This window comes from Pseudophryne corroboree, chromosome 1 (assembly GCF_028390025.1).
Source record: "Pseudophryne corroboree isolate aPseCor3 chromosome 1, aPseCor3.hap2, whole genome shotgun sequence".
NCBI lineage: Eukaryota > Metazoa > Chordata > Amphibia > Anura > Myobatrachidae > Pseudophryne > Pseudophryne corroboree.
This window is the reverse complement of record NC_086444.1, coordinates 959,864,240-960,008,418: the sequence shown is the minus strand read 5'-3', so window position 1 is coordinate 960,008,418 and position 144,179 is coordinate 959,864,240. Positions and strand designations below refer to the sequence as shown.

The 144,179-nt window shown below is 43.7% G+C and overlaps 1 long non-coding RNA gene across 1 annotated transcript; it reads right to left on the bottom strand.

Moving 5' to 3' along the window:
- Positions 1-47,598: 47,598 nt before the first annotated feature.
- Positions 47,599-113,947, bottom strand: LOC134977357 (uncharacterized). Its single transcript, XR_010190282.1, has 3 exons — positions 113,791-113,947; positions 55,646-55,799; positions 47,599-48,287 (listed from the first exon to the last, which is right to left on the bottom strand). It is a non-coding gene; the product is annotated as an uncharacterized LOC134977357 (long non-coding RNA).
- Between the last annotated feature and the right edge of the window lie 30,232 nt (positions 113,948-144,179).

The following is a 144,179-nucleotide window of genomic DNA, read 5'->3' as shown; positions in this document are numbered from 1 at the left end:
TAGCTGGATGACTAAGCAAAGCGACACAAGTGTAAGGCACAAACACCTGTCCCATCTAGGTGTGGCACTGCAGTGGCAGACAGAATGGAAGATTTAAAAAATAGGCCCCAAACAGCACATCATGCAAAGAAGAAAAAGAGGTGCAATGAGGCAGCTGGATGACTAAGCTAAGCGACACAAGTGTGCAGCACAAACACCTGGCCCATCTAGGAGTGGCACTGCAGTTACAGACAGGATGGCACTTAAAAAAAACTAGTCCCCAAACAGCACATCATGCAAAGAAGAAAAAGAGCTGCAAGATGGAATTTCCCTTGGGCCCTCCCACCCACCCTTATTTTGTATAAACAGGACATGCACACTTTAACAAAGCAATCATTTCAGTGACAGGGTCTGCCACACGACTGTGGCTGAAATGACTGGTTTGTTTGGGCCCCCACCAAAAAAGAAGCAATCAATCTCTCCTTGCACAAACTGGCTCTACAGAGGCAAGATGTTGACCTCATCCTCATCCTCCGATTCCTCTCTCCTTTCACTTTGTACATCCTCCTCCTCACAGAGTGTTAATTTGTCCCCACTGGAATCCACCATCACAGGTCCCTGTGTACTTTCTGGAGGCAATTGCTGGAAAAGGTCTTCCCGGAGGAATTTATCATTCATTTTGATGAACATCATCTCCACATTTAGTGGAAGTAACCTTCTATGCCGATCGCTGACAAGGTCACCGGCTGCACTAAACACTCTAGAGTGGGGGCAACTTAGGTAAAATAAAGCCAGTTTGTGCAAGGGCATACAGATTGCCTCTTTTTCCTGCCAGTATACGTATGGACTGTCTGACATGCCTACTTGGATGCTGTCACTCATATAATCCTGCACCATTCTTTTAATGATGACAGAATCATATGCAGTGACAGTAGACATGTCAGTAATCGTTGGCAGGTCCTTCAGTCCGGACCAGATGACAGCTTTCGCTCCTGACTGCCCTGCATCACCTTCAGCGGGTGGGCTAGGACATCTTATCCTTTTCCTTGCAGCCCCAGTGGTGGGAGAAATTGAAGCACGAGCTGTTGACGGGTCACGTTCTGCTTGAGTTGACAATTTACTCACCAGCAGGGGGTAAATTTACTAAGGTGGGAGATTTTTAGAACTGGTGATGTTGCCCATAGCAACCAATCAGATTATATCTATTATCTGCTAGAAGCAGCTAGATAAATGGTAAGTAGAATCTGATTGGTTGCCATGGGTAACATCACCAGTTCTAAAAAATCTCCCACCTTAGTAAATTTACCCCCAGGTCTTTGCACCTCTGCACACTTGTGTCTGCTGGAAAGAGAGATACAACGCAGGCTTTAACCTAGGATCGAGCACGGTGGCCAAATTATAATGCTCTGATTTCAACAGATTGACCACCATTGAATCCTGGAAAAGCGAATGAAGGGCTTCATCCACAAGTCCCACATACTTTGCGAAATTGCTCATCTTATGTCATCCTTTAATTTCTCTGGCTGCTTCTGCAAAAGCCTGATGAGGGGAATGACCTGACTCAAGCTGGCAGTGTCTGAACTGACTTCACATGTGGCAAGTTTGAATGGTTGGAGAACCTTGCACAAGGCTGAAATCATTCTCCACTGTGCTTGAGTCAGATGCATTCCCCTTCCTTTGCCTATATCGTAGGTGAATGTATATGCTTTAATGGCCTTTTGCTGCTCCTCCATCCTCTGCAGCATATATAGTGTTGAATTCCACCTCGTTACCACCTCTTGCTTCAGGGCAGGTTCAGGAGTGTTTGCTGGCCCTTCAGCCTTCGGCACACGGTGGCTGAATGCCGAAAGTGGCCCACAATTGTTTGGGCCACCGACAGCATCTCCTGCACACCCCTGTCATTTAAAAAAAAAAATCTGCTCCACCAAATTAATTGTATGTGCTGGAATTTGCCCAGATGTAATGCACGCACAATATTGGTGGCGTTGTCCGATACCACAAATCCCCAGGAGAGTCCAATTGGGGTAAGCCATTCTGCAATGATGTTCCTCAGTTTCAGTAAGAGGTTGTCAGCTGTGTGTCTCTTACGGAAAGTGGTGATACATAGCGTAGCTTGCCTAGAAACGAGTTGGCGTTTGTGAGATGCTGCTACTGGTGCCGCTGCTGTTGTTGCTGCCGGAGGCCATACATCTACCCAGCGGGCTGTTACAGTCATATAGTCCTTAGTCTGCCCTGTGCCACTTGCCCACATGTCCGAGGTTAAGTGGACACTGGATACATCCGCATTTTGTAGGACACTGGTGACTCTTTTTCTGACGTCTGTGTACATTCTTGGTATCGCCTGCCTAGAGTAGTGGAACCTAAAAGGAATTTGATACCGGGGACACAGTACCTCAAACAATTCTCTAAGTCCCACTGAACTAATGGCAGATACCGAATGCACGTTTACCACCAACATACCTGTCAGTTATCCGCTTTGCAACAGGATGACTGCTGTCATATTACATCTTCCTCAAAAAGGACTGTTGGACAGTCCATTGCTTACTGGAAGTAGCACAAGTGGTCTTTTGACTTCCCCTCTGGGATGACGATCGACTCCCAGCAGCAACAACAGCAGCGGAACCAACAGCAGGCGTCCCACTCAAGGATCCTCTGGAAGAATCCTGGTTGGGAGAGGACTCCTCAGTCTTGACAGTGACATGGCCTGCACTACTACTGATGTTCCTGACTGAGTAGGAAGTTGACGTTGAGGGAGTTGGTGGTGTGGCTTGCAGGAGCTTGGGTACAGGAGGAAGAAGAGATTTAGGTGTCAGTGGACTGCTTACACTCTTACCCAAAGTTTCACAACTTGACACTGACTTCTGATGAATGGGCAGCAGGTGATGTATAAGGGAGGATGTTCCTAGGTGGTTAACATCCTCACCCCTACTTATTACAGATTGACAGAGGCAACAGATGGCTTGACACCTGTTGTCCAGATTTGTGGAGAAATAATTCCACACAGAAGAGGTGGCATTTTTGGTAGTTTGCCCAGGCATCAAAATGGGCTTCTTCATCCCACGGACAACAGGTGTCTCCCCCGGTGCCTGACTTAAACTAACCACATCACCATCAGAATCCTCATTGTCAACTTCCTCCTCAGCGCCAGCAACACCCATATCCTCATCCTGGTGTACTTCAACAGTGACATCTTCAATTTCAATATCAGGAACTTGACTGTGGGTGCTCCTCCCATCACTTGCAGGGGGCAGGCAAATAGTGGAAGGAGCCACATCTTCCTATCCAGTGTAGGGAAGGTCAGGCATTGCAACCGCCGAAACACATGGACTCTCCTTGGGGATTTGTGATACTATTTTAGAATGCACAGTTCTTTTCTGTGCTTTTTCCAGCTTAACTCTTTTAATTTTTCTAGCAGGAGGATGAGGGCTTCCATCGTCATGCGAAGCTGAACCACTAGTCATGAACAAAGGCCAGGGCCTCAGCCGTTCCTTGCCACTCCGTGTTATAAATGGCATATTGGTAAGTTTACATTTGTCTTCAGATCATTTTAATTTCTTTTTTTGGGTCTTTTTACTGAACTTTGGCTTTTTGGATTTTACATGCCCTCTACTATCACATTGGGCATCGGCCTTGGCAGACGACGTTGATGGCATTTCATTGTCTATGTCATGGCTAGTGGCAGCAGCTTCAGCAGTAGGAGGAAGTGGTTCTTGATCTTTCACTATTTTATCCTCCAAATTTTTGTTCTCCATTATGCTTCTGGAGTTATATAACACAATATACGGCACAGTGATGGCTGATGGCCAGGACACTACCACTGGTCTGATGCAGCACAACAAAACAACACTGTGAGGGACTTGTTGTTGTTGTTGTTGTTATTATTATTATTATTATTATTATTATTATTTGGAAGCAGTGGACATATAGCAGCAGCGTATACCATTTTGACTGCCTGGTCACTGGAATGACTGATGACCAGGACACTACCACTGGTCTGATGCAGCGCAACAGAACAACACTGTAAGGGACTTCTTGTTGTTGTTATTATTATACGGCAGCAGTGGACATATAGCAGCAGCGTATACCACTGTGAGTGCCTGATCACTGGAATGACTGATGGCCAGGAAACTACCACTGACCTGATGCAGCACAACACAGCAACACTGTAAGGGACTTGTTGTTGTTGTTATTATTATTATTATATGGCAGCAGTGGACATATAGCAGCAGCGTATAACACTGTGATTGCCTGGTCACTGGAATGACTGATGGCCAGGACACTACCACTGATCTGATGCAGGACAACACAGCAACACTGTGAGGGACTTGTTGTTGTTGTTGTTGTTGTTGTTGTTGTTGTTGTTGTTGTTAATAATAATAATATTATTATTATACGGCAGCAGTGGACATATAGCAGCAGCGTATACCACTGTGAGTGCCTGATCACTGGAATGACTGATGGCCAGGACACTACCACTGGTCTGATGCAGGACAACACAGCAACACTGTGAGGGACTTGATGGTTTTTGTTGTTATTATTATTATTATTATTATTATACAGCAGCAGTGGACATATAGCAGCAGTGTATACCACTGTGACGGCCTGGTCACTGGAATGATTGATAGCCAGGAAACTACCACTGACCTGATGCAGCACAACACAGCAACACTGTAAGGGACTTGTTGTTGTTGTTGTTATTATTATTATTATTATTATATGGCAGCAGTGGACATATAGCAGCAGCGTATAACACTGTGATTGCCTGGTCACTGGAATGACTGATGGCCAGGACACTACCACTGATCTGATGCAGCACAACACAGCAACACTGTGAGGGACTTGTGGTGGTTATTATTATTATTATTATTATTATTATATGGCAGCAGTGGACATATAGCAGCAGCGTATAACACTGTGATTGCCTGGTCACTGGAATGACTGATGGCCAGGACACTACCACTGATCTGATGCAGGACAACACAGCAACACTGTGAGGGACTTGTTGTTGTTGTTGTTGTTGTTATTATTATTATTATTATACGGCAGCAGTGGACATATAGCAGCAGCGTATACCACTGTGACTTCCTGGTCACTGAAATGACTGATAGCCAGGACACTACCACTGGTCTGATGAAGATCAACACAGAAACACTGTGAGGGACATGTGGTTATTATTATTATTATTATTATTATTATTATTATAATAATACTGTAGCAGTGGACATATAGCAACAGAGTATACCACTGTGACTTCCTGGTCACTGTAATGACTGATAGCCAGGACACTACCACTGGTCTGATGCAGGACAACACAGCGCCCCTGAAAGGGACTTATACAGCTACACTGGATATATGGCAGCAGAGGACACCACCACTGTGACTGGTCACTGGACTGATGCTGCAGAATAGAGACAATACCCCTGATCTGATGCAAGACAACACAGCAAAACTGCAAGGGACTTATACAGCAGCCAGCAGCACTAGTGACATATAGCAGCATAGGACACCAACACTGTGACTGCCTGGACTGATGCAGCACAATACACTGACTACAATGGACTGGACTGAGCAGCACAACACAGCACAAGGCTCGCCACCCCACTTTCCCGCCCCCACACAGACACTAAGGGCAGAGACATGTTCTCTCACTACCCTCTCCGAGACTGGAGCGAAAATGGCCACAACGCACGGCTCCTTATATGTATCCAAATCCTGTGAGAATCCGACAGTGGGATGATGACGTTTTGCTTCGTTCGGGTTTCCGAGTCAGGCGGGAAAACCCGAGCCGGGCTCGGAACCGGGTTCAGAGCATGAAGTTCGGTACGGTACGGTTCTGAGAACCAAACCCGTTCATCTCTAGTTGAAACACATTGGATAAGTAGTTCACCACAGGTGAGGTCAAACATTAATTTAGAGGGAAGGCGAGACACACATAATTTAACCTTTACTGGAATGGGTGAATTGTGCAGGAGGCTCAGAAAGTTGTAAGAATTTTATTAGACACATTTTTAGTGATGGTAAAAATAGCAATGATTTGTAATATACAGAGCATCCAGAAAGTATTCACAGCGATTCACTTTTCCCACATTTTATGTTACAGCCTTATTCCAAAATGGGATAAATTTATTTTTCCCTTCAAAATTCTACACACAATACCCCCATAATGACAACGTGAAAAAAGGTGTGTTTTTTTTTAGATTTTTGCAAATTTATTAAAAATAAAAAACTAAGAAATCAGATGTACATAAGTATTCACAGACTTTGCCATGAAGCTCAAATTTGAACTCGGGTGCATCCTGTTTCCACTGATCATCCTTGAGATGTTCCTACAGCTTAATTAGAGTCCACCTGTGGTAAATTCAGATGATTGGACATGATTTGGAAAGGCACACATCTGTCTACATTGGTACCACACTTGACAGTGCATGTCTGAGCACAAACCAAGCATGAAGTCAAAGTAATTGCCTGTAGACTTCCGAGACAGGATTATCTCGAGACACAAATCTGGGGACAGAAAAATATCTGCTGCTTTGAAGGTCCCAATGAGCACAGGCCTCCATCATCCATAAATGGAAGAAGTTCTGAACCACTATGACTCTTCCTGGAGCTGGCCGGCTGTCTAAACTGAGCGATCGGGGGAGAAGGGCCCTAGTCAGGGAGGTCACAAAGAATCTGATGGTCACTCTGTCAGACCTAGAGCATTCCTCTGTGGAGAGAGTAGAACCTTCGAGAAGGACAACCATCTCTGCAGCAATCCACAAATCAGGCCTGTATGGTAGGGGGGCCAGACAGAAGCCAATCCTTAGTAAAAAGCACATGGCAGCCCACCTGGAGATTACCAAAATGCACATGAAGGACTCTCAGACCATGAAAAACAAAATTCTTTAGTCTAATGAGACCACAAGAGTGACCCCACTTAACCTCGTGGTCTACCGCAGACCGCAAAGTTCCCACCATTAGATATAATGTATCGCCGCTGCACTACATTGTATCCACAGTGCACCGCCTGACTGATAGCTCAGGCGCACACAGCCAATCAGGAGAGTGCCATGACGTGGCGCTACCTGATTGGCTGAAGGGACCCTCTTTGACAGCAGTCACGGGGGATTCCCGCCAGTCGGGGAAAGGGGATCCATGTGTAAACATGGATCCCCTTTCAGTGCGTGGTCCGGGTAATCCATTTTTTATTTTGCCAAGTCCCTGGATTACAAACTTAAAGAAGAGGTCCGATCTACACAGGATGTTTTGTGAGTATAATTTTATTTACAGGTACCCCGGGATTCTACTGGATAAGAGGACCGACATAGGTGTCAACATAGGTAAGTATGTATGAATGTAAGTGTGCATGTATGTTTAATAAAATTTTACTATCAATATGTGTGTGATTTTGTTTTTATTTGGGTATTTTTTTTTAACTACAGGTACCAGCGGGCCCGTTCCCCCCCCCCCCCACATGCTGGTACTTGTGGTTCTCCAAGTACTAGCTTGCGGGGGAGGCTTCCTGGGACTTGTAGTACTGCTACGAAAAAACTATATTCTTATTTTTACACAAAAGGCTATTAGCCCCCCATCTGCTGCCCTTGGATGGGAGGGACAGCATCGGGCTTCACCCCTGGCCCTTGGGTGGCTGGAGGGGGGACCCCTTGATTTAAGCGGTCCCCACTCCACCAGGGTACCCTGGCCAGGGGTGACTAGTTGGTGATTTAATGCCAGGGCAGCAGGGACCAATATAAAAGTGTCCCCCGGCTGTGGCATTATCTGACTAGTGGAGCCCGGTGCTGGTGTTAAAAATACAGGGGACCCCTACGTCTTTTGTCCTCCGTATTTTTTGCACCAGGACCAGGCACAGAGCCCGGTGCTGGTTGTTAAAATATAGGGGAACCTCTGTCAATTTTTCCCCTGTATTTTTGCAACCAGGACCGGCTCAAAGAGCCTGAGGCTGGATAGGCTTAGGAGGGTGGACCCCACGCAATTTTTTTTTCTGATTTTTAACACTTTAAACACCTTTTTTTTTTAAGGTACACAATGAAGCCCTGCACGGATCTCACAAATCCGGCCGGGATTCATTGTGTTAAGTTCGGCAGTGTTTTACTAATCACCCACTGGCCGAAATTACGAATGACAGCGACATCGGAAAACACGACAATGCAGAATACGACAGCATAGTAAATGAGGCGTAAAAAAAAAAAAAAAAAAGTTGCAAATTATCACTCCCGCTGTCATTCGTGTTTAAACTTCAACCAAATTCCGACAATTCCGAATCTTAGTAAATATACCCCCAAGATTGAACTCTTTGGTGTGAATGCCAGGCGTCATGTTTGTAGGAAACCGGGCACCGCTCCTCACCAGGCCAATACCGTCCCTACAGTGAAGCATGGTGGTGGCAGCATCATGCTGTGGGGATGTTTTTCAGCGGCAGGAACTGGGAGACTAGTTAGGATAGAGGGAAAGATTAACAAAGCAATGTACAGAGACATCCTGGATAAAAACCTGCTACAGTGTGCTCTTTACCTCAGGCTCAGGTGACGGTTCATCTTTTAGCAGGACACCGACCATAAGCACACAGCCAAGATATCAAAGTAGTGGCTTCAGGACAACTCTGTGAATGTTCTTGAGTGGCTCAGCCAGAGCCCAGACTTAAATACGATTGAAAGTCTCTGGAGAGATCTGAAAACGGCTGTGCACCGACGCTTCCCATTCAAAAAGGTGGAGCTTGAGAGGTGCTACAAAGAGGAATGGGCGAAACTGCACAAAGATAGGTGTGCCAAGCTTGTGGAATCATATTGAAAAAAATTGAGGCTGTAATTGCTACCAAAGGTGCATCAACAAAGTATTGAGCAAAGGATGTGAATACTTACAGTATGTACATGTGATTTCTTATTTTTTTTATTTTTAAGAAATTTGCAAAAATTTCAAAAAAACATTTTACATGTTGTCATTATGGGGTATTGTGTGTAGAATTTTGAGGGAAAAAATTATTTTATTCCATTTTGGAATAAGGCTGTAAAATAACAAAATGTGGAAAAAGTGAAGCGCTGTGAATACTTTCCGGATGCACTGTACTTACAGTGAAATAGTTTACAATCACCAAATTCCTAACTTGACTCCCACTTTCTGTGCTCACAGAGTTGCTATATGAAACAAGTATCCCTGCCTGCTGACTGTGTATTGCATAATATGGCATGATATTTTGATTTAGGCACAGAGTATGCAACACACAGCAGCATATCACAATGTCAGAGATTTTATGAACGGAATACTGTACAAGAAAGTACCACCATATTTATCAAGAGAGTACAACCTAGTTTTTATTATGTGTTTGGTTCAATGATGAAATGCCCCTATTTGGTTTGAAAAGTCTTATTTGGCATGCCAAATCCATGCGAATAGGCCATTAGTAAACTCCTGATTTGCATAATCACCTCTTTATCACTGAAAAACACCATTCTTAGTAAATTTCCCCCCTGGACTCTGGTGCTAGGCTTTTTGCCTGAGTATTTTCCCAAGCTATGGCATTCAAGGAGAGGTGTGAGGTATCACTTGATCACTACAAGAAACTACAGATCAAGTGTACGTTGGGAGACACTGCTTGCTATGTTGTCTCCTTTACCTGGGTGAAGGCATAGTGCAACTCAGTCCCCTTCCATCTGCAGAGCAAGAGGAAGTTGTGGAGATAATTGTGGAAGCTTCAGTCACTAAAACATTCAGTGGTACTCCACCAGCTGCCAAGCTCACAGGGCTGGCGGGGGAGGTTATCCGGGAGGAGGAGTTTGTAGAAGGAGCTGCAGGTGAGATACTGGCTTTTGAGGGTGAGCGCTGGCACAGAACCAGCCTGTGCTGTTGACTCCCCTGCAGCCACCAGCTGAACTGTTCCTGAGGAAAGATCCATCCTCAGCACTGGGCATTGAGCCCACATGTACTGAAATTTGCCAGCCCCATAGTTGGGGTTTTAGGAAGGAAGGACTCCCTGCTCTTTTGGGCCAGAGGCAAAGGTACTAGTACACCCAATAGGTGTGCCGTGTTTAAAAGTTTGCAATGTTGCGGAGTGTGGATACCTAACATCTGGATTGGTAAATCCCCTGTTGGTGAAAATGGATATGTCGTATTGTAATATTGTCCTTGCTGGTTGTTTAACACTACTGCCTCTCACCACATGGGTTTGGTGTGACATTACCCTGTGGGACTCAGGTGGTACACACACGCATTTGATTCCCTCCCCTGCATCCCACTGCTTCTGGTTGGTAATGTTTTCTCAACACTTGTGAACAAGTACTAAAAAGTAGAGGCGGGAATGTGAAGATACAGTATGAGGCAGAGGGTAAAACTGTATTGGTGTAGTACGGTATGCCGGCGCTCGGGCTCCCGGCAACCAGCATACCGGCGCCGGGAGCCCGAACGCCGGCATACCGCCAGCAGGGCGAGCGCAAAGGAGCCCCTTGCGGGCTCGCTGCGCTCGCCACGCTGCAGGCACGGTGGCGCGCTATGCGCGCCACACTGTTATTCTCCCTCCAGGTGGATCGTGGACCCCCACGGGGGAGAAAAGCTGTCGGTATGCCGCGTGTCGGGATTCCGGCGCCGGTATACTGTGCGCCGGGATCCCGACATTCGGCATACTGAAGACCACCCAACTGTATTTATGGCATTTCATACTTTGTAGTGATTGATGTACTTTTTAGCCCTCAGTTCCCTTGTCTCTCTGGCTTGTGTCACTATTACCCCATGTGCGTCTTCATTCGTTAGCCTATATATTCTGAACTATTATCTTACTCGGGTAAATACAGGTGTGCTGTGACCTGGCACATAGTGCTGTCATGCTGCAGTGTTATTTTAGGAGGATGCCATTCTGTGTATGAGATATTACTCAGGTAAATACAGGTGTGCTGTGACCTGACACATAGTGCTGTCATGCTGCAGTGTTATTTTAGGAGGATGCCATTCTGTGTATGAGATATTACTCAGGTAAATACAGGTGTGCTGCGACCTGGCACATAGTGCTGTCATCCTGCAGTGTTATTTTAGGAGGATGCCATTCTGTGTATGAGATATTACTCAGGTAAATACAGGTGTGCTGTGACCTGGCACATAGTGCTGTCATGCTGCAGTGTTATTTCAGGTGGATGCCATTCTGTGTATGAGATATTACTCAGGTAAATACAGGTGTGCTGTGACCTGGCACATAGTGCTGTCATGCTGCGTTGTTATTTTAGGAGGATGCCATTCTGTGTATGAGGTTACAAGTTATCATTTATATGCTTATTGAGTCCATCTATTATCCTTATACGGTCACACAGGAAGTAAACTTGAGGGACAGGTAATCTCTCTCTGAAGATTCTACTCCACAGGGGACAATCAGGACTTAAAACAATTTCCCTATCATTGGGGGTCATTCCGAATTGATTGCACGCTGCAAATTTTTGCAGCCCATGCGATCAACTAGACGCTGCCTATGGGGGAGTGTATTTTTGCTTAGTAAGGCTGCGATCACTTGTGCAGCCCTGCTATGCTAAAAAGACCAGGGTAAGAGTTACTTACCCTGTGCGATCAATCCAGCATTGCAGGTCCCAGAATTGACGTCAGACATCCACCCTCCAAATGCCTTGACACGCCTGCTTTTGGATCTCCACGCCCAGAAAACGGTGAGTTGACGCCTGGTTCCACCTTCTTCCTATCACTCTTCTTGCGGTCAGCACTGCAACTGGTTTCTTTGTTAGCGGCGTAGCTGCCTAGTGACGGGCGTCACCAGGCACCAACATGCCTGCGCTATACGTCCGCTACGCATGCGCAGTTCTGACCCGATCGCACGGCTGCGAAGAAGCGCAGCGTGCGATCGGGTCAGAATGACCCCCATTGTTCCTTCTGTTTACTTTCCTCTGTTGAACCCTGGGCTCTGACAGACAACTCGGAGCATGACCCAGCAGGAGAAGGCCAGCTGTAGGAGAGAGGAGGGAGATACCTGAAATGGGATCCCACCAATCAGGAACCTGTTTATCCTCACCAGGTGAGCACGGCATCATTGGCATTTGGAAGGTTTTAAAAGAGGTTGCGCAGGTCAGCTCCTCATGTTAGTCGCAACGACCTTAACTAAGGGGTGATTCTCTGTCAAGGAACCTTGTGGAATGCATCACCAGTGCTGTGTGGACTTATACGAATTAACTAATGCATGGACTTTTACAAATATTCTCCTGTGGACTAATCTGCTATCACTGCTGTGTGGACTCAGTGATAGTTCTGCTGTGTGTACCTGTTTATCTTTAACTTCTGTGTAGAATTGCTGTGGACCTAAATCCTCTACTGGGACTTACTATCTGGATTGCGTCCTGTGTATTGTTTCTGGGCTATATATACCTCTGTTTCTTATGAATTACCTACTCCTGTGTGCGGTGAGAAATAAACCATCACTTTGGTTTCATCAGCTCTGTGTCTGTGATTATAAGAACCCTGTATCATCACATTTGGGGCAGTATGAATGGTGTAATGGTTAACATTACTGCCTCACAGCACTGAGGTCATGGTTTCGATTCCCAGCATGGCCCTAACTGTGTGGAGTTTGTATATTCTCTCGGTAATTGTGTGGGTTTCCTCCAGGTACTCCGGTTTCCTCCCACAATCCGAAAATATACTGGTAGGTTAATTGGCTCAGAAAAATAACATTTTGTTCCCCCTCAGCACCCTGAATAATAGCAGTAACCAGATTTAAATCCCATACAATATTTAGAATTCAGAGATCTTGGTTACATATATCTGAGCAAATGTATGAATAAGCCCCCAAGCTGTGTCAAGGCCTCTCTGTGTCTATTGGAGGTCGCTAGCACTATATCTAGGTGCAGGGCATTTCACCCAAAAAATCTGCATAACCAGACAGCCCAGGGCAGCACACCAGTGAAAAAACTATAATGTTAATAGATTAGTGTTAAGAAGCCGAAGCTCTAGAAAAAGTGATACAAAAATGAGATGTAATGAAATTAAGAAATAGTGTTAAAGAAATTAGTATTTGCTAAGTGTTAATAAAGTATAAGGGTATGCCACACTAAAGTGATGTCACGCAGTCACTGCGATCATGCTCCCGACACCCCCCCCATTTGCGCCGCACCCCCCCCCCCCCCACCCCCGCTCTTCTGGCTTTGCCCCCACAATGCTCCATCTCCTCCCTGGAAATTGAGTGTTGCCCGACCCCACCCCTCGACCGCCTCTGCCTGATTTGCAGGCAGAGGCGATCACATTTTCTGTGGCTCCCCCCTCATAAAATGTGGGCACATGTGCAGGATGGGCGCTGCGCATGTGCCCGCATCTTTTTCACAATAATTCCGGTTGGACCGCACACTGCGATCCAACCTGAATTAGGCCCTATGTTATCAAAGCACCAGGAAAAACAGTGTTTCACTCTGCTACAACCAACAACAGTTAAGCTGTTGTTTTGAAATTAGTAGTCTGGTACCTGTGTCACCAGAATGGGTGTGATCCAGAATATAGACAATAAAAAGATAGTCATTCATTAGGTCTACACCAAAGGGTTAACAGCCAAAAAGTCGACAGTCAAAATGTTTACAGGGTCGAAAGGTGGACAGGGTCAAAACGTAGACACCCCCAAAAAATTTGGGGTGTTATTTTGTGTTTTTTAAATTTTTTTACCTAAATTTGTTTAAATGTGTCCCCTTGCGGGCTCGCTGAACTCACCACTCTTCGGGTTCGGTTACTAAAGGTGATAGTTTGTGACATGGATAGTAAATTTGTCGAAATGGTGACCCTGTCAACCTTTTGACCCTGTTGACCTTTTGACCCTTTCGACCTTTTGACTGTCGACCCTATGGTGTCGACCTATTGACTCTCAAACTTTTAACTTTCTATCAACTACCTCCCACCAGAATCCCCCTTTGTCTTGGGAGTTATGTAACATACTTAGGGGCAGATTTATTAAGCTCGGTGAAGTGATAAAGTGGAAGGTGATAAAGGACCAGCCAGTCAGCTCCTAACTGTCATTTTTCAAACCCATCCTGTAACGTGGCAGTTAGGATCTGATTGGCTGGTCCTTTATCACTTTCCACTTTATCACTTCACCAAGCTTAATAAATCTGCCCCTTAGAGCCAACATAGATTTATGCATTTAACCAGTGCTTGACGTGGGAATAGAAATTTTAATATAGGTCTTGGGGCTGCCTAAGGCCTTCAGAAGCTTTAGGTATTTTAAAAATATGAGAATAATTTAGGCTCCTTTTAATACTATGTTATTTATTTATTTTTATATATATATATATATATATATATAATACATATACATATTATTTTATGTAAAGCTATTCGCCATATGTTCACCTTTCCTCAATGTCTCAAATGTCTACAGCATATATCTCTAGTACAGCAGCCCTGTGTTTATTCACCTCTCAAGTTTTCCATGTGTCCCATCTACATTCACTTACCTTTTTCTTTTGTCTGTCACTCTCCTTGTGTGCCAATATCTTCATCCCTGGCAACTCTATCTGTCACTCCCCAGATGTTATGTCTCATCAAAGGCTATTCTCTGTTATATATATATATATATATATATATATATATATATATATATATATATATATATATATATATATATATATATATATATCCCCCACACTACTCACTCTTTCTCTCCCACTCGCGCCATATGGTCCCCTCATTCCATGCTACCCTCTTAGGGCCTCCTTCCCTCTCACCCACTGCATTTGCCAATCCCTGTTTCCCTCAGCCCCTGCAACTCTCTCTCCATCCTTCTCCTGGAAATTGAGTGTTGCCCGACCCCACCCCAGGGCCTGCTTCCCTCTTACCCACTGCATACTAGAGGGCCCCATACCAGCTAGATCGGTAGCAGGTAACTTTGCAGATGCCCCACTGTGTATTTTCCTCTTCCCGCCGACAGGGCACTGCAGTTTTCCCCCAGTATATCACTGCCATCAAGCCCTGTCTGATTGTGACAGCTCCAAGTAGCACTATTGCACAGAATTGCAAGGAGCAGTAATGTGAGTATCAACCCGGACAGCGGACAGCACCCCTTGGCTGACTTTGTGAGAGAGAAGTCTGTGCTACTCGCCCCAGCTATGGTCATGGCAGGATTGAGGAAATGCACCAAGAGGCTGAGCAAATCCGGGACAGCTACCTAGCTTATTCAAGGCTGTCAGGAGTGCCTTCATCCTGGTGATTGATATGATGCCACTACTCAGTGCTCTCTCCCCATCGTACTGGGGGCAGCAGGTAAAGGTTATATAACATTACTGGGAGCATGGGGGGCAATGAAGTGGGTCACCACTATATACACTGTACATTATATAGAGCAGCACTACAGTGTCAGACTGGGCATGAGGATCCTATTGTGGGAATTAAGTTTTAGGGGCTTATCCCTATGGGTGTTGCAAGCCGCAATAGTGGCTTGGCTAAAGATTATGCGTGGTCTGGGCCACTTGATAAATATATATAGTAAACACTGCTAGTCTATGCATGATAATGTACCAGATTAACAACAACAACAATGTACTGTGGAAAATACACCATAGTCCTGTGTAGTATAATGTAACTAGTGATGAGCGGGTTCGGTTCCTCGGAATCCGAACCCGCCCGAACTTCACCTTTTTTTTTACACGGGTCCGAGCGACTCGGATCCTCCCGCCTTGCTCGGTTAACCCGAGCGCGCCCGAACGTCATCATCCCGCTGTCGGATTCTCGCGAGACTCGGATTCTATATAAGGAGCCGTGCGTCGCCGCCATTTTCACACGTGCATTGAGATTGATAGGGAGAGGACGTGGCTGGCATCCTCTCCAAGTCCGTTGTATTATATTAGAACTTAGTTAGTTATAATTGTGGGGAGGATTGGGGACGGGGAGCAGCTGTTAGGGAGTACAGTGCAGGGTTTTGAGTTTAATCCGTTGTTTCTCTGCCTGAAAAAAAAACGCTCCACCATATCTGTGCTCACTCAGTGTGCTGCACTGCTGCATGATATATCTGTGCTGAGTGCACTGCTCACACTGCCTAATTGTGGGGACTGGGGAGCAGTTATAGCAGTAGTACAGTGCACAGTTTTGCTGACAGTGACCACCAGTCCAGTATACGTTTGTCTGCCTGAAAAACACTGTGGTGTTTTTTCTTTCTTTCTTCATGCTAGTTTGTTTAGCAGTCTGCTGACACTGCAGTGTCCACCAGGTCCGTTATACAGTATATTATATATATATAATTAAGCACTAAGCAGCAGTACGGTAGGCCACGGCTGTACCTACCTCTGTGTCGACTCGTCACTCGTCGTCCATAAGTATAAGTAATACTATCCATCCATCTACATTGTATACCTGTGGTGTTTTTTTTTTTTTTCTTTCTTCATACTAGTTTAGCAGTCTGCTGCTGACACTGGCCACCAGGTCCGTTATACAGTATATTATATTTATATATAAGCACTAAGCAGCAGTACGGTAGGCCACGGCTGTACCTACCTCTGTGTCGTCCATAAGTATAAGTAATACTATACTATCCATCCATCTACATTGTATACCAGTGGTGGTTTTTTTTTCTTTCTTCATACTAGTTTAGCAGTCTGCTGACACTGTCCACCAGGTCCGTTATACACACAGTATATTATATTTATATATAAGCACTAAGCAGCAGTACGGTAGGCCACGGCTGTACCTACCTCTGTGTCGTCACTCGTCGTCCATAAGTATAAGTAATACAATACTATCCATCCATCTACATTGTATACCTGTGGTGGCTTTTAGTTGTGCGCAAAATATGGAGAACAAAAATGTGGAGGTTAAAAAAAATAGGGAAAGATCAAGATCCACTTCCACCTCGTGCTGAAGCTGCTGCCACTAGTCATGGCCGAGACGATGAAATGCCATCAACGTCGTCTGCCAAGGCCGATGCCCAATGTCATAGTACAGAGCATGTAAAATCCAAAACACAAAAGATCAGTAAAAAAATGACCCAAAAATCAAAATTAAAAGCGTCTGAGGAGAAGCGTAAACTTGCCAATATGCCATTTACGACACGGAGTGGCAAGGAATGGCTGAGGCCCTGGCCTATGTTCATGGCTAGTGGTTCAGCTTCACATGAGGATGGAAGCACTCATCCTCTCGCTAGAAAAAAGAAAAGACTTGCGGCAAAAGCACAGCAAAGAACTGTGCGTTCTTCGAAATCCCAAATCCCAAAGGAGAGTCCAATTGTGTCGGTTGCGATGCCTGACCTTCCCAACACTGGACGGGAAGAGCTTGCGCCTTCCACCATTTGCACGCCCCCTGCAAGTCCAGTTCCTGATAGTGAAATTGAAGATGTCAGTGTTGAAGTACACCAGGATGAGGATATGGGTGTTGCTGGCGCTGGGGAGGAAATTGACAAGGAGGATTCTGATGGTGAGGTGGTTTGTTTAAGTCAGGCACCCGGGGAGACACCTGTTGTCCGTGGGAGGAATATGGCCATTGACATGCCTGGTGAAAATACCCAAAAAAATCAGCTCTTCAGTGTGGAAGTATTTCAACAGAAATGCGGACACGGCTTGTGTGTTGCCTTTGTCAAGCTGTAATAAGTAGGGGTAAGGATGTTAACCACCTCGGAACATCCTCCCTTATACGTCACCTGCAGCGCATTCATAATAAGTCAGTGACAAGTTCAAAAACTTTGGGCGACAGCGGAAGCAGTCCACTGACCAGTAAATCCCTTCCTCTTGTAACCAAGCTCGCGCAAACCACACCACCAACTCCCTCAGTGTCAATTTCCTCCTTACCCAGGAAAGCCAATAGCCCTGTAGGCCATGTCACTGGCAAGTCTGACGAGTCCTCTCCTGCCTGGGATTCCTCCGATGCATCCTTGAGTGTAACGCCTACTGCTGCTGGCGCTGCTGTTGTTGCTGCTGGGAGTCGATCGTCATCCCAGAGGGGAAGTCGGAAGAACACTTGTACTACTTCCAGTAAGCAATTGACTGTCCAACAGTCCTTTGCGAGGAAGATGAAATATCACAGCAGTCATCCTGTTGCAAAGCGGATAACTGAGGCCTTGACAACTATGTTGGTGTTAGACATGCGTCCGGTATCCGCCGTTAGTTCACAGGGAACTAGACAATTTCTTGAGGTAATGTGCCCTCGTTACCAAATACCATCTAGGTTCCGCTTCTCTAGGCAGGCGATACCGAGAATGTACACGGACGTCAGAAAAAGACTCCACAGTGTCCTAAAAAATGCAGTTGTACCCAATGTCCACTTAACCATGGACATGTGGACAAGTGGAGCAGGGCAGACTCAGGACTACATGACTGTGACAGCCCACTGGGTAGATGTATTGCCTCCCGCTGCAAGAACAGCAGCGGCGGCACCAGTAGCAGCATCTCGCAAACGCCAATTCGTTCCTAGGCTGGCTACGCTTTGTATCACCGCTTTCCAGATTACGCACACAGCTGAAAACCTCTTATGGCAACTGAGGAAGATCATCGCAGAATGGCTTACCCCAATTGGACTCTCCTGGGGATTTGTGGCATCGGACAACGCCAGCAATATTGTGCGTGCATTACATCTGGGCAAATTCCAGCACGTCCCATGTTTTGCACATACCTTGAATTTGGTGGTGCAGAATTATTTAAAAAACGAAAGGGGCGTGCAAGAGATGCTGTCGGTGGCCAGAAGAATTGCGGGCCACTTTCGGCGTGCAGGCACCGCGTACAGAAGACTGGAGCACCACCAAAAAAACCTGAACCTGCCCTGCCATCATCTGAAGCAAGAGGTGGTAACGAGGTGGAATTCAACCCTCTATATGCTTCAGAGGATGGAGGAGCAGCAAAAGGCCATTCAAGCCTAAACATCTGCCCACGATATAGGCAAAGGAGGTGGAATGCACCTGTCTCAAGCGCAGTGGAGAATGATTTCAACGTTGTGCAAGGTTCTGCTGCCCTTTGAACTTGCCACACGTGAAGTCAGTTCAGACACTGCCAGCCTGAGTCACGTCATTCCCCTCATCAGGCTTTTGCAGAAGAAGCTGGAGGCATTGAAGGAGGAGCTAAAACAGAGCGATTCCGCTAGGCATGTGGGACTTGTGGATGGAGCCCTTCATTCGCTTAACCAGGATTCACGTGTGGTCAATCTGTTGAAATCAGAGCACTACATTTTGGCCACAGTGCTCGATCCTAGATTTAAAACCTACGTTGGATCTCTCTTTCCGACAGACACAAGTCTGCAGGGGTTCAAAGAACTACTGGTGAGAAAATTGTCAAGTCAAGCGGAACGCGACCTGTCAACATCTCCTCCTTCACATTCTCCTGCAACTGGGGGTGCGAGGAAAAGGCTACGAATTCCGAGCCCACCCGCTGGCGGTGATGCAGGGCAGTCTGTAGCGACTGCTGATGCTGACATCTGGTCCGGACTGAAGGACCTGCCAACGATTACTGACATGTCGTCTACTGTCACTGCATATGATTCTCTCACCATTGAAAGAATGGTGGAGGATTATATGAGTGACCGCATCCAAGTAGGCACGTCAGACAGTCCGTACGTATACTGGCAGGGAAAAGAGGCAATTTGGAGGCCCTTGCACAAACTGGCTTTATTCTACCTAAGTTGCCCTCCCTCCAGTGTGTACTCCGAAAGAGTGTTTAGTGCCGCCGCTCACCTTGTCAGCAATCGGCATACGAGGTTACTTCCAGAAAATGTGGAGAAGATGATGTTCATTAAAATGAATTATAATCAATTACTCCATGGAGACATTCACCAGCAGCAATTGCCTCCAGAAAGTACACGGGGATCTGAGATGGTGGATTCCAGTGGGTACAAATTAATAATCTGTGAGGAGGGGGATGTACACAGTGAAAGGGGTGATGAATCGGACGATGATGATGAGGTGGACATCTTGCCTCTGTAGAGCCAGTTTGTGCAAGGAGAGATTGATTGCTTCTTTTTTGGTGGGGGCCCAAACCAACCAGTCATTTCAGTCACAGTCGTGTGGCAGACCCTGTCGCTGAAATGATGGGTTGGTTAAAGTGTGCATGTCCTGTTTATACAACATACGGGTGGGTGGGAGGGCCCAAGGACAATTCCATCTTGCACCTCTTTTTTCTTTTTTTCTTCTTTGCGTCATGTGCTGTTTGGGGAGTATTTTTTGGAAGGGCCATCCTGCGTGACACTGCAGTGCCACTCCTAGCTGGGCCAGGTGTTTGTGTCGGCCACTAGGGTCGCTTAGCTTACTCACACAGCTACCTCATTGCGCCTCTTTTTTTTCTTCTTTGCGTCATGTGCTGTTTGGGGAGTATTTTTTGGAAGGGCCATCCTGCCTGACACTGCAGTGGCACTCCTAGATGGACCAGGTGTTTGTGTCGGCCACTTGGGTCGCTTAGCTTAGCCATCCAGCGACCTCGGTGCAAATTTTAGGACTAAAAATAATATTGTGAGGTGTGAGGTGTTCAGAATAGACTGAAAATTAGTGGAAATTATGGTTATTGAGGTTAATAATACTATGGGATCAAAATGACCCCTAAATTCTATGATTTAAGCTGTTTTTTAGGGTTTTTAAAAAAAAACACCCGAATCCAAAACACACCCGAATCCGACAAAAAAAATTCGGTGAGGTTTTGCCAAAACGCGTTGGAACCCAAAACACGGCCACGGAACCGAACCCAAAACCCGAAAAATTTCAGGTGCACATCCCTAAATGTAACACATGTATAATGTATATAGTAATTCAAGTGCACAGTCTGGGTGGTCTTCCAGGCAGTGGGGCCCACTTGGAGTTTTCCTATGGGGCTTATCCAGCCCCAAGCATCTATTATCTACCTCCCACAGCTGCCAAGGCTGGCATCCAGACAGCGGGGAGATGCTGCAACTGCAGAAAGATGCTAACAATCTGCTGCAGCCTCCAGTTGTGGTAAGGGAGATAGCCCTGTGTCACGTGCTGGTCCAGCAGGGTCTGAGTGCCTGCTGCATTGTGCAATAGTCTTCATGGCTGGGGGCTCTGTCACTCATACTCTGTGTGGAGCAGAGGCCGGTAAGGTGCTGATGGGAGCTGTAAAAGTACGTGGTCTCCTCCCATTTTTCTGACATTGGAGAATAATTGATAGTACAGAACAGCACTGCCGACAGTACAGGACAGCACTACCGATTGATCAGAGTGCATCCTGAGGGGCCCAACAATTTTATGGTTTTTGAGTCCCCATACTGAAGTGGCTGTATGTCATTCCGGCACATACTGACCCAATTCAAGCACTACTTTTAACAATTAATGCATCTGTATACATGTTCAAACAAGCATAATTGACCTAATTGGTATAAGGGAGAGAGTCCAGGTGGACTTTGTTTATTAAAAGTTTACCCACCACTCAAGCCAGTTGTATGGAACCTTTTAACCCAATTTTCACTTTCTCGTGTATTTATCAAGTTCATGCAAAGTGTTACAGATGTAGATACATTTCATATGTACAATGATACAATGATAATAATATCCAATAATTGTGGTCATTCCGAGTTGTTCGCTCGCTGCAGTTTTTTGCAGAATTGCGATCAGGGAAAAAGATGGCAGTTCTGCACATGCGTATGGGCCGCAGGGCGCATGCGCTAAGTTATTTCACACAAAACTATGCAATTTTACACACGGCCAAGCAACGCTTTTCAGTCGCTCTGCTGATCGTTGAGTGATTGACAGGAAAGGGACGTTTCTGGGTGGTAACTGAGCATTTTCCGGGAGTGTGCTAAAAAACGCAGGCGTGCCAGGCAAAACGCAGGAGTGGCTGGCCGAACGCAGGGCGTGTTTGTGACGTCAAACCAGGAACTAAACTGACTGCAGTGATCGCAAGATAGGAGTAGGTCTGGAACTACTCAGAAACAGCATGAAATTTTTTAGTAGCAATTCTGCTACTCTTTCGTTCGCACTTCTGCTAAGCTAAAATACACTCCCAGAGGGCGGCGGCTTAGCATGTGCACTGCTGCTAAAAGCAGCTAGCGAGCGAACAACTCGGAATTAGGGCCACTGTGTTTTATGCCACAAGTAGATGCTGACAAAATACCTAGTTAATGTTTGATTTACAGTAGGTCCAAGTACCCAATTCTTGCACAGTATTGGGATGCCAGAATATCAAATATCAACAGGGCCATAAAAAGCCATGATGGGCCTCGGTGCTGGCATGGGGGCAAGGCCTAAAAGGAGGTGTGTACGTGTTCCCTAAGAATTAAGGACATTAAACAAATGTGTGCTCCACAGGGAACTTCATTCAAATTTGGTGGGGGGAAGGGTGCAGGGAGGTCAACTGCTTCCTACCTTGCTTGCTCTGGGAAACGGGTTCTCCCTCCTCGACTGGCAACATCTTCCCAAATATATTTGGGAAGATGGCACGTGTGCACTAGAGAATAAAGACTCCATTGTGTGGTGCCATCTTCCCAAAGATGTCACTTTGATGGTGCTGGCCATTATGGAGGGACCTGCTTCTGGATGAAGGTTAGTATACTCAGGAATTGAGGTGCAGAGGGTATTGGACAGGGAACCCGGTTCCCTTTGTCATGCATGGGCCTGGGTCATTTGTACCCGATCCCTCCCCTCTCAGCACCAGTGAATACCACAATAATGTCACTCCAGTATACCTAAGCTAGCGGGGACAAACAGCACTATCACTGCTTAAATAACTGTAACAGTGATGTAACGGAAGTCAAATACAATTATTAGAAATCCATTAGAGGGTTCTCTGACTTTAAATGGCTCATATAAATGAAATAATTAAAAACAAAAATACTGTACCCAACCATGAACATATGCAAACTGTCTGGTCAAATCTGCAATACATTATATAGTACTTTGCCTCATGTATCAAATTCTTAGTTCCCTATAGATTGTAAGCTTGCAAATAGAACCCTCTTACATCTTTCTCTGTCTACTTTTACCCAGTCTAGGGGGGTCATTCCGAGTTGATCGCTCACTGCCGTTTTTTGCAGCATAGCGATCAGGCTAAAAATCGGCTGTTCTGCGCATGCGTATGGGCCTCCGGGCACACGTGCCAAGTAATTTCACACAAAATGAAGCAATTTTACACAGGGGCGAGCGACGCATTTCAGTCGCTCTGCTGATCGGTGAATGATTGACATGAAGTGGGTGTTTCTGGGCGGAAACTGACCGTTTTCTGGGAGTGTGCTAAAAAACGCAGGCATGTCAGGCTAAAACACAGGAGCGGCTGTAGAAACGGGGGAGTGGCTGGCCGAACGCAGGGCATGTTTGTGATGTCAAACCAGGAACTAAACAGCCTGCAGTGATCGTAATCTAGGAGTAGGTCTGGAGCTACTCAGAAACTGCAGGAAAAGATTTTCTAGCAATTCTGCTAACCTTTCGTTCGCACTTCTGCTAAGCTAAGATACACTCCCAGAGGGCGGCGGCTTAGCATTTGCATTGCTACTACTGTAAATGCAGTTAGCGAGTGTTCAACTCTGAATGAGGGGCCTTGTTTTATTATAGTTTAGTCCCGATTTGTAAAATGCAATGGAATGTGCCAGAACTATATAAATAAATATTAACAATAATAATAATAATAATAATAATAACAAATTCCCACAAGAAAATAAATGAAATGGAGTAGCCAAAATGTAGTTTAAAAATGTTTTGCATCTTTATCAATTGGTGAATGTTCATGGCTGTAGAGATGATGGCTCAGCCCCAGTACTTTGTGTGGGTGCTGCCAGGTAAGATGGAGCATGGGTAGTGGCAGACCAGGAACCCCACCAAGCACCTTAATAAGGCCAGAGTAATGAGTACTCCCCTTCCCTCTTGGCACCACTGTGAATGTTACCTACAGATGTGCACAATGCAGCACTTTCGCGGGAGCTTGTGCACCAAGTGATCCTATGGATCGTGGGTGTGTATACACTAATCGCTGCAAATGTGCCAAGAAAACCTGATGCATCTGTATTTGGTCACAACAATTATGTCATATGATGTAGAGCTAGGTGCAAACCTAAACGATTTTACTCACAATCCAATTTTCTGATTATTTTAACAATGAAACAATCTTTAACACCAAGATGGCTGCATCACCTTTTGCATGCTCCTGATCATCTCCATAAAACAGCTGAAATTCACCACAACTGACCTATAAATCATCGTAAATATCCAAGGACTTACCTTTAACTTGTTCTACTCTACGCGGACATCTGATCAAAACCAACGGATTGCATTCCTGCGCTGAGATACACACTAGATTGAAACCTCTGCAACTCTCCACTTAGAAGTCCTTCAGTTTGGAATCTACTGTGCTCTGCATTGGACATCCCAGACAAGGTACTGTGAACTACAATCTATATTTGGCTCCATACAGCCCCTCACTTAGACATCATTCACCTCTGTTCTCTGAGCAAAAAATAACTGACTTCTTGCATTAATCAACTAATATACAGCATATTCAGGCTCTGAATCCCTGAAGGGTCACTGCTCACTTCAATTTGCAAGAGCCATTCCAAAGGACACGTTATCACTACCCCCACAAGAAATTTACTTCAAAGGCCTCTCACACTGAGATCTTTCACACCTACACAACAGGAATTGGATTCTAACACCTCTTCACAAGTCTGCTTTTGACTAAATCAGCAACAGAAAAAGAAGTTATTTTATTTACAGTATCACTTGTTTCAAATATACCCATTGTATTAAGGAGCAGCAATAGGTTACAGCAACAACGATTATAGCGATTACAATCTAAGATGGCGCCACAGATGGCTGCCTCGGAGCTACGCAGTTCAGCCAAAATACCTGTTTCCCCTTGTTTTCCCTTGCCCTTGTCTACCCCACCGGTGACCAAATACAGCAGGGAAGCCCTCCTAAGTTGGAGCGCTCCCAAGGTGCTTACCACACATTCGGGCCCGTCGGCGGGCGGATCAGCGGCCCTTGCAGCCCTCGCTGCCCTTGCTGCCCTGTGTGGCAAGGATGCAGACGTTGTGGACACCGAAGTGGATGACAGAGCGGCCGCGCCCCCCCCGCAGCCCAGGTGGCAACTGGCGGATGGATCACCGGCCCCGGAAAGAGAATGACGGAGGCCCTCATGTCGGCCCTTGTAGAAGGACCTGGACTCAGTGGAGAGGCTGTCGCGCAGGCGCCCTAGTGAGGTGGCGGCGGCGAGGGCACCGGTCTGCACTTCCCGCTATCCTACTTTCGAATGTGCGCTCACTGGCAAACAAGTTTGACGAATTGTCCCTCCTTCTGGGCAGCGCAGGGTCAGGCATTACAGGGTCATCCGTCCTCTGCTTTACGGAGACGTGGCTGGACGACCATATTGCAGACAACCCGATGTCTCTGCCGGGCTTCAGTCTCTTCAGGGCCGATCGCTCCAAGGTTCTCTCAGGAAAAACGAAGGGTGGTGGCATCTGCTTCTACATCAACGACTGATGGTGCACCAATGTCACGATCATAGGCAAATCATGCAGCCCTCACCTGGAGATGCTGAGTATAAACTGCAACCCCTTCTATTCCCCCCGGGAATTTGCCTCAATTGTCCTTGTGGGAGTGTACACCCCCCCCCCCCTCGCCTGCGCGAACGAAGCCCTGCACCACCTGGCCATATGTATATCCGACATAGAACAAAAACACCCAGACTCTCTGCTTATAGTACAGGGTGACTTCAACAGAACTAACCTGAGCAAGGAGCTACCTAAGTACAAACAACAAGTCACGTGTCCCACTAGAGAAGGGCGCACCCTTGATCACTGCTACACTACCCTCAAGTCTGCCTTCCAGTCTATCCCGCGTGCTGCACTCGGCCTATCTGACCACTGCCTCGTCCACCTACTCCCTACCTATACACAGAAGCTGAGAGCAGTTAAGCCTGTCGTTAAGACTGTTAAGAAATGGACCAATGAGGCCAAGATGAAGCTCCAGGCCTGCTTTGACTGCACGGAATGGGGGGTCTTTGTAGCCTCGGCAACCAACCTGAATGACTTGACAGACACTGTCACATCCTACATCAGCTACTGTGAGGACATGTGTGTACCTACCAAGACTTACCGAATTTACAACAACAACAAGCCCTGGTTCAATGCCCAGCTCAGGCAATTTCGTCGAGCCAAAGAGGAGGCCTATAGCAGCGGTGACAGAGCACTATACAACCGTACTAGGAACTCTCTGACTAAAGGAATCAGGCTAGCAAAAAAGCGGTTCTCGGACAAGCTGACAAACGATCTCTCCACCAATGACCCCGTATCTGTATGGAAAGGAATGCAATCCATAACCAACTATAGGAAAACATAAAAGTCCACCGCCATGCACCAAGACCTTGCAGATGAACTGAACCACTTTTATTGCAGGTTCGCAAAAAAGAAGTCCCCTGCAACCCAAACAATCACCTCTACGATGCCCCGAACACCGACGGCCAACCCCAGGCACTGCAAGTCACCCAAGAAGAGGTGGAGGCATTGTTCAAAAGGGCCAAAACCAGGAAAGCTCCGGGTCCTGATGGAGTGTCACCATCTGCCCTAAGAGCATGTGCGGGTCAGCTTGCCCCCATATTCACCAAGATCTTCAATAAATCGCTGGAGCTACAGAAAGTCCCTTCCTGCCTCAAAAGGTCTACTATAGTCCCGGTCCCCAAGAAACCCATTATCACGAACCTGAACGACTACAGGCCGATAGCACGGACGTCTGTGGTCATGAAAACGACGTTTCGAGCGTCTGGTTTTGAATCACCTGAAAACTGTGACTGGCCCCCAACTGGACCCCCTGCAGTTCGCCTGTCGCTCGAATCGGTGTGTCGAGGATGCAGTCAACCTGGGCCTGCACTACATTCTACAGCACCTAGACATTCCCGGTACCTACGCGAGGGTCCTGTTTGTCGATTTCAGCTCGGCCTTCAATACAATCGTCCCCAGCATCCTCCACCCCAAATTACTTCGCCTAGGGGTCCCAGAAGCTACCTGTTCCTGGATAATAGACTTCCTGACAGATAGGACACAGGTGGTGAAAGCGAGGGAATTCACCTCTCAAGCGTGGTCCATTAGTACAGGGGCCCCTCAGGGCTGTGTCCTCTCACCCCTGCTCTTCTCCCTGTACACAAATGACTGTACCTCAGAGGCGCAATCAGTAAGGATCATCAAATTCGCCGATGACACCACCGTCATCGGCCTCATCAAGGATGGGGATGAATCTGCCTATAGACGGGAAGTAGACCGGCTGGCTCAGTGGTGCATCCACAACAACCTTGAGCTCAACCCCCTCAAAACTGTCGAGATGATAGTGGACTTCAGAAAGAAGTCATCTAGTGCACCTCCGCTAACGATTGCTGACAGTGTGGTATCGCTAGTGGACTCCTTCAAGTTTCTAGGGACCACAATCTCCAGGGACCTTAAATGGGGGTCCAACGCTGACGCCACTGTTGGGAAAGCGCAGCAGAGGTTGTTCTTCCTCAGGCAACTAAGAAAGTTCAACATCCCACAGAAGCTTCTGCTCCTCTTCTACTCCGCGATTGTGGAGTCGGTACTGTGCTCCTCGATACTCGTATGGTACAGCTTCGCCAGCGCGAGGGACAGATGCAGGCTCCAAAAGGTGGTCAGAACCGCAGAGAAGATCATCGGGGCCGACCTTCCCTCAGTCCAGGACCTGTACTTGTCCAGAGCTAAAAAGCGGCAATGAAGATAGTAAAAGACCAGCTACACCCCGGCCACAGCATGTTTAACTTGCTTCCTTCAGACAGGCGTTACAGGGCTGTCCCCGCCAGATCCACCAGAAGCCTCAAAGGTTTCTTTCCCCAAGCGGTCCGCCTGCTTAACTCCTGAACATTGACTGACTAGAAGTACATGTAACTAACTTGTGTCCCTATGGTATACCTATCTGTGTAACTTTACTTGCCCCCCCCCACACACACACACACACACACACACACACACACACACACACACACACACACACCTGCTTACCTGTTACCTACTTGGCTGTTGTATAGCAAACCGAAGACAAATTCCTAGTATACGCAAGTATACCTGGCCAATAAAGCCGATTCTGATTCTGATTGACAACATTGGATTTTGAGTGTACACGCTAGTGATTTATCGTTCCGATCTGAAGGAATATCTGTCCACAAAGATCGTTACGTCAATATTTTGTCCCTGCATACACTATCAGACAGGTGATCAGAAATGTGTACACATCACAAAATGTGCACACACTGCAAAAACACTCTGAGATTATAGGGCTGAGTGGTCAAAAATTGGCTGATCAGTGAGATTATTTCATGCTGTGTACCTAACCTAATCCCTTACTGCTTTTTCTCTGCTTAACATTAATACTTCCAGTACTGTAGCACAATATACAGTACATTGGTGATTTATTCTTGTCTGCAGTCACAAAAACATAAACAAATTATTACTTCTTCTTTCCTAAATAAAATAAAATAAAATAAAGATATAATTAGTCCTTTCTGGATAAGACATTATAAAGTTATCTCCCATGTAACCAAAGTTTTTGCATAAATGTTAAATTTAGTAATATATTGAAGGGTGATATCTCTAATAATGAGGGTTTAGTTATTCTAGTCTTTACATTGTGGTATCTTTACCTATTGGATAGAACTGAAATATTAATATTTATATTTTAAAATAATATTCCTTGGCAATGAAACAATTGCATTCAATCTGTTAACTTGGCATCTGTCCTGTTCTAACATATATTTAGTATGCATATTTCAGTAGGAGACACTGACTATTCAAAGTTCTGTGGGGAACTCATTGACAGGATAATTATTTACTAACATCCATTGCCAGCAAATGTACTGAGCTCTAACACCTGGTAAATCCTAAAAGTGTAGATTTTATGTCTGTAAAAACAAAAGCTATAAAAGAATAAAGCAAACAGGTGTCTTACTGATTGTAACATTAGTTGCATTTAGTCTTCCATTTTCAAGCTAGTACAGAATGTCTGTGATATAAATGGGAAGTGTGTTTGTTCATTGAAAAGCAAAATAAGTTTATTTCATAAAATGTAAATAACAATTGCTAATGTTATAGGTTAAGTCCATAATTTGACCGTTATTTATTGGGAAAAATTTAAATTTGGAACTCACTTTTTTATTATAGTCTGATGATTGCTATTTAGAAATGGCAAGGTACATATGCAAATTCTTTGCATACGATAAACCATAACTTCCACCACATTTGCCCAATGCCAGTATCTGTGGAATTTCAGTATTAAAAGCTATTCTGCCTTAGACCTATTTGGGCCATTGAGCATGTGTGGTCAACATTAAAGGTAGATAAAGAATCCAAGAAATGCAATGTAAAGTTACACTGACTTTTCTGTTTTTAAATTGCATCAACTGAAAAAAATTTTAGTTGAACCTTAATGGCTCAAATATTTTTATATACGGTATCTGTCTCTTCCCAACTCTCCATGCCAGAATTTTGAAGTGTTTAGATTGGTAATATATTGTACAAATGTCCTTATAGACCTAGCAGAATAAATATGAAATGCTGACTTTTGGGAAGTTGGCGGTCACATGACCGACCACGGCATCCCGACACTGAAGTCATACCCTAACCCTCAGGGGGGTGTCGGCTATGGCTAACCTCCTAGGGGTATCAGCTAGAGCTAACTAAGCCCCCCAAGTGCCTAACCCTAAGCTCCCCTAGTGCCTAACCCTAACTCTTTCCCCTGGGAGCTAACCCTAACCCTGATCCCTGACATTCACCTTTGGAATGTTGACTGCTGGTGATCCAGCGCCGGTCCTGACAGGTGTCGGGATTCTGCCGTTGGTCACATGACTGCCAGCATCCCGACAGCCGAGATGCTAAACACATCCCCACCTAGCATCTATGTGGCGTATGGCGTGAGATGCCACAGCTGAGCCACTTCTAGAGGTGTAGCTTACCATCCTTTCCTTTACATTTTTATCTTGTTGGTTTATAGACACACCAAAACACCACTCAAAGTGTACTGGACATGCTAGTTTTAAACATTTACAAAGTCACAGATGAAGCACAATGGAACGTTATAGCACTTTGTAATGTATACAGACTCATTTGGACACAAATTGACAAATTGATCACAATAATCTAGCAACACAGTTTTGTCACTTTCAGTTTTAAATTTTTTTTATTTATACAAATAAGATGCAAACTTTGAGCGATAAAGATGCTCAGTGAGTCGCCCGGGACCTGGCATGCCGAGTGGGGCTCTTTAGCACATCTGAAACCGTAGTGTATGATGACACATCTTTATAGCACCTGTCATGACCATTTAAAAGAAAGCTGATGGGATGCACTGTTTATATATTGAATTTGAAATTAGTGCCATCTGGACTGAGGTAGTTGATCCATCTGTACTGATGCCCTCATTCTGAGTTGATCGCATGTTGCAACGTTTTGCTGCTCGTGCGATGAACTTGGTGCCACCTATGGGGGAGTGTATTTTAGCATAGCAGGGCTGCGATCACTTGTGCAGCCCTGCTATGCTTAAAAAGTTTCCTGCAAAACAAGACCAAGGTAAGAGTTACTTACCCTGTGCGACCGATCCAGCGCCGAAGGTCCCGGGATTGACATAAGACATCAGCCCTTCAAATGCCTGGATCCACCTGCGTTCGCCTCACCACGCCTGGAAAATGGTCAGTTGATGCCCCGGAACGCATCCCGCCTGTCAGTCTTCATGCGATCGCCACTGTGATCACTTTCTGCGCTGGTGGCGCCGCTGCCCAGCGATGACCATTGCCGGGTAACGAAGTGCGTGCGCATTGTGGGCACCATGCAGCCGCAGTCCCGACCTGTTAACACCGCAGTGAAGAACCACTGCGTGCGAATGGGTCGGAATGACCCCCTGAGTCTAGTAAACTTGATCAGGTTGTGAAAGCTGAACACAGAGAACAGAAAGGGGCTAAATAAAACTGAAAGCTACATTATACACCAAGAGATGAAGTGAAAAACAGGAGACAAACTTAAATGTCTGAACAGAGATTTGGAAAGAGTCAGTACACTGGATAGAGCAGATCAATAGTGTCTGACAGTGTTATCATTAAATTAAAAGACACACTTTCCCTATAAAATGCAATAAAATACAAAAATCTTCGGTCTCCTCCGAATCCTGCCAGCGGCGCCTGCCTCCCGCCACCGCCTGCCGCTTACATCTGTGCAGGGGACTCAGGAGCACCACTGACAGCCTGCCGAGGATGCCGGATCGCAGGTCACAGATGAAGGTGAGTATATCTCTCTCTCCCTCCCCCCCATAAAAAGGGGACTGCCTGCCATAATGTGTAAAAGATGGGGACTGCCTACCATAATGTGTAAAATAGGGGACTCTGTCTGCCTAATGTATAAAAAGGGGGAATGCATGCCATAATGTGTAAAAAAGGGGGACTGCATGCCATAATGTGTAAAATAGGGGCTATGCCTGCCTAATGTGTAAAAAAGGGGGACAGCTTGACATATTGTGTGAAAAAGAGGGACTGCCCACCATACTGTGTAAAAAAAGGGGACTGCATGCCATAATGTGTAAAAAAGGGGGACTGCCTGCCACAATGTGTAAAAATAATTTGTAAAAGGGAGCTCTACCTGCCTAATGTGTAAAAGGGAGCTCTGCCTGTTGTGCCATGTAAAATGGGACTCTGCCTGCCATAATGTGTAAAAGGGAGCTCTGTGGTCACGCCCCTTCCCCATGAAGCCACGCCCCTGCCCCATGAAGCCACACGCGCACTGGCTCTTATTTATATCTGCTACCAGGTAACCTGTAAGAATAGTAAGAGGGTTATACTATTAGAATATTAAGTGGTGTTTGAAAGTTTTAACAGATATATTTCTATGCATTTGGGTATTCTCAAGTCTACCCGTATACACCCTTTTCAATTCAGCTGAACAGGGACCCGACTTGGGTGGAGGCACACATACTAAAGATAACACCTACACTCCATGGTAGCCAACACTAGGGGCTACATTTGGAAGCACTGCTGAGATCCTAAGATTCTAAATAATACCATACTTACCTATTAATCGATCATGGAAGCTATAACTGAAAACGATATATATCGCTGGTGTAGTGACCATGGTGTAGATATACGATGCAGTTTAAGTATTGTGGGAAATTTTGTAGGATTCACTGATGAGGAGGTGATTACGGTAGCACAGAAACTATGGGGTGTAAAAGTACCAATCCTAGTGGATAAGTGGAAGAGAGAGATCGGAGAGATTAGGGCCGTATTGATAACTACCAAAGAATATTTAGATTGGTCTCTAATTCCGGCCAATGTAATAGTAGGAGGAGAAGTGAGTAGGAGATGGCAGACAATTCACAAAACAGAGGGGATGATCCACAACCTTGTATGCACAAAGACCTACCTAAAGACTCCACTAGTGAGACTATAGAGCCTCAAGTTGAAATTGTTATGGATAAAGTGGTGAGCCATTTCGAACGTTGGCACTACGAAGGAGGATACCGGAGACTCAGAGTATTTTCAGGGATACTCCCAATACCCACCGGGGAAGAAGGATATGACGCCTGGCGGGAGGCTGCTATCCAACATTCAGATGAGTGGCGTTGTCCTGAACATATAAAAAAAACAGGGGATTGTAGAAAGTTTAAGGGGCCCTGCTATAGGAATCATCCTTGCCACTCGCCGTAGTAATCCAAATGCCACTTTGAAAGATTACTTTAACGCATTGGATTACTCTATTGGAACATTGGAGGACCTAGGGGATATTTTGGTACACCTAAACCAGACTTACCAAGAACCTCTGGAAACTCTCACTAACTTTATCTATAGGATAGACAAGATTCTATACAAACTCCTCGATAAAGGGGGAATCCAGTCATCGGAAATTGAGCGACGCCTCAAACAATTATTGAGAGGAGCCCTAACTACCAACCCGGTGGCTCAACGACTTAGGTGTAGTGGGCCCGGGGCGATACGACCAACGTTAAGTGAATTGATTAAAGTTGTGAAGTTGGAAGAAGTCCAAATAGAAAATAGGGAAAAGAGCCTAAAAAGGGTGAAAGTCATATTACCCTCACCGGCTGAACCCCACTCCAACGTTCTCTCACCAAATGAAAGACTAAATAAACCATTAGAAGAACAAAATAAGAAACTCGATCAAATAATAACACTACAGAGAAACGTCTCGTTACCAGACAGTCGTGGAAGGGGAAGAGTATCTGCTCGACGAATGGAGAACAGAGATCAAGTCATCTGTTATCGGTGTGGTCAGATGGGACATCGATCATTTGAATGCCCACAGGTGGGAAATTATGGCATGAGTACTGACAACCTCGAGAGAGACGCAATATTACCCCGTCGGGAAACCCGGGAGGGACGTTGATGAACCCCACATCGACTCCCGGACAATAGTGGTATGTGCAATGGGGGGCGCTGGGTGGCCTACTATCCTCCCTGATGGGATGATGGGACAGGCCCCTGTGGTATCAGCAGCTATTAATGGCCAGTTATGTAGAGTGTTATTGGATAGTGGATCCCAAGTCTCAATGATCTTTGAGAGTTGGTATCTTCAACATTTGTCTGATGTACCCATATTACCGGTGGATGGACTGGTGATATGGGGGTTGAGTGACCAAGAGTATCCGTACCTAGGTTATATTGCTACCCATATTGAATTCCATCCACATTTAAATAATCCCGCAATTCCCCTTCCTTTTATTGCATTAATCTGTCCTGACCCCCCTGGAAACAGAGAGGCTGTACCGATTATAGTAGGGACTAATTCAAACTTATTCCGGACTCTCACTGATTGGTGTTTATCTCAAGATGGAATCAACCTGACGAAAGGAATGGATGGAGATATGGTTACTGAAATCCAAAATATTACTAATAACAGAGCGGCAATTTACTCCACTACTTATGAGCTTGCTTCACCAAGACAAGATGATGAAAGTTTTGTTGGAAAGTTACAGAAATGCTTCCAAGACAGTGATCTGACCAAGACAGCTCAAGAACAGCTATTAGGAGAACTGGTAAATCGAAGAGCGTTTTTTTCAGTTGAAGAATGGGATCTAGGAACGGCAGTTGGAGTGGAACATAGGATTAGATTAAATGACACTACACCTTTCCGAGAACGGTCACGTCGGCTTGCTCCAGCTGACTTTGATGATGTCTGGAAACATTTAAAGGATCTATTGGAGAATCATGTGATTGCCGATTCCGAAAGTCCCTATGCATCACCGATCGTAGTAGCTCGGAAAAAGAACGGTAATATTCGACTATGCATTGATTATCGGACCCTAAACAACAGAATGATTGCTGACCAGTATACCGTACCCCGAGTAGAAGAAGATCTAGATTGCCTACAAGGCAACCGCTAGTTCTCAGTATTGGATATGCAGTGTGGGTACTACCAGATCCCCATGAATCCAGAAGATAGAGCTAAAACCGCATTCATTTGCCCGATCGGGTTTTTTGAATTTCTCAAGATGCCCCAAGGAGTAAAAGGGGCTCCTGCTACTTTCCAGCGTACTATGGAACAGACGGTAGGGAATATGTGCTACCGAGAGGTACTGGTATACCTAGATGACATTATTGTTTTCGGGAAGACCCTCGAGGAACACAACACTCGACTGCTCAAAGTCTTAGATCGACTCCAACATAAGGGGCTAAAGTTATCTATTGATAAGTGTAAATTTTGTCAAACCACAGTAAAGTATCTTGGGCATATTGTCAGCCGGGATGGAGTTGCCACAGATCCAGACAAAACTAAAGCTGTATCACAGTGGCCTCGCCCAAGGAACCTTAAAGAACTGCGTTCCTTTTTGGGATTTTGTGGATACTATTGTCAGTTTGTACCCCAGTATTCAAGAGTAGCAAGACCCCTCACCGAACTAACCAGAGGTTATGCCCTGAATAATGGTCGATGGAAAGGGAAATGTCACAGTACCCCTAAGGGTTACTTTAAACCACTGGAAGAGTTTGGAGAGAGATGGAACAGTCAGTGTGAAGACGCATTTCTTCAATTGAAAATGTGTTTGACTCACGCCCCTATTCTCGCATATGCAGACCCATCACTACCATATGAACTGCACATTGATGCTTCCTTCGATGGATTAGGTGGAGTATTGTATCAGAGTCAGCAAAAGAAGCTAAGACCCATAGCCTACGTTAGCCAAGGTCTTTCTGATAGTGAAAGGAAGTATGCGGTGCACAAACTTGAATTCCTTGCTCTAAAGTGGGTTGTAGTCGATATATTCCATGACTATCTCTATGGAGTGGAATTCACTGTCCACATGGATAATAATCCTCTGACATACATAAACACCACTGCTAAGCTCTATGCTACCAGACATCGATGGTTGGCTGCCGTGGCCAATTATAATTTCACTTTAAAATACAGACCGGGGACAAGTAATATTGATGCAGATGCCTTGTCAAGAAGTCCAAAGATGGCGGTGACTAGTTCCAATGATGATTGGGTGGAGGTTCCTGCACCAGCGTTACAACGGTTATACGATCAGATGACTTGTATCCAAGAAAAACCCCAAGATATCATTAGTTCGCTGGGAGCATCTGCAGCGGCCGTGCCGGTGATGCATTGCTGGTTAACACAGGCTGAAATGGGGGGGCTCGAGGTGATGTCTAAAGACCAGCTTCGGGAAGCTCAGTTGCAAGACATTAATTTGGCCACTGCTATTGACTGTATGAATGATCAAATTCAAAGAAAAAATGGACTTGTGATATCTGATATAACTCGATCGCTATTACGACAGCGAAAATGTCTAGTCTTCAAGCAAGGGATATTACATCGGAAGACAGTGACTCAAAAAGGGAAGGTCCGATATCAGTTAGTGCTACCATCAGAGTACATCCCCATGGTGTTGCGTTCATTGCACGACCATCACGGTCACTTGGGATATGATAAAACACAGCAATTAATCACCGCAAGAGTCTATTGGCCATTCATGAATAGGGATATAGATCAATATTGTAGAAATTGTCGGAACTGCATTTTGAGAAAGACTATCCCTGTCCCCTTGGCTAGATTGATAAATATGGACAGTTCAGGTCCATTAGAGCTCATCTGTATTGACTTTTTATCATTGGAAGGACCATCTGGGAAGGAAGGAAACGTTTTGGTAGTGACTGACCATTTTACTCGGTACGCGCAAGCGTATGTCACAGTAGATCAAAAGGCGATAACAGTGGCTAAAACTTTGTGAGAAGTTTTTTGTGAATTATGGATTGCCAGCTAGAATACACACTGACCAAGGGAGAGATTTTGAAAGCAACTTAATTAAAGAACTATGTCTGTGTTGTGGGATCCGGAAATCAAGGACTTCACCATATCATCCCCAAGGAGACCAGCAGCCTGAGAGATTTAACCGCACATTTCTTGATATGTTAGGAACTCTCAATGTGAAGGATAAAAGTCAGTGGAGAAGATACGTCTGTCAACTAGTCCATGCATACAATTGCACCGTTAATGATGCTACTGGGTACTCCCCTTATCTTTTGATGTTTGGACGAGAGGCCCGATTGCCAATTGATGTATGCCTCGGGACCAGTAAGACTTGTTCTCAACCCACTACCCACACACAGTATGTTACTTGATTAAAGAAAGAACTAAAATAAGCTTTTGAGCTAGCTCATCAAGCCTCAGTGAAAAGATGTGAACAGAATAAGCGATTTATATGATAAAAAAAAGTGGTGGAACAAGAACTGCTGCCGGGAGATAGGGTGCTCGTCCGCCGCCTGGGAAATCTTCGGCGACAAAAGCTAGCAAATCGATGGAGGGAGAACCCTTACACGATTATCCGACAACTTCCTGGAATTCCAGTCTATCAATTTAGTCCAGAAGGGACTGATGGACCAGTCGTTACCTATCACCGACATCATTTGTTACCCGTAGGTCAAGATATTATATTTGAAGAAGATTCGAGTGAGTGCTCTAAATTAGATCGTAATAGAGAACCCAAGTTCACCAGAATATCGGATCCCGATACCCCACAGAATCCTGATCTTGTTGAGTCAGTGCCCTTCGATTTAGATAAAGAGCAGACAGGGTATTTCTATAGTGAAATTACACCAGAAGGGAAAGGGGGATATCCTGGCTCTGGGATGATGGAGTCAATAGAGGATTCACTAATCAGAGAAGATCCATTGGTTCAGGGTGAGATGGCCGATGAGTGGGATATGTTGGAAGGTAATAAAGAAGGGAAGTGGGATGAAGGGGAGAACTCATCTAGACAAGAAGATGAAACCCTGGGTGAATCCATCACACCAAGACCTCAAAGAGTTAGACCCAATCGGCCTCATAGACCACCGTTAATACTAACGTATGATCAGTTAGGAATTCCCAGTGAGGAACCACGGTATGTACACCCAAATGTTATATACTCATGGCCTTATTATGGGCATGTCAGTAATTTGCCACCCATTAATGTAACCGGATATTAATTTGGGAAGAGAATAAATGGTGACAGGCAGGAGGTATGTAAGCCTAACATAGACAACTACCTGTCCCCAGAGGGAGAGGTGTAGCATGATGTGTGTTCTTTATAATAGACATAATGTAAATTGTAATATAGGAGTGATATTATAAGTAGGTTGAGTAATAACCTTTTAATGTATGGGTATGTGGACTACCAAGTAACCCATTAATAAGATGGACTGGGACTGAGGTTAATGTTCCCTCTGCGGTAAGCTCATGATGACTCGCGGGCAGGGGGAGAGCAAGGACCGCAAGAGAAGACCCGGATGAGGACGTTAGAGCAGGGCAGTTGGAGCTGGTATGCGAACGGGTGGAGCAGCACGGAGCGGTGACGGAGGGAGAAGACTGATCTCTGAGCCGGACAGCAGGACTTATGTAAACGTGGAGCGGGAGCCGGCTCCGTGTAGCGGATGGAGTAATCCGAGCATCGAGGAGGAAGTGAGTGCTGAGAACGGTGGAGATGGGGGGAGCAGAGCGGACTTCTCTATTACATAGTAACAGCGAGAAGTGGCTACATTATACTAAGGTACCTTCCCTGGTGCATCACTGAATTGAAACAACGGATAATCAGAGACCCTCATATGGCTGAGGACTCCGGGCTACGGACAACTGATACAGTGAGTTATAACTATACACCTTATTGGCTATCCACTGTAAGAGATTACTAAGACTAACAAGGATAGTATCCAGAGTGGTACCAGATACTCACCGCAGTGTATAGCAGAGAGGTACCAAGTATTCACCGCAGTGTATAGCAGAGAGGTACTAAACACTCACCACTGTGTATACCCTGCATAACCCCTCAAAGACACTACTAGCATGAAGGGAGCAAAACTTAGCCTAATCCTGTGATCGTGATAGAGAGACAGGAGCTACATACATACTGAGGAGGTATCAGAGCAATACATCCCAGTTCTCTATGCTGACTCTAATTTCTGCATTGAGAGACACACTGCAACCCACCTCTTTCTCAGGAAGTGGCAGCATTAAAACGTCTCTACTTAAAATACCATGCTGTGAAGTTTGATATATATAATATTTCAGACTAAATTGCTACACACAGTTGGAGACAGGGAAGAGTACTGAAAGCTAACTATAGATAATATATGAATACATATACAACAGAAGGACACGTTATCCCGCTCCTGAAGATATATTAGCCCAACAGTGGAATAGTAATAATCACCAACCAGAAAGCCAATTGCTATAATCTACCCCCTAAGTCAGCGAGGAAAATGGGAATTACCCATAAATTATATTGATATATTTGAAGGAGTAATATTCATTCCCCCGTGGATAAAAGTAAACTAAAGGTCCGGACGGAGACTTCTAAGGAGAATTAATTATCTAAAGGCTACCTTATTACTCCAAGTAAACGGATGTTAGACTAAAACCAGGATACTTTCTGCTATTTTAATGGACTTCAGCGTTCAGGAGGTCACAAGACCATTGCTATTAAGACGGGTTTATATATATATATATATATATATATATATGCTGTTTAGACTACATCAGTCCAGTCTAGTGAGTGATCTTACCAATTGTTCAACCTCTATCAGTTGATAAATGCTATGTTATATAAACACTTGATCTGAATGTTAAGGTTCTATATAGTGGGATCTATGTATTGTTACCCGGGTGAGTTTATAGTACTTAGCCTAAGTATAAGAAATTGTTAGAGATTACCTACATCTTAAAAAAACCTTGTGTTAGGACTTGGGTGAGAAAGGATTAAAGCGCTAAAATGGTCAAATATGAGAGCAAAAGGTCACATGAAAATGCACATTTATTTGGATAAAAATGAACTTTAAAAATGGTTAAAAAATTGTAACACTGTAGGAAATAAATATAATAGGGGACACAATGAAGTGTCCAATCGTTGTGTCACTCTCAGTCCTGATATAAATGCATAGACAGTTCACACCTGTTCCAATAAAGCAGTCCCTTAATTGATATGCTCAAGGTATCCCGTCAATGTTCCATCAAGTAATATAGTTACCACCAGCGGTTGTCCAAGGTGTTTAAGCGGATAGGCATCCGCAACGGCTTGTCCCTTGTTGAGCTGTGGATGATGGATGATCTTCAAACGGGTCCGCAAAATGAGCCAGTAGTGGGGACCTGGTCCAGGTGGAGAGTCTTCAGGAATGGATAGTTGATGTTAGGCACACACAGCACCAATCGCCAACGCGTTTCGTTGCGATCACGCAACTTTTTCAAGGTAATAGAGGTGCTGCTATCCAGGGTTTTTATACCCTTTACAAAATGGTTGCTCATTTGCATATGTGATTGACAGTGACCGAGTACTCTCATTATGTGACCAAAATGACAGACAAACAATTTAGATTATTAAATAAACAACACATGATAAATAGTAGATATAGTGCACTTTGTTTTTTATACAATTATGGTTTAATCAATAGTAAGGATCAAATCACGTGACTTCTATAATTCAAAAGGGAAAAAGGGATAAAATAAAGCCCGGAATAGAGTGCAAAGGATCTCCCATTAGTCCTATATGAAAGTGGCTCAGGGTCCTATCCATGTATTATATAAGATCAGCCAGCATAAATAAAAACAGGTGAGTTTTAGCACTTACTAAGAGACTGACACCTGTGGATTGAGTTCCACGTCATTAGTCTGCGGCCGGGAGTCCGGGTGGCGAGGACACGTGGGCGTCCCCACTGTGCGCGTCACTGGGACTCACGTATAGTATAAGAGTCGCGCCCAATTGACGCGACCGTCGGGTTTTGCTTACATCAGATAGGTGGAAGCGGCGGGGATTGGTCCGCTATCCGGCCGTAGCTATGGTGACGAGTGGGCGTGTAGGTTACCATAGCAGCGGACAACGCAGTGCGCGCTACCAGGGTAACACATAATGCACTGTCCACCGCTATAGCAAACAAAGTGCATATTGAAAAACATATATATAATTAATAATTGTGTATGTTGTAAAGTGCTCACTGTGAATGTAGTGAGTGAAGTGGATAGAGCAATAAAAAGAAAGGGCCACAAAAGCATTTCCTAATAAAAAGTGATGTCTGTAAAGAATAATGGAAAATGCTGATAATGATAAACAGTAGATAATAACAGCAAATTTATCCTAGTAGCAAAACATTTGGAAAATCAAATGTGTATAAGTAGAGTACATATATAATAAATGCATAGAATAAATAACACACAGAGAAAATGATGATGACAGTAATACTTGTTATAATAAGAAATTAAACAAAAAGTTTTTCTTTGTGATAAACCGTTGTGTATGGATATAACACCATACTAGAGTATTTGGCTGAAAAGACGGGGGAGCTGAAGGGATCATAGAACTGGATTCAGTTCTACCTGTTCATTAAGGCCAGAGGGGTATATCGTATTAAGCCTAAACATCCAGTAAAGCTCTTGTTTACATAATAATTTATACCGATCCCCACCCCTTTTGGTTTTCACAATATGTTCAATAGCTACTACTCCTAGGAGGCTGGGGTCGCTATCATGACAGTTTCTAAAATGTCTAGAGACACTATGTGTCTGGGATTTGTTTATAATGTTCCGGCGATGTTCCATGAATCGGACTTTAATACTTCTCGTCGTCCGTCCCACATATCTTTTATTACAAGCACATGTCAGCAGGTATATGACATAATTGGTGTCGCAATTCATAAAATTAATAAGATTGAATTCTTCACTTCCCTCAACAGAGATCGAAGTAGTTTTCTTAGGGATATGTTTACAGGTGGTGCACCTATTTGCACCGCAACGGTGGAAGCCAGGGGGGTGTGCTGGTATCCAAGATTCTCGTATTCCTCCCTCTGTGTCTATTGGTGGAACTGTTTTGAGATAACTGGGTGCCAGGATATTTTTGAGGGAACGTCCTTTTTTAAAAATGAACTTAGGTCTGTGTGGCAAAGTACCTCTTAATAATGTATCCTGGTTTAGCATCCCAAAATTCCTACATATAATTCTCTTAATCAACATACTCTCACTATTGTAGGTTGAGATGAAAGCCAAATTTTCTTGCTGGATATCATGCGTGTGATCACTGTCCTGTTCTATTGGAGATTGAATCTTGCTAGTTTTAGGTTTAAGAAGGGTATCTCTATCTATATGTAGGACTTCTTGCATAGTTTTCTTTAATGATGGATGTGGGTAACCCCTTGATTGAAATGCTTCCGTCATTAAGTTGGCTTGTTCTAGATATTTGCTATCTTCCGTGCAGTTACGCCTTAAGCGTAAGAACTGCCCCCGGGGGATGTTTTTCTTCCAAGGGGGGTAGTGAGCGCTCTGGTAGTGCAGATAGGCATTAGTTGCCACTTCTTTAGTAAAGTTGGAGGTATATATTTTACCGTCCCTGGCTTCTAGTGTTAGATCCAAAAAATTAATGGTGTCAGGGTGATAGGAGTGAGTGAAACGAAGATTAAAGTGATTAGAATTTAAACTAGTAACAAAGTGAAGTGCCGATGATAGATCCCCATCCCAAATAATAAATAGATCATCTATGTATCGGCCATAGAGGACCAGATTCGCGCCAAAGTCCCCGCCCCACACATGGGTATCCTCAAAGGTACCCATGTATAGGTTGGCGTAACTCGGCGCAAACCTGGTCCCCATGGCCGTACCCATCACCTGAAGATAATAAGTGTCCAAAAACATAAAATAATTGTGTTGGAGTATAAAGGAAATAGCATCCAACAAAAAAGTCTCGTGTCTCTCAGTAAGGTCACCATCACTTTCTAAGGGAGTTTCAACATCTACTTGATGATGCCCTGACCGCTGGAGTTATTTCCAAGGACGAATTTAATTTCTTGTTTATTAAGCACCCCACTGTCCCCATTTTCTATCACCTCCCCAAGATACACAAATCACTTAGTGCACCCCCTGGACGTCCTATTATCTCGGGTATTGGTTCTCTGTCTTCTAATCTGTCTTTCTATGTTGATTCTTTTCTCCAACCTCGTGTCTCGACGTTAAGGTCCCATATCAAAGACACCACTCATTTCTTACAACAGTTAAAAGGTGTGACATGGAAAGAGAGCTATGCATTTATGACCCTGGATGTACAAAGCTTATACACCAATATTCCACACGATCTTGGACGCGATGCAATAGCAAAGAGATTACAAAGTGATGGTGACCTTACTGAGAGACACGAGACTTTTTTGTTGGATGCTATTTCCTTTATACTCCAACACAATTATTTTATGTTTTTGGACACTTATTATCTTCAGGTGATGGGTACGGCCATGGGGACCAGGTTTGCGCCGAGTTACGCCAACCTATACATGGGTACCTTTGAGGATACCCATGTGTGGGGCGGGGACTTTGGCGCGAATCTGGTCCTCTATGGCCGATACATAGATGATCTATTTATTATTTGGGATGGGGATCTATCATCGGCACTTCACTTTGTTACTAGTTTAAATTCTAATCACTTTAATCTTCGTTTCACTCACTCCTATCACCCTGACACCATTAATTTTTTGGATCTAACACTAGAAGCCAGGGACGGTAAAATATATACCTCCAACTTTACTAAAGAAGTGGCAACTAATGCCTATCTGCACTACCAGAGCGCTCACTACCCCCCTTGGAAGAAAAACATCCCCCGGGGGCAGTTCTTACGCTTAAGGCGTAACTGCACGGAAGATAGCAAATATCTAGAACAAGCCAACTTAATGACGGAAGCATTTCAATCAAGGGGTTACCCACATCCATCATTAAAGAAAACTATGCAAGAAGTCCTACATATAGATAGAGATACCCTTCTTAAACCTAAAACTAGCAAGATTCAATCTCCAATAGAACAGGACAGTGATCACACGCATGATATCCAGCAAGAAAATTTGGCTTTCATCTCAACCTACAATAGTGAGAGTATGTTGATTAAGAGAATTATATGTAGGAATTTTGGGATGCTAAACCAGGATACATTATTAAGAGGTACTTTGCCACACAGACCTAAGTTCATTTTTAAAAAAGGACGTTCCCTCAAAAATATCCTGGCACCCAGTTATCTCAAAACAGTTCCACCAATAGACACAGAGGGAGGAATACGAGAATCTTGGATACCAGCACGCCCCCCTGGCTTCCACCGTTGCGGTGCAAATAGGTGCACCACCTGTAAACATATCCCTAAGAAAACTACTTCGATCTCTGTTGAGGGAAGTGAAGAATTCAATCTTATTAATTTTATGAATTGCGACACCAATTATGTCATATACCTGCTGACATGTGCTTGTAATAAAAGATATGTGGGACGGACGACGAGAAGTATTAAAGTCCGATTCATGGAACATCGCCGGAACATTATAAACAAATCCCAGACACATAGTGTCTCTAGACATTTTAGAGACTGTCATGATAGCGACCCCAGCCTCCTAGGAGTAGTAGCTATTGAACATATTGTGAAAACCAAAAGGGGTGGGGATCGGTATAAATTATTATGTAAACAAGAGCTTTACTGGATGTTTAGGCTTAATACGATATACCCCTCTGGCCTTAATGAACAGGTAGAACTGAATCCAGTTCTATGATCCCTTCAGCTCCCCCGTCTTTTCAGCCAAATACTCTAGTATGGTGTTATATCCATACACAACTGTTTATCACAAAGAAAAACTTTTTGTTTAATTTCTTATTATAACAAGTATTACTGTCATCATCATTTTCTCTGTGTGTTATTTATTCTATGCATTTATTATATATGTACTCTACTTATACACATTTGATTTTCCAAATGTTTTGCTACTAGGATAAATTTGCTGTTATTATCTACTGTTTATCATTATCAGCATTTTCCATTATTCTTTACAGACATCACTTTTTATTAGGAAATGCTTTTGTGGCCCTTTCTTTTTATTGCTCTATCCACTCCACTCACTACATTCACAGTGAGCACTTTACAACATACACAATTATTAATTATATATATGTTTTTCAATATGCACTTTGTTTGCTATAGCGGTGGACAGTGCGTTATGTGTTACCCTGGTAGCGCGCACTGCGTTGTCCGCTGCTATGGTAACCTACACGCCCACTCGTCACCATAGCTACGGCCGGATAGCGGACCAATCCCCGCTGCTTCCACCTATCTGATGTAAGCAAAACCCGACGGTCGCGTCAATTGGGCGCGACTCTTATACTATACGTGAGTCCCAGTGACGCGCACAGTGGGGACGCCCACGTGTCCTCGCCACCCGGACTCCCGGCCGCAGACTAATGACGTGGAACTCAATCCACAGGTGTCAGTCTCTTAGTAAGTGCTAAAACTCACCTGTTTTTATTTATGCTGGCTGATCTTATATAATACATGGATAGGACCCTGAGCCACTTTCATATAGGACTAATGGGAGATCCTTTGCACTCTATTCCGGGCTTTATTTTATCCCTTTTTCCCTTTTGAATTATAGAAGTCACGTGATTTGATCCTTACTATTGATTAAACCATAATTGTATAAAAAACAAAGTGCACTATATCTACTATTTATCATGTGTTGTTTATTTAATAATCTAAATTGTTTGTCTGTCATTTTGGTCACATAATGAGAGTACTCGGTCACTGTCAATCACATATGCAAATGAGCAACCATTTTGTAAAGGGTATAAAAACCCTGGATAGCAGCACCTCTATTACCTTGAAAAAGTTGCGTGATCGCAACGAAACGCGTTGGCGATTGGTGCTGTGTGTGCCTAACATCAACTATCCATTCCTGAAGACTCTCCACCTGGACCAGGTCCCCACTACTGGCTCATTTTGCGGACCCGTTTGAAGATCATCCATCATCCACAGCTCAACAAGGGACAAGCCGTTGCGGATGCCTATCCGCTTAAACACCTTGGACAACCGCTGGTGGTAACTATATTACTTGATGGAACATTGACGGGATACCTTGAGCATATCAATTAAGGGACTGCTTTATTGGAACAGGTGTGAACTGTCTATGCATTTATATCAGGACTGAGAGTGACACAACGATTGGACACTTCATTGTGTCCCCTATTATATTTATTTCCTACAGTGTTACAATTTTTTAACCATTTTTAAAGTTCATTTTTATCCAAATAAATGTGCATTTTCATGTGACCTTTTGCTCTCATATTTGACCATTTTAGCGCTTTAATCCTTTCTCACCCACTTATGTTTTTGGGGGTCTGACCAACCCCTTTTGTTATAGCTGCTGTGGTGCACCTCCCTCATCAGCGCCTGGAGAAAATCCACCTTAGGGTGTTTTTTCCTCACTTTTGTGTTAGGACTTACTTGCAAAGTAAATATTGCTTTATGCTTGTCTGAAATTGTTGGCATCAGTTATTTCCTGCATCCTACGGGAATACTTACCACGGTCAAGAAGGAACAAGGAGTAACGGTGTACCAGGTAACCTGTAGGAATAGTGAGAGAGTTATAATATTAGAATATTAAGTGGTGTTTGAAAGTTTTAACAGATATATTTCTATGCATTTGGGTATTCTCAAGTCTACCCGTATACACCCTTTTCAATCATGCTGAACAAGGACCCGACTTGGGTGGAGGCACACATACTAAAGATAACACCTACACTCCATGGTAGCCAACACTAGGGGCTACAAAAATAACTACTGTACTTGTTAAAAATGCATGCACAATATGTCAGTATAAAAAAAATCGGTAATATCCCTGTCATTTCTTTATAAAACAAACATGGTTGGATGCAGGGCTTAAAGTGGTCATGGAGGGGTGGTGGAACTCCTTTTCCCCATCACCTACCTCCTCTCCCATTAGGCGTCAGCCTAAACTATAAATTTGTGCCCTACCTTTCATACTTTATGAAGTGACAGTGTGCGCCAAAGGTTTGCACTGAAAAAAGGTGTGTGGTCTCACAAGGAAGGGGTTGTCATCACAATAGTACCCCCAAATCAAATGACACCACATAGTAGCACAATCTCATTCAATTACACTGCATGTAGTGCCACTGATTCATATTACACCACATAGTAGTGCCCCTTATTCATGTTACAACACACACACACATTAATGCTCTTTATTCATGTTACATCACCCAGTAGCAGCCCTCATTCATGTTATGCCACACAGTAGTACCCCTTATACACGTTATGCCACACAGTAGTGCCCCATATACAAAATGACCATAGTAGTGCCTCTTATACACAATTTCCACAGTAGCAGTACCCCTTACATATAATTGTCACAGTAGTACTACCCTGTACACATAATGCCCACAATAGCAGTGTTGCTTATACAGATAATGACCACAATAGTAATGACTATTACACATAATGCCCAACAACTTATACACATAATATGCAAAGAAGTGGTGCTTATACACATAACACCCACAGTATTGGCCCTTATGCCCACAGTAGCAGTGCCCCATATAGCATGGATGTGGGGTGAGGTAAATGGCTCAGGATGCACTGGCTAGTACCAGAGCCAGATTTACAAACAATTTATGATTCAAAGGGTGCCTGTGGACATTATGCAAAGGTGCAGCAGCACTGCCTCACCAGTCACAGACTTTTGACTCCAGAGTTTTGACTAATAAATGATAAGAATAATACAAAGAAGACATTTCTAACATACTGTATTCTTTGTATTTTTCACATACTTTATACAGTCAAAACTCGGATGCAAACATTATTATGACAGGAAAGCCTCTGCCTCATCCCACTGCACGTCACTGCCTTATACACACTGCCCACTGTAGTGCCCCTTATACACATCTCTGACTCTGTCACTCCAGCAGCTCACTGTCCATGTCCCTCAAGCAGCTCCATGCCCTGTGTCCCTCCAGCAGCTTCCCCACCTCTCTGTGTCCCTCCAGCCCCCTTTCACCTTGTCTTCAGCATGCACAGAGCCTGGTCCACTTCATGGCTCTTCTTCACTTCAGTAGTGGTGACAGCATTACATCACATATGCTGTGCCAAAAAAGGACCTGAGGATGGGATGAAAGCCATCTGACAGATACATCGTGTGTGAGTACCAGAAGGGGTAGGCCACAGGTGGAGGAGGACCATGGATCTGCCAGGACCTGAGGTAGTGGGAGGTGGATTCAGATTGTCAATGATACTAGCACCATCTGCATCATCTATTGATGTGGGTGGTTGGACAGGCTTTTCTGTTGGAATTACTGTGCAGGTCCATGGTGAAGGTGGAACTAGTTTCACCTACCATTACAGGTGACACTCCCCATTATTAACCACTGGTTAGATGTTTTGAATGTAATATATATTTATTTTTAAAGCACTTTTTTTTAGAGCTCATATGAAATCTGCACAGAGATCGGCGTGTACACAGGGCATAATTCCTGTTTTTAAGGTACTCATAGCTGCAAGGAAGCGGCTATGCAATGCTGTGTAATTAAAATGCAAAGGCAGCATGAGGCGGTGTAATAAATAGATGCCTCCTACATACATTTGCAATATCAAGTTCTTCATCTGAGGATGCAGCCTTGGATCACCATAGTGACCATAGGTCACAATTCACAATGTTTTAGGTAAGTTAAAGCATACTCAGGCTGGCCATTGGATCTAGACATAAGGGACCAGTAAGACTGCGTCCAATGCCGCAGAACCTGGGTCCATCACACCTACAAAATGAGGATATCCTGGGGCTACAAGTGATGTCGCAAGACCCATTGTGCACATGCTCAGAACAGGACTTGTGCCTGCACAAACCCTACACAATCGGAGTTGTTTGTAAACTATAAGGTTTACGTACAAATCTGAATTAGTCCCACAGCATGATGCTGCTGATGAGGAAGAATCTGGTAATTACTGTATGTTGAAAATGTTGTATTTCTTGAATCAATAATATTTTTTGTTGTATTCAGTATTTTTCTTTAGCTGTTTTTTGTAGGTCCTTCTGCACCTCCAGCAAGATGACCCAGGCTGTCTGGAGTATCATCTCAGCCACCGAGTTCCATCCTGGCAACATCTGAAGAATGAAGTAAACACTCTCCGCTACTTCTTGGTGAATCTGTGTTTTGCAAAAAAAAAAAAAACACAACACATTAACACTGCACCACACACACTTTCAGGACTACATAAACACAGTAGTTAATTTTGCACAAACTTTGTCTGATTTTTAATGTACACAATTTGTTTAAACTATTAAAATGCAATCTGGTAAATTTGTGTAAAAAACATAAATGTAATAAACATTATGGGGCCTATTTGTCCAAACTTTGCAACAAACTACAAGGACAATGTAATTTTCCTATCTACTGTACTTTATTAACACTTTATAGAAGTAGTGATGTCACATTATACTTTTTTTTTACTGTAATGTGTTTGTTATAAAGTATATCTCCACTATTTATAGTATAAAAAAATAAAAAATACAAATTATTATTTAAAGGTATGTTAGTTACATTCCCTCACATGATGGAGGATAATAAACTTTTTCATGAAACCTACATTAGAATCCTGGAAGTAAACAATTCATATTATGTGCGTTACTGTATATCAGAACAACAATAAGCAGAACATTGTGACCATCCTGACTCTACATTTTGTATTGGGTGTCCACAGGGAAGGTAAGGGGTGTTTTTTTTTACATTTCCCCAGCAGCTTTTAAGCTCTGCATCCACAGGGTGGGGAGAGTCACTGAGCTGCCCGACCAGCAGTGATCGGTAGCTTGGAAGGCACTGAGCGAGGGAGACAGGAAGCTAAGGGACTGTAAGCAGCAGCTGCTGAAAGATTCTCTCCCTACAACCACACAGTGGGAAATTCTGACTGGTCACATCAGAGGCAACCATCGGAAAGCCCAGCCTGGTCTGGTCGCATCTGTTTAAATTTAGGTACACAATTAACTTCATGATTAACTGAGCCTTCAACAAGTACTTCAGCTGGTAGTACACCTCACACGGCTCCCATGCCTAATCCACCAATATGCACACTGTTCACATGTGAATAATCAGAGCCTTCTAGCTCAGGAAGGGGAATATCTAGGGGTAGGCAAGGGAGGTAATTTCTTTTTTATTTTTATTTTCCAAATTAATACCTAACCTTTTTTTTACATTTAAAAAAAAAAAACTGTTACAAAGACATTTTGTTGGTTAGTTGTATGTTATTTAAGGTTTCACATGGTCAAATAACTAGGGAGGCCAATCTCGAGCCATTTTTTCAATTCTTGGATTGAAAAATTATCCTGGGATTACCACGAGTGGGTTGTTGAAAAGAAAAAAATATGTAATGCCCCCTGTCCAGCCCCCTGTCCCTGTCCAGTGACATGCTCTCATCTCTGGGCGGATGGGCAGTGTGGCTTGCAGAAGGCTTTGGGCAGGCGGCAAGGTTGGCTGCGAGCTGCTAGTACAGCCTGTCTGGCTGGCAGAGTAGCTGGCATCAGTTTGCGCAGCGTGAACTCTGACATCACATCATGCTGCACACAGTTGCACAGCCATTAAAAAAAATAATTCGCTGGTTAATCGTAAAATCCCAGAACTGGAAGATCCAATTCAGAGATTCAATCCTGGCCAATTTTAGTCCAAAATCCCAATCCCACCCTACAAATGACCAATGCATATGTTAAAAACTTATATAATAAAACTTTTAAACAACATTTTATTCTGATCTTTTGTAAATAAATTGTGCATTGTAAAAGTATAATTTACGTAAAACCACTTAAAATCTTCTTCAAAATAAACAGACATACTATAAAAATGTTAACCAACATTTGCATGTGCATTTTAAACTGTGTACTTTATGTAACTGAGTATACTGTGAAGTAGTCACACATGTCAAATTCGCTGGTGAAGAGGTGATGTATTTGAAATTTCTCATTTGGCCTGAGTTTGCAAAATCTATGCCCGTGTTTGCAAACACGATTCGTGGTATATTTCCATGTTCCATTGATGTGTATAGAAAGTAGTTCTGAGTTTGGTCGATAATGTATTGATTTCTATTTGTATTTGCGGTCATGTTTAAAACTATTTCTCTTGAGTTTACTCCTGTGTTTACCTTTAGTAGTAATTCTTTGTGTTTGAAAAATTGACAAAATACAAGAAGGCAAACTCAGACCAACATGTTTCTTAAAATATATGTAGATTCCTTGATTTTGCTGCACTTTCTTACTGTTCATATGCTCCTCAAGAGAAAGAAAATTTGCATATCATGGTGTAATACAAATCCAGATCCCAAAGCCTGATATCGAGATACACCTTTGAAACCCTTAGGAAATACTATATATTTTCCTAAGGGGTTCCAACGACGTTATCAGGCTTTGGGCTCTGGATTTGCTCTTCTCCTTGGTTCCATTTGTGATCACTTGAGGAGGTTATTTTGTAACAAAAATACTACACCATAATATGCAAATTTTCTTTCTCTTGAGGAACATATGACAGTAAGAAAGCACCTCAAAATCAAGGAATCTACATCTATTTTTCGACTGTTTGGAGGAGGGTGATTTCATTTGAGGGCTGCTTTTTCTGTTTTGAACGCTGTATAATCAATCCTTGTCATATCAACATGATTGTTAGTAAATTTACCCCTAACACTGCTCAGGCAAACATTTATGAGTTGGAATTCAATTGGGAGGCCAACACAAAAATTTTGTCTTAGGCATCAGACTTGTCGGCCCATATAAGGTTGCAATTTGATGGTCCCAGTTTGAATTCAGCAAGATAGCCATGAGATTTAAAGCAACAATGAGTTGTAAAGCAAAACTCTTTTGTTTTTGCCATAAAAATAATTGCCACTTTAAACCTAGTGGCTATCTCACCAAAATCAGGCCAGGACTAGCAAATTGCAATCAATTACATATGGACCATCATCTCTATAACAACTCATGTAACTTTCATTCCTTAGATTCAGTTTTGTTCTTTTTTTTGTGTCACTCAGATTTTTTCATTTAAGAATAATTACTATAAAAACTAAGATAATTATTTTAAAAAATACATTATGTAGTAACACAGAAACAAAATGATTCCAAATAGATACTGAGATTGGCTCAGAACTTTTATAAGCAAATGTTCAGCATTTACAAATGACCCATTTAGCATCTGCCCTCATCCTAATGTATCATTATGTTAATGATGCCCTAGAGATAATAAGATTTAATTTATCCATTGGGTATTGTCACACACAACTTGCTTCTGCAGTTCATTTACTAGAAGCAACCTCCTATGTTAGTATATTTCTTAGAAAACTGCTGAAATTAAACTCAGCAGAAGGACATTATTGTCATCTAATATGTTATTAAAGTGTTTTGCAACACTAAAAAGTTGAATTGTTTTCAAGTTAAATTGGTGTGTGTATATATATATATATATATATATATATATATATATATATATATATATATATATGTACTGTATACGGTACTGTGCTGTGCAAGGGTTTTAGGCAAGTGTGGAAAATATGCTGCAAAGTAAGAATGCTTTAAAAAATAGAAGTGTTAATAGTTTTTATCTTTTTACAAAATGCAAATTGAATGAAGAGAAGAGAAATCTAAGTTAAATCAATATTTGGTGTGACCACTATTTGCCATCAAAACAGCATCAATTCTTCTAGGTACACTTGCACACAGCTTTTGAACGAACTCGGCAGGGAGGTTATTCCAAACATCTGGAGAACTAACCGCAGATCTTCTGTGGATGTAGACTTGCTCAAATCCTTCTGTCTCTTAATGTCATCCCAGACAGACTCTATGATGCTGAGATCAGGGCTCTGTGGGGGCCATATCATCACTTTCATGACTCCTTGTTCTTTTTCTTTACACTGAAGAAAGTTCTTAATGAAACTGGCTGTTTGTTTGGGGTCATTTTCCTGCTGCATAATAAATTTGGAGCCAATTAGGTGCCTCCCTGATGGCAGTGGTGAATTTCCCACTATGCACGTGAGGCCCCTTGCTGGGAGGCAGCACACCAGGCTGATCAGGCCAGGTGATTCTTTTTTTTTTTTGTCATTACAACTTTTTTTTTATATTTTGTTTAAGCAAATGATGGGAATGGGACAATGGGCAGCAAAGTGGGGCCCAGAAGTTGGTATTAAGGTGAGGCTGGGGCTGCTTTGATTGTCTGAAGGCATATGGACTGGCCCCCGAAATGAAGGGGGCAATTATGTGATTGGGGGGTGGTCAGCAGCCATTAATGTGCCTAGGGGCAGCCTGATCCCCAAATCTGCCTCTGTCTAATGGTATTGCATGATGGATAAGTACTTCTGGATAAGAACTTTTAAATATTTATCAAATACATGCCAGTATACTGTATAAGTAGATGGTACAACTGAGTTTAGGTATCAGACTTGGACACTACCGTTGTAAAATAATGTGTAGTTTGCTGAAACTGATTGAGTCGACATCTTACCATACAGTATCTAAAGATATGTATATAAAAATAGCACCCATTCAGAATTATATGAAGGGAACCATGATCCTTCAATTCTACATACTGTTACTACTGAATGATTCTTACTATATAATATAGTATTAGCTTACTTGTAATATTGTACAGTACACAGTGATATTCCAAAATTATAGGTAATGCTTTTGTTATTTGGCTTAATATTCAAGCTTCTCTCTTGGGCAGATCAATGCAATAATTAATTACTATATACAGGTTGAGTATCCCTTATCCAAAATGCTTGCGACCAGAAGTATTTTGGATATCGGATTTTTCCGTATTTTGGAATAATTGCATACCATAATGAGATATCATGGCGGTGGGACCTAAGTCTAAGCACAAAATGCATTTATGTTTCATATACACATTATACACACAGCCTCAAGGTCATTAATACAATATTTTTAATACATTTGTGCATTAAACAAAGTGTGTGTACATTCACACAATTCATTTATGTTTCATATACACCTTATACACACTGCCTGAAGGTCATTTAATACAATATTTGTAATAGCTCTGTGTATTAAACAAAGTTTGTGTACATTGAGCCACCAGAAAACAAAGGTTTCACTATCTCAGTCTCACTCAAAAAATTCTGTATTTCGGAATATTTGGATATGGGATACTCAACCTGTAATTCAATCATTCTAGATGAATAGCCATAAGCAAAAAATGTGCATGTATCAATTAAATACATTAATCTTGTGAGCATATGCAGTGTAAGGGTCAGGGCTGTTTCTAGCCAATTTGGCTCCCAGTACGAGATTTAAAAATGCGCCCCCCCCCATTGGCATTACAAAAAAATGCGTCCCCCCATAGATATAAAAAGCAAAAGGTATGCGAGCACCAAAGGCGCGCGCGCTCCCGGCAAAGGGGGCGTGGCCTTGATAAAATGTATGTGGTCTCTGTAAAATGGGCGTGGCCTCATCTGAAACGACTACCTTACACCCCAGTTTTTGACCTTGCACCAACAGATCACGGCGAGCACAGGAAAAAAATAAAAAATATATATTATGCCATACACCGTAATGCCTTTGATACATTAAATCCACATTTTACACGTTACGGCAGGCCAGAGTACCCATTTTCCACATTACGGCAGGCAAGAGTCCCCATTTTCCACAATACGGCAGGCAAGTGTCCCCATTTTACACAATACGGCAGGCAGGTGTCCCCATTTTACACAATACGGCAGGAAGGTGTCCCCATTTTACACAATTCGGCAGACAAGAGTCCCCATTTTACACTATACGGCAGGCAAGAGTCCCCATTTTACACAATATGGCAGGCAAGCGTCCCCATTTTACACAATACGGCAGGCACGTGTCCCCATTTTACACAGTACGGCAGGCAAGAGTCCCCATTTTACACAGTACGGCAGGGAAGAGTCCCCATTTTACACAGTACGGCAGGCACGTGTCACCATTTTAAACAGTATGGCAGGCAAGAGTCTCCATTTTCCACAATACGGCAGGCAAGTGTCGCCATTTTCCATATTACGGCAGGCAAGAGTCCCCATTTTACACAATACGGCAGGCAAGCGTCCCCATTTTACACAATATGGCAGGCAAGCGTCCCCATTTTACACAATACGGCAGGCAAGTGTCCCCATTTTACACAGTACAGCAGGCACGTGTCCCCATTTTACACAATACGGCAGGCACATGTCCCCATTTTACACAGTACGGCAGGCAAGGGTCCCCATTTTACACAGTACGGCAGGGAAGAGTCCCCATTTTACACAGTACGGCAGGCACGTGTCACCATTTTACACAGTACGGCAGGCAAGAGTCTCCATTTTACACAATACGGCAGGCACATGTCCCCATTTTACACAGTACGGCAGGCAAGTGCCCCCATGCTCCCGGCAAAGGGGGCGTGGTCTTGATAAAATGGACGTGGTCTCTGTAAAATGGGCGTGGCTTCATCTGAAACGACTACCTTACACCCCAGTTTTTGACCTTGCACCAACAGATCACGGCGAGCATAGGAAAAAGCACAGGAAAAAAATAAAAAATATATATTATGCCATACACCGCAATGCCTTTGATACATTAAATCCACATTTTACACGTTACGGCAGGCCAGAGTCCCAATTTTCCACATTACGGCAGGCAAGAGTCGCCATTTTCCACATTACGGCAGGCAAGTGTCGCCATTTTCCACATTACGGCAGGCAAGTGTCGCCATTTTCCACAATACGGCAGGCAAGAGTCCCCATTTTACACAATACGGCAGGCAAGTGTCGCCATTTTCCACAATACGGCAGGCAAGAGTCCCCATTTTACACAATACGGCAGGCAGGTGTCCCCATTTTACACAATACGGCAGGCAGGTGTCCCCATTTCACACAATTCGGCAGACAAGAGTCCCCATTTTACACTATACGGCAGGCAAGAGTCCCCATTTTACACAATACGGCAGGCAAGCGTCCCCATTTTACACAATACGACAGGCAAGCGTCCCCATTTTACACAGTACAGCAGGCACGTGTCCCCATTTTACACAATACGGCAGGCACGTGTCCCCATTTTACACAGTACGGCAGGCAAGGGTCCCCATTTTACACAGTACGGCAGGGAAGAGTCCCCATTTTACACAGTACGGCAGGCACGTGTCACCATTTTTCACAGTACGGCAGGCAAGAGTCTCCATTTTACACAAAACGGCAGGCACATGTCCCTGTTTTACACAGTACGGCAGGCAAGTGTCCCCATTTTACACAATACGGCAGGCACGTGTCGCCATTTTACACAGTACGGCAGGCAAGAGTCCCCATTTTACACAATACGGCAGGCACATGTCCCTATTTTACACAGTACGGCAGGCGAGTGTTCCCCTTTTGCACAGTACGGCAGGCGAGTGTCCCCATTTTACACATTATGGCAGGCAGGTGTCCCCATTTTACACAGTATGGCAGGCAGGTGTCCCATTTTACACATGATGGCAGGTGGCAAAGGGGGGGGGGAGAAAGAGGGAGAGGCTGACTTACGGTTGAAGCGGTTCTTCCCGCTCTTCACCGCCTCTCCCTCCTCTTTGCGGCGCCGGCCGGCTTGGCTTCCCCTCCTCCTGAGTACTCAGCTCGGGGGGCAGAGTTTTGCGGAAAGACGAGATTGTGTTGTGACGTCACGACACACTGCATCATTCTACAAAAAAGGATATATATTTCACGTCAAGGTAAATTGTTTGCTTGCTCATTGGATACCATAAGGGATATACAGTACATGCTAACAGAAAACCTTGCATGCCCTCAACATTCAATAAACTTTGATATTATTCGACCCGTTTATGTGGTTGATAAATGCCACAGAAGACAAATCCTTACAAAAAAACAATTCATATTAACTGAAGAATTTTTATCTTTACAATCCCTGACTATTGCAAACTGTTATTGAAATGTTCTTGCAGAACATTATATGTCTTTTTCCAGATAACCACATATTTTTTATTTAATTTTTAAGGTTCATTTTATAGCCTACAAAGCAGCCAAATCGATCAGCTACCTTAAAATAATTGTCATATTCTTATGTGTTATATTTTTATGTGTTATATGTTTTAATCAAAAAGACACTAATGGGACAAAATCTGTTTCCATTATGAAAACACTTTGCACCTCTTTAGGTGGTAAAAAGTTTTACACATCATCAGCTTTAATTAGGAGCCATCTCTGAAAATGTGAAATTCCCCAGCTGTCAATGATATTAAAATTTTAATATAATAAAATAAGAGATGTGAACATGTTAATGTCTTTTCACTATTTTTGCGTATATTTTTTCATCATAATGGATATTATGGCAAACATTATTTTCTTCACAGAAAATAATATTTTTTACTGGGGGCTGTGCAATTGCCACATTAATTTGAAAAAGTTTTAGAATAAAAAAAATGTGTAAATGTAATAGTATTTTTTTTTACCAGTTTCTCTCTCTACTCCCTACTTGATGTGGGGCCATTGCGTACCCACAGATAACAGCACTCGTATTTTGCCGGCAAAACCCCCTTTTCCTTGGATTCTAAGGTATTTGCTAAAGGACTAATGGGCAGATGTATTAACCTGGAGAAGGCATAAGGAAGTGATAAAGCAGTGATATGTGCAGGGTGATAAAGGCAGCAGCCAATCCGATTCTAACTGTTAATTTACATATTGGAGCTGATTGGCTGGTGCCTTTATCACCTTGCACATATCACTGGTTTATCACTTCCTTATGCCTTCTCCAGGTTAATACATCTGCCCCTGTGTGAGCTAAAAGGTGCATACACATGGTGAGATATTACATATCTTCAATTTTGACTATGCAATTTCCCTTGAACTCCTCCAGAGCCCAGTATCACCGATTTTGACTATCTGTACTTTCGATTTTTACTATGTACGATTTTGACTAAGTGCCAGTTGTGACTATACTTTGTACTAGATATAGTACAGTATATAGTCAAGATCACAGTCTATCTTTCCTGCAATACCGAACCCGTGGGAGTGCGCATCGGTATCGCTGCTGGCTAACACAGTGTGATTTACACCAGCTTTCCTTGCGATTTTGACTATATAGACAAAATCAAAAGGATAAATCTCACTGTGTGTACACAGCTTAAGACTCACCTTTACAACCAGGAACTCCCACTTGTTACCACCAATAATTGGATTCCATTTGTAATACATACCTTCATTCACACCACACAAGGGAGAGTGCTCCCTGCACCATTTTAAATGGTAATTTAAAAAAAAAAATGCATGCTTTTTTTTTCTCTCTCTCTCTCTCTCTCCATTTTTCCCTGCCTCATTCATTTCCATCCCCCCCACCCATGTACTGTATACCAGTATTAGCCTGAATAAATGATCACTGTATGTACATACAGTAAATGCTATATGTATTTATTTTTAATTTTAAATACATTTAATTAAATATATTCCACTTGTTTACATGCTCGTCTTGAAATAGTTTTGTTTAAAATATAACCATTTATGATACTGCTAGTCGTGTATTAGGGCTTTATCCTTTGTACAAGTACAAAATACTGCCACCATATATGATAAATATACTTCCCCATTCAAAAGCTTTGAGGGTCGTGGACAGTGAAAATAAACCCTTTTGCCAGTAACAAACTAAAATGTTCAACAAGTTTAGGCTTTTTCCCTTTGATAAGTACAGTAGATCTTAATGTTTTAAGCTTGGTATACACTAGGGCCACAGGTTCTCAAACTCGGACCTCAGGACCCCACACGGTGCATGTTTTGCAGGTAACCCAGCAGGTTCACAGGTGAATTAATTACTCACTGACACATTTTAAAAGGTCCACAGGTAGAGCTAATTATTTCACTTGCGATTCTATGGGGAGACCTGTAAAACATGCACCGTGTGGGGTCCTGAGGACCGAGTTTGAGAACCTGTGCACTAGGCGATATATCTCCCATTCAAGCAAATGGTCAATATATCATTAGCGGGTTGGCAGTTGTATACAAAAGATATGTCTGCAAACGACGTCATTCATAGACATATTGCATTGACTGGCCGATATATCTTCAGTCATATATTGGTGCATCTGGCAGTGTGTATGGGCAGTCTGCCGACCGCCTGTACACTTGGTGCAGGGGCTGATGTCACAGTTGGGCAGGAAAATTTAAATGCCCGCCCAGCTGTGACGTGAGTCCAACACGTTGGGCGTCCGAGTGTAAATGCTTACCAGGATCGGTCACTCTGTTCACGCACCAGCAAGTCCTCCGTAAAATCCTAACGGTGTATATCCAGCCCAGTGGTGCAAGTAGAAAAATGTCTTAGAGGTACTGTGTGCATGTGCCAAAGGCTCGTGCGCCAAAAAAATGGGTGTGGCCAAATGTTACATGGGGCATAGCCAATGAAAATGGGGGCATGATAAACATATAGGGGGGCCAGATACACACATGACCCCATTAGTGCCAGATACACATATGCCCCTACTGTGCCAGATATGCTCCTACAGTGCCTGATGCACAAATGCCCATGGTGCCAGATGCACAAATGCCCCACGGTGCCAGATACACATATGCCAGATATGCCCAAACAGTGCCAGATACACATATGCCCCCAAAGTGCCAGATATGCCTCCACAGTGCCAGATATGTCCCCACAGTACCAGATACACATATGCCCCCACAGTGCCAGATATGCTCCCACAGTGGTAGATATGCCCAAACACTCCACATATGCCCCCACTTTGCCAGATACACATGGCCCCAGAGTGCCAGATATACCTCCACAGTGCCAGATATGCCCCCACAGTGTCAGATACACATGCCCTCAGTGCCAGATATGCCTCCAGAGTGCCAGATATGCTCCCGCAGTGCCAGATATGCTCCCGCAGTGCCAGATATGCTCCCGCAGTGCCAGATATGCCCCCACAGTGCCAGATATGCCCCCACAGTGCCAGATACACATGCCCCCACAGTGCTAGATATGCCCCCACATGCCAGATACACATGCTCCCACAGTGGTAGATATGCCCCCACAGTGCCAGATATGCCCCAGCAGTGCAACTCACCATTGTTGCTGCTGCCTGGGGCTGGCACTGTCTTCTGCTGCTGCTGCTACTGCTGCTGGGAAGAGGAGAGCGCAGCACGCGCCCCACCTGCCCCTCTCCTGCCCTCAGTATGGTTTCTGTGTCCTCCTGTGGCAGCAGCATCCTGTATGTTAGATCTGGCTCCGGTCCACGAGCCAATCAGGGCTCGCAGCCCAGCAGTGGCGGCTCCTGATTGGCTCACGAACTGGCATTTCAGTGCACGCCGCCGCTGCCAGACTCAGGGGACTCGGGCAGGAGAGGATAAGCATATGCTGCTCTCTCCTCTCTCCAACACCCGAGTGTCTGCAAGGTGGCAGCCCGGCGGTATGGCGTACCAGCTGGGAATTTCTTACGGGTACGCTGTACTGAGCCATACCGCCATACTTGCAGCACTGATCCAGCTTTAAACATAGTAATTTTATGCAGAAAATATCTATATGTTGAGGTTTAGAATAACAACATTTAACTCAAACATAAATATTGTTATAAAGACATTCTAGCATTCTATTTTAATAAACACTCATATTAACATAATCGAAGCCTTTATGCATTTAAATGTTTTTTTTCTCTTTCCTGTATATAAGATAGTACAGGTTGAGTATCCCTTATCCAAAATGCTTGGGACCAGAGGTATTTTGGATATCGGATTTTTCCGTATTTTGGAATAATTGCATACCATAATGAGATATCATGGTGATGGGACCTAAGTCTAAGCACAGAATGCATTTATGTTTCATATACAGCTTATACACACAGCCTGAAGGTCATTTTAGCCAATATTTTTAATAACTTTGTGCATTAAACAAAGTGTGTCTACATTCACACAATTCATTTATGTTTCATATACACCTTATACACACAGCCTGAAGGTCATGTAATACAATATTTTTAATAATTTTGTGTATTAAACAAAGTTTGTGTACATTGAGCCATCAAAAAACAAAGGTTTCACTATCTCACTCTCACTTAAAAAAGTCCGTATTTCGGAATATTTCGTATTTCGGAATATTTGGATATGGGATACTCAACCTGTATAGGATTTCACAGGGCAGATGTATTAAACCTGGAGAGGTGATAAAGCAATGATAAAGCAGTGATATGTGGAAGGTGATAACGCACCAGCCAATCAGCTCCTAATTGTCAATTTACATATTGGAGCTGATTGGCTGGTGCTTATCACCTTGCACTTATCACTGCTTTATCACTTCCCCAGGCTTAATGCATCTCCCTCACTAGTTTATGCAAGTTTGTGCAAAAGATCATGCACCAATTTTTGGCTTTTTGTCATCTTTTCAATTTTATAGTATAGTTTTAAAAAATAGGTCCCATTGCAGCCAAGAATTCTGGACAATTTCAGAATCAGAATCAGAATCAGCTTTATTGGCCAGGTGTACTCACGTACACTAGGAATTCTTTGTGGTACAATGCATCGCCAAGCAGCAACATGGAGGAAAAAACGTAGCATACATTACACATGAGTTCATACTGCACATATGCAACTGTACAGTAGACATATTATACATTTATGACTAAAAACTAAGACTGCTTGGCAGAGCAGCACCGAGGCAGCCATCCGCTGCGCCAACTAGAACTCACACAATGCACATAATACAGAAGATTTAAGTATTACATCAAAAGATAAACCACACAGACAAAGACACAGAAAGAATAATGCATGATTGGTGTAGGCATTTTGAGTAATAACCTCCAGGGGTTGTGTATTCCACCATCACAATGACACCAGGTGCCTTAACAAACCATTTGACTGCTCTTAGTTTTTTCCAGGCTCTACTGGGAATCTTCTGCCAAAACAAGATAATGTCTGTACTGTAGGTGACAAAACAAAAACAAAGAGCAGAGAAAGGACAGCAGGTCAATTGGTAGCCTGTCTAATTTCACACCACAGGTAGGGCTGTCTCTATAGCTCATTCAGATCTACTCTAGAAAGTTAAATATTGTGCTACAAGGACAGTATCATTTACAGTACATTTGAAGAATATGTAAAAAAAAATAAAGTAAAAGGAGGGATAAAAATTTTCAATTATAAATATACAAATAAATTAGAGATGTGCAGCGGGCATTTTTTGTGTTTTGTGTTTTGGTTTTGGATTCGGTTCCGCGGTCGTGTTTTGGATTCAGACGCGTTTTGGCAAAACCTCCCTTAAGAATTTTTGTCGGATTCGGGTGCGTTTTGGATTCGGGTGTTTTTTGATCCTATAATATTATTAACCTCAATAACCATAATTTCCACTCATTTCCAGTCTATTCTGAACACCTCACACCTCACAATATTGTTTTTAGGCCAAAAGGTTGCACCAAGGTCACTGGATGACTAAGCTAGGCGACCCAAGTGGTCAGCACAATGTCAAGAGTGAGCCGCAATTGTTCGGTCCACTGACAGCATCTCCAGCAATCTCCAGTCACTTTAAAAAAAATATGTAATTGGTGGACTTATACGGCAGTACCCCTGGACTCATACGGCAGTGTCACACAGGATGGCACTTTTCAAAAACTAGGCCCCAAACAGCACCTCATGCAAAAATGTTGTAGAGGTGCAATGAGGTAGCTGTATGACTAAGCCAAGTGAACCAAACAATTCCAACTGGAATTATACGTCCAAATCACTGGAATTATTTGGCAAGATCACTAATATTTATAAATCACTGATATTAATTGGTAAAATCACTGTAATGCTACGTCCAAATCACTGTAATTAATTGGCAAAATCTTGCTATTGCCTGCCTAGTGAAGTGGAATCTAGATGGGATTTGGTACCGGGGACACAATAACTTCATCAATTGTCTAAATCCCACTGCACTAATGGCGGATAACGGGTGCACGCCTAATAGTGCACTTATTATACTGAGCACTGATTATTCTGATCACTAATTTTACTGAGCACTGATTATAGTGAGCACTGATTATACTGAGCACTGATTATACTGAGCACTGAATATACTGATCACTCATTTTACTGAGCACTGCCTTTACTGATCACTGATTATACTGATCACTCATTTTACTGAGCACTGATTATACTGATCACTGATTATACTGATCACTCATTTTACTGAGCACTGATTATACTGATCACTGATTATACTGATCACTCATTTTACCGAGCACTGATTTTACTGAGCACTGATTTTACTGAGCACTGATGATACTATGGAGAACTGACACTGAGCAGCACGATGCAGCACAAGAAACTGTATTAGTATTAGTGAGCAGCACAAAAGCCCTCTGGAATTGTCACCCCCCAGATACCACTGTGACTAGAATGACGATGACCTATGCACAGTGACAGGACACTACCACAGCAAGATGCAGCACAAGACACTGGACTATTAGTAATGTACTGTAGTATACCGAGCACCACATAATGCAGCACAAGACAATGAGCAGTGATACTGAGCACCGATGAGGATACTAGAACTGATACTGGGCAGCGAGAACAGCACTGAACTATTGTACTGTGGTATACTGGTCACCACAATGCAGCACAAGACAATGAGTAGTGATACTGAGCACTGATGAGGATACTAGAACTGACGCTGGGCAGCGAGAACAGCACTGGACTATTGTACTGTAGTATACTGGTCACCACAATGCAGCACAAGACAATGAATAGTGATACTGAGCACTGATGAGGATACTAGAACTGATACTGGGCAGAGAGAACAGCACTGGACTATTGTACTGTAGTATACTGGTCACCACAATGCAGCACAAGACGAGTAGTGATACTGAGCACTGATGAGGATACTAGAACTGACAATGGGCAGCGAGAACAGCACTGGACTATTGTACTGTAGTATACTGGTCACCACAATGCAGCACAAGACAATGAATAGTGATACTGAGCACTGATGAGGATACTAGAACTGATACTGGGCAGAGAGAACAGCACTGGACTATTGTACTGTAGTATACTGGTCACCACAATGCAGCACAAGACGAGTAGTGATACTGAGCACTGATGAGGATACTAGAACTGACAATGGGCAGCGAGAACAGCACTGGACTATTGTACTGTAGTATACTGGTCACCACAATGCAGCAGCAAGACAATGAGCACTGATCCTGAGCACTGATGAGGATACTAGAACTGACTGGGCAGCAAGAACAGCACTGGACTATTGTACTGTAGTATACTGGTCACCACAATGCAGCAGCAAGACAATGAGCACTGATCCTGAGCACTGATGAGGATACTAGAACTGACACTGAGCAGCGAGATGCAGCACTGGACTATTGTACTGTAGTATACTGGTCACCACAATGCAGCACAGATACTGAGCACTGATATTGAGCTTTCCATGCAGAGAACATAGCCACGTCCTCTCGCTCTCTCGACGAGTGAAAATGGCGGCGACGTGCGGCTCTTTATATGGAATCCGAATCTCGCTAAAATCCGACAGCGGGATGATGACGTTTTCCCCCATTCGGGTTTTCAGAGTCAGGCGGGAAGAACCGAGGCTGCCTCGGACCCGTGTAAACCACGTGAAGTTCGGGGGACCGAACCCGCTCATCTCTAATATGTATACACATAAATAATACACATGGACCTCCAAGTGACTGTCTTTATTTTATCAATGATATACTGTATATCAAGTAAATCCTTGCCATATAATTGGTCCCCAGATAAAACAAACAGATACATTTTATGTTAAACTATTATTTTGTTTTGAAAGAAATTTCCCAGTAGCACCTAAAGTCAGAGTGAGTACACTTGATTTGTTTGTTAAAAATGGATGTCCATTCCCAACAGGAGAAGCTGTACATCTGATCCTCATACACAATCACTATTAAGCCCAGCTGGGTTGTATTACACTCCAATGTAACGGTGCTTACTAGCAGGTGCCGCCTTCTTAAAAGGTACAAATAGTTCTGCTAGCCTTACTTATTTTTTGGCTTTAATGTTCATTCATGTACACTTCTTAAATGTTATCATACTCAGAGCCGGCGCAACCCGCTCAGCAGAGTCTGCAAAGCAGGTAGGCGCCCTGCTCTGAGACTCTGCTGCTGTGTGCTGTTGCTGCCAGCTGCCACAGCGCCTGTCACAATGTATAGGCAGTGCCGCAGTGGTGCCGGCAGGACGAGGCTCTAGTCCAGTCCACCAGCTGATCTTCTCTCCCGAGTCCCTCCCTCCCCTTACCAGCAGAGCACGCAGGAGGGTTTTCACTTTGTCATTAGTCTGCACAGACTCTCTTCTTTCACTTTCTGTTCCTGGCTGCTTGTGAATTATGACATGCAGCTGTTCTCATTCTCCCTGCACTTTGGTTTTTAAGCCCTCCCCCTTTACATGCTGATGCAGGAGCTTGAGTGTGGTCAGGGCAGGCAGACTTTGCCAAAAGTGAGTTTAACTCTTTGAAAACTTTGTTTTCTACTGTATTGAATGCTCCTGCTGCAATTGTGTGCTTCCAATTTGTATTTTTTTACCAGAGCTATATATTGCATATATTACACACACGTGGGGAAGGGGCAATTAGTATATCTATAAGTGGCACTGATACTGTGAGCATGTGTATAAGTGTCACAGATACGTTGGGCATTATTGTGTCTATAAGCGGCACTGCTACCGTGGACATTATTGTGTGTATAAGCGGCACTCCTACCGTGAGCATTATTATGTGTATACGTGGCACGGATACTGGTGGTCATTCCGAGTTGTTCGCTCGTTGCCGATTTTCACTATGCTGTGATTTGTTGCTAAATGCGCATTGTACGCAGCGTACATGCGCTTAGTTATTTAACTAAAAAATTAGCAGTTTTGCTGTTGATCCTGCGGCGCTTTTCAGTCGCACTGCTGACTGGTGAGTGATTGACAGGAAAGGGGCATTTTTGGGTGGTAACTGAGTGTTTTCCGGGAGTGTGCTAAAAAACGCAGGCATGCCAGGGAAAAACGCAGGAGTGTCTGGAGAAACGGTGGAGTGGCTGGCCGAACGCAGGGCATGTTTGTGACGTCAAACCAGGAACTAAACGGACCGAGCTGATCGCAATCTAGGAGTAGGTCTGGAGCTACTCGGAAACTGCAAGAAAATATTTAGTAGCAATTCTGCTAATCTTTCGTTCGCACTTCTGCTAAGCTAAGATACACTGCCAGAGGGCGGCGGTCTAGCGTGTGCAATGCTGCTAAAAGCAGCTAGCGAGTTAACAACTCGGAATGAGGGCCACTGTGGGTATTATTGTGTGTATATGTGGCACTGATACTGTGGGCATTATTGTGTGTATAAGAGGCACTGCTACTGTGGGCAATATTGTGTGTAAAAGAAGCACTGCTACTGCGGGCATTATTGTGTGTATATGTGGCACTGATACTGTGGGCATTATTGTGTGTATAAGAGGCACTGCTACTGTGGGCAATATTGTGTGTATAAGAGGCACTGCTACTGTGGGCAATATTGTGTGTATACATGGTACTGATACTGTGGGCATTATTGTGTGTATAAGAGGCACTGCTACTGAGGGCATTATTGTGTGTATAAGAGGCACTGCTACTGAGGGCATTATTGTGTGCATAAGAAGCACTGATACTGTGGGCATTATTGTGTGCATAAGAAGCACTGATACTGTGGGCATTATTGTGTGTATAAGAAGAACTGCTACTGTGGGCATTATTGTGTGCATAAGAAGCACTGATGCTGTGGGCATTATTGTGTGTATACGTGGCACTGAATCTGTGGGCATTATTGTGTGTATAAGAAGCACTGCTTCTGTGGGCATAATTGTGTGTATACATGGCACTGATACTGTGGGCATTATTGTGTGTATAAGAAGCACTGCTCCTGTGGGTATTATTGTGTGTATACGTGGCACTGATACTGTGGCCATTATTGTGTGTATAAGAGGCACTGATACTGTGGGCATTATTGGGTGTATAAGAGGCACTGCTACAGTGGGCATTATTGTGTGCATAAGAAGCACTGCTACTGTGAGCATTATTGTGTGTATAAGTGGCACTGCTACTGTGGGCATTATTGTGTGTATAAGAGGCCTGCTATCATGGGGATTGTGTATATGGGGCACTACGGTGTAGCATAATGCAAATATGGGGCAATACTATGTGACGTAATATGAAATAGGGGCACTACATGCGGTATAATGACAATAATATTGTGCTACTGTGTGGTGTAATTTTAATTGGGGTTACTATTGTGTGGTCATGCCCCTTCCAGGTGACTCCTTTTTTGCAGCTTCGGCACGCACTGTTCCTTTAGACAGAATGGGGGTTAGGGCACAAATATGTATTTCCGCCAATTCTCCAGGTTCACTTTAAGCCGTGAATAAGGGGCACTACTGTAGGTCGTAAAGTGACTAAGGGACACTACTATGTGGTATAATGTGAATCGGGAACACTGCGTGTGATGTAATGTAAATAACATTGTGCTACTGTATGACGAAGTATGAATTGGGGGTACAATTGTGTGGGCATGCCCCTTCCTTGTGAGACCACATGTGCCTTTGGTGCGTGCTTTCCCTTTATTAAGTATTGGAGAGAGGGAGCAAATTTATAGTTTGCAGGGAGGTGCCAAACACCCTAGCAGCGGCCCTGATCATATGATACATGCAGAAAAAATGATTAATTCACTTAAACTAACTAATAAATTATTAAAATGTAGCATACCATACATGCTATAAATGCATAGTAACTTAGTGAGATTGAAAGATACTTTCATCCAGTTTAACTTCACAGATGTGTAAGTAAATCTTTCCTTAATCCAAATATAACAATAACATTAAATTCCCTGGATCTCCTGAGTTGTTCCATTTGCTGTTTATAACTATTGATATTATTCAATGTAAGGAAGACATCTAATCAATTTTTTAACTCTCCAGTGATTTTTCCATTACTACATTTCTTATTAAAGAAATCCAGTCTAACTACTCTTACTGTGAAATAACTGTATTTGTTTACATACAGTATTTTAACAGAAATAATGGAAATTACTTAAATGCTTCATTCCATACATATCCTCCATAAAATGTGTTATTTGCTGTTTCTTCAAAAGATTTTCACTCAGCACATCGGAATATTGACAATTTATTTCTGAAAATGTAGACCTTTTTTTTAGACTAATTTAGATATTTAATTCAAAACAGAATGAATTAGAGTTGAGCGGTTCAGATTACACATCGAGTACTGCCAGACTTGGATTCCAAATCGAGTCATCCAAACGTCATCTTCCCGGCGTCGGGTTCTCACGGGACTTGGATTCCATATACTGTAAGGTGCAGCGTCCATTCCACTCAATGTTGCTGTTTCCTGTGCTACACTCTGCTGTTTAGGCTGTGCTGTAGCCAGGGCCGGTGCTAGGGTGTTCGGCACCCCCCTGCAAACTATAAATTTGCACCCTCCCATATCCTACAAAGGGTCAGCGCGCGCCAGGAAGGGGCATGGCCACACAATAGTACCCCCATTTAAAATTATGCCACACAGTATTCAACTTATACGTAATGCCCCACCCGTAGTAGTAGCGTCCTTATATGTAATGCACCCCAGTAGTAGTAGCATCCTTATGCATAATGTCCCCCCATTAGTAGTAGCATCCTTATACATAATGCACCCACAGTAGTAGTAGCATCCTTATACGTGGTGCACCCCCAGTAGTAGACGCGTCCTTATACGTAATGCCCCCCTAGTAGTAGTAGTGTCCTTATACGTAGAGCACCCCCAGTAGTAGACGCATCCTTATACGTAATGCCCAGCTTGTAGTCGTAGTGTCCTTATACGTAATGCTCCCCCAGTAGTAGTAGCGTCTTTACATGTAATGACCCCCAGTAGTAGCGTCATTATACGTAATGCCCCCCCAGAAGAAGTAGCGTCCGTAAATGTAATGCCCCCCAGTAGTAGCATTGTTACACGTAATGCCCCACCCAGTAGTAGCGTTGTTATACGTAATGCCCACCCAGTAGTAGTAGTGTCCGTAAATGTAATGCCCCCCCAGTAATAGCATTGTTATACATAATGCCCCCCAGTAGTAGCGTCGTTATACGTAATGCCCCTGCCAGTAGTAGCGTCCTTACATGTAATGCGCCCCCCAGTAGTAGCGTCCATAATGCGTGCGCACACAGACACACCTCACACACACACACACACACACACACCATACACACACACACACACACACATATATATATATATATATATATATATATTTATACACACGCACCCACCATACACACACACTCACCATACACACATTTTTCTCTCACCCTCCACTCAGAGGTGTAGCTAGGTGCCATGGTGCCTGGAGCAAGGGTATGTTTTAGTGCCCCCCTCCACTGGCTACATGGTGATGGGATGGCCACAGAATAATACCAATTCACATTACACAGCACAGTAGTGTCCATTATTCACCTTACATCATAAAGTAGTACCCCTTATATACGTTAGGCTACATAGTACAGCCCCTTGTACACAAGACACCACACAGTAGAGCCCACTATACACGTTGCAGTTGCACCACACAGTAGAGCCCCTTATACACATTACAACACAGTATATCGGCTTATACATGGGACAGAGAGTGGTGCTGCATAAGCCTGGGCAGAAAGAGGTGCTGCAGTATCTAAAATAGGCATGTGCTGCAGCTTCCAGAAAAGAGAGAGATGATGCAGAAGCTAGGACAGAGAGAGGCGCTGTATCAGCTGGGCAAGAAAGGCACTCCAGGTGCTGCAGGACAGAAGTAGCCCTGCTGCACAGCTACAAGCAGACAGTGAGACATATATAGAGGGTGGGCAAAGCTCCGGTATATGCCGCAGGTCAGTGCCTTCTGCTGTATTGCCTCTGGCCTGCCCTTTTCCCTATCTACAGTATTTTCTGTGCCCTCACTGCTCCAGCTCTGCAGCTGTCTATACAGCAGTACACAGTGCAGTGTGAGCAGGGAAGGTGGTGACGCGTCACGCTCTCTCTAACTTTTTTTCACCCGGAGCTCGCGCTTCACCGGAGCCACCCTAGCTACACCCCTGCCTCCACTTACCTAAGTCTGGCTGGTTGCTACTGTAATTACTCTCCAGTCTCGCTCTGTATAGCATCCCGGTCTGTGTAGCTCCGCCCCTTTTGTCCAGTGTAGATCCACACCCTTCCGTCCCATTTATCCCCGCCCCCTTCCATTCCATGTAGCTCTGCCCCCTCCTCTGATCCATACACAGCGCTGTCACACAGGTGAGGGGAGGGGAGGAGGCTTTTCATGCTGCCGGCGACGCTGCCAGAGCCTGTCATACAGTGACAGGCACAGCAGCTGTCAGCAGCAGCAGGAGGGCAGGATGGCGCAGCAGGGAAGGGGTGCAGAGCAGGGACAGAGCCTCTCAGTCCCAGTGCCTCCCTGCACTGCATCCCTTCGCTGAGCGGGTAGCGCCAGGCCTGGCTGTAGCCATCCAGACAAATTGAGGCTGTGCAGTACTGATTGACTGTATATATAGCGGCACACTGGGCTATACTCTGCTGTGCTGCGTCCATCCAGACTCCAGATTAATTGTGGCTATGCAGTATAGTGACTGTATAGGAGCACACTGGGCTATACTCTGCTGTGCTGTGTTCATCCAGACTCCAGGCTAATTGTGTCTGTGCAGTACAATGACTGACTCTATAGGAGCAAACTGTAAAGGGGCAAACCATTACACAGATGGTGTAATGGTTAGCATTACTGCCTCACAGCATTGAGTTCATGGGTTCAATTCCCACCATGGCCCTTACTGTGTGGACTTTGTATATTCTCCCTGTGCTTGTGTGGGTTTTCTCCAGGTACTCTGGTTTCCTCCCACAAACCAAAAATATACTGGTAGCTTAATTGGCTCCCTACAAATTAACCTTAGTGTGAATGTGTGTGCATGTACATGTGGTAGGGAATATAGATTGTACGCTCCACTGGTACCAGGACTGATGTGAATGGCCAAATATTCTCTGTAAAATGCTGCGGAATATGTGCGCTATATAAATAACTGGTAATAAATAAATAATATACTCTGTCCATCTAGACTCCAGACTAATTGAGGCTGTGCAGTATAGTAACTGTATATAAGGACATGCTGCACTATACTCTGCTGTAAATTACACTGTTTGGTGTGCTGTGTTCAAGCGCATCTATAAGCCCTGTGATTCCACGCAGTGATCTGCAAAATACATTAAAAATGTGTATTATATATATATATATATAATGTGTTTTATACGGCACTCTGGATGAAAAGTAAATGGTTATGCCCGGGTGCCCTCCTCATGCAGCATATAAACAAAGGAATACTCCCCTCAGTCCAGTATGGTACTTGGTGGAAGAAAATAGGCGGCACTCCAAGGTCTTTTTGAATAAACTTGTATTGAAAAATTACAGCATAGTGCAACGTTTCAAGACCATTCCGGTCTTTTCGTCAGGCTGTGCATATTGAACAATGATACAATTGACTAAAAAGTCAATTGTATCATTGTTCAATATGCACAGCCTGAAGAAAAGACCGGAATGGTCTTGAAACGTTGCACTATGCTGTAATCTTTCAATACAAGTTTATTCAAAAAGACCTTGGAGTGCCGCCTATTTTCTTCCACCAAGTACCATACTGGACTGAGGGGAGTATTCCTTTGTTTATATATATATATACACACATACACACACACACAATGGGAATAGTTGGCACTCGGAAACACATGAATACAGACCAGGGTGCCCTCCTTGGATTAATGTACAATATGGGTATCTGCAGTATCAGAAGCCACAGTCCACTGACCCCCTCTCCACAGAAACAGGCGGCACTCCACGGATTTGATGTGAAATAGAAATTTATGAAACAAACAGCATGACGAGTCCAACGTTTCAACACCGCAGCGGGTGTTTTTGTCAAGGACACATGGTGAAAACAAACATAGTGTACATTGGCCCTCATTCCGAGTTGATCGGTCGCAAGGCGAATTTAGCAGAGTTACACACGCTAAGCCGCCGCCTACTGGGAGTGAATCTTAGCTTCTTAAAATTGCGACCGATGTATTCGCAATAATGCGATTACTAACTACTTAGCAGTTTCAGAGTAGCTTCAGACTTACTCTGCCTGTGCGATCAGTTCAGTGCTTGTCGTTCCTGGTTGACGTCACAAACACACCCAGCGTTCGCCCAGGCACTCCCACCGTTTCTCCGGCCACTCCTGCATTTTTTCCGGAAACGGTAGCGTTTTCAGCCACACGCCCCTGAAACGCCGTGTTTCCGCCCAGTAACACCCATTTCCTGTCAATCACATTACGTTCGCCGGAGCGCAGAAAAAGCCGTGAGTAAAAATACTTTCTTCATAGTAAAGTTACTTGGCGCAGTCGCAGTGCGAACATTGCGCATGCGTACTAAGCGGATTTTCACTGCGATGCGATGAAAAATACCGAGCGAACAACTCGGAATGAGGGCCATTGTTCTTACCTTAAATACCCCTCTCTTGTCAGTGCATTCAGACAGGTGCGGCAGGCGGGAGAGTCGCCGGCGCCTCCGGCATCGGGCGGCTGAAATTGACGTCACGGGATGTGCCGGGTGTTGATGCTCTCTGGTAGCCTAGCAACGGTGACGTCATTTTCAGCCGCCGCAGTGTTGAAACGTTGGACTCGTCATGCTGTTTGTTTCATAAATTTCTATTTCACATCAAATCTGTGGAGTGCCGCCTGTTTCTGTGGAGAGGGGGTCAGTGGACTGTGGCTTCTGATACTGCAGACACCCATATTGTATATATATATATTAGTGATGTGCACCTGACATTTTTTGGGTTTTGGTTTTGGATTCGGTTCCGCGGCCGTGTTTTGGATTCGGACGCGTTTTGGCAAAACCTCCCTGTAATTTTTTTGTCGGATTCGGGTGTGTTTTGGATTCGGGTGTTTTTTTACAAAAAAACCTCAAAAACAGCTTAAATCATATTTAGGGGTCATTTTGATCCCATCGTATTATTAACCTCAATAACCATAATTTAAACTCATTTTCAGTCTATTCTGAACACCTCACACCTCACAATATTATTTTTAGTCTTAAAATTTCCACAGAGGTCACTGGATGGCTAAGATAAGCGACCCAAGTGGCCGCCACAAACACCTGGCCCATCTAGGAGTGGCACTGCAGTGTCAGGCAGGATGGCACTTCAAAAAAATTGTCCCCAAACAGCACATGATGCAAAGAAAAATGAAAGAAAAAAGGAGGTGCAAGATGGAATTGTCCTTGGGCCCTCCCACCCACCCTTATGTTGTATAAACAGGACATGCACACTTTAACGAACCCATCATTTCAGCGACAGGGTCTGCCACACGACTGTGACTGAAATGACTGGTTGGTTTGGGCCCCCACCAAAAAAAGAAGCAATCAATCTCTCCTTGCACAAACTGGCTCTACAGAGGCAAGATGTCCACCTCATCATCATCCTCCGATTCCTCACCCCTTTCACTGTGTACATCCCCCTCCTCACAGATTATTAATTCGTCCCCACTGGAATCCACCATCTCAGGTCCCTGTGTACTTTCTGGAGGCAATTGCTGCTGGTGAATGTCTCCACGGAGGAATTGATTATAATTCATTTTGATGAACATCATCTTCTCCACATTTTCTGGAAGTAACCTCGTTCGCCGATTGCTGACAAGGTGAGCGGCTGCACTAAACACTCTTTCGGAGTACACACTGGAGGGAGGGCAACTTAGGTAGAATAAAGCCAGTTTGTGCAAGGGCCTTTAAATTGCCTCTTTTTCCTGCAAGTATACGTACGGACTGTCTGACGTGCCTACTTGGATGCGGTCACTCATATAATCCTCCACCATTCTTTCAATGGTGAGAGAATCATATGCAGTGACAGTAGACGACATGTCAGTAATCGTTGGCAGGTCCTTCAGTCCGAACCTGATGTCAGCACTCGCTCCAGACTGCCCTGCATCACCGACAGCGGGTGGGCTCGGAATTCTTAGCCTTTTCCTCGCACCCCCAGTTGCGGGAGAATGTGAAGGAGGAGATGTTGACGGGTCACGTTCCGCTTGACTTGACAATTTTCTCACCAGCAGGTCTTTGAACCTCTGCAGATTTGTGTCTGACGGAAAGAGAGATACAACGTAGGTTTTAAATCTAGGATTGAGCACGGTGGCCAAAATGTAGTGCTCTGATTTCAACAGATTGACCACCCGTGAATCCTGGTTAAGCGAATTAAGGGCTTCATCCCCAAGTCCCACATGCCTAGCGGAATCGCTCTGTTTTAGCTCCTCCTTCAATGTCTCCAGCTTCTTCTGCAAAAGCCTGATGAGGGGAATGACCTGACTCAGGCTGGCAGTGTCTGAACTGACTTCACGTGTGGCAAGTTCAAAGGGTTGCAGAACCTTGCACAACGTTGAAATCATTCTCCACTGCGCTTGAGTCAGGTGCATTCCCCCTCCTTTGCCTATATCGTGGGCAGATGTATAGGCTTGAATGGCCTTTTGCTGCTCCTCCATCCTCTGAAGCATATAGAGGGTTGAATTCCACCTCGTTACCACCTCTTGCTTCAGATGATGGCAGGGCAGGTTCAGGAATGTTTGGTGGTGCTCCAGTCTTCGGTACGCGGTGGCTGAATGCCGAAAATGTCCCGCAATTCTTCGGGCCACAGACAGCATCTCTTGCACGCCCCTGTCGTTTTTTAAATAATTCTGCACCACCAAATTCATTGTATGTACAAAACATGGGATGTGCTGGAATTTGCCCAGATGTAATGCACGCACAATATTGCTGGCATTGTCCGATGTCACAAATCCCCAGGAGAGTCCAATTGGGGTAAGCCATTCTGCGATGATGTTCCTCAGTTTCCGTAAGAGGTTGTCAGCTGTGTGCCTCTTCTGGAAAGCTGTGATACAAAGCGTAGCCTGCCTAGGAACGAGTTGGCGTTTGCGAGATGCTGCTACTGGTGCCGCCGCTGCTGTTCTTGCTGCGGGAGGCAATACATCTACCCAGTGGGCTGTCACAGTCATATAGTCCTGAGTCTGCCCTGCTCCACTTGTCCACATGTCCGTGGTTATGTGGACATTGGGTACAAATGCATTTTTTAGGACACTGGTGACTCTTTTTCTGAGGTCTGTGTACATTTTCGGTATCGCCTGCCTAGAGAAATGGAACCTAGATGGTATTTGGTACCGGGGACACAGTACCTCAATCAAGTCTCTAGTTGCCTCTGAATTAACGTTGGATACCGGAACCACGTTTCTCACCGCCCACGCTGCCAAGGCCTCAGTTATCCGCTTTGCAGCAGGATGACTGCTGTGATATTTCATCTTCCTCGCAAAGGACTGTTGGACAGTCAATTGCTTACTGGAAGTACTACAAGTGGTCTTCCGACTTCCCCTCTGGGATGACGATCGACTCCCAGCAGCAACAACAACAGCAGCGCCAGCAGCAGTAGGCGTTACACTCAAGGATGCATCGGAGGAATCCCAGGCAGGAGAGGACTCGTCATACTTGCCAGTGACATGGCCTGCAGGACTATTGGCTTTCCTGTGTAAGGAGGAAATTGACACTGAGGGAGTTGGTGGTGTGGTTTGCAGGAGCTTGGTTACAAGAGGAAGGGATTTAGTTGTCAGTGGACTGCTTCCGCTGTCACCCAAAGTGTTTGAGCTTGTCACTGACTTCTGATGAATGCAGTCCAGGTGACGTATAAGGGAGGATGTTCCTAGGTGGTTAACGTCCTTACCCCTACTTATTACAGCTTGACAAAGGCAACACACGGCTTGACACCTGTTGTCCGCATTTGTGTTGAAATAATTCCACACCGAAGAGCTGATTTTTTTTGTATATTGACCAGGCATGTTAATGGCCATATTCGTCCCACGGACAACAGGTGTCTCCCCGGGTGCCTGACTTAAACAAACCACCTCACCATCAGAATCCTCCTTGTCAATTTCCTCACCAGCACCAGCAACACCCATATCCTCATCCTGGTGTACTTCAACAGTGACATCTTCAATTTGACTATCAGGAACTGGACTGCGGGTGCTCCTTCCAGCACTTGCAGGGGTCGTGCAAATGGTGGAAGGCGCAAGCTCTTCCCGTCCAGTGTTGGGAAGGTCAGGCATCGCAACCGACACAATTGGACTCTCCTTGGGGATTTGTGTTTTAGAAGAACGCACAGTTCTTTGCTGTACTTTTGCCAGCTTAAGTCTTTTCATTTTTCTAGCGAGAGGTTGAGTGCTTCCATCCTCATGTGAAGCTGAACCACTAGCCATGAACATAGGCCAGGGCCTCAGCCGTTCCTTGCCACTCCGTGTCGTAAATGGCATATTGGCAAGTTTACGCTTCTCCTCAGACGCTTTCAATTTAGATTTTTGGGTCATTTTACTGAGCTTTTGTTTTTTGGATTTTACATGCTCTCTACTATGACATTGGGCATCAGCCTTGGCAGACGACGTTGATGGCATTTCATCGTCTCGGCCATGACTAGTGGCAGCAGCTTCAGCACGAGGTGGAAGTGGATCTTGATCTTTCCCTATTTTAACCTCCACATTTTTGTTCTCCATTTTTTAATGTGTGGAATTATATGCCAGTATAAATAGCAATGGCCTACTACTATATATACTGCGCACAACTGAAATGCACCACAGGTATGGATGGATAGTATACTTGACGACACAGAGGTAGGTACAGCAGTGGCCTACTGTACCGTAATGCTATATATTATATACTAGTGGTCAGCAAACTGTGCAAAACTGAAATGCACCACAGGTATGGATGGATAGTATACTTGACGACACAGAGGTAGGTACAGCAGTGGCCTACTGTACCGTAATGCTGTATATTATATACTGGTGGTCAGCAAACAGTGCAAAACTGAAATGCACCACAGGTATGGATGGATAGTATACTTGACGACACAGAGGTAGGTACAGCAGTGGCCTTCTGTACCGTACTCCTATTATATACTGGTGGTCAGCAAAATTATGCACTGTACTCCTACTATATACTACAATGCAGCACAGATATGGAGTGTTTTTCAGGCAGACAACGTATACTGGTGGTCACTGTCAGCAAAACTCTGCACTGTACTCCTCCTATATAATACTGCTGCTCCCCAGTCCCCACAATTAAGCAGTGTGAGCACAGATATATGCAGCACACTGAGCACAGATAACGGATAAGGAGCATTTTTTTCAGGCAGAGAACGGATAAAACTGGTGGTCACTGATCAGCAAAACTCTGCACTGTACTCCTGCTATATTAATAATACAAAGCAAGCACAAATATTTGCATCAACAATGAATAAAAACGGAGAGGACGCCAGCCACGTCCTCTCCCTAACATTTCCAATGCACGAGTGAAAATGGCGGCGACGCGCGGCAGCTTATATAGAATCTGAATCTCGCGAGAATCCGACAGCGGGATGATGACGTTCGGGCGCGCTCGGATTAACCGAGCCATACGGGAGAATCCGAGTATGCCTCGGACCCGTGTAAAATGGGTGAAGTTCGGGGGGGGTTTGGTTTCCGAGGAACCGAACCCGCTCATCACTAATTATATATATATATATATATATTGTTTATTTGGTTGTACTGGTTGCACTGCAGCACTTTATCCTATTGCGATGTGTTCACGTATATTTATAAGCTCTGTGATTCCATACAGTGATCTGCAAACTGCAAGATAAAAATACAAAAAAAATTATATAGCTATTGTTTGTTTGTTTCTTCTGTCTGCATTGCAGTTCTTTATCCTATTGCGCTGTGCTCATGTATATATATCTACTGCAAGTTAAAAAAACAGAAAAATATAGTAAAGTTCTATTGTTTGTACTATTTGATTTGCTCTACCCTAGTGCGCTTTATTCACGTGCATCTGTAAGCCCTATGATTCACGTAATTTGAAAAGGAGCTGCAAGCTATAAATAAATATATATATATATATATATATATATATATATATATAAAAAACAAGCCAGCAGGACGGCACTCTCGGAGACTGGATACAATAAACAAATTGACAGCTGAAGCTGGTGTGATGTCAACGTTTCAGAATTTTACTTCTTTTTTCAAGACAACCAGACAAAAAACACGAACAAACATATATACCTTACCCAAACCTCGTGCTGGCTGTGCGCTCCCGCACCCGTCGTGGACCGATGACGTCATTGGCTCCCGTCAGCGCCTACGGACCGGCATCACTAGGGGGCGGGGGCCGCAATGTGCAGGCTATCACCATGGTGATGACTAAAAACAAAAAACAAAAGTGCATGACACCTCCGTGAGAGAGATCATTAAGTGAGACCCTGTATTAAAAAGCATATAACACACTGTAGACAATTCACATAAACAGTTGTAGTATACTGAGGTCAGATGTGTTAGATGCAGTAATAACAAAACGCTGTCATAAATCTAATCTATAATAATTAATACTGATCTATAATGTAATACAATACATGCAGCGATTTGCAAAATACCATCTGCAAATATATTCTAGACTAATGTTAATCAATACTATAATGACATAATGAGGTTATCCTAAAAAGCTGGAAAAGGACAAAATTTCATTAAGACCATATGGTCGGACGGTCTGCAGGCAATGGATCCATCTGGACTCCCGCTGCAACAACTGGCGTCCTCGATTGCCACCCCTAATGTTAGGGGGTATCCAATCAATCATCTTATATTTGATGGTAGCAAGACTGTGTTGACATTCCTTAAAGTGCCTGGCCACCGGTTGTTCTGACCCTTTGTTCTCCAATGCTGCTCGTATCGCAGAGCGGTGCAGGGCTATTCTCTCCTTGAATTGCCTGGTCGTTTTGCCCACGTAGAATTTTCCACACGGACATCGGATGTAATATACAACATAACGACTTGTGCAGGTCAACGGGAACTTAATCTTAAACATTTTCCCTGATCGTGGATGTCTAAACGTGTCACCAACTTCCAGTGCACTGCAAGTGGTGCATCCCAAGCACCTAAAATTACCAGGTTTACGAGAAAGAAAATGTGTAGGTTTATCTGGAGTGAAGAGAGTAATGTCATTGTGTACCACTGAGTCTTTCAAATTCCTGCCGCGTCTGTAGGAGGGAAGAATGGACTGCTTTCTCATCATAGGTAAGGCCTTATCTTCAGAAATAATCGGCCAAATCGTTCTTGCTTTCTTCATGAGTTCAGCACTACTGGTTGAGAAATCTTGTGTCCAGATAACTTTATTACGCACAGGATCTTTAGAATGTTTCAATAACATCTGTTGTCGATCTAAGGCCAACACTTTGCTTTTTGCTTCCTTCAATAACTTAAGTTGGTAACCACGCTGTAGGAATTTAATCAGCATCAAATCAATCTGTACTTCAGCATCCTTCTTACTACTACAGATGCGAAAGATTCTGAGAAATTGCCCATATGGCAAGCCCCATTTCATCGACGGCGGGTGATGGCTATCCGCATGCAATGCTGTATTACGGTCAGTATCCTTAAAGTACACTGAAGTGTGTAACTGATGACTATCATCTTGATGGACTGACACGTCCAAAAAGTGTATGTCAGTGAAGCTCATCGTGTATGTAAATTTAATGTCAGGATCTAACTCATTAATGCAGGTTATGGCTTCAACAAACGACTCTTCTGACCCAGACCATAGCATAAAAATATCGTCGATATAGCGACAAAAGGCAAAAATATGATTTGAGATCTCCTTGTTGTTAAAAAATAAAAACTTTTCAATATCATACATGAAAACGTTGGCGAAACTAGGGGCCACACATGACCCCATAGCACAACCGGATGTCTGTGCGTAAAACTTTCCATCAAAGATGAAATAATTTCTAGATAAAGTGAGTTCCAGTAGTGTCATGAAGAAATTGATGTCAGGTCCAGTATAATTAACATTGTGTGTCAAAAACCTACGGACTGCCTCTATGCCTCTTTTTTGCGGAATGCTGGTGTAGAGGCTAGTGACATCGATGGTACACATCAATTTTCTATCAGATAATGGGGAGAGAGATTGCAATAATAAAAGAAATGCAGTCGTATCTTTAAGAAACGTGTGTTCTTTTTGCACCAGAGGTTGCAAATAAAAATCCAAATATTGAGAAACCCCATAATATAATGAATCACGGGCAGCAATGATGGGGCGACCCGGTGGTGAAGATGGATTCTTGTGGAGTTTCGGGATCGTGTATAAAACAGGAATTTTGGGCCAATCTTGGGTCAGACTGTCCTGGATATTTTTAGTGATGAAATTATTGGAAACTGCCTCAGTCAGGATGTCATCTAATTCCTTTTTGAAAACCATGGTGGGGTCCTGTTGCAATTGTTGATACACAAGGGGTTCAGATAATTGTCTGTATATTTCCAATTTGTACGTGTCCAAATCCTGTACTACGATACCGCCACCCTTATCCGCGCAGCGGATCACGATGTCCTGATATCCTCCCAAATCCCGAACTGCTTTTCTTTCGGCTGCAGATAAATTATGTGGGACTTCTTTTATATTTTGGGGGATAGATTCAACAAAGTTGCTCATATGTGAAGTGAAGATCTTGATGGCAGGATTCGCAGATTGTGGATCAAAGGCCGATGGCTTATGTACAGGTGTTGGTTCATAGAGCTTTTCAGAGTCTGGACCAAAGAATTCTTTAAGGCGCAATCGCCGACTGAAATGGTAAAGGTCCACTTGGCTGTTAAAAGTGTCATGAATGTTGGTTGGCACATATGAAAGTCCTTTATTTAACACTCGGGTTTCATCCGGAGTCAAAGTCCGTGTGGACAAATTAAAGACTATGTTTTCTTGCTGTACGTCTTTTTTTGCTTGCCTCGCCCACTGGCCGCCGCGACGGGTTGCTCTTTTTTTGAAGGGGCATTTTTGGCCCGGGTGGTTACCCCTAAAGGGGGTTTGCGTGTTGAATAAGATGTAGACTTACTTGTACCTTCCACCTCACTTGAAGAGTTACCCTCACTGGTATTTTCGGAACCGGCATCTGGGCGTTTACGGCTTCTGAACTTGGGTCTGCGATCTTGAGTACCTCCTCTGTGATAAACCCAACTATAGACTTTAAGCTCTGCATAGTCACGATCAACCGTCGCTCGCTTGGATATTTTGAACTGGATCAGGTCTGATCGGTATTTATCAACTTGAGTGGACAAATCTGCCAACCAATCTTGTGATGTGTCAGCCTTAATGGACTCTAAATACTGCTGTTCAAACTGTGTAATTTTCTCTTTAGTCAGATTAAGTTCTCTTCTAGACTCTTCTATGACCAACAAAATTAAATCATAAGAACACTTGTTGAGCACTGCGGCCCAACGTCTGCAAAAGTCATTGTTGTAGCGTCCAATAGTTGGAATATTACGGACTATTCCAACTATTGGACGCTACAACAATGACTTTTGCAGACGTTGGGCCGCAGTGCTCAACAAGTGTTCTTATGATTTAATTTTGTTGGTCATAGAAGAGTCTAGAAGAGAACTTAATCTGACTAAAGAGAAAATTACACAGTTTGAACAGCAGTATTTAGAGTCCATTAAGGCTGACACATCACAAGATTGGTTGGCAGATTTGTCCACTCAAGTTGATAAATACCGATCAGACCTGATCCAGTTCAAAATATCCAAGCGAGCGACGGTTGATCGTGACTATGCAGAGCTTAAAGTCTATAGTTGGGTTTATCACAGAGGAGGTACTCAAGATCGCAGACCCAAGTTCAGAAGCCGTAAACGCCCAGATGCCGGTTCCGAAAATACCAGTGAGGGTAACTCTTCAAGTGAGGTGGAAGGTACAAGTAAGTCTACATCTTATTCAACACGCAAACCCCCTTTAGGGGTAACCACCCGGGCCAAAAATGCCCCTTCAAAAAAAGAGCAACCCGTCGCGGCGGCCAGTGGGCGAGGCAAGCAAAAAAAGACGTACAGCAAGAAAACATAGTCTTTAATTTGTCCACACGGACTTTGACTCCGGATGAAACCCGAGTGTTAAATAAAGGACTTTCATATGTGCCAACCAACATTCATGACACTTTTAACAGCCAAGTGGACCTTTACCATTTCAGTCGGCGATTGCGCCTTAAAGAATTCTTTGGTCCAGACTCTGAAAAGCTCTATGAACCAACACCTGTACATAAGCCATCGGCCTTTGATCCACAATCTGCGAATCCTGCCATCAAGATCTTCACTTCACATATGAGCAACTTTGTTGAATCTATCCCCCAAAATATAAAAGAAGTCCCACATAATTTATCTGCAGCCGAAAGAAAAGCAGTTCGGGATTTGGGAGGATATCAGGACATCGTGATCCGCTGCGCGGATAAGGGTGGCGGTATCGTAGTACAGGATTTGGACACGTACAAATTGGAAATATACAGACAATTATCTGAACCCCTTGTGTATCAACAATTGCAACAGGACCCCACCATGGTTTTCAAAAAGGAATTAGATGACATCCTGACTGAGGCAGTTTCTAATAATTTCATCACTAAAAATATCCAGGACAGTCTGACCCAAGATTGGCCCAAAATTCCTGTTTTATACACGATCCCGAAACTCCACAAGAATCCATCTTCACCACCGGGTCGCCCCATCATTGCTGCCCGTGATTCATTATATTATGGGGTTTCTCAATATTTGGATTTTTATTTGCAACCTCTGGTGCAAAAAGAACACACGTTTCTTAAAGATACGACTGCATTTCTTTTATTATTGCAATCTCTCTCCCCATTATCTGATAGAAAATTGATGTGTACCATCGATGTCACTAGCCTCTACACCAGCATTCCGCAAAAAAGAGGCATAGAGGCAGTCCGTAGGTTTTTGACACACAATGTTAATTATACTGGACCTGACATCAATTTCTTCATGACACTACTGGAACTCACTTTATCTAGAAATTATTTCATCTTTGATGGAAAGTTTTACGCACAGACATCCGGTTGTGCTATGGGGTCATGTGTGGCCCCTAGTTTCGCCAACGTTTTCATGTATGATATTGAAAAGTTTTTATTTTTTAACAACAAGGAGATCTCAAATCATATTTTTGCCTTTTGTCGCTATATCGACGATATTTTTATGCTATGGTCTGGGTCAGAAGAGTCGTTTGTTGAAGCCATAACCTGCATTAATGAGTTAGATCCTGACATTAAATTTACATACACGATGAGCTTCACTGACATACACTTTTTGGACGTGTCAGTCCATCAAGATGATAGTCATCAGTTACACACTTCAGTGTACTTTAAGGATACTGACCGTAATACAGCATTGCATGCGGATAGCCATCACCCGCCGTCGATGAAATGGGGCTTGCCATATGGGCAATTTCTCAGAATCTTTCGCATCTGTAGTAGTAAGAAGGATGCTGAAGTACAGATTGATTTGATGCTGATTAAATTCCTACAGCGTGGTTACCAACTTAAGTTATTGAAGGAAGCAAAAAGCAAAGTGTTGGCCTTAGATCGACAACAGATGTTATTGAAACATTCTAAAGATCCTGTGCGTAATAAAGTTATCTGGACACAAGATTTCTCAACCAGTAGTGCTGAACTCATGAAGAAAGCAAGAACGATTTGGCCGATTATTTCTGAAGATAAGGCCTTACCTATGATGAGAAAGCAGTCCATTCTTCCCTCCTACAGACGCGGCAGGAATTTGAAAGACTCAGTGGTACACAATGACATTACTCTCTTCACTCCAGATAAACCTACACATTTTCTTTCTCGTAAACCTGGTAATTTTAGGTGCTTGGGATGCACCACTTGCAGTGCACTGGAAGTTGGTGACACGTTTAGACATCCACGATCAGGGAAAATGTTTAAGATTAAGTTCCCGTTGACCTGCACAAGTCGTTATGTTGTATATTACATCCGATGTCCGTGTGGAAAATTCTACGTGGGCAAAACGACCAGGCAATTCAAGGAGAGAATAGCCCTGCACCGCTCTGCGATACGAGCAGCATTGGAGAACAAAGGGTCAGAACAACCGGTGGCCAGGCACTTTAAGGAATGTCAACACAGTCTTGCTACCATCAAATATAAGATGATTGATTGGATACCCCCTAACATTAGGGGTGGCAATCGAGGACGCCAGTTGTTGCAGCGGGAGTCCAGATGGATCCATTGCCTGCAGACCGTCCGACCATATGGTCTTAATGAAATTTTGTCCTTTTCCAGCTTTTTAGGATAACCTCATTATGTCATTATAGTATTGATTAACATTAGTCTAGAATATATTTGCAGATGGTATTTTGCAAATCGCTGCATGTATTGTATTACATTATAGATCAGTATTAATTATTATAGATTAGATTTATGACAGCGTTTTGTTATTACTGCATCTAACACATCTGACCTCAGTATACTACAACTGTTTATGTGAATTGTCTACAGTGTGTTATATGCTTTTTAATACAGGGTCTCACTTAATGATCTCTCTCACGGAGGTGTCATGCACTTTTGTTTTTTGTTTTTAGTCATCACCATGGTGATAGCCTGCACATTGCGGCCCCCGCCCCCTAGTGATGCCGGTCCGTAGGCGCTGACGGGAGCCAATGACGTCATCGGTCCACGACGGGTGCGGGAGCGCACAGCCAGCATGAGGTTTGGGTAAGGTATATATGTTTGTTCGTGTTTTTTGTCTGGTTGTCTTGAAAAAAGAAGTAAAATTCTGAAACGTTGACATCACACCAGCTTCAGCTGTCAATTTGTTTATTGTATCCAGTCTCCGAGAGTGCCGTCCTGCTGGCTTGTTTTGCATATACAGTGTATTGGTCGGGCACCGGAGCATGCTGTGCATGTACAGTTAAGTGGAGTGCCGAACATTGGTGGTCTTTATATATATATATATATATATATATATATATATATATATATATACACATACATATACATATATACATATATACATATATACATACATACACATCCACCAGATCTGGCACTCTTGTTGTCCCAGAACAAAGACTTGCCAGGTGCCCTCCGTGACGGCCGTATTGCAGCGGCCCACAATATCCTCTCACCACTCTGCGGCACTCCGGACGAATAAATTGGAGACTACAACGTCATCTTGGATTAAATCAACGTTTCAGTGCTCGGCGGCACTTTTATCAAGATTATCAGACAGCATGCTGTCTGATAATCTTGATAAAAGTGCCGCCGAGCACTGAAACGTTGATTTAATCCAAGATGACGTTGTAGTCTCCAATTTATTCGTCCGGAGTGCCGCCGAGTGGTGAGTGTATATATATATATATATATATATATATATATATATATATTTTAATAGAGAATAATGTTTTATTGTGTGTAGGATTTGGTGCGCAGTACCATAGTGTGCTTTCTTTACGTGCATCTATCCCTTTGATTCACACAGTTTGAAAGGAGCTGCAAGTTATATAAAAAAAAATAAAAAATGATAGTTAAGATCTATTGTTTGTACTATTTTGTGCTCTGTATCCTAGTGCACTTTTTTACGCACTTCTAACCCTGTGATTTACACAGATAAAATGGATAACAAACAGTTTAGAGAACACCAAGCTGCTACCACCAGTCATGATGATGATAGCCCAACATCTGCTAAACCTGGTGCTCAAGGGCATAGCAAATCTAAGTCAGGGCATCTAAAACCAAAAATCCAATATACAGTGGTAAAGAAAAAAAACAAGGGAATGCTTGGTGCAGAAAAATATAAAATTGGCAACATGCCATTTTACCACACGCTGAGGCAAGGAAAGGCTCAGGCCTTGGCCTATATTTCTCAGTGGTGGTTCTGCTACTGTCAGTGAGGCATCTTCTTCTGCCTCTCATGATGCTGCAAGAAACTTTTTACTCAGTCTACAAGAGATATAAAAAAAAACAACTAAGGCAGTCAAACATTACTGAGGAACGTTTAGGAGGTGTCTACGTTAGTTATGTGTGATTCTGACATTTCTCACATAGAGAAGCCTCTTTCACCTCCTTCCATCATTTCTGCACCATCTGCACATGTATGGAGCAGTACAAGTAAAGATGGTGATCATGAGGAGGACATAATAGAAATAAAGGATTTGTGTGTGGAAGTGGGACAGGATGAGGGGGATATGTGCATACTATTTGACAGTAAGGATGTTGATGGTAATGTTGTTTGTATAAGTCAGCCAACAGTGGCTGCAGTTGTTCACCGTGATAAAAAGAAGCCATTGCGATGCCTTGGCAGAAGACCAAAAAAGCCACCTCTTGGCAGTGGGATTATTTTCACCCCAATCCTGACAATTTTTGTGAAGGCATCTGCTTTTTTTGTGAGGCCAAAGTTAGTAGAGGTAAGAACGTTAGCCATCTAGGCACCTCCTCCATGTTACATCATTTGCAGCGAAGACATGAAATTTATTGTACTATTATTATTGTTATTATTATTGTTTTATTGTAATCATCAACATCCTCATCATCAGTGATCGGAGGTAGTCCTTCCAAGAAATTGTTTTGTGTGGGCCCAAACAAAGCAAGTACTTCAGCCAGAAAAGTGACAGTCCTTGTTGCTGAAGTGCTTGGTTTCATAAACTGTGCAATGTGTGCATGTCCTTTTTAATATCCAACATACAGTAAGGGTGGGGGCAGGGCCAAGGACAATTGCACCAACTTTCATTTCTGCCACTAGTGTGTGGCATGTTTCACAGATGTGCTATAAACTGCCATGCATTTGTGCCACTGTTCTGTCGCTTAATAAGCATAGTGTTGAAGAGAAAAAGAGAGACTCTATGTTGGGGCACTCTTGATATGATGAAAAGATAAATACAACTTAACTTTTAATTAATATAATATAAAAGATTTGTACACAAACATACACACAAAGAAAAAGGTTTTCAAATTTCACCTCCACATCCAATAACAGGAGTAAATACACTCAGATAACTCAATATTCTCAGTGAAAATTCAAAAAGGTGCACCTGAGGTGAAAATATCTAAACTGGAATATCAATGGATATCAGGAAGAAAATCAATTAGAATTTCAGTGGATATCTAGAAAAGATAAAAGATAGGATACAGAGGCACATATCAAAATAATTAAGACTGTAGTATTAGTCCGATGTGTGGTGCTTTCTGTTGAGTGATCTCCTGGTATGAACTTATTAGCTGCGTATAGATCTGAGATCAAAAGTGTATACAATCTAGGTGGATAGAAAGATTGGTAAGAGTCAAAGGTTGGTACTTTTCTTTTTCTCTTCTGCTATACCTTCCCTTAAAGTACCTGCAGCTGCCCAGCGTCTTCCCCCAGTAGCAGCAGCACAAATGGCACAATGGCCAGTATTTACTAAAAATCCGAGTTTGTCCGATTTGTGTTTTTTTTTCTATGTCCCAATCCGGGAATTCACTAAGCACCAATCTCGGCAGTGTTTGGACTATTCGTAATGGTTTGATTTGCAAAGTTCCGAAATACGAATGAATAGACCATCGGTCAAACACGGCTGTTATTTCATACAATACGGGCATTCACTATTCATTCGTATTTGGGTGATAGTTTCTGAGTGCTCAAGTGCGGGTCTGTATTTTTTTTGATTTGTTAAAAAAAGCAGCAAAAAAATAGACCTGCTTTTTCCAGTCGAGTTTGGATAACCATGCACGGATCAGTGAGATCTGTGCATGGTTATCTATGGGAAAGGGTCTGTTTACTGTAAAAACTGGAAAAAAAAATTGCGTGGGGTCCCCCCTCCTAAGCATAACCAGCCTCGGGCTCTTTGAGCCGGTCCTGGTTGGAAAAATATGGGTAAATAATAAAACGGAAACCCGACCACGCACTGAAAGAGGTCCCATGTTTACACATGGGACCCCTTTCCCCAACTACCAGGGCCCCCCTGACTCCTGTCAAAGAGGGTCCCTTCAGCCAATCAGGGAGCGCCACATCGTGGTACTCTCCTGATTGGCTGTCTGCTCCTGTAGTGTCTGTCAGGCTGCACTCGGCAGAGATACAATGTAGCGCCTATGCGCTCCATTGAAGCCAATGGTGGGAACTTTGCGGTCAGCGGTTGACCGAAAGTAACCTCACCGCTGACCGCAAAGTTCCCACCATTGGATACAATGGAGCGCATAGGCGCAACATTGTATCTGTGCCGTGTGCTGCCTCACAGACACTACAGGAGCACACAGCCAATCAGGAGAGTGCCACGACGTGGCGCTCCCTGATTGGCTGAAGGGACCCTCTTTGACAGGAGTCAGGGGGGGGTCCTGGCAGTCGGGGAAAGGGGTCCCATGTGTAAACATGGGACCCCTTTCAGTGCGTGGTCGGGTTTCAGTTTTATTATTTTGCCAAGTACGTGGATTATACAAAGGTCTGATTCTACACTGGATTATGGGAGTATAATTTTATTCACAGGTACCCCAAGGATTCTACATGGAGAAGAGGACCGAGCCTCGTGGGAACATAGGTAAGTATGTATGTATGTATGTATGTATGTATGTATGTATGTATGTATGTATGGAGGTGTGCATGTATGTAATAAACTTATACTTTCACGGTGTGTGTGTCCTGTTTTTTGGGGGGTATTTTTTTAGTAGTAGTACTACAGGTACCAGCGGGCCCGGTTTTCCACCGCATGCTGGTACTTGTGGTTCTCCAAGTACCAGCTTGCGGGGGAGGCTTGCTGGGACTTGTAGTACTGCTACTAAAAACAATATTCACATTTTTTCAAAAGGCTATCAGCCCCCCATCCGCCGCCCTTGGATGGGGGGGGGGACAGCCTCGGGCTTCACCCCTGGCCCTTGGGTGGCTGGAGGGGGGGACCCCTTGATTTAAGGGGTTCCCACTACTCCAGGGTACCCCGACCAGGGGTGACTAGTTGGGTATGTAATGCCAGGGCCGCAGGGACCAGTATAAAAGTGTCCCCCGGCTGTGGCATTATGTACCTGGCTAGTGGAGCCCGGTGCTGGTTTCAAAAATAATGGGGACCCCTACGCTTTTTGTCCCCCGTATTTTTGGAACCAGGACCAGGCGCAGAGCCCGGTGCTAGTTGATTAAATATGGGGGAACCCCTGTAATTTTTCCCCCCCATATTTTTTCAACCAGGACAGGCTCAAAGAGCCCGAGGCTGGTTGTGCTTAGGAGGGGGGACCCCACGCAATTTTTTTCAGATTTTTTAATCAACTTTTTAAGGTACACAATGAAGCCCTGCACGGATCTCACAGATCCGGCCGGGATTCCTTGTGTTTTGTCAGGCAGTGTTTTACTCATCACTCCCGTAAAACACTGCCTGATATTACGAATCACATCGACATCAGAAAAAAAGATTGTGCAAAACTCGGCAGCTTAGTGAATAATCGTATCAGGATTCAAAAAGTTGCAGTAAAATGCACCCGATACCATTCGAGTTCAAACACCCTTCAAAATGGCCAAAACACGAATCTTTGTAAATATACCCCAATGGTGGTGAGGGTGAGTTTGGGGATAGCAAAGTTTGTGCATCACATCTCACAGCAACAATCTCTCTGCGCTCAGTGCTGGGCACACGGACATACACCAACAGAGACTATAATGACATTATACAACAATATGGGAGGCATATGAACCTAGGTGCTTATATTTAGTGAAAAATGATATCTGTGTACAATACACAATAATTTATTCCAATGTCTGTCCTTAGATCAGCTATACACTGTACTACACATTGGGATATTGTTTTTTTTTGGGGGGTACATACGGATCAAAAAGTCATCTGGTCTGGAGAACATCATCTGACATCTCCAAGAAAGATTCCTCGATGAGCTTCATATCATTTATTGCATTGCGAGTGGGGTACGCCTTCTTTTTGACCAAAGATACCTTTATGAGCTTACTCCACATCAGTAGCATAGTGAGTGGGGTACGCCATTTCCACTTCAATTGCATTTAGTATAAAACACTAGAAAAAAATTCATGCACTCAGAAGAATGTTTATTGCACACTGTTGCACTGTCCAGTGTGAAGTTTAACACGCCGTCCAATACTTGAAATAATTCATACACATGATGGAATAGAAAAGGGCCTTCTCCAAACTGTTGCCACAAAGTTGGAAGCATAGCATTGTCCAAAATGTCTAAGTATGCTAAAACATTAAAATTGCCCTTCACTTGAGATAAGGGGCCTAGTCCAAACCGTGAAAAATTTCTTAATACCATTATCCCTCCTCCAACAAACTTCACAGTTGGCATATCGCAGTCAGGCAGGTAATGTTCTCTCGGCATCCGCCCATCCGACTGCTAAACAGAGAAGTGTGATTCGTCACTCTACAGAACGTCTCCACTGCTCCACAGTCCAGTGTTGGTTTGCTTTACACCACTCCATATGATCCTTGGCATTGGACTTGGTGATGTGAGGCTTGCATGCAGCTGCTCGGCCATGGAAATCCATTCCATTAAGTTCCCACTGCACAGTATTTGTGCTTACAATAATTCCAATGGAAGTTCAGAACTCTCCAGCTATGGAATCAGCATAGCTTTGGCAACTTTTACACACCATGCGCCTTAGCAGACGCTGATTTTACGTGGTCTTCCACTTCAAGTTGCGTTTTTTTCTAAATGTTTCCAATTTCTAATAATATCACTCACAGTTGACGGTGGACTATCTAGCAGGGATGAAATTTCACGAATCGTCTTATTGTAATGGTGGCAATAAATAAAGTGACGCAGGTGGACAGATCTCCGGGAGATCACAGCGAACCATGGAACAGCAAGAAAGTCCTCATGTGCCAGGAAATCATGTCAATAGTATACAATATATACCAAAAATATATAATATATACAAAGAAACATTTAATTAAGGGATTTGCATACACATATAGTAACCATGGTCCTAATTCAGAGCTGATCTTAGATGTGCTATATAGTAACAAATGTGGACAAACCCATACTCAATAAAATCGGGCATCACACCAAATAAATTGTAGTAATGTGTCTCAAGACTTAGGTTGACAACCAGTCCCTGATGTTGCCATAAACAACACACACACACACACACACACACACACACACACACACACACACACTTCATCCGGAAAGTATTCACAGCCCTTCAATTTTTCCACATTTTGTTATGTTACAGCCTTATTCCAGAATGGAATAAATTAATTTTTCCCCTCAAAATTCTATACACAATACCCCATAATGACAATATGAAAAAAAAAAAATTTGAGATTTTTGCAAATTTATTAAAAATAAAAAACTAAGAAATCACATGTACATACGTATTCACAGCCTTTGCTCAATACTTTGTTGATGTACCTTTGGCAGCAATTACAGCCTCAAGTCTTTTTGAATATGATGCCACAAGCTTGGCATACCTATCTTTGGGCAGTTTCGCCCATTCCTCTTTGCAGAACCTCTCAAGCTTCATGAGGTTGTATGGGAAGCGTTGGTGCACAGCCATTTTCATATCTATCCAGAGATGTTCAATCAGATTCAAGTCTGGGCTCTGGCTGGGCCACTCAAGGACATTCACAGAGTTGTCCTGAAGCCACTCCTTTGATATCTTGGCTGTGTGCTTAGAGTCGTTGTCCTGCTGAAAGATGAACCGTTGCCCCAGTCTGAGGTCAAGAGCGCTGTGGAGCAGGTTTTCATACAGGATGTCTCTGTACATTGCTGCATTCATCTTTGCCTCTATCTTGACTAGTCTCCCAGTTCCTGCTGCTGAAAAACATCCCCACAGCATGATGCTGCCACCACCATGCTTCACTGTAGGGATGGTATTCGCCTGGTGATGAGCGGTGCCTGGTTTCCTCCAAACATGATGCCTGGCATTCACACCAAAGAGTTCAATCTTTGTCTCATCAGACCAGTGAATTTTGTTTCCTATGGTCTGTGGGGTGTAGTATGGTATGCCGGCGGCCGGGCTCCTGGTGACCAGCATACTGGTGCCGGGAGCCCGACCACCAGCATACCAACAGCGTGGCAAGCGCAAATGAGCCCCTTGCGGGCACGGTGGCACATTCTCCCTTTCAGGGCGGTCGTGAACCCCCACGAGGGAGAATATCTGTCGGTATGCTGGCTGTCGGGATTCCGGAGCCAGTATACTGTGCGCCGGGATCCCGACAGTCGGCAACCTAAAGACCACCTGGTCTAAGAGCCCTTCAGGTGCATTTTTGCAAACTCCAGGTGGGCTGTCGTGTGCTTTTTACTAAGGAGTGGCTTCCGTCTGGCCACTCTACCATACAGGCCGGATTGGTGGATTGCTGCAGAGATGGTTGTCCTTCTGGAAGGTTCTTCTCTCTCCACAGAGGAATGCTGTAGCTCTGATAGAGTGACCATCGGGTTCCCTTCTCCCCTGATCGCTTAGTTTAGATGGCCGGCCAGCTCTAGGAAGAGTCCTGGTGGTTCCGATTTTCTTCCATTTACGGATGATGGAGGCCACTATGCTCATTGGGACCTTTAAAGCAGCAGATAATTTTCTGTACCTTTCCCCAGATTTGTGCCTTGAGACAATCCTGTCTCGGAGGTTTACAGACAATTCATTTGACTTCATGCTTGGTTTGTGCTCAGACATGCACTGTCAATTGTGAGACCTAATATAGACAGGTGTGTGCCTTTCCAAATCATGTCCAATCAACTGAACTTACCACAAGTGGACTCCAATTAAGCTGTTGGAACATCTCAAGGATGATCAGTGGAAACAGGATGCACCTGAGCTGAATTTTGAGCTTCATGGCAAAGGCTGTGAATACTTATGTACATGTGATTTCTTCATTTTTTACTTTTAATAAATTTACAAAAATCTCAAAAAACTATTTTCACGTTGTCATTATGGGGTATTGTGTGTAGAAATTGGAGGGAAATAATGCATTTATTCCATTTTGGAATAAGGCTGTAACACAACAAAATGTGGAAAAAGTGAAGCGCTGTGAATACTTTCCATATGCACTATATATATATATATATATATATATATATATATATATATATATATGTGTGTGTGTGTGTGTGTGTGTGTGTGTGTGTGTGTGTGTATGTGTATGTGTATATATATATATATACATACATACATGTGTATGTGTGTATGTATGTATATATATATATATATATATATATACACATACAGTTGTGCTCGGAAGTTTACATACCATAGCAGAATTTGTGATTTTCTGGCCATTTGTCAGAGAATATGAATGATACCTCACAAACTTTTCTTTCACTCATGCTTAGTGGTTGGGTGATGCCATTTATTGTCAAACAACTGTGTTTATGTTAGGGTCTCCTGCTCTGTGCTGCCACGTCGTCATGGCAACCGGGAGACAAGTGCTAGCGGAGTAACCTGAGCGTAGCTGATACTCCGGTTCGGGTCTTTTGCTTTGCAGTGGTTACAGGCTCTGTGCACAGCAGGGGATCCGGTGCTGGTTTTTGTGCTCACAGTCTGTGAGGTCTGAGTGGGGCGTGGACAGCACCTGCTATATAAACCCTCTTCTCAGGTTAGGCAGATGCTGCTGAATCTTTGTTGGTTAGTCAGTTCCTGAAAGCTAGCTAGTACTGTGTAAACTTTGTATTTGTTTGTTGCTTACTGCAAATAGGCCTTGGGATTTGGTATTACACTCTGCCAATCCAGACCTAGCAGTAAGACTGGAGTCAGTCATTTAACCTGCTGGGGTTCTTTTGCTACTCTGTGAACCTAGCAAGTTTGCGGCTGTATTCTCAGACTTGCCTGCCAAAATCCTTTCTCACTGTGCAAGGTGTTCAGGTGTCAGTTTAGTGGCTGTAAGCTGAACCAGTGCACTGCAAGTGAGGACTAGGATTGTGGAGACTCTCCTTGTGTCTATTATTCCATCTCTGACCAAGGAGTTTACTGCCACACCCGTTGGTAACCCTTTAGGGTTTTGCTGTTGCCCTTAGCATTCCTAATACTAGGGAGACACCCAGTTTCTTAGCCTTTGGGCTTCTCTGTTCACTTTGTGTTTATTTTGTTACCCTATCACCTTCTGTGTATGTAATGTCATATTCCCCAGTCTGTCTGTGAGTTTATTTGTTTTGCATCCCTCTCCGTTCAGACACCAGTACATTCCTGCTGGCACTGGTGTGCATAATATATTCAGCAGCCTAATACTCCTGTTGAAATTTTGTGGGAATATGGATCATACCCCTCAAAATACTTTGCAACAGGTGGTCGATCAGGTGCAGGTCCTGACTCGACAATTTAATGATTTGTCCATTAAAATGCACACCTCGCAGACCGCTGGCGGAGCTCCCGCAGCAGCAGAACCTTCAGGGGTTAAGGAGCCGAAAGTAAATCTCCCGGTTCGTTTTTCTGGAGATCGCTCGCAGTTCTTTTGTTTCAAGGAGAGCTGCAAGCTATATTTCCAGCTTAGGCCTCAGTCTTCTGGGTCGGAGATTCTGCGGGTGGGCATAGTGATTTCCTTGCTACAAGGAGAAACACAGGTCTGGGCATATGGGTTGCAGCCTGACTGTCCGTCGCTTAAAAGTGTTGATGCTTTTTTTACGGCACTGGGCATGTTGTATGATGACCCTGACAAGACGGCCTCAGCCGAGGCTCAGATTTCGATCCTTAAGCAAGGGCGAAGGCCAGTTGAGGTTTATTGGGGGTCATTCCGAGTTGTTCGCTCGCAAGCTGCTTTTAGCAGCTTTGCACACGCTAAGCCGCTGCCTACTGGGAGTGAATCTTAGCTTATCAAAATTGCAAACGAAAGATTAGCAGAATTGCGAATAGACACTTCTTAGCAGTTTCTGAGTAGCTCCAGACTTACTCGGCATCTGCGATCAGTTCAGTCAGTGTCGTTCCTGGTTTGACGTCACAAACACACCCAGCGTTCGCCCAGACACTCCTCCGTTTCTCCAGCCACTCCCGCGTTTTTCCCAGAAACGGTAGCGTTTTTTCGCACACACCCATAAAACGGCCAGTTTCCGCCCAGAAACACCCACTTCCTGTCAATCACATTACGATCACCAGAACGAAGAAAAAACCTTGTAATGCCGTGAGTAAAATACCTAACTGCATAGCAAATTTACTTGGCGCAGTCGCACTGCGGACATTGCGCATGCGCATTTGCGACTAATCGCTCCATTGCGAGAAAAAAATAACGAGCTAACAACTCGGAATGACCCCCCTTGTACGGAGTTTCGGAGGTTGGCCCATGATACCCAGTGGAATGACCCAGCCCTGAGACACCAGTACCGAAGAGGTCTTTCTAACCAGTTAAAAGACCAACTGGTACAATATCCCTTGCCTGATAATTGCATGAGCTGATCCAAGCTATCCATTCGGGTGGATAGACGGCTGAGAGAGCGCAGGCTTGAAAGGGGGACCGAGGTTTCCTTCTTTCCCAAGGGAACCTCAGACTCTGAGGAATTTTCCGAGGAGCCTATGCAGATTGGGGCTACCCGCCTCTCCTCGCGTGAGAAGACGCGGAGGAGACAGCAGGGGTTATGTTTGTACTGTGGGAATAAAGGTCATGTGGTAGTATCATGCCCAGAAAAGCCGGAAAACTTCAGGGCCTGAGGGTGATGGGAAATATCCTCTCAGGCCAGAAGTCAGAATTTCCCAAGAAGACTTTTATCATTCCGGTGACCTTGAAGATCCTCGGTCAAAGACTGAGGCCTTTGTGGACAGTGGGGCCGACGGGGTTTTTATGGACCGCCAATTCACCCTGAAACACTCTGTTCCCTTAGTACCCTTGGCATCGGAAATTGAGATTTGTGGATTAAACGGGGAACCATTATCCCAGGGTAAAATTACCTCTTGCACTAGCCAGATTTCTTTGTTTATTGGAGCCACACACTCTGAAAAATTGTCCTTTTATGTGACTGTCTGTACTTTTGCCCCATTGGTGTTGGGGTTACCCTGGTTAAGGTCCCACAATCCTCAATTTGACTGGGTCTCTGGGGAGATTCTTAGTTGGGGTACTGATTGTTTCAGGAGTTGCTTGAGCCTTCCAGTCAGGCTTTCGCAGCTAAGTTTGCCAGGATTGCCAGGATGTTATGCAGATTTTGCGGACGTGTTCTCCAAAAGAGTTGCAGAGGTACTACCTCCCCATCGCCCCTATGACTGTGCCATTAATTTGTTGCCGAATGCTAAGCTTCCCAAGAGTAGGTTGTACTCCCTGTCACGTCCTGAGACTCAGGCTATGGCAGAGTACATTCAGGAGAACTTGGCTAAGGGATTTATCAGACCTTCACAGTCTCCAGTTGGGTCGGGGTTCTTCTTCGTGGGTAAAAAGGACGGTTCGTTGCGACCCTGCATCAACTTCAGGGAATTGAACCGTATCACGATTAAAAACTCATACCCACTGCCTCTCATTTCGGTCTTGTTTGACCAGCTTCGTACTGCCACCATTTTTTCTAAGATTGACCTACGCGGTCAACCCTTTAGGGTTTTGCTGTTGCCCTTAGCAACAGCATTTCGGGTTCTCTACGTATTAAATCACAACATCTCGCTTCTTTCCATCTGAGCATTCCTAATACTAGGGAGACACCCAGATTCTTAGCCTTTGGGCTTCTCTGTTCACTTTATGTTTATTTTGTTACCCTATCACCTTCTGTGTATGTAATGTCATATTCCCCAGTCTGTCTGTGAGTTCATTTGTTTTGCATCCCTCTCCGTTCAGACACCAGTACATTCCTGCTGGCACTGGTGTGCATAACAGTTTACTCTTTTTAAATCATAATGACAACAGAAACTACCCAAATGACCCTGATCAAAAGTTTACATACCCTGGAGATTTTGGCCTGATAACATGCACACAAGTTGACACAAACGGGTTTGAATGGCTACTAAAGGTAACCATCCTCACCTGTGATCTGTTTGCTTGTAATCAGTGTGTGTGTATAAAAGGTCAGTGAGTTTCTGGACTCCTGAAAGACCCTGACATCTTTCATCCAGTGCTGCACTGACGTGTCTGGATTCTGAGTCATGGGGAAAGCAAAGGAATTGTCAAAGGATCTGCGGGAAAAGGTAATTGAACTGTATAAAACAGGAAAGTGATATAAAAAGATATCCAAGCAATTGAGAATGCCAATCAGCAGTGTTCAAACTCTAATTAAGAAGTGGAAAATGAGGGATTCTGTGGAAACCAAATCACGGTCAGGTAGACCAATAAAAATTTCAGCCACAACTGCCAGGAAAATTGTTCGGGATGCAAAGAAAAATCCACAAATAACTTCAGCTGAAATACAGGACTCTCTGAAAAAAAGTGGTGTGGTTGTTTCAAGATGCACAATAAGGAAGCATTTGAAGAAAAATGGGCTGCATGGTTGAGTCGCCAGAAGAAAGCCATTACTACATAAATACCACAAAGCATCCCGCTTACAATACTCCAAACAGCACAGACACAAGCCTCAAAACTTCTGGAACAAAGTCATTTGGAGTGATGAGACCAAAATTGAACTTTTTGGCCACAACCATAAACGTTACATTTGGAGAGGAGTCAACAAAGCCTATGATGAAAGGTACACCATTCCTACTGTGAAACACAGAGGTGGATCACTGAGGTTTTGGGGATGTATGAGCTACAAAGGCACTGGATTGATGGCAAAATGAATGCAGCATGTTATCATAAAATACTGGAGGAAAATTTGCACTCATCAGCCTGGAAGCTGCACATGGGACGTACTTGGACATTCCAACATGACAATGATCCAAAACACAAGGCCAAGTTGACCTGTCATTGGCTACAGCAGAATAAAGTGAAGGTTCTGGACTCAGGAGTGGCCATCTCAGTCTCCTGACCTCAATATCATTGAGCCACTCTGGAGAGCTCTCAAACGTGCAGTTCATGCACAACAGCCCAAAAATTTACAGGAACTGGAGGCTTTTTGCCAAGAAGAATGGGCAGCTTTACCATCTGAGAAAATAAAGAGCCTTAACCACAACTATCACAAAAGAATTCAAGCTGTCATTGATGTAAAAGGGGGCAATACACAGTATTAAGAACTGGGGTATGTAAACTTTTGATCAGGGTCATTTGGGTAGTTTCTGTTGTCATTATACTCAATCTTTAAAGAATGCACTCACTTGTCCATAGTGAAAAAAGTGTTCACATCAGCATACAGGGTCAAGGTCAATGTTTCGGTTCCTGTCAGGACCTTTCTCAAGACCAAAGTTTCACGCTGCCAACTCCCCTGCACATGTCTAACAATGTGTAACTATAAATACCAAAGAGGAGGTCACACCCACCAATCAATTAACCATACATATTGAACCATTGCTAATAGCAAGTGGAATATACCATACCATTTAGAGTAGATACACACTCTCAAGTTACCACTACAAATGAGTCTCCCATATTAACAAAAACCACAATAGGGATGGGATGCAGTCAATTTACCTCCAATCAAAATCCCGACGGTTGAATTCCTGACAGCAATTAACCGATGGTCAAAATCCCGACATGGACAAAACACCGACATTTAAAATACCGACAAGGTCAAAATACCAACATGTAAAATGTCAACAGGTCAAAATGCCGACATGATTTTTTCATTGAAACCGACTTGTTCATACTTTACCATCCCAGTGGACCTGGAGGGGGAATATAATAGTGTGCCCGAAGCATGGTGAGCGCAGCGAGCCATGCGAGGTGACGTAGTACACTTATATGGTGTCCATGACGACCTATGTCAACATACACACCTTTAAAAAACTAAAAAACTCATGTCGGCATTTTGACCTGTCGACATTTTACATGTCGGTGTTTTGACCTTGTCGGTATTTTAAATGTTGGTATTTTGTCCATGTCGGGATTTTGACCTTGTCGGGATTTTGACCGTCGGTCAATTGCTGTCGGGATTTTGATTGGAGGTATTTCATACCGATCCCATAGGAATCTATTAGTAAAAACAATTACCTTCACAGTCAGCGGCGAGCACAGTCGAATGCACGCCACTGAGCTGGACTGCATGACACTTCCTAGTGACTCACGTGCACTAGCGAAATCGCGCTCCTGCTGATAAGAGCGGGACACCAGAATTGCAGGGGAGTTGGCAACCTGAAGCTTTGGTCTTGAGAAAGGTTGGTGAGTGCATTCTATTAAAATTGATTTATTGTTCGGACTCTACCTGCTGATGTGGAGATAGATAGATAGATAGATAGATAGATAGATAGATAGATAGATAGATAGATAGATAGATAGATAGATAGATAGATAGATAGATAGATAGATGGGAAACACATGTAAAAAGGAAAATAAATACAAATGGCTGGTTTCATTACAAAAACTTAAAGTAAATTAAAATAACAAATAGTTGTATACCAGGGCCCTTAGCACGCAAATTACAATCTAGTATGGGGAGAATAGGAACCCATTATTCAATCCTTGGGGATCCATCAAGTTTAACTATTAGATCCAACAGCACCCATGTTGTAAGATATATACAGTATATATATATATATATATATATATATATATATATATATATATATATATATATATATATATATATACATACACACACACACACACACACTAGGTGATTCATCGTGCCCTATGGGTGCTCTTCACTCCGTCACAAGGGGCTACACCCCTTTAACCCTTGCACGTCCTTGGGGCATGCAATATTTGTATTATATGGAGTATTACCTCCAATTATAATTTTGTGAATAGTTAAATATTGCACGGGCAAAGGGCGTGCGATGGTAAGAGGGCCGCAGCTCCTAGCGACGGTGTGAACAGCGCACGCAGGGCCTGATGAATCACCTAGTAGGTGCTGTGGTTGGGGGAGTGGTGGGTGCGGGGGAGACGTGGATGGGATCAGGGAGAGGGGGAGGGGTGGTTGCAGGGATGCTGTGGGTGAGGGAGGGGTGGATGTGGCGGTGCTGCAGGTAGTCCTGAGCCACCGCGGGTGGGTGTGCGGATTGGGGAGGGGTGGGTGCACAGGGGGTTCAGATGGGATAGGGGGTCCAGAGGTGCTGCGGGTGGGGGTGGGGCGCAGATGGGGGAGGGGGTATGTAGATACTGCTGTAGGGGAGGGGTGGGTGCGGAGGGCCAGGGAAGAAGGAGGGGGTCTGGGGGTGCTGTCTATGGGGGAGGTGCGGGTGAAGGAGGCGTGTGTTTGGGGAGGGCCAAGTGCAGGATGGGATGTGTGTGTTTGGGGGAGGGGTTTCAGAGGTGCTGTGGGTGGGGGAGGGGTGGTTGCGGGGTGCCATGGATGTGGTCTGTAGATGCTGCGGGTGGGGTGGTTGTGGGTGTCCCTTGGATGGGGGCAGGAGGTGCTGTGGGTGGGGGAGGGGTTATGCTTTGATACCTATGAGGGTTAGGGTCATCCACCTTTAGTATTGTACTCTGCAACACACTTATCTTCCAGTATATTCATATGATATACATAGCACACTGTCTCCTTGTGTAGTAACTTTTCTATGTGGTGCAGTACATGTAATTGTTGTGAACCATGAGTGTCAGTGCAGATGTGTAATGATTGCCAGCAGCACATGCTATCCCGCTGTATAAAACACAGGAGACTGCTATAGGTATGTCATCGGTAGTCAGCAGTGTAAGCCGCTCCGTTGTATGCATCCCACTGGCAGCGTGTCATGTTTACTCGGTGGGCGTGAGGGCTGATGGCGCGTCTCCTGGGCTCTACTCTCCGTATTAGCGGTTGCTGTAACAGCAGCCGCCGCCGGTCTTTGGCTGTGTTACGGGAACTATATGAAAACTGTGAACCCTGGCCGGCTGCTGTTACAGCAACCGCTAATACGGAGAGGTGAGGGAAGGGAAGGGGAGAGCCCAGGAGAAGCGGCATCAGCCAGCACTCACGGCCGCCGAGTAAACGTAATACACTGGCAGTGGGACGCATGCAATGGAGCGGCTTGCACTGCTGTGTACTACACACGGAGACAGTATGCTATGTATATCATATGTATTACAGTGGAAGATAATATTCTCCTGCTGTACAGGCAACGCAGCTTCCCCCAGACGGCGAGTCCCTCTGCAGCCCAGTGAAGTCCAGGCCAGGGAACACACAGAAGGCAAAGGGCTGAGCCTTCCATTAGATGTAACCTTTGTGGGAGGGTGTTTCTCAGCCAATCAGCTGTGGGCTGGGTGTGATAGACCTAGCGCTAACCCAATGAGAGCTCCTAGCCACGTCCAGCGTTATCCACACAGTCACAGAGTGAGAGATCTGGGCTATTATACAAGAGATATATATATATATATATTAGAGATGAGCGGGTTCAGTTCTCTGAGAACCGAACCCCCCCGAACTTCACGTGGTTTACACGGGTCCGAGGCAGCCTCGGTTCTTTTCGCCTGACTCGGAAAACCCGAATGGGGGAAAACGTCATCATCCTGCTGTCGGATTCTCACGAGAGTCGGATTCCATATAAAGAGCCGTGCATCGCCGCCATTTTCACTCGTGCATTGTTGAGAGAGCGAGAGGACGTGGCTACGTTCTCTAAATGGAAAGCTCAATATCAGCTCAATATCAGTGCTCAGTATCTGTGCTGCACTGTGGTGACCAGTATACTACAGTACAATAGTCCAGTGCTGCATCTCGCTGCTCAGTGTCAGTTCTAGTATCTTCATCAGTGCTCAGGATCAGTGCTCATTGTCTTGCTGCTGCATTGTAGTGACCAGTATACTACAGTACAATAGTCCAGTGCTGTTCTCGCTGCCCAGTGTCAGTTCTAGTATCCTCAATAGTGCTCAGTATCACTACTCATTGTCTTGCTGCTGCATTGTGGTGACCAGTATACTACAGTACAATAGTCCAGTGCTGTTCTCGCTGCCCAGTGTCAGTTCTAGTATCCTCATCAGTGCTCAGTATCACTACTCATTGTCTTGCTGCTGCATTGTGGTGACCAATATACTACAGTAAAATAGTCCAGTGCTGTTCTCGCTGACCAGTGTCAGTTCTAGTATCCTCATCAGTGCTCAGTATCATTACTCATTGTCTTGCTGCTGCATTGTGGTGACCAGTATACTACAGTGCAATAGTCCAGTGCTGTTCTCGCTGCCCAGTGTCAGTTCTAGTATCCTCATCAGTGCTCAGTATCACTACTCATTGTCTTGCTGCTGCATTGTGGTGACCAATATACTACAGTAAAATAGTCCAGTGCTGTTCTCGCTGACCAGTGTCAGTTCTAGTATCCTCATCAGTGCTCAGTATCACTACTCATTGTCTTGTGCTGCATTGTGTGGTGACCAGTATACTACAGTGCAATAGTCCAGTGCTGTTCTCGCTGCCCAGTGTCAGTTCTAGTATCCTCATCAGTGCTCAGTATCACTGCTCATTGTCTTGTGCTGCATTGTGTGGTGCTCAGTATACTACAGTACATTACTAGTAGTCCAGTGTCTTGTGCTGCATCTTGCTGCTGTAGGGTGCTGTGCTAGAGTCCTGTCACTGTGCACAGGTCATCATCATTCCAGTCACAGTGGTATCTGGGGGGGTGACAATTCCAGAGGGCTTTTGTGCTGCTCACTAATACTAGTACAGTGTTATGTGCTGCATCGTGCTGCTTAGTGTCAGTTCTCCATAGTATCATCAGTACTCAGTATAATCAGTGCTCAGTATAATCAGTGCTCAGTAAAATCAGTGCTCAGTAAAATCAGTGCTCAGTAAAATCAGTGCTCAGTAAAATCAGTGATCAGTATAATCAGTGATCAGTATAATCAGTGATCAGTATAATCAGTGATCAGTATAATCAGTGCGCTGTTAGACGTGCGCCCGTTATCCGCCATTAGTGCAGTGGGATTTAGACAATTGATGAAGTTATTGTGTCCCCGGTACCAAATCCCATCTAGATTCCACTTCACTAGGCAGGCGATAGCGAGATTTTGCCAATTAATTCCAGTGATTTGGACGTAGCATTACAGTGATTTTACCAATTAATATCAGTGATTTATAATTATTAATTACAGTGATCTTGCCAAATAATTCCAGTGATTTGGACGTAGCATTACAGTGATTTTACCAATTAATATCAGTGATGTATAATTATTAATTACAGTGATCTTGCCAAATAATTTCAGTGATTTGGACATATAATTCCAGTTGGAATGGTTTGTGTCGCTTGGCTTAGTCATACAGCTACCTCATTGCACCTCTTCAACATCTTTGCATGTGCTGTTTGGGGCCTAGTTTTTGAAAAGTGCCATCCTGTGTGACACTGCCGTATGAGTCCAGGGGTACTGCTGTATTAGTCCTGGGGTACTGCCGTATAAGTACACCAATTGCATATTTTTTTTAAAGTGACTGGAGCATGCTGGAGATGCTGTCAGTGGAACAAAAAATTGCGGCCCACTCTTGACATTCAGCCACTGTGTGAGACTACTAGATGGGCCAGGTGGTTGTGTCGCTTAGCTTAGGCCTACAGCAACCTTGGTGCACCTTTTTTTCATCTTTGCATAATGTGCTGTTAGGGGCCTTTTTTTGATATCTGCCCCCCTGTCTGACACTGCAGTGCCACTCCTAGATGGGCCAGGTGTTTGTGCTGACCACTTGAGTCGCTTAGCTTAGTCATCCAGTGACCTCGGTGCAACCTTTTGGCCTAAAAACAATATTGTGAGGTGTTCAGAATAGACTGGAAATGAGTGGAAATTATGGTTATTGAGGTTAATAATACTATAGGATCAAAATTACCCCCAAATTCTATGATTTAAGCTGTTTTTCAGTTAAAAAAAAAAAAAAACTAGGGATGAACGGGTTTGGTTCATCGAGATCCGAACCCCCCCGAACTTCACGCAGTTTACACGAGTCCAAGTCAGCCTCAGTTCTTCCCGCCTTACACGCAAAACCCGAACGGGGGAAAACATCATCATCCCGCTGTCGGATTCTCGCAAGATTCGGATTCCATATAAAGAGCCGCGCTTCGCCGCCATTTTCACTCGTGCATTGTCGAGATAGAGAGAGGACGTGGCTATGTTCTCTGCTCGAATAGCCCAATATTAGCAAATCTCAGCTCAATATCTGTGCTCAGTATCCGTGCTGCATTGTGGAGACCAGTATATGGTATTAAAGTACAGTAGTCCAGTGCTGTTCTTGCTGCCCAGTGTCACTCAGTTCTATTATCCTGAACAGTGCATAGTGTATCTGTGCTCATTATTATCATTGCTGCATTGTGGTGACCACTGACCAGTATATGGTAGTACAGTACAGTAGTCCAGTGCTGTTCTCACTGCCCAGTGTCAGTTCTATTATCCTGAATTGTGCTTAATATCTGTGCTCATTATTATCATTGCTGCATTGTGTTGACTAAAAGTCTAGTGTCTTGTGCTGCATCTTGCTGCTGTAGGGTGCTGTGGAAGTGTCCTGTCACTGTGCATAGGTCATCATCATTCCAGTCACAGTGGTATCTAGTATCTATCTAGTGGTATCTAATTCCAGACATTACTGCCATTTAATTCCAGATATATTACTGGCATATAATTCCACACATTAAAAAATGGAGAACAAAAATGTGGAGGGTAAAATAGGGAAAGATCAAGATCCACTTCCACCTAGTGCTGCAGCTGCTGCCACTAGTCATGGTATAGACAATGAAATGCCATCAACGTCATCTGCCAAGGCTGATGCCCAATGTCATAGTAGAGAGCATGTAAAATCCAAAAAACAAAAGTTCAGTAAAATGACCCAAAAATCAAATTTAAAAGCGTCTGAGGAGAAGCGTATACTTGCCAATATGCCATTTACGTCACGGAGTGGCAAGGAACGGCTAAGGCCCTTTCCTATGTTCCTCAGGACTAGTGGGTCAGCTTCACATGAGGATGGAAGCACTCATCCTTCCACTAGAAAAATGAAAAGAGTTAAGCTGGCAAAAGCACAGCAAAGAACTGTGTGTTCTTCTAAATCACAAATCCCCAAGGAGAGTCTAATTGTGTCGGTTGCGATACCTGACCTTCCCAACACTGGACGAGAAGAGGTGGCTCCTTCCATCATTTGCACATCCCCTGCAAGTGCTGGAAGGAGCACCCACAGTACAGTTCCTGATATTCAAATTGAAGATGTCACTGTTGAAGTACACCAGGATGAGGATATGGGTGTTGCTGGCACTGAGGAGGAAATTGACAAGGAGGATTCTGATGGAGAGGTGGTTTGTTTAAGTCAGGCACCTGGGGAGACACCTGTTGTCTGTGGGATGAATAAGGCCATTGACATGCCTGGTCAAAATACCAAAAAAATCACCTCTTCGGTGTGGAATTATTTCAACAGAAATGCAGACAACTGGTGTCAAGTCGTGTGTTGGCTTTGTCAAGCTGTATTAAGTAGGGGTAAGGACGTTAACCACCTAGGAACATCCTCCCTTATACGTCACCTGGAGCGCATTCATCAGAAGTCATTGACAAGTTCAAAAACTTTGGGTGACAGCGGAAGCAGTCCACTGACAGTGACAACTAAATCCCTTCTTCCTCTTGTACCCAAACTCCTGCAAACCACACCACCAACTCCCTCAGTGTCAATTTCCTCCTTAGACAGGAATGCCAATAGTCCTGCAGGCTATGTCACTGGCAAGTCTGACGAGTCCTCTCCTAACTGGGTTTCCTCCGATGGATCCTTGAGTGTAACACCTACTGCTGCTGACGCTGCTGTTGTTGCTGCTGGGAGTTGATTGTCAGCCCAGAGGGGAAGTCGGAAGACCACTTGTACTACTTCCAGTAAGCAATTGACTGTCCAACAGTCCTTTGCGAGGAAGATGAAATATCACAGCAGTAATCCTGTTGCAAAGCGGATAACTCAGGCCTTGACAACTGTGTTGGTGTAAGACGTGCGTCCGGTATCCGCCGTTAGTTCACAGGGACTACCAAATACCATCTAGGTTCCACTTCTCTAGGCAGGCAATACCGAGAATTTACACAGACGTCGGAAAAAGAGAGTCACCAGTGTCCTAAAAAATGCAGTTGTACCCAATGTCCACTTAACCACAGACATGTGGACAAGTGGAGCAGGTCAGACTAAGGACTATATGACTATGACAGCCCACTGGGTAGTTGTATTGCCTCTCACAGCAACAACAGCAGCGGCGGCACCAGTAGCAGCATCTCGCAAACGCCAACTCCTTCCTAGGCAGGCTACGCTTTGTATCACCGCTTTCCATAAGAGGCACACAGCTGACAACATCTTACGGAAACTGAGGAACATCATCGCAGATTGGTTTACCCCAATTGGACTCTCCTGGGGATTTGTGACATCGGACAACGCCACCAATATTGTGCGTGCATTACATGTGGGCAAATTCCAGCACGTCCCATGTTTTGCACATACAATATATTTGGTGGTGCAGAATTATTTAAAAAACGACAGGGGCGAGCAAGAGATGCTGTCGGTGGCCCGAAGAATTGCGGCCACTTTTGGCATTCAGCCACCGCGTGCCGAAGACTGGAGCACCAGCAAACACTTCTGAACATGCCCCGCCATCAGCTGAAGCAAGAGGTGGTAAAGATCTATATGCTTCAGGAGGATGGAGGAACAGCAAAAGGCCATTCAAGCCTATACATCTGCCTACGATATAGGCAAAGGAGGGGGAATGCACCTAACTCAAGCACAGTGGAGAATGATTTCAACATTGTGCAAGGTTCTGCAACCCTTTGAACTTGCCACACGTGAAGTCAGTTCAGACACTGCCAGCCTGAGTCAGGTCATTCCCCTCATCAGGCTTTTGCAGAAGCCGCTGGAGAAATTGAAGGAGGAGCTAAAACGGAGCAATTCCGCTAGGCATGTGGGACTTGTGGATGGAGCCCTTCATTCGCTTAACCAGGATTCACGGGTGGTCGCTACTGGAGCTGCCAGGAAAAGGATCAAATTTCCAAAACCACTCACTGGCGGTGATGCAGGGCAGTCAGGAGCGATAGCTGACATCTGGTCCGGACTGAAGGACCTGCCAACAATTACTGACATGTCGTCTACTGTCACTGCATATGATTCTGTCACCATTGAAAGAATGGTCGAGGATTATATGAGTGACAGCATCCAATTAGCCATGTCAGACAGTCCGTACGTATACTGGAAAAAAAGGCAATTTGGAGGCCCTTGCACAAACTAGCTTAATTTTACCTAAGTTGCCCCCCCTCTAGTGTGTACTCTGAAAGAGTGTTTAGTGCAGCCGGTCACCTTGTCAGCGATCGGCGTACAAGGTTACTTCCACAAAATGTGGAGAAGATGATGATCATCAAAATTAATTATAATCAATTCCTCCGTGGAGACATTTACCAGCAATTGCCTCCAGAAAGTACACAGGGACCTGTGATGGTGGATTCCAGTGGGGACGAATTATTACTCTGTGAGGAGGTGGATATACACAGTGAAAGTGGTGAGGAATCGGACGATGAGGAGGAGGTGGACATCTTGTCTCTGTAGAGCCAGTTTGTGCAAGGAGAGATTGATTGCTTCTTTTTTGGTGGGGGCCCAAACCAACCAGTCATTTCAGCCACAGTCGTGTGGCAGACCCTGTCGCTGAAATGATGGGTTTGTTAAAGTGTGCATGTCCTGTTTATACAACATAAGGGTGGGTGGGAGGGCCCAAGGACAATTCCATCTTGCACCTCTTTTTTTATTTATCTTTGCATCATGTGATGTTTGGGGACAATTTTTTTAAGTACCATCCTGTCTGACACTGCAGTGCCACTCCTAGATGAGCCAGGTGTTTGTGCCGGCCACTTGGGTCGCTTAGCTTAGTTATCCAGCGACCTCGGTGCAAATTTTAGGACTAAAAATAATATTGTGAGTGTTCAGAATAGACTGGAAATGAGTGGAAATTATGGTTATTAAGGTTAATAATACTATGGGATCAAAATTACCCCCAAATTCTATGATTTAAGCTGTTTTTGAAAAAAAACCACCCGAATCAAAAACATACCCGAATCCGATAAAAAATTTTAAGGAAGGTTTTGCCAATACGCGTCCGAATCCAAAACACGACCGCGGAACCGAATCCAAAACCAAAACACAAAATCCGAAAAATGCCCGCTGTACATCTTTATATATATACACTGCTCAAAAAAGTAAATGGAACACTTAAACAACACAATGTAACTCCAAGTCAATCACACTTCTGTGAAATCAAACTGTCCACTTAGGAAGAAACACTGATTGACAATCAATTTCACATGCTGTTGTGCAAATGGAATAGACAACAGGTGGAAATTATAGGCAATTAGCAAGACACCCCCAATAAAGGAGTTGTTCTGCAGGTGGTGACCACAGACCACTTCTCAGCTCCTATGCTTTCTGGCTGATGTTTTGGTCATTTTTGAAAGCTGGCGGTGCTTTCACTCTAGTGGTAGCATGAGACGGAGTCTACAACCCACACAAGTGGCTCAGGTAGTGCAGCTCATCCAGGATGGCACATCAATGCGAGCTGTGACAAAAAGGTTTGCTGTGTCTGTCAGCGTAGTGTCCAGAGCATGGAGGTGCTACGAGGAGACAGGCCAGTACATCAGGAGACATGGAGGAGGCCGTAGGAGTGCAACAACCCAGCAGCAGGACCGCTTCCTCCGCCTTTGTGCAAGGAGGAACAGGAGAAGCACTGCCAGAGCCCTGCAAAATGACCTCCAGCAAGCCACAAATGTGCATGTGTCTACTCAAATGATCAGAAAAAGACTCCATGAGGGTGGTATGTGGGCCCGACATCCACAGGTGGGGGTTGTGCTTACAGCCCAACCCCATGCAGGACGTTTGGCATTTGCCAGAGAACACCAAGATTGGCAAATTCGCCACTGGTGCCCTGTGCTCTTAACAGATGAAAGCAGGTTCTCACTGAGCACATGTGACAGACGTGACTGAGTCTGGAGACGCCAAGGAGTATGTTCTGCTGCCTGCAACATCCTCCAGCATGACCGGTTTGGCAGTGGGTTAGTAATGGTGTGGGGTGGCATTTCTTTGGGGGGCCGCACAGCCCTCCATGTGCTTGCCAGAGGTAGCCTGACTGCCATTAGGTACCGAGATGAGATCCTCAGACCCCTTGTGAGACCATATGCTGGTGCGGTTGGCCCTGGGTTCCTCCTAATGCAAGACAATGCTAGACCTCATGTGACTGGAGTGTGTCAGCAGTTCCTGCAAGACGAAGGCATTGATGCTATGGACTGGCCTGCCCGTTCCCCATACCTGAATCCAAGTGAGCACATCATGTCACGCTCCATCCACCAATGCCACGTTGCACCACAGACTGTCCAGGAGTTGGCAGATGCTTTAGTCCAGGTCTGGGAGGAGATCCCTCAGGAGACCATCCGCCACCTCATCAGGAGCATGCCCAGGCATTGTAGGGAGGTCATACAGGCACGTAGAGGCCACACACACTACTGAGCCTCATTTTGACTTGTTTTAAGGACATTACATCAAAGTTGGATCAGCCTGTACTGTGTTTTTCCACTTTAATTTTGAGTGTGACTCCAAATCCAGACTTCCATGGGTTAATAAATTTGATTTCCATTGATAATTTTTGTGTGATTTAGTTGTCAGCACATTCAACTATGTAAAGAACAAAGTATTTAATAAGAATATTTCATTCATTCAGATCTAGGATGTGTTATTTTAGTGTTCCCTTTTTTTTTTGAGCAGTGTGTGTATATATATATATATATATATATATATATATATATATATATATATATATATATATATATATATATATATCTGTAAGCAGGTAGAGCAGGGTTGGGGAACCTTCAGCCTTCCAGCAGTTGTTGTACTACGCATACCAGCATTCCTTGCTACAGTTTTGCCATTTGCTAAAAATGTTGCAGGGCATGCTGGGATGTGTAGTTCAACAACAGCTGGAGGGCCGAAGGTTCCCTATCCCTGGGGTAGAGGGTTGAGCTTGATTGCAGTGTCAGAATGAAAAAGTTAATGCGAACCTAGATCAGGGTAAAGAGGTGTATTTAATCTTTTTAGACTTTGCTAAAGTTTTTGATTCAGTACCTAACATGAGGCTTATCTACAAATTAAGAGAACATGGGCTAGCAAGCAAAATATGCACATGGGTTAGAAATTGGTTGGATAAAAGGGAGCAGCGAAGGGTGGTAAATGGAACTTCTTCTAAACGTACTTAAGTACTAAGTGGTAAGCCACAAGGGTCTGTACTTGGACCACTACTGTTCAACATTTTCATAAATGAACTAGAGGTAGGTCTAGAGAGCATGGTGTAATTTTTTGCAGACGATACCAAACTGTGTAAGGTTATACATTCAGAGGGGGATGCTGAGTCTCTTCAGAATGACTTATTTAAACTGGTAGCATGGGCAGCAAAATGGAGAATGAGGTTTAATATAAATGTAAGGTAATGCACTTTGGTAGCAAGAACAAATATACTACCTACACACTAAATGGGGAAAAACTAGGGGATTCAGTATTGGAAAAAGATTTAGGTGTTAACATGGATAACAAACTTAGCAGTAGTACCCAAAGCAAGAATGCAGCAAATAAGGTATTAGCATGCATTAAACGGGGAATTGATGCAAGGGATGAGATTATATAAATCAATAGTGAGGCCACATCTCAAATACTGTGCACATTTATGGGCACCATACTATAAAATGGATATCCTGGAACTAGAAAAGGTTCAGAGATGGGCAACCAAATTGATTAAGGGGTTGGAGACGCTAGAACAGTGGTAGTCAACCCGGGTCCTCGAGAGCTACCAACAGTACACGTTTTCCAGCTCACCTGGCAGGTGCACATGTGCAGTTATTACTTACTGTCACATTTAAAAGATCCACAGGTGGACTCTGTGAGGAGACCTGGAAAACGTGCACTGTTGGTAGCTCTCGAGGACCAGGGTTGGCTACCCCTGTGCTAGAATACGAGGAAAGGCTTGCTAGTCTAGGCATGTTTACATTGGAAAAAAAGGGATTATGAGGGGACAGGATTAACATTTACAAATATATAAGGGAACAATAAACAGAGCTAGCAGGAGTTTTTTTTGAGGTAAGATCAACAAAAGGACATGCGGACACCCGATTAGGTTAGAGGAGAGAAGATGTCGCACCCAGAGACAGAAAGTTTTCTTCACAGTAAGGACAAAACGTATTTGGAATTACCTGCCTGAGAGAGTAGTAATGGTTCACTCATTACTATGGATAATAGTAGTAATGGATCATTACTTTTAATAATGGGCTAGATAAATTCCAAATGGATAAGGATAAACACGGTTATGGTGAGTAAATTATGCATTATAGTAAAAAAGAAAAAGAAAAAGATGAATAGAATAATGGCTAACCATTCGCCACAGTTAAAATTAGTTTTAAAATATTACAGTGTAGGAGATCACTAACAGGTTGAACTCGATGGACAAATTGTCTTTTTTCAACCTCAGAAACTATGTTACTACTGTATGTTACTATATTACTATGTTACTATGAAGAGCCCACAGGGGGAATGCAACGGTAGGAGCCCACAGAAGGGAGGTGTTGCAAAACTAAAGAGGTGTTGGCATCCAATTGAAATGGTGTGTCAAAGAACGTTGTAATGCCCACCATATTATACAGAGTGTCGCAGTGACCATGATATAATACAGACAATGCCATGATCACCTTATAATACAGAGAGCAATGAAGTGACTTACATGTAACAAGAGCATTGTAGTGACCACCATATAATGCATATAGCATTGCATTGACCAAATGCAGTACAGCCCCCTATGCCCCAATATACTGTATAGCTACTATGTTCCAATATACAATACAGTCACAATGCTCCAATATATGGGATCCAGTCAGGAGGTTAGGGTTAGACTGTGGGGTGAGGGTAAGGTTTAGGCTGTGGGGGGAGGGTTAGAGTTAACATGCAGGGGGGGAGGGTTAGGGTCAGGCTGCAGAAAAGTAGGGTTAGGGGGCTTGAGGATTACAGATAGTATACTCACCTAGTACATTTTGGGATCCTGAGCATTAGGATGCTGCTGTCGGTATTATGACTGCTGGCATCCCAAGAACCAGGATCCAGATACCATCACGAATATACAGTACAGCTCCTATAAAAAGTACAGTATCCATGATCCATTAAACAATTAATCTCATGTGACCCAATATACAGTACAGCACTCATGTATTTCTATAGTACTCCTATAATCTAATAGGCAGTACAGTTCTACATCCATATATATGGTACAGCTCTTGACCTAATATGCAATATACAGTAGCCTCATACTCCAATGTACAGTGCAGAGCCATAGTTAAATATATAATAAAGCCCCCATACTACAATACATGATCTAACAGGTGACCGAATATATATGACAGCCTCATTGCTCTAATTTGTAGCACAAAAGAAAAGTTTTGTGGTTGTGTGGACTAGATAGCGCTACTGTTAAGCAGTGAGGGTGAAAAAAAAAGAATATATGGGTGAAAGCTAGTATACTTAGCTTTTGATACATATATCCGAATATGTGTCCGGAGATGTTCTGTTCCTAATGATTTGATTGGAGACTCAGGTATATGTAAAAAGATATGACATAAAATATACAATGTGTAGTATTGTTATGACATCAGAGAATGATTAAATGCGTGTATCTCCACTAATCATATGAAACTGCTGGCATACCTCACTTACAATGTGAGTTGTCACCTTGAAACATATAAAGGTATCTTTAAACTTTGCACCAAAGGAGTCTTCCTTTTCATAAACGCACCTAACTTATACGAATAAAGGTGTGCAAAAGCTCATAAAAGTATCTTTTAGGTCACTGCTGTACTAGATAGACAGGTGGTGCAAGTTCTTCAAAGACAAAAAAGAGTGAAACAAGATAACAGGATGTTTTGGTAGCCAATAGTTCTCACTGTGAGTGTTAGGTATTAACACTCACAGTGAGAGCTGTTTTGATCCTCATGTAGCGGTTTCTTTCTACACCAAACGAGCCGCATTAATCCATTGGTAAAAAGAATATACATTTATTAAATACAAAGAACTTATAAAAGGGCTTTACTCTCCGGAGGTGTCAGGCTCTGAAATAAGTTAGAGCCCCTTAGGAACAAAGTGGCCAACTTATAAGACTCCCCACAAGACTTTAAAGCAGCAGTGCCCACCTGGGAATTACATGGCTCCGGGCCCAAGCTGTAAGCGCTGGAGAGAGGACGGAATTGGAGGGGGGTGCGATATGGTGCCATTGGGTGCAGCTGCAACATCTAGCCGGCAGGGGAGGGGGATTTGTTCTTTTGGGGGCTTCAAGGTCCAGCTCCTGCCTCCAGTAACTTGTAAGGGAGCAGCAGCAGCCGTACTGTAACTGGGAGAGCAGATGCAGGCATCTCGTGTGCTGCTGAAAGTAGCATCTTCTAAGCGATTCCTACCGTGGTGGTACACTATGTGATCAGCAGGGATGCAGAGCTGGCAGAGCGCCTCTCCAGCTTGGCACCTCCCTGCTCTGCATCCCTTTGCTAAGCGGGTTGTTCCGGCTCTGAGTGCACTTATCCTACACTTGCCTAGTTTTGAAAAAGCATTTCAGGAAGATTGTGAAAGTAACACCTAACAGTGCTGACATGTACTGGTACATCTGATAGGCATGTCATAAAACTGATTTACAGTATATCCACATATGGAGAGATGCTAGTTTTACTAGACAGAAGCTTCTAAACAACAACATGAAATAAATTATGAATGTTAAGTGTGTGTGTGTGTGTGTGTGTGTGTGTGTGTGTGTGTGTGTGTGTGTGTGTGTGTGTGTGTGTGTGTGTGTGTGTATATATTCTAGATACAGAAATAAAAGGAGGGGGGTGCACATAGTTCAAATCTTTTTTATTTAAAACAAAGGATCCACATTAACATGTAGGATCACTGTGACATAGAATCCACATTAAATGAATGACACTCGTACCGAGGTTCTCACCTGTGTGGACTGGTTACCACATGATGTATACAAAATTAATGCTCCAATCTCTTCCCTGTATCCCCCATTTTTATCCTCCGGTACATGTTCTATCCAAATAAAGCTCAAAGAATCTGGGTCTCAATTGGGTGTATCACTTTAAATGATTCCAGTACAGGTGATGGGTCGGGTTTTATTCCATCTAAAATGTAATATTGCTGTCCCTGTTGTTTCAGGTAAAATGTGTCTTATAGTGAAGATCTAATAAAGTAAGATTTTGATAGGGTTACATACCCTTTTAATGTTGATTATATATAGATGCTTTGGAGGTATTCAAGCACCTTAAATGTATTGTTCTGCTCTAAGTTCTCAACTACCGTCTGTTTCTTTTTAATATCTTGTTCTAACATTTGTGTAACATTGCTGCTTGAAGTATGTTTTACTGGAGTAATTGCTCCAGGTGTCATGATTCATTAAGATGCATCTATGTGAAATCAGCACTATAAATGACAGAGAGAGGTAAATTAGAGAGATAGGTAAAATATTCTCAATTGTATGTATCACTTTAAATGATTCTTTTATAGGTGACTGGATCAGGCTTTATTCTATCTAAAGATGTAATACTGCCATCTCTGTTGTTTTTGTATAAAATGTGTCTTTTAGTGAAGATTTAATAAAGTAAGATTATTACAGGGTTATGTACCCTTTAAATGCTGATTACATATAGATGCTTTGGAGGTATTCAAGCATTTTTTGTATTGTTCTACTTGAATTTATCAGCTACTGCTTGTTTCTTTTTAATATTTTGTTTCAACATTGGTGTGACACTGCTGCTAGTATTGAAATTGTTATAAATGTAATGTTGTGATTACGAAATCTGCTAATAGTAGACGCATGTTTTAGTGGAGTAATTGCTCCAGGTGTTAGGATTCATCAAGCTGCATCTGTGTGAAACCAGCACTATAAATGACAGGCATCACGTCCAGCAGGCCAGCCTTCTGATGAAGCTACATGTGAAACTAGTAGAAGTGTGGCCTGCTAGACGTACCCACCTCCAAGCTGACCACCGGTCTGTGCCTTCTGCCTGTGTTGTTGTCCCGACGATCCGCAGTGTTGCCCCGTAAGCCGCTTGTGCGGTGAGAGGTTCTGGATTCCAGTGCAGCACAGCTCTTACAGCATACCTCCCAACATGACCCTCTCCAGGAGGGGAAGGATGCTCTGCTTCTTGACTTCCCTCTTAATTTATGATTGCCCTCACTTGTGGTGAAACACCTTCCTTATCCATTAACCTGTTTAAAATGGGTGCCGGCAATCATAAATTAAGAGAAAAGTCCAGAAGTAGAGCATTGTGTCCCTCCTGGAGAGGGTCATGTTGGGAGGTATGTTACCGGCAGGGAGAGATTGGAGCTTTCATTTTCTATACATCATGTGGTAACAGTCCACATGGGTGAGAACCTTGGTAAAGGTCTCATTCATTTAATGTGGATTCTATGTCACAGTGATCCTATGTGTTAATGTGGATCCTTTGTTAAAGAAATTTTATTTGTTTTGAATAAAAGTGATTTGCACTATGTGTGCCCCCTCCTTTTGTTTCTGTATCTAGAGCAGGCATTCCCAACCATGGTCCTCAAGGCACACTAACAGTGCAGGTTTTTATGATATCCAGGCTTCAGCACAGGTGACTTAATTAGTAGCTCAGTCATTTTGATTTAACCATCTGTGCTGCAGCCTGGATATCATTAAAACCTGCACTGTTGGTGTGCCTTGAGGACCGTGTTTGGGAATGCCTGATCTAGAGTATCTCACTCCAGGAGTCTGGAATTTCTACGGGAGGGTGCAGCGGTTTTATAAAAGGCTATAAACCCAGTGCTGTATCCCAGAGTTTTGATGACATATACTAGCTGTTCTACGCGTTCTTCGCACAGGAGTTTCTGATTTTTACAGTTGTAAATTAGAGATGTGAGGCGGGGACTTTTCGTGTTTTGGATCTGGATCCTCGCTTGTGTTTTGGATCTGGTTTGGTTTTGCCAAAACCACCCTTTCGGGCTTTGGTTTTGGATCTGGATGATTTAAAAAAAACAGCTAAAATCACAGAATTTGGGAGCAATTTTGATCCTACGGTATTATTAATCTCAATAACATTAATTTCCACTAATTTCCAGTCTATTCTGAACACCTCACGATATTGTTTTTAGGCCAAAAGATTGCATCGAGGTCGCTGGATGACTAAGTTAAGCGACCCAAGTGAGCGGCACAAACACCTGGCCCATCTAGGAGTGGCACTGCAGTGTCAGACAGGATGGCAGATTTAAAAAATAGGCCCCAAACAGCACATCGTGCAAAGGAGAAAAAGAGGTGCAATGAGGTAGCTAGATGGCTAAGCTAAGCGACACAAGTGTGCGACACAAACACCTGGCCCATCTAGTAGTGGAACTGTATTGGCAGACAGGATGGCAGATTTAAAAAATATCAATAAGAAGAAATTAAACACCTCTGCACTCATCACATATCATATATGTATATATGCAGTGTACATTATATTTCTAAGAGTCCAAAAGTCTTTCAGAAAAAATAAAGAAACAACAGGTCTGTTCCGGTGAAGTTCCTCCTTTCCTTAATTTCTCTTACATTGCATACTGTAGTTTAGCGTAATGGAAAGTTGTGGTATGCATACCATACTCACGTTGGAACGTGCAATTGTCCTCATATAAAGGTGTCTTTGGTTTTCGTGACTCGTAGTTCTTGGTATATTTTCTTACAACAAAAGGTGATTCCCTCAAATCCTCAGAGATAAGGAGAAGGAGGAGGGGGGACAAGAAAACGACCAATGGTGCAGTATGTTTTTATCCAAAGAGTAATTTTCTTATAAAAAGAAGTTCCTTCCCCCTTTTTTCGGCTTAAATAGACGATGTGCATACCATACTCACATCCAACAAAGGCAGTGGACACATATAAAGGTATCTTTAATCCCATTCAGTTATATTCTATTAGGTGTTTCTTTTAAATAATGGTGTATCCAAAAATAAATTTATTCCATAAAATATTACACAAAGGGGCCAATTCATTAAGGTTAGCAAATTCTGCTAATCAGCAGAATTTGCTAACCATTAGCATGCATGCTGGGGGCCGTCCTGCACTGGGCAAGGCCGCCCAGTATGCTGACCAGTGCCTCCCCCCCTGCTTCAAGCAGAAATTGTGAACAGCACACAATTTCTGCTTGTTAGCAGAAATTAAGGATGACTCCTGCCGGTGCAGTTTAGCTTCAGCAAAGGGAGTACCGCCGCCATTTTTACTGTCACAGCGGCTGCGTGTGACGTCACGCAGCCACATCCCCAACACGCCCCCGTTTGCGCATCCAGCCCACCATTTGGGCTGGCACGCTCCCGCAAAGCTCCGCTTCCACCCAGAAAACAGAGCGTTGCCACCCCCTCCCGCCCCGCGACCACCTCCGCCTGACAGGCAGAGGCGATCGTATTTTCTGCAGGCACATGCGTGATAGGGCCTACTGCGCATGCATCCGCGGGCCCTCAGCAAAAATTCCGTACGAATCGCGACTTGCGATTCATACTGAATTTGCCCCAAAGTTAAAAAAAATTCTAAAATGCTATGAAAACTGGTCATAACTGGGAGAGATGGAAATGCAGAAATGCGGAAAAAATGTAAATGTCTGGACTTTCTCACCTCCAATCATGCAACCCAAGTCAACCCAATATTTAAAAAATATGCCTCAAACAGCACATCATGCAAAGAAGAAAAACAGGTGCACCAAGGTCGCTGGATGACTAAGCTAAGCGACCCAAGTGTGCGGCACAAACACCTGGCCCATCTAGGAGTGGCACGCAGTGGCTGAATGTTGAGAGTGGCCCGCAATTTTATGGGCCTCCAACAGCATCTCCTGCAAGCCCCTGTCATTTTTCACAAAAATTCTGAACCACCACCAAATTAATTATATGTGCAAAACATGGGATGTGCTGGAATTTGCCCTGATGTAATGCACGCACAATGGGGGTAATTCTGAGTTGATTGCAGCAGCAAGTTTGTTAGCAATTGGGCAAAACCATGTGCACTGCAGGAGGGGCAGATATAACAAGTGCAGAGAGAGTTAGATTTGGGTGGGGTATATTCAAACTGAAATCTAAATTGCAGTGTAAAAATAAAGCAGCCAGTATTTACCCTGCACAGAAACAAAATAACCCTCCCAAATCTAACTCTCTCTGCAAATGTTATATCTGCCCCCCCTGCAGTGCACATGGTTTTACCCAATTGCTAACAAACTTGTTGCTGCGATCAACTCAGAATTACCCCCAATATTGGTGGCGTTGTCCAATATCACAAAACCGAAGGAGAGTCTAAGTGGAGTAAGCCATTGTGCAACGATGTCCCTCAGTTTCCGTAAGAGGTTGTCAGTGGTGTGCCTCTTACGGAAACCAGTGATGCACAGCATAGCCTGCCTAGGATTGAGCTGGCATTTGTGAGATGCTGCTACTGGTGCTGCTGCTGTTGTTTCTGTGGGAGGCAATACATCTACCCAGTGGGCTGTCACAGTCATGTAGTCGTTAGTTTGCTCTGCTCTACTTGTCCACATGTCTGTGGTTAAGTGGACACTGGGAACAACTGCATTTTTCAGGACACTGGGGACACTTTTCTTAATGTTAGAAAAATTTGAAAAAACACACTGCTTTCGAGTGTGGTTTTTTTCAAATTTGTCTAGCGTTTTCTGGAGGTTAAAGGTGATACCTCAATCACTGAGGACAGGCTGCTTAAGTATATGCGCACTGGGTTAGTACTAATCCCCCTTTACAAACTTTTCTTAATGTCCCTATAGAGTCCGGGAAACGCTTTCCTAGTGAAGTGGAATCTAGATGGGATTTGGTACCTGGGACACACTACCTCCATCAATTGTCTAAATCCCACTGCACTAATGGCGGATACCGGACTCACGTCTAACACCAACATAGCTGTCAAGGCCTCAGTTATCCGCTTTGCAACAGGATTACTGCTGTCATATTTCATCTTCCTATCAAAGGACTGTTGGACAGTCAATTGCTTAGTTGAAGTAGTACAAGTGGTCTTTCGACTTCCCCTCTGTGATGACGATCGACTCCCAGCAGCAACAACAGCAGCGCCAGCAGCAGCAGCAGTAGGAGGAAGTGGTTCTTGATCTTTCCCTATTTTATCCTCCAAATTTTTGTTCTCCATTATTTTTCTGGAGTTATATAGCAATATGTGGCACAGGAGAGCATATCCCTTTACCACACAGGGCAAACATTATTTGGATTAAATATTAATAACCCTGTTGGAGTAAATAATATACAGGATAGCACCACTGAACTTATATGGCAGCTCCACTGGACTGGACTTACACAGCAGTAACCCTGGACTTATACGGCAGTACCACTGGGTTTATACGGCAGTACCACTGGACTTGACTTATACAGCAGTATCACTGGGCTTATATGACAGTACCCCTGGACTTATACGGCAGTACCACTGGACTTATACGGCAGTACCACTGGACTTAACTTAGGGGGTCATTCAGACCCGATTGCAAGCTAGCTTTTTTTGCAGTGGTGCGATCAGGTCTGAACTGAGCCTGCGTATGCTCCACAATGCGCAGGCGCGTTGGCCGCCGGCAATGGGGATCATCGGACAATGACCGATCTAACAAAGAAAGCGGTCGCACCGGCGATCGCAAGAAGATTGACAGAAAGAGGCTGTTTGTGGGTGTCAAATGACCTTTTTTAAGGAGTGTCCGGGTGAACGCAGGCATGTCCAGCCATTTCAAGGGAGTGTTCCAGACGTCAGCTCCTGGCCGGATCGTCCTGAGATGTGCAGAGGCTGCACAAACTTTTGTTTGTGCAGCTCTCTGCACATGCAATTGCACCCCTGCACAGCGTTTACTCCTTTCCCCTGTAGGCGGCAACTACCTGATCACAGCACTGCAAAAAACAACAACGCATATATGGCAGCAGAGGACACCACCACTGTTACTGGACTGATAAAGCACAAGACACCACCACTGGACTGATGCAGCACAAGACAGCACTGGAATGACACTTAAAAGCAGGTTGCCACACCGCTTTCCTGCACAAACACTCAGGAGAGATAAGTCCTCTCACTACACTCTCCAGGACTGGAGTGAAAATGGCGGCGATGCATGGCTACTTATATGTTATTCAAAACCCGCGAGAATCCGACAGCGGGATGATGACATTTTGCCTCGTTCTGGTTTCCGAGTCTGGCGGGAAGTCCCGAGCCAGGCTCGGGACGTGAAGTTCAGGGGGGAAGGGGGAAATTCGGTTCTCAGAGATCCGAACTTGCTCATCTCTATTGTAAATGTAGATGAGTTTAAAAAATTTGGTAAATCTATAGAGATGTACTGTACATTTGAGACATCTTAATGTAAGTAAATATTAATCCATGGTTCTTGGCGTTACCCAAGGAGCAACCGTAGCAGATATGGTAAAAGTGACAGGACCATTTTTGTAGTTTATTAAATTCTTCCCACTGGAAGTACAATCCATATTTTCATGAGACTGTCTGTTGGCCATTATCATTCAAGCAACGCAAGCCACAAATCAGTAATGATGTCATCATGTCAACCCCCTGTTCATCCCCTTAGGGGAGGTTTACTAAAATTGTAATTATGTCGTTTTACTATTTCCTACCTTGAGAATACCTATGTTAAATTTCAGCTTCCTAACATATTGGGAAGAGAATTAGTGATGAGTGAGTGAGTGAGTGAGTGAGTGAGTGAGTGAGTGAGTGAGCTTTCACATTTATAGATATAGATTTGTTAAAATAACAGGAAACAATGGGCACTGATCTTATGGAAGCACCCCATCAGTCAGACAGTTATCAATTTACTTTGGTCAATAAAACTGGCCGCTGTGCATGGAAACAGGGTGCAAGAGATAGCGCTGTGGTTCTCAAACTGCGTGCCTAGGCACGCTGGGGTCATAGCCAGATTAAGGGGGGAGGGGGCACAGGGAATACTATACGCCAGGCCACCCTCTGTCAGGTACCTCTGGTCAGAGCAAACTGACATTACTAGCTCTCCCTCTTGTGCAGAAGCAGAATCAGGCAACCACAATGCTAGAAGGACAATATACAGTGCAGGCCGAATTAAAGGTGTATCACATTTCATGAGCTACCAATGGAGCTTCCAGACCAGAAGAGATAGGAGGGGCAAGAGAACTGTAAGTGACCTAGGGATAGTAGTTTCTTCTCCCCGCTTGGTTGACTTGGTCCTGTGTAACCTGTTATCTAATGAGAGCATTTGGGTCTAGAAAAAGAAATACACAAAGAGCCCTCCTGAGTCCTGTCCCAGTGTGTAAGTAGTAGTGATGTGCACCGGAAATTTTTCGGGTTTTGTGTTTTGGTTTTGGGTTCGGTTCCGCGGCCGTGTTTTGGGTTCGAACGCGTTTTGTCAAAACCTCACCGAAATGTTTTTGTCGGATTCGGGTGTGTTTTGGATTCGGGTGTTTTTTTAAAAAAACCCTAAAAAACAGCTTAAATCATAGAATTTGGGGGTCATTTTGATCCCATAGTATTATTAACCTCAATAACCATAATTTCCACTCATTTTAAGTCTATTCTGAACACCTCACACCTCACAATATTATTTTTAGTCCTAAAATTTGCACCGAGGTAGCTGTGTGACTAAGCCAAGCGACCCAAGTGGCCAACACAAACACCTGGCCCATCTAGGAGTGTCACGGCAGTGTCACGCAGGATGGCCCTTCAAAAAAATACTCCCCAAACAGCACATGACGCAAAGAAAAAAAGAGGCGCAATGAGGTAGCTGTGTGACTAAGATAAGCGACCCAAGTGGCCGACACAAACACCTGGCCCATCTAGGAGTGGCACTGCAGTGTCACGCAGGATGGCCCTTCAAAAAAATACTCCCCAAACAGCACATGACGCAAAGAAAAAAAGAGGCGCAATGAGGTAGCTGTGTGACTAAGATAAGCGACCCAAGTGGCCAACACAAACACCTGGCCCATCTAGGAGTGGCACTGCAGTGTCAGGCAGGATGGCACTTGAAAAAAATACTCCCCAAACAGCACATGACGCAAAGAAAAAAAGAGGCGCAATGAGGTAGCTGTGTGACTAAGATAAGCGACCCAAGTGGCCGACACAAACACCTGGCCCATCTAGGAGTGGCACTGCAGTGTCAGACAGGATGGGACTTGAAAAAATACTCCCCAAACAGCACATGACGCAAAGAAAAAAAGAGGCGCAATGAGGTAGCTGTGTGACTAAGATAAGCGACCCAAGTGGCCGACACAAACACCTGGCCCATCTAGGAGTGGCACTGCAGTGTCACGCAGGATGGCCCTTCAAAAAATACTCCCCAAACAGCACACGACGCAAAGAAAAAAAGAGGCGCAATGAGGTAGCTGTGTGACTAAGCTAAGCGACCCAAGTGGCCGACACAAACACCTGGCCCATCTAGGAGTGGCACTGCAGTGTCAGACAGGATGGCACTTGAAAAAAATACTCCCCAAACAGCACATGATGCAAAGAAAAAAAGAGGCGCAATGAGGTAGCTGTGTGACTAAGATAAGCGACCCAAGTGGCCGACACAAACACCTGGCCCATCTAGGAGTGGCACTGCAGTGTCAGACAGGATGGCACTTGAAAAAATACTCCCCAAACAGCACATGACGCAAAGAAAAAAAGAGGCGCAATGAGGTAGCTGTGTGACTAAGATAAGCGACCCAAGTGGCCGACACAAACACCTGGCCCATCTAGGAGTGGCACTGCAGTGTCACGCAGGATGGCCCTTCAAAAAAATACTCCCCAAACAGCACATGACGCAAAGAAAAATGAAAGAAAAAAGATGTGCAAGATGGAATTGTCCTTGGGCCCTCCCACCCACCCTTATGTTGTATAAACAGGACATGCACACTTTAACGAACCCATCATTTCAGCGACAGGGTCTGCCACACGACTGTGACTGAAATGAATGGTTGGTTTGGGCCCCCACCAAAAAAGAAGCAATCAATCTCTCCTTGCACAAACTGGCTCTACAGAGGCAAGATGTCCACCTCATCATCATCGTCCGATTCATCACCCCCTTGACTGTGTACATCCCCCTCCTCACAGATTATTAATTCGTCCCCACTGGAATCCACCATCTCAGGTCCCCGTGTACTTTGTGGAGGCAATTGCTGCTGGTGAATGTCTCCACGGAGGAATTGATTATAATTCATTTTAATGAACATCATCTTCTCCACATTTTCTGGAAGTAACCTCGTACGCCGATTGCTGACAAGGTGAGCGGCTGCACTAAACACTCTTTCGGAGCTCACACTGGAGGGAGGGCAACTTAGGTAGAATAAAGCCAGTTTGTGCAAGGGTCTCCAAATTGCCTCTTTTTCCTGCCAGTATACGTACGGACTGTCTGACGTGCCTACTTGGATGCGGTCACTCATATAATCCTCCACCATTCTTTTATTGGTGAGAGAATCATATGCAGTGACAGTAGACGACATGTCAGTAATCGTTTGCAGGTCCTTCAGTCTGGACCAGATGTCAGCACTCGCTGCAGACTGCCCTGCATCCCCGCCAGCGGGGGGGGCTCGGAATTCGTAGTCTTTTCCTCGCACCCCCAGTTGCGGGAGAATGTGAAGGAGGAGATGTTGACGGGTCACGTTCCGCTTGACTTGACAATTTTCTCACCAGCAGGTCTTTGAACCTCTGCAGACTTGTGTCTGCCGGAAAGAGAGATACAACGTAGGTTTTAAATCTAGGATCGAGCACGGTGGCCAAAATGTAGTGCTCTGATTTCAACAGATTGACCACCCGTGAATCCTGGTTAAGCAAATTAAGGGCTCCATCCACAAGTCCTACATGCCTAGCGGAATCGCTCTGTTTTAGCTCCTCCTTCAATGTCTCCAGCTTCTTCTGCAAAAGCCTGATGAGGGGAATGACCTGACTCAGGCTGGCAGTGTCTGAACTGACTTCACGTGTGGCAAGTTCAAAAGGTTGCAGAACCTTGCACAACGTTGAAATCATTCTCCACTGCGCTTGAGTCAGGTGCATTCCACCTCCTTTGCCTATATAGTGGCCAGATGTATAGGCTTGAATGGCCTTTTGCTGCTCCTCCATCCTCTGAAGCATATAGAGGGTTGAATTCCACCTCGTTACCACCTTTTGCTTCAGATGATGGCAGGGCAGGTTCAGGTGTTTTTGGTGGTGCTCCAGTCTTCTGTACGCGGGGCCTGTATGCCGAAAGTGGCCCGCAATTCTTCTGGCCACCGACAGCATCTCTTGCACGCCCGTCGTTTTTTAAATAATTCTGCACCACCAAATTCAAGGTATGTGCAAAACATGGGACGTGCTGGAATTTGCCCAGATGTAATGCACGCACAAAATTGCTGGCGTTGTCCGATGCCACAAATCCCCATGAGAGTCCAATTGGGGTAAGCCATTCTGCGATGATCTTCCTCAGTTGCCGTAAGAGGTTTTCAGCTGTGTGCGTATTCTGGAAAGCGGTGATACAAAGCGTAGCCTGCCTAGGAACGAGTTGGCGTTTGCGAGATGCTGCTACTGGTGCCGCCACTGCTGTTCTTGCAGCGGGAGGCAATACATCTACCCAGTGGGCTGTCACAGTCATGTAGTCCTGAGTCTGCCCTGCTCCACTTGTCCACATGTCCGTGGTTAAGTGGACATTGGGTACAACTGCATTTTTTAGGACACTGGTGACTCTTTTTCTGAGGTCTGTGTACATTTTCGGTATCGCCTGCCTAGAGAAATGGAACCTAGATGGTATTTGGTACCGGGGACACAGTACCTCAATCAAGTCTCTAGTTGGCTCTGAATTAACGATGGATACCGGAACCACGTTTCTCACTGCCCAGGCTGCCAAGGCCTCAGTAATCCGCTTTGCAGCAGGATGACTGTTGTGATATTTCATCTTCCTCGCAAAGGACTGTTGGACAGTCAATTGCTTACTGGAAGTAGTACAAGTGGTCTTCCGACTTCCCCTCTGGGATGACGATCGACTCCCAGCAGCAACAACAGCAGCGCCAGCAGCAGTAGGCGTTACACTCAAGGACGCATCGGAGGAATCCCAGGCAGGAGAGGACTCGTCAGACTTGCCAGTGACATGGCCTGCAGGACTATTGGCTTTCCTGGGTAAGGAGGAAATTGACACTGAGGGAGTTGGTGGTGTGGTTTGCAGGAGCTTGGTTACAAGAGGAAGGGATTTAGTGGTCAGTGGACTGCTTCCGCTGTCACCCAAAGTTTTTTGAACTTGTCACTGACTTATGATGAATGCGCTGCAGGTGACGTATAAGGGAGGATGTTCCGAGGTGGTTATCGTCCTTACCCCTACTTATTACAGCTTGACAAAGGCAACACACGGCTTGACACCTGTTGTCCGCATTTCTGTTGAAATAATTCCACACCGAAGAGCTGATTTTTTTTGTATTTTGACCAGGCATGTCAATGGCCATATTCGTCCCACGGACCACAGGTGTCTCCACGGGTGCCTGACTTAAACAAACCACCTCACCATCAGAATCCTCCTAGTCAATTCCCTCCCCAGCGCCAGCAACACCCATATCCTCATCCTGGTGTACTTCAACAGTGACATCTTCAATTTGACTATCAGGAACTGGACTGCGGGTGCTCCTTCCAGCACTTGCAGGGGGCGTGCAAATGGTGGAAGGTGCAAGCTCTTCCCGTCCAGTGTTGGGAAGGTCAGGCATCGCAACCGACACAATTGGACTCTCCTTGGGGATTTGTGATTTCAAAGAACGCACAGTTCTTTGCTGTGCTTTTGCCAGCTTAAGTCTTTTCTTTTTTCTAGCGAGAGGATGAGTGCTTCCATCCTCATGTGAAGCTGAGCCACTAGCCATGAACATAGGCCAGGGCCTCAGCCGTTCCTTGCCACTCCGTGTCGTAAATGGCATATTGGCAAGTTTACGCTTCTCCTCAGACTCTTTTAATTTTTATTTTTTGGTCATTTTTTTACTGATCTTTTGTGTTTTGGATTTTACATGCTCTGTACTATGACATTGGGCATCGGCCTTGGCAGACGACGTTGATGGCATTTCATCGTCTCGGCCATGACTAGTGGCAGCAGCTTCAGCACGAGATGGAAGTGGCTCTTGATCTTTCCCTATTTTTTTAACCTCCACATTTTTGTTCTCCATATTTTAATGCGCACAACTAAAAGGCACCACAGGTATACAATGTAGATGGATGGATAGTATACTTTATGTATGACGACGAGTGACAGAAGACACAGAGGTAGGTACAGCAGTGGCCTACCGTACTGCTATATACAGTATAATGGACCTGTTGGACACTGTCAGCAGACTGCGTTTATAGTATAAAGAAAAAAAGACACCACAGGTATTCAATGTAGATGGATTGATAGTATACTTTATGTATGACGACGAGTGACTGAAGACACAGAGGTAGGTACAGCAGTGGCCTACCGTACTGCTATATACAGTATAATGGACCTGGTGGACACTGTCAGCAGACTGCGTTTATAGTATAAAGAAAAAAAGACACCACAGGTATACAATGTAGATGGATGGATAGTATACTTTATGTATGACGACGAGTGACTGAAGACACAGAGGTAGGTACAGCAGTGGCCTACCGTACTGCTATATACAGTACAATGGACCTGGTGGACACTGTCAGCAGACTGCGTTTATAGTATAAAGAAAAAAAGACACCACAGGTATACAATGTAGATGGATGGATAGTATACTTTATGTATGATGACGAGTGACTGAAGACACAGAGGTAGGTACAGCAGTGGCCTACCGTACTGCTATATACAGTATAATGGACCTGGTGGACACTGTCAGCAGACTGCGTTTATAGTATAAAGAAAAAAAGACACCACAGGTATACAATGTAGATGGATGGATAGTATACTTTATGTTTGACGACGAGTGACTGAAGACACAGAGGTAGGTACAGCAGTGACCTACCGTACTGCTATATACAGTATAATGGACCTGGTGGACACTGTCAGCAGACTGCGTTTATAGTATAAAGAAAAAAAGACACCACAGGTATACAATGTAGATGGATGGATAGTATACTTTATGTATGACGACGACTGACTGAAGACACAGAGGTAGGTACAGCAGTGGCCTACCGTACTGCTATATACAGTATAATGGACCTGGTGGACACTGTCGGCAGACTGCGCTTATAGTATAAAGAAAAAAAGACACCACAGGTATACAATGTAGATGGATGGATAGTATACTTTATGTATGACGACGAGTGACTGAAGACACAGAGGTAGGTACAGCAGTGGCCTACCGTACTGCTATATACAGTATAATGGACCTGGTGGACACTGTCAGCAGACTGCGTTTATAGTATAAAGAAAAAAAGACACCACAGGTATACAATGTAGATGGATGGATAGTATACTTTATGTATGACGACGAGTGACTGAAGACACAGAGGTAGGTACAGCAGTGGCCTACCGTACTGCTATATACAGTATAATGGACCTGGTGGACACTGTCAGCAGATTGCGTTTATAGTATAAAGAAAAAAAGACACCACAGGTATACAATGTAGATGGATGGATAGTATACTTTATGTATGACGATGAGTGACTGAAGACACAGAGGTAGGTACAGCAGTGGCCTACCGTACTGCTATATACAGTATAATGGACCTGGTGGACACTGTCAGCAGACTGCGTTTATACTTATAGTATAAAGAAAAAAAGACACCACAGGAGTGTTTTTCAGGCAGACAAACGTATACTGGTGGTCACTGTCAACAAAACTGTGCACTGTACTCCTGCTATAGCTGCTCCCCAGTCTCCCCCACAATTAAGCAGTGTGAGCACTCAGCACAGTCAGATATATCATGCAGCACACTGAGGCTGAGCACAGATATGGTATGGAGCATTTTTTTCAGGCAGAGAACAGATAAAAAAAAACTAGCAAAACTCTGCACTGTACTCCTCCTAACAGCTGCTCCCCAATCCTCCCCACAATAAGCTAAGCAGTAGCAATCAGATCAACTAACTATAACTATATAAACGGAGAGGACGCCAGCCACGTCCTCTCCCTATCAATCTCAATGCACGTGTGAAAATGTCGGCGACGCGCGGCTGCTTATATAGAATCCGAATCTCGCGAGAATCCGACAGCAGGATGATGACGTTCGGGCGCGCTCGGGTTAGCCGAGCCATACGGGAGAATTCGAGTATGGCTCGGACCCGTGTAAAAAGGGTAAAGTTCGGGGGGGTTCGGTTTCTCGGAAACCGAACCCGCTCATCACTAGTAAGTAGTACAGAGGCTGCTGCTATGCTTGCATGTGACAAGACACTTTTAATTATAGATTTTATTTTCCTATGTGTATTCTGTGTATTTTAGAAAATAGGTGTCTCTCAATTAAGTGAAGCTATAGACAGTACACATGAATTATTAAACTATTACTGTAGTTTAAATCTAATATACACTATTGGTTTCAATTTAATATACACAATCCTTCTCTCCCAACATGGCCCATTCCAGGAGGGACAAAATGCTCTCTACCTGGACATCCATCTTAATTTATGATTGCAATCACCTGTGTTAAACTACTTTTCTTATCAATTAAATAGTTCAACACCGTTGACACCAGTCATATATTAAGAGGGAAGTCCAGGTAGAGAGCATTTTATCCCTGCTGGAATGGGTCATGTTGGGAGGTATGCACAATATAATATACACACCCCCTTCCCCAGGGCCCCACTGTCTTAAGTGCCACGTGCTCCCCCAAGGATTAATCCGGCCTTGCCTGGGCCACCTGTAAGGGTGTACTGTATTAGTGGTCCAGGACCAATTCAACTTATTTTTTGTCAATGTAACAGATAAAGCCAGTGCTGTAGGCTGTCAATAATAAAATATGTGGACAAGCAGAAGCAAATCTTTTCAGTCACCACATAATTGAACCTAATGATGACATACTTTATAAACACAATTTACTTCATTTAATATTTCTTTCTAAATTTCTAAATTTTCTTTTGGTCTGTTTATACCATGAAACAAATTCAGATTTTCTAGGGTGCCATAATTGAAAAAGGTTTGGGAACCACTGAGATAGTGTGTTCTGAAATGCTTCACAACATTGAAAATAACCCCCATTGTCTGTCTTCTGTATCAATAACACTGAGAAAATTGTTTTATTTGACAAACAGTATATATAAAATGCAAAGTCAGCATATCATTTGAGCAGAGAACAGATTTTATGTTTGAATGAAATAATATACTGGCAAAGGAATTGATGTTCTATTTATACTTACACTAAATCATTCCATACAGCATAAAATATTTCTGTTTTGTGCAGATGTGATGAATTTTCTTGAAGTGATATCTTGTAGGGGTTCTATACACACATAAAGATCAGAAAGAGAAATTTTACCTCTGTATTCTACAGATTCCATTGACAAGTAAAGGACAATTAAAATTAAAGATGAAGCACCTGCCGAAATCCCTAATCGAAGCTTTATTATTTGACTTTTGTCATAAATATTTAATGGATGAACATCAAAAAGTTTTATGATGTGCAGGAAAGAACACTAGGATGTACTCTAAGAAGAACACGGCTTCAAAGCTTTTAAATTTGTATGCTTGGAAGAAACACTACAAGGTTCAAGAAAGAAGATACATTGCATTAAAAAAGAACGATGGTACAAAGAATGTATAAAAAGGTAAACAAATTATTGTCATTCATTTGCAAATAGTTAAAAGTAACAGGAGAAGAAAGGAAGCACATAGATTCTAAAAAGAAATACACATCCAATAGCCTTGTAACATACAGGGACATTACAAAAAATAGTTTTGACAATTTATAAAATAAAGACTATTTATTGTGAGTAAAACAAGAAACAAATAAATGTTAACCTGTAGTTTGTTTTCTTCCTTTATTAATATCAATAATATTCATTTATTCTTATTTACAGTGAATTTTGTAATTACCATCTCTGAACAAACAGCAGGTTTTTTTTTACAATAACAAAACAACAATTTGTTTGGCGTTTGTCAGTGGCATAGCAGCAGCAGACTGAATTTTACATTAAAAAAACAAGGAACATGAGTGGCTTCCCAACAGTACCATAGCAGTGGCAGACTCTGGAATTATATTTAGAATAACAATGTAACCAACATGTGTGGCATTCCAGCATAACAGTGACAGAATGCTCATTTAAACATGAAGAAACCCTGACAAGAAAGCAAAAAACTTTCATGCAAAATAGTACACAATTGTCCTTGGGCAAAAAGTTTAACAAATCTAGCACTTCAGTGACAGGAAGTGACACAAATTTAAAACACTGTGGTTGCTGTTTCTTGGATTTTAGATTAGATGTGGATATTAAGTTAGAAGTTGCAAATTAGTTTTATTTTTCTTAATACTTATTTTCATCATTGTTGACATTGACAATGTAACAGGGAGGAGGTGACTAGATGGTTAACGCCCCTACCTAGACTTATTTTGGCATCACAAAGGCTACAGATGGCTTAATACTCATTTCTGAGTTGGGTTAAAAATGTTCCACATGTTAGTAGGTGGCCTTTTTGCTATTTTCCCCAACTGCCTTATTTTTCCTACAGTACATATGCACATGCAACATTATCCTTATTATCTTCTTTAAAGACAATGCATCATCGTCTTCATCCTCATTATTGTCAGATACACAATGATCCTCCTCATCCTGTTGCACATTTCCAACTTCACATAAGTACTCCCAATTGCTGTGTCTAACTGTAAATCATCAGCATTCCAACTCAGGCTCATACTTCAAGATGGTTCATAAATGTTTGAAGAAGAGATGAGCGGATTCGGTTCGTCAAGATCCGAACCCCCCCAAACTTCACCTATTTTTCACGGGTCCGAGGCAGCCTCGGATCTTCCCGCCTTGCTCGGTTAACCCGAATGAGGACGATAGTCATCATCCCGCTGTCGGATTCTCACGAGATTCGTATTCCATATAAAGAGCCGAGCGTCGCCGCCATTTTCACTCGTGCATTGGAGATTGAACGGAGAGGACGTGGCTATGTTCTCTGCCTGAAAAGCTCCATATCTGTGCTCAGTGTGCTGCAAATATCTACGTTCTATGCCTGAAAAGCTCCATATCTGTGCTCAGTGTGCTGCAAATATCTACGTTCTCTGCTTGAAAAGCTCCATATCTGTGCTCGGTGTGCTGCAAATATCTACGTTCTCTGCCTGAAAAGCTCCATATCTGTGCTCAGTGTGCTGCAAATATCTGTGCTCAGTGTGCTGCATTGTGGGGACCACCAGTATATAATTATAGTAGTACAGTACAGTAGGCCATTGCTGTATCTTGCAGCTCCATGTCAGACTCAGTTCTAGACAGTATCCTGATCATCAGTGCTCAATATCTGCTGCATTGTTGTGTGACCAGTATATACTATATATCTTATATCTAGTAGTACAGAGCAGCATTTTGGTGACCACCAGTATAGTAATACAGTACAGTAGGCCATTGCTGTATCTTGCAGCTGCGTGTCACTTCAAGTATCCATATCTGTGCTGCATTGTTTGTGAGCAGTATAGTAGTACAGTGCAGCATTTTGGGGATCAACAGTATATAGTTGTACAGTACAGTAGTCCATTGCTGTATCTTGCAGCTCTGTGTCACTTCAAGTATCCATATCTGTGCTGCATTGTTTGTGAGCAGTATAGTAGTACAGTGCAGCATTATGGGGACCACCAGTATATATATAGTAGTACAGTACAGTAGGCCATTGCTGTATCTTGCTGCTCTGTGTCACTTCTAGTATCCTGATCAGTGCTTAATATCTGTGCTCAGTGTCAGTGCTGCATTGTGGTAACCAGTATACTACAGTACAATAGTCCTGTGCTGTTCTCGCTGCTCAGTGTCAGTTCTCTGTATTATCATCAGTGCTCAGTAAAATCAGTGCTCAGTATAATCAGTGATCAGTATAATCAGTTCTCAGTATAATCAGTGCGCTGTTAGACGTGCGCCCGTTTTCCGCCATTAGTGCATTGGGATTTAGACAATTGGTGAAGTTATTGTGTCCCCGGTACAAAATTCCATCTAGCTTCCACTTCACTAGGCAGGCGATAGCGAGACTTTACCAAATAATATCAGTGATTTATAATTAATTATTAATTACAGTGATCTTGCCAAATGATTCCAGTGATTTTGTCATTTTCTTCCAGTGATTTGGACCAATAATACCATTGTTTATAACAAATAATTCCAGTGATTTTGTCATTTTCTTCCAGTGATTTGGACCAATAATACCATTGATTAGAACGAAGAATTCCAGTGATTTTGTCATTTTCTTCCAGTGATTAGGACCAATAATACCATTGATTAGAACAAATAATTCCTGTGATATTGAGGTGTTTGTGTCGCTTAGCTTAGCCATCCAGCGACCACAGTGCACCTCTTTTTCTCTTTTCTTTGCATCATGTGCTGTTTGGGGACTATTTTTTTAAGTGCCATCCTGTCTGACACTTCCATATATGTCCAGTGGTACTGCCATTTGATATAATTTCCGACATTACTGCCATTTAATTCCAGTGATTTTGTCATTTTCTTCCAGTGATTTGGACCAATAATACCATTGATTAGAATGAATAATTCCTGTGATTTTGTCATTTTCTTCCAGTGATTTGGACCAATAATACCATTGATTAGAACAAATAATTCCTGTGATATTGAGGTGTTTGTGTCGCTTAGCTTAGCCGTCCAGCGACCACAGTGCACCTCTTTTTCTCTTTTCTTTGCATCATGTGCTGTTTGGGGCCAATTTTTTTAAGTGCCATCCTGTCTGACACTGCAGTGCCACTCCTAGATGGGCCAGGTGTTCGTGCCGCCCTCTTGGGTCGCTTAGCTTAGTCATCCAGCGACCTCGGTGCAAATTTTAGGACTAAAAATAATATTGTGAGGTGTGAGGTATTCAGAATAGACTGGAAATGAGTGGAAATTATGGTTATTGAGGTTAATAATACTATAGGATCAAAATTACCCCCAAATTCTATGATTTAAGCTGTTTTTGAGGGGGTTTGAAAAAAACCACTCGAATCCAAAACACACCCGAATCCGACAAAAAAATTTCATGGAGGTTTTGCAAAAACGCGTCCGAATCCAAAACACAGCCGCGGAACCGAATCCAAATCCAAAACACAAAACCTGAAAAATTTCCGGTGCACATCTCTAGTTTGAAGGATGTGCCATGGTTACAGCTTCAGAATCATAAATGTTAGTCAGTTGCACTATACTCATGAAAACCCTTATTCTAGCCTCATGTTTTTGTGAAGGACCAATTTGTTCTTCTTCAACCTCAATGCATTTTTCATAAACTGATGTTGCAGTTTTGAGGTGACACTCTAAACAAGAGGATAATTCAAAGGAATCTACAAAGGATGCATGACCGATTGGGCACTGACTATTGCACTTGTAGACATTCTTCTAGTACATGTAACAGCAGTAGAAATGCCACTGCCTGCAAAATCTGGAATAGTATGAGCATTAAGATGGACATTATAGTGACATTTTCACTGTTTCAACAATGACCATCTACTTGAATATACACAATATAGAAATCTAGGCACATAATTAGTATTAGAGGGTATTTTCAAAAACCAATAATTGGAGTGCATTCTGAAATGTCTGTAGTGGACAATTAACTGTATTTATGGAAAAAAACAATACAAAGTTGGATCATCATTTCTGTTGTAATGGTACAGTCTTCGCCAAAACTAGAATGTTTGGGCAGATTGTGGCATGTTTTGGTAGATGTAGGAGTGGCTGAATTATTTAGGAACCCCAATGGAAAATTGGCAGGCATGCAAGCTCAACATTCAAATGATTAGTGAATCCTTTCCACTAGGAATGATGGTTAGTCTGTTGGGAACAGTTTAACCAAAAGTTTGATTCTTTAATAGTCATCAGTTATTTATATTAAACCTCTTATGCACAGCAAGTAGTATCAGAGATGAAACCACCAATCACTGCTTCTTACTTTAGCAGATGGCAATGAGTGGTGGTGATATCCCCTGTCCCCTACAATCTGGAAGAGTGGAATTAGGCAGTAACATCATAGCCCAGCACCATTTTCATATTCTTTCAGTGACATTAAGAAGCAGCAGACAACAGCTTCAAAAACTAATAATTTGTCAGCTTCTTCTCCTCCATGTTATGGTCTAGCTATGGGGGTCATTCTGTGTTGATCGCTCGCTAGCTACTTTTAGCAGCCGTGCAAACGCATAGTCACCACCCATGGGGAAGATATTTTTGCTTTGCAAGTGTGCAGCCGAGCGGGACGAAAACGATTTTTGCCATTTCTGAGTAGCTCTGGACTTACTCAGCCCTTGCGATCACTTCAGTCTTTTTGGTCCCGGAATTGACGTCAGACACCCGCCCTGCAAACACCTGGACACGCCTGCATTTTTCCAAACACTCCCTGAAACGGTCAGTTGCCACCCACAAACGCCCTCTTCCTGTCAATCGCCTTGAGATCGGCTGTATGAATGGATTCTTTAAATCCATTGCCCAGCAACGATCCGCTTTGTACTCATACGACGCACCTGCAAATTGCGATGCATACGCATGCACAGCAGTAACCTGTTCACTGCGCTGCGAAAAATGTCAGCCATCAATCAACTAGGAATGATCCCCAATGTGTGTGTTTCAGGGCTCATTATAAATGCTGGATGATTGACATTATCTCAGTCATTACATGTCTTAAGCTTCCCTATACAATACCTAATGGCGACGCCATCTCTGTTCTTTTTCATAAAATGCCAGACAAATGTATTCGTTTCTTGGGTTACTTAAGTTCTCTGACATATTATTTTAGAGGTTTCCAATGGGCAAACAATCTTGGAGCATCATTTATAATGCTGTTTTGAACAGTGTTAATGCTTAAATAATGTTTTGGGTAATTCTGGGGCAGATGTATTAACCTGGAGAAGGCATAAGGAAGTGATAAACCAGTGATAAGCGCAAGGTGATAAATGTACCAGCCAATCAGCTCCAATATGTAAATTAACAGTTAAAAGCTGATTCGCTGGAGCGTTTATCACCTTGCACTTATCAATAGTTTATCACTTCCTTATTCCGTCTCCAGGCTTAATACATCTGACCCTCTGCTTGCTATTGAGAGCAGAGTTTAAAGTTTAAAAGTTTGGCTGTATATGATGTGTATTAATAATACTGCTACCAAAAGAAAGCTTCAGATTTTTATTCAACTCTTTTGAGGCTATAGTACAGAATCTACAGTATTCAAATTACAGAAACAGTTAGAAAGAGAAATACATTGATTTACTGTCTTTGCTACCAGCTTCAAAGGAATTTGTATTGAAAACTGAAGTAAAAGAGAAAATAAATATCTAAAGAAAACAGAAAATTGTTTTGCTTAGTCTTTAACAAAAGTATGCAGTACATTATTGTCCATGTTCTGTGCTATCGGGAATGGGAAAAGGTAACATATATGTAACCACAGAATAATAACACTGTGGCTCCTGCAAGAAGACTACTGATATTGGATCAATGTTATTTCTACTTATGCTGATTTAATATGTACATTTTTAAATTAAACTTTTAATCAAAAAAGGCATTTCTAATACATTTTATATTATATAGATTAGATGACCTTTACCAACATAAAGGTTCTCTCCTAGGTTTAATTTTGCCTTTTGGAGCATTGTAGGGTGAAAGGAGGCTTTGATTGCTTTTATAGACACACTTTGTTCATTCTCTTACAAAAAAAGCCAAAATAATTGGACACAGGGAACTTATTTAAGTTATGATTATAGCAAGTCAAATTGTGAACTACAAGACAAAAAAAAAAAACATTATAACTTGTGACTTTTCTGGCTTATCTACTTTATATATACTGAAGCGACAGAATGACTTATACTGTACCTGTATGTTGAAGTGACCATCTCAGTGGACACATGTCCTCCAATGGATCACAGATGCTACTCATCATACATACAGCTTATCTTCAGAGACATGACAGGTTATAACTGACAGTATGTCAGTGGGCAAAATACTATACTGAAATAAGTGGTTGTAAGGGAAACAGGTCACAATCAGAGAGATTGCCAAGGCAGCATTTAATCAGTAGGCTGTCAGTAAAGTGACCTGGTCTATTCAGTTGAATTCTACTACATTTGAAAGGACATTGATATGTCACAGCTTCACAGCTACCTCCTCAATACACAATTCCCAATAATACTGGCTATTATTGCTGAATTGCTTTAATTCCCAATGTGTTTCAATTTAGGTGAAACAAGAGACCTGTATGAATATTTGATTCACATTTCTCATCGTACTTTACAGATGCTCCTTATTGTGAAGGAGAGACACAAGTCTTAGTAGACATATTAACAATACCAGAAGGATGTCATTAACTTATCATCCGTATGGTGAGCAAATTCCGAAAGGTCATGTATTTTAAGGAATCAGTTATATAGCAAAAAATGCACAAATACTTTTTCTTAACTTTTAACTTAAAAATTATTAAGAGCATTTTTATATATATAAATATGTATATATATATATATATATATATATATATATATATATGTATGTATGCACAGTGGAAGGCGGCATTCAGAGACTTTTATCAGTTCAAAACAATGTGCTTTAATCGACGTTTCGGGAGACGTACTCCCTTCCTCAAGACACTTGTTTGCTGTGTCTTGAGGAAGGGAGTACGTCTCCCAAAACGTCGATTAAAGCACGTTGTTTTGAACTGATAAAAGTCTCTGAGTGCCGCCTTCCACTGTGCATTTATCAAGCTACCATTGCTTAAGGAGGGCACCCGAGCAGGTACCCAGCAGGGACGAGTAGTGCCGGACCCAACAGTGCAGTATATATATATATATATATATATATATATATATTAGTGATGAGCGGGTTCGGTTCCTCGGAATCCGAACCCCCCCAACTTCACCCATTTTACACGGTTCCGAGGCAGACTCGGATCCTCCCGCCTTACTCGGTTAACCCGAGTGCGCCCGAACGTCATCATTCCACTGTCGTATTCTCGCGAGATTCGTATTCTATATAAGGAGCCGCGCGTCGCCGCCATTTTCACTAGTGCATTGGAGATGATAGGGAGAGGACGTGCAGCGTTCTCTCAGTTGTGTTCAGTGTGCTGCAAATATCTGTGCTCAGTGTGCTGCAAATATCTGTGCTCAGTGTGCTTGCAAATATCTATGCTCAGTGTGCTGAAAATATCTACGTTCTCTGCCTGAAAAATGCTCCATATCTGTGCTGCATTGTAGTATATAGTAGGAGGATAGTGCAGCATTATGCTGACCAGTGACCACCAGTATTATATCAGTACGGTACAGTAGTCCACTGCTCTACCTACCTCTGTGTCGTCAAGTATACTATCCATCCATACCTGTGGTGCATTTTAGTTGTGCGCAGTATATATATAGTAGGAGGACAGTGCATAATTTTGCTGACCACCAGTATATAAAATATAGCAGTACGGTACAGTAGTCCACTGCTCTACCTACCTCTGTGTTGTCAAGTATACTATCCATCCATACCTGTGGTACATTTAAGTTGTGCGCAGTGTATATAATAGGAGTACAATGCATAATTTTGCTGACCACCAGTATATAATATATAGCAGTACGGTAGAGTAGTCCACTGCTCTACCTACCTATGTGTCTTCAAGTATACTTTCCATCCATACCTGTGGTGCATTTAAGTTGTGCGCAGTATATATAGTAGGAGGACAGTGCATAATTGTGCTGACTACCAGTATATAATATATAGCAGTACGGTACAGTAGTCCACTGCTCTACCTACCTCTGTGTCGTCAGGTATACTATCCATCCATACCTGTGGTGCACATAAGTTGTGCGCAGTATATATAGTAGGAGGACAGTGCATAATTGTGCTGACCACCAGTATATAATATATAGCAGTATGGTACAGTTGTCCACTGCTCTACCTACCTCTGTGTCGTCAAGTATACTATCCATCCATACCTGTGGTGCATTTAAGTTTTGCGCAGTATATATAGTAGGAGGACAGTACATAATTGTGCTGACCACCAGTATATAATATATAGCAGTACGGTACAGTAGTCCACTGCTCTACCTACCTCTGTGTCGTCAAGTATACTTTCCATCCATACCTGTGGTGCATTTTAGTTGTGCGCAGTATATATAGTAGGAGGACAGTGCATAATTGTGCTGACCACTAGTATATAATATATAGCAGTACGGTACAGTAGTCCACTGCTCTACCTACCTCTGTGTCATCAAGTATACTATCCATCCATACCTGTGGTGCATTTAAGTTGTGCGCAGTATATATAGTAGGAGGACAGTGCATAATTGTGCTGACCACCAGTATATAATATATAGCAGTACGGTACAGTAGGCCATTGCTATTGATATATTACTGGCATATAATTCCACACATTAAAAAATGGAGAACAAAAATGTGGAGGGTAAACTTGCCAATATGTCATTTACGACAAGGAGTGGCAAGGAACGGCTGAGGCCCTGGCCTATGTTCATGGCTAGTGGTTCAGATTTACATGACGATGGAAGCACTCATCCTCTCGCTATAAAACTGCAGTGCCACTCCTAGATGTGCTGTTTGGGGACTATTTTTTAAATCTGCCATCCTGTCTGACACTGCAGTGCCACTCCTAGATGGGCCAGGTGTTTGTGTCGGCCACTTGGGTCGCTTAGCTTAGTCAAACAGCTACTTCATTGCACCTCTTTTTTTCTTTGCATCATGTGCTGTTTGGGGACTATTTTTTTAAGTGCCATCCTGTCTGACACTGCAGTGCCACTCTTAGATGGGCCAGGTGTTTGTGTCGGCCACTTGGGTCATTAAGCTTAGCCATCCAGCGACCTTGGTGCACCTCTTTTTTTCTTTGCATCATGTGCTGTTTGGGGACTATTTTTTAAATCTGCCATCCTGTCTGACACTGCAGTGCCACACCTAGATGGGCCAGGAGTCTGTGTCGGCCACTTGGGTCGCTTAGCTTAGCCATCCAGCGACCTTGGTGCACCTCTTTTTTTCTTTGCATTATGTGCTGTTTGGGGACTATTTTTTAAATCGGCCATCCTGTCTGACACTGCAGTGCCACTCCTAGATGGGCCAGGTGTTTGTGTCGGCCACTTGGGTCACTTAGCTTAGTCATCCAGTGACCTCGGTGCAAATTTTTGGACTAAAAATAATATTGTGAGGTGTTCAGAATAGACTGGAAATGAGTGGAAATTATGGTTATTGAGGTTAATAATACTATGGGATCAAAATGACCCCCAAATTCTATGATTTAAGCTGTTTTTGAGGGGTTTTTGTAAAAAAACACCTGAATCCAAAACACACCCGAATCCGACAAAAAAATTTCAGGGAGGATTTGCCAAAACGCGTCCGAATCCAAAACCAAAACACAAAACCCGAAAAATGTCCGGTGCACATCACTAATATATATATATATATATATATATATATATACATCCATATATTGCCGGCACTCACTTGACCTGAACAGCATGCCCTGGTGCAGCATAGTCCAATTCACAACTCCATATAAGAAATGGCACTCAGAGTCAGCATACGTAAGCAAAGAACAAATCTGTATTGAAGTTGAGTACTTTTGGGGACAGCACCCCGTCCTCAGAACCTTACAGCAGATAAGACAGATACTACAATCACAAACTTACCCACTATTTAAACCCCCTGTCTCCAATCCACACCGTTCAAGCCTCCCGCGCTCTAGCCAGCATCCGCAGCTGGGACCCGACGAGCGTGACGTCCACCCGGCGGAAGTGGTCACGTTGCCGTGGAAACAACAGGCCTGCGTTCCACCCGGGACCGGAAGCCTGCTTTCCAAGACGCGCGACCCTCCCAGCGGCTGTCACTGCATAGCCGGTCACATGACTGTAATGATCACTGGGCTGATCCCGGGGTTCTCGGACAGGTGACTGGACCCTGCACCCCAACACACAAAAAATACACCACATACAAGAAGTAATACAGACATATCACAGTGCAACTACACATCACATATGAATATGCAAACATATAACATATACATTAAAAAGACACACAATAGCAGCAGTGTAGTGGAAACAATCCCCACCTGTACAACGGGTATTCTCGATCTACAGAGAAACCCAATGCACATGGGGAGATAGTGCAAAAAATAAAATAATCACAGATATTAGACAGAAGTACAGGGCCTACATAACCACCAAAGGACTACTAATACGCCCCTCGACCAAGTATGCCACTAATAATCATAGACAGACAACCACCCAGCTAAGAGGAGGCATATCGTACAGCAAAAAAAAAGGGACACCGAGGCTAATTTAGACTGTTCCAATTTATCTTATCATTAAGACCCCCTGGCTTAATAGTACCCAGCCTCACAATCCAACGGGATTCTTTAAGCAATAAAGCCTTGGCTCTATCGCCCCCTCGGTGTGATTCTGGGACATGGTCAATCATGAAATATCTAATATCCTCTAATTTATGCTTAAGTAGCTTGAAATGACGGGGAACCGGTTGATCAATCTCTTTGCCTGCTAATGATAAACGTAGGTGCAGCAAAAAAGATACGTCAAAGACCAAAGACGACCTCCCACCCACAGGGGTGGCCAGAACCAGAGGGACCAGAAAAGTACAAGACAAGAAGAAAATTTAATCTTCAATCTTTCGGATAGGACCCTGAGCCCGTTAGAATTACAAGTTCTGAATAGGGGTCTCAGTTTTGTACCCACAAATTTCTTTAATGAATTCAATTGGAAGCGGGATCTCCATCAGTTTTCACGCAAACTGAGACTTAAGGAACATTTTCACGGGAAGCAATTTGATAGTGGTAATCCAGTATTTTCATCATTTTTGAAAAAATCATCCAGATCTACATTTGATCCGGTTTCAAATAATCCATCTATCAGAACATTTAGCCGATTATTGGATGAATCAGTTAACAAATTTACTCAGGTACCACATCAAATTAGACCTAACTTATCTAAATCTGAGTTTAGGGCTTTACAACAACTTAAATCCTATGAAGATATTACGATCAGACCTGCAGACAAGGGGGGCGCCATAGTCGTCCAGAATCTGGGGGACTATAAGAATGAAGTAATGGCGCAACTTTCAGACCATTCTGTTTACAAGAAATTACAGAGTGACCACACTTCTAAATTTCAGAGCGAGTTATTTGCCATTCTCAAAGAGGCAGTTCAAAGTCACAAAATTACCAGCAAGATCTCTGAAGTATTATGCGTGAAGTATCCTAGAGTCCCAGTACTCTACACGATTCCCAAATTGCATAAAGATAGCCAGAAACCCCCTGGAAGGCCGATTATTTCGGCCAGAGACTCTCTATACACGAATGTCTCTCAGTTGTTGGACTGTGTACTGCAACCCCGTCTCATGGCTCAGGACACCTTCCTCAAAGATACTACTACCTTTTTGAAGCTCTTAGATGATTTCCAGGATGTCCCACCTGGAACTCTATTGTGCTGTCTGGACATAAGTAGTTTATATACTAGTATTCCTCATGAGGGGGGTCTAGAAGCCATGAAGGGATTTATATAGTCGTGTGTTCCACAGGAGGAGTTTGATCATTCCCTGTTTATGCAATTGCTTGAGTTGACATTATGCCGGAATTATTTCATTTTTGATGGTTGTTTCTATTTGCAACTAAGGGGGTGTGCTATGGGTTCTCCCGTAGCACCTTCCTATGCAAATGTGTTTATGTTTGCGCTTGAGAGTCGGATGTTCTTCCAAAATAGCCGTTATCGGGGGAACATCCTACTCTACAAGCGCTACATAGACGATGTGTTCCTGTTATGGACGGGTGGTCAACATGAATTTGAAAACATGATGTTGGATATTAATGGGTTAGACACTCCAATTAAGTTCACGTATACGTCAAGTAGTACGGATGTGAACTTTTTGGATGTTCATGTGATACTATCTAATAGTCGTTTTATTACAGAGGTATACACCAAAGCGACCGACAGAAATACGCTACTGGTAGCATCTAGTCACCACCCGACGGCTTTAAAACAAGGGTTACCACTCTCCCAAATGATGCGAGTAGCTCGCATTTGCAGTAATGTCGCTACGGTTCCTTTGGAACTCGATAAAGTTGTTGATAAATTTTTGGCTCGTGGTTATGAGATGAAGTCCCTTGTGGCTCAAAAGTCTAGGGTGTTGAATATGTCTAGATCTGAATTATTAAGCCCTCGTATTAGGAATCAAAACCAGATCCTGCCTTGGGCTAGTGACTATACAGTGGCTAGTCCGATAATTAAACAGGCCACCAAAGCTTTGTGGCCTATTGTGAGCACTGATAGTGAACTCCCAATGTTTAGGGGTAAAAGACCAGTGGCAGCCTTCAGGCGAGGTAGCAACCTTAAAGATCTTTTGGTTCATACAGACATTACAGGTCGTAATTTACCACAGACCCCGAATGTGTATAGGAAACCGTTTGGGTGCTACTCAGGTAGTACAGTCGTTGCGACTGTACTACCTGTCGCTTTATTGTTCCATGCACTAAGTTTAAACATCCACATGTTGATAAGATGTATGATATGAGGTTTGTCTTAACCTGTAACATGTCGTTTGTGGTGTACGTGGCGGTCTGTCCTTGTGGGTTATTCTACGTAGGGCAGACCACGCGTAAGTTCAAGGAACGCATGAACGCGCACAGATCAGCGATACGTTTATCATTAGCAGACAAAGAGATTGATCAACCGGTTCCCCGTCATTTCAAGTAACTTAAGCATAAATTAGAGGATATTAGATATTTCATGACTGACCATGTCCCAGAATCACTCCGAGGGGGCGATAGAGCCAAGGCTTTATTGCTTAAAGAATCCCGTTGGATTGTGAGGCTGGGTACTATTAAGCCAGGGGGTCTTAATGATAAGATAAATTGGAATAGTCTAAATTAGCCTCGGTGTCCCTTTTTTTTGCTGCACGATATGCCTCCTCTTAGCTGGGTGGTTGTCTGTCTATGATTATTAGTGGCATACTTGGTCGAGGGGCGTATTAGTAGTCCTTTGGTGGATATATAGGCCCTGTACTTCTGTCTAATAATCTCCCCATGTGCATTGGGTTTCTCTGTAGATCGAGAATACCCGTTGTACAGGTGGGGATTGTTTCCACTACACTGCTGCTATTGTGTGTCTTTTTAATGTATATGTTATATGTTTGCATATTCATATGTGATGTGTAGTTGCACTGTGATATGTCTGTATTACTTTTTGTATGTGGTGTATTTTTTGTGTGTTGGGGTGCAGGGTCCAGTCCCCTGTCTGAGAACCCCGGGATCAGCCCAGTGATCATTACAGTCATGTGACCAGCTATGCAGTGACAGCCGCTGGGAGAGTCGCGCGTCTTGGAACGCAGGCTTCCGGTCCCGGGTGGAACGCAGGCCTGTTGTTTCCACGGCGACGTGACCACTTCCGCCGGGTGGACGTCACGCTCGTCGGGTCCCAGCTGCGGACGCTGGCTAGAGCGCGGGAGGCTTGAACGGTGTGGATTGGAGACAGGGGGTTTAAATTGTGGGTAAGTTTGTGATTGTAGTATCTGTCTTATCTGCTGTAAGGGTCTGAGGACGGGGTGCTGTCCCCGAAAGTACTCAACTTCAATACAGATTTGTTCTTTGCTTACGAATGCTGACTCTGAGTGCCATTTCTTATATGGAGTTATATATATATATATATATATATATATATAGAGAGAGATTTATATACTACAGCTTGTTTATTTAAATACACCACTCAAATCGTAAATTTTTCAGAAAGTAATTAACAAAAGAAGCTAGATTGTGATTAATATATATTTATTTTGGTAAATAAACATGTTTTGTACTCATACACATTGTTTACAAATAAAATGAGTTTTGATTTCCTTAAATTTTTCTCTCATCAAACTGTCCCATTTGGAACAGTCTGGTCGCGGGCAATCACATACACTGTTGTTTATGGCTTATCTCTTGAGTGTAAACTGCATACCACCAAGAGAAAACTTCTCCAGATGTGCAATGCCACACAAACTACTGTATTTCCTGCATTTCTCAAAGCACATTATTCCCATCTTCTATTAGGATATATCACAGCGTTGGTACTCCTTCAGTTCTTCCGCTAATTAGCGGCTGTATTAGCTGATTACTAATCCCCTAAATTTATATTCCATTACTAGAGATGTGCGGCGGGCACTTTTTGTGTTTTGTGTTTTGGTTTTGGTTCTAATTCCACTTTCGTGTTTTGGTTTTGGCTTGGTTTTGCCAAAACCACCCTTTCGTGTTTTGGTTTTGGTTTTGGTTATGGATCTGGATGATTTTGGAAAAAAAACATAAAAACAGCTAAAATCACAGAATTTGAGGGTAATTTTGCTCCTACGGTATTATTAACCACAATAACATTAATTTCCACTCATTTCCAGTCCACTCTGAACACTGAACACCTCACAATATTGTTTTTAGGACTAAAAGTTGCACCGAGGTGGCTGTATGACTAAGCTAAGCGACACAAGTGTGTGGCACAAACAACTGGCCCATCTAGGAGTGGCACTGCAGTTGCAAACAAAATGGTACTATTCAAAAACTAGTCCCCAAACAGCACATGATGCAAAGAAGAAAAAGAGGTGCAATTAGGTAGCTGGATGGCCAAGCTAAGTGACACAAGTGTGCGGCACAAACACCTGGCCCATCTAGGAGTGGCACTGCAGTAGCAGACAGGGTGGCAGATTTAAAAAATAGGCCCCAAACAGCACATGATGCAAAGAAGAAAAATAGGTGCAATGAGGTAGCTGTATAACTAAGCTAAGTGACACAAATGTGCGGCACAACCACCTGGCCCATCTAGGAGTGGCACTGCAGTGGCAGACAGGATGGCAGATTTAAAAAAATAAGCCCGAAACAGCACATGATGCAAAGAAGAAAAATAGGTGCAATGAGGTAGCTGGAAGGCCAAGCTAAGTGACACAAGTGTGCGGCACAAACACCTGGCCTATCTAGGAGTGGCACTGCAGTGTCAGACAGGATGGCACTTAAAAAAACTAGTCCCAAAACAGCACATGATGCAAAGAAGAAAAAGAGGTGCAAGATTGAATTGTCCTTGGGCCCTCCCACCCAACCTTATGTTGTATAAACAGGACATGCACACTTTAACAAACCAATCATTTCAGCGACAGGGTCTCCCACATGACTGTGGCTGAAATGACTGGTTTGTTTGGGACCCCACTAAAAAATAAGCAATCAATCTCTTCTTGCACAAACTGGCTCTACAGAGGCAAGATGTCCACCTCATCATCATCCTCCAATTCCTCACCCCTTTCACCGTGTACATCCTCCTCACTTAGTATTAATTCGTCCCCGCTGGAATCCACCATCACAGGTCCCTGTGTACTTTCTGGAGGCAATAGCTAGTAAAGGTCTTCCCG